A 144,179-nucleotide genomic window follows, 5' to 3' on the forward strand; every position below is an offset into this window, starting at 1 on the left:
GACACATGAGTACATTTTCCCTTGAGAATGGTCCTCCAAAATGTGTTTTGATCATTTCATTTTTTTCGCTGAGCCTATAATCTAGACTCTAATAGAGTTTTGCAAGCGAGAAATCTCAGCGAACGGTAGCGCCAGTGAGATAGCCGCAGCTCCACATTGGCTGTCAGCTGCATCCTTTTCTCTGGGTCGGCTGAGCGTAAGAGAGTGAAGCGATAAAGGCATCTTGTAATGAGCTAGAAAACATCAGAGGTGACTGAGATAGCACTGATCATGCTAGGAGTATAGAATTATTAAAGTTCTGAACTGGGGATGACGTTATTGAAATAGCCGCTCCAGTAGTCATTCGCATAGAGTTTTTGGTTCCGTACAATTATCAGCTGTGTGCAAAAAGGGCCATTGTCAGTTCTATGAATGCCAGCTGCCACATTTATTACCTGGTGCTGATCTTGAAGCACTTGTGGCATGCCTTCTCAAGATTTGATAGATCAGGTTTTGCCATTAATGAGCATGATGGAGTACATAAATTAATCAGCGTGATTTTTCCTACACAAAGTGTAACAAGTTGAGGAATAAGGAAGTCAGTGGCCCTACTCACCTCCAATAACGATGGAAATGGGGAGGGGCACGGGTAAAACGTTCTAATATCAGTTGTTAGCGACATGGCCTTGGCGCGGTTAGCAGTGTTCACACTGCAGTTTACAGTTACAGAGTGAGTTGACCATTTAGGAGTTACATTAGCCACAGCCATGGTGCAAGCTATTTTGTCTGGTGAGGGCATTGCAGAACACAAAGTGTAGCAGATTGACATTGATACAATAGCTAATAGCTATGCTTTGATCTACTCGCTCAAAACGTAGCACTCACAATTCAGAATTTTCACTGACTGGTTTTAAGTACCTTTAGATAGTGTGAGGTGAATAATTATACACCTCGAGCCACAGCCCCTCACTCTCAGCCCCCAGCCCTATCAGCTGTATCAGCACACTTCAAGAAGTGCACTTCCGGGATGCGTGCATGCCGGATACGCATGCAATCTGATTAATAAGGTTTCCGGGTGAGGTAGGAGGGACTTCACAGGGGTCACTATAAAATAGTAAAGTATGTGTTATTGTGTAATTCTTACACTAAGTCCATTCGAAGTCCATATGCAGGTCAATGTGAGTCCATGCAAGCTGCTTCCATGTCAGTGTTCCTAGCGTGTCTCCAGAAAGTTCAACAGCTTAGGAGTCATGGAGCAGTCACGGAGAGCGGAACAACAAACAGCCAAGTCCTTTGTCAGCTGTATCAGCACACTTCAGGAAGTGCACTTCCGGGATGCGCGTGCGTGGGATGCGCATGCAATCTGATTAATAAGGTTTCCGAGTGTGGTACGATGGACTTCACAGGGGTCACGTGTCTCTAGAAAGTTCAACAGCATAGGAGTCACACAGCAGTCACGGAGAGCAGAACAACAAACAGCCAATTCCTGTGTCAGCTGTATCAGCACACTTCAGGAAACGCACTTCTGGGATGCACTTTATGGCTGGCTTATAACTTTGCCCCCCCCCGGACTAATATTCACCCCAAATATTGCAGAAGAAGTATATGACTCCCTCGGAGTGATATTGCAAATTTTGGTGAGGTTTCATCCAGGGAAGGCAAAGTTAAAGCGGGGAGGGGTCCCAAAATGTGATATTTTCCCCATAGGTGCAATGAAAAAAAAAGATTTGCTCATGCCTACACCCCAAACTGCTGGATGGGTTTTCACCAAATTTGGGGCAGGATTGGTGGGTTGGTCCCAAAAGCGTGCTTTTGTAAATTTGGTGTAACTCTGTCTAGTTGTTTTTGAGAAAACATGCAAAAGGGTGGTAAAACAACATTTTTGATATCTGGGTTCCCTGTTTGGTCCGTGGGCAGCCCTGTGATTGGCCCCAGAAGCGACGTGATGTATGAGGACATCGGACAAACCTGCTGTTTGGATGGTGAAAAGCTTGAGGTGCGTAATATTCCCTGAAATGGTCACCATGTTGGATCCACAGATAGCAGCCGCAACCCGCGGACATCACAGTGGGGATAAAGTTTGGGAAACGCATTTGGGGTTATTTGGTGGTCGAAAGAGGGGCTGGGAAGTGTGGGTGTGTGGAAAAAAGTTTATATTGGGCTATTTGTATTAGTGGAAATAATTGTCTACGAACAGTGTGATGTATGGTGGAACAATTGTCTGATTGCAAAAAGTGCAAAATATGCCATGATTTGCATTTTGCAGAAGCAGGTGAAATGGAGTGGATTCTCAATGTGGTATGGATACATACACAAATCATTCATTGGGGATGTTCTCTTGTGAAACATGGTTGCAGAGACTGCATGTATGTTTCCTTGTGTATGAAATCTCGAAGATTTCATGTATAGGTATGTTTTTGGTGTCTAGTACTTGCAGTAAGTACATTAGAAATTCTTGTGACTCTTCTTGTCTGTTTATGCTTAAGTGTACCATTCCTATACAGTAGTCCAATGATTGCTTTATACCTGAGACAATGTAAGTGCTGTCAGGAATATTTATGCCATTTCTATGAAGGACGAGCATTTGTAAACACAACTGGTCTGAGCCGTTTCAGTAAATGTTTTGAAGAATTGGTGACAATTGGAAGAGAAGATTAATTGCTACATTTGCATAGCAATTTACTCCAGTTGTGTTGCTAAATTTAAATGGACCAGATAGTTGTGTCTCTGTGTAATTTGATGGGCCTGCACTTATTTTTTTAGAAGAAATATTTGTTGTTGTGTCTTCTGATTGATGTACACTTATGTTTGTACTAGACAGTTTGTGGATGTATTACCTGATGGGTTAGCAGTTGTTTTTGGTGGTATTGTTGGGAGATCTCTTGTAGGTTATGTTTGTATTTTAAAGGTTTCGCTTTTTGAGGTACACGGTACATATGTAGATGGGGTTGTACAGTGTATGTAGTCTGTTGTATTCTAGGATGCAAGGAATGACAACGTTGCCTTTGTTTGCATCAAAGTTGAGTAGGAATACCTTAGAGTGTACGTAGACGTGAAGGTGTTACTTAACTCATACCTTCTTTAAAGACTGTGCTGCCAATGTCAATCAATGAGTGATCTAGGGTTAGACCTTATGATTTGTGAATAGTGGTGTCCAGACATTTGGTCGACCTAAAACTGGTCGAATGACATTTGGTCGACGCAATTTGGTCGAAAACCAAATGGTCGAATTTTTTTTTTTAATTATATATTTATTTTTCGGGTTTTCGTTTTTTTTACCAAAAAAAAAAAAGGTGAAAATAAAAAAAAAAAAATTTGACCATTTGGTTTTCGACCAAATTGGTTCGACCATTTGTCTGGTCGACCAATTTTTTTCGACCAAATGTCTGGTAACCGTGAATAGTGACAGCATATGCAAGAGACAGAGACAAGTGTTCTCTATATATGTACATGTCTTTGAAAAGAAGGAATCATGCTATTGTGAGTCCTATTTCCTTAACTTCTGCAAGTTTGTCATAGTGGATGTTGACAATCTGAATGTTGTTGTCAGACCAGTTCCAATGCTTTTTAAAATGTCAGCATAGGTGAGGTCTGCAGGCTGATGCATGTTTTGTGGTTGTTCTTTCTACTGAAAATGTTGCCAGAGATTTATATTTCCTATTCTTCGAAGTGTTTTGCGGCATTATTTGTGTCCTAATGTTTTGAAAATAGGTTCACTGCAGGACGTCTACAAAAACAATAATGTATTTTCCTCCAAAGAGTTCTTTGTAGTCTGTTTTTAGGACATCTTGCATTCTGAGGTGAATTAAAGCCAAAATGAGGTTGTAAGTCATGCTTACTTCATCTATTTGGAGCACTTTAATTTGTTCGAGAAGTTTGCATACTTCAGTAGCAGCTTCTGCTGATAATTTGTTGTATTCTAATTTGTTTTGGTGTTCTACTGGAAGGAGCAGTAGTCGGTGTAAAGTTACACCTCCAATGTTGCAGTTTTGAAGACATTTTCTGATTATTTTAAGTAAGAATGTTTTTCCAGTACCAGCTTCACCACTTATATAAACGAGCAGAGGTTTATAGTCCTGCAGATGGACTTAAGCAGTATAGATTTGCCGAGTGCTGTTTTGCAGTACGTAGATGATATCTTAGTTTGCAGCATAACTGAGGAAGAGTGTAGACGAGACTCGATTCAATTGATGATTATACTTGCAAAGAAAGGCTATAAAGTGGATAAAGAGAAATTGCAGTATTGTCAAAAGGAAGTGTTGTATATTAGCCAGTTAATCACGCATGAGGGAAAGAAAGTCACACCGGAAAGGGCTGAGGTGATTTTGAAAACAGCAAAACCACACACGATAAAGCAAATGCAGCAGTTTTTAGGACTGTACAATTATGTTAGAGCTTGGGTATTTGATTACAGTTCATATACAAAGCCGTTGCTGCAAGCCTTGATAAAAGGCAGAACAAAGTTTAAAAAAGTTTGAATGGACTGAGGAAATGGAGGAAAGATTTGATGAGTTAAAAAAAGCAATTTGTATAGCTCTAGTTTTAGGAATTCACAATTATGCAGAGGAATTATTTTTGTTTTTGCACACAAATGGAACAGTTATGACAGCAGTGCTTACGCAGAGAACTACGTTAGGGTACAATCCCCTGGCGTATTATAGTGGGATTCTAGACCCAGTGATGAAGGGTCAATTTCCGTGCAAACAGTCATTGGCAGCCGCTACGTTCGCTATTGAGAAGTGATGGGATGTTCTATGACGTTATTCATTGAGCAAGCTCTGTTTGCTGTTTTAGAGAAACCTTGACGTCCCAAAGAGCTTCTGCTTATGAAGTGGTAATATCAAACCCGACGATGAAATTAGTCAGATACAAAATGGTGAACCCGGCCATGTTTGTCAACGAACCATTGGCAGATGGTGAGCAAGCATGTGATTGCTCGAATTACGAGGAGTTTTATGATGATATCCCAAGGGGGAAAGAAAATGCTCTCACTGCAGGAGAAACTGTTTTTATTGATGGTTCCTCGAGAAACGATCAAACTGATGGTCAGTGATACACAGGTGCTGCTTTAGTAAAGCATAAGGCTAATGTGGAGTTTGAAGTAATGATTAGTGCAAGACTACCGTCTCATTTCTCAGCACAGGCTGCAGAATTGGTGGCGCTTATTGTCGCGCTTGATAAACACGCAGACCAGGAAGTGTCAGTGTATAGTGACTCTGCCTACGTTACATCAATCGTGCACGCAGGATTGGCACGCTGGAAAAGGAGGAGCTAGCCCCGAGTGGACGGCACTCCATTGCAACACGCCACCCTATTGGATAGGCTCATTAAGGCACTACAGCTCCCAGTATGCATTGCAATATTTAAGTGCAAAGCACACACTAAGAGGACAAAAAGGTTTGCATATTTTGTAGATATAATTAGCTTTGATATGCCTGATGTGAAAGAGAAGATTGTGGTGATGATGATTGTGAATGAAAGTTTTAATAATTTGTCAAAGACACAGATTATGGAAATAAAGGGTGGTGTTTCCCAATAGGAAAAAGATTTGTGGATATGGAGGGGGTGTTTGTTATCCCCCACCAAAGCATTATGGCAACAGGACAGCACTGGTAAGACAGTAATGCCTGTAGCCTTACTTCATCGGGTCTGTGGACCCGATGAATTAATTTATTTCTGTAGTGCTGGGTCTGGCCAGCATTGCGGAAATAAATTAATTAATCGGGTCCACGGATCCGACAAACATTGAGCAAATAAATAAATAATCCGGGCCGTGGCAGCACTGTTACTACCTCTGGTGCCCCGTAAGAGGGGGCACCAGAAGCAGTACAGGCCATGACCAGGTTTATTTATTTATTTGCTCAATTTTTGTTGGGTCCGTGGACCTGATTAATTAATTTTTTTATGCAATGCTGGGTCCGACCAGCATTGCGGAAATACATACATTAATTGGGTCCATGGATGCGACAAACATTGAGCAAATAAATAAACCGAGTTGTGGCAGAGCACTGTTAATTTCTCTGGTGCCCCCTCGGAGGGGGGGGGGCACCAGAGGCAGTAAAGGCCATGGCCCGGTTTATTTATTTATTTGCTCGATTTTTGTCGGGTCCATGACCCGATTAATTAATTTATTTCTGCAATGCTGGGCCTGACCAGCATTGCGGAAATAAATAAATGAATCGGGTCCACGGACCCGACAAACATTGAGCAAATAAATAAATAAACCGTGCCGTGGCAGAGCACTGTTACTTCCTACACCATGGGCAGTAACAGGCCATGGCCTGGTTTATTTATTTATTTTTTCAATGTTGTGTCGGGTCTATGGACCCGAATTCTGGCACGTGGCAGAGCACTGTTACTGCATCTGGTGCCCCCTGTAAGGGGGCACCAGAGGTAGCAACAGGCCATGGCCTGGTTTATTTATTTATTTTTTCAATGTTGTCGGGACCGTGGTCCCGAATTCTGGGCCGTGTCGGAGGACTTTTACTGCCTCTGGTGCCCTCGGGGCACCAGAGGCAGTCACAGGCCATGGCCTGGTTTATTTATTAATTTGTATGGGTGTGGATGTCCTGTGAGTGTGCTGCTTTCCCTATGTTGCCAACCTCTGAACCCTGAAAAGTAGATGTATGCATGCTTGACATGCGGCCAACTTTGCACCAGACCTGCAGATAAACTTAACTGGTCTGCTGTTAAATCTCAGTTACCAGTTTAATGGTATCTACTACCGAATAATTGCTCATTTTATTATAGCCAATATGATAGCTCATTGGGTTGAGCGCTCACTCCTGCGATGTGTGTACTTTCAGCTTTCAGCATTACATTTAACTTCTCTATGCTGTGGAATGCTTTGTGCTCCTTAAGGATATTTGGCACACGCTGATGCCTGTTCAGGCATAGTATGTGGAAAGGTGCTTTCTCTGAAATCATCCTGAGATACACAGGGTGGATTGTTCAATAAATGATTCTTTTCAGCCGAAAGATGGATTTTGATTCTCCTCTTCTGACCCTGTTCTGCTATTCCTTCCTCTTCTTGTCGCACATACTACGAGAATAAGTGCCCGCATTCATCTCTTGCTATCTGAATTGGTTCTGTTTGCTTCAAATGTTTTCCATTTATTTAGTTTGGAGTTTGATGGAAAATTGAAATCTTGTATTGCTAGGCACATTTTTCCCATCGCTGCGTCTTTCTACTTAATTTATATGACAGAATCATTGCTAACAAAGTGGCGTGGCGTGTTGTGTAGGGGAGGCATGGTATCACAAGTATAACACATACACAATAGGTACAATATGAAAAACCCTTATTGAAGTTTTCTGGGGTTGGACAAACTCCTACTTTGCCCTATGACTAAAATGGGAGTAGTCTTCAATTGGGTTCACCTTTGGGTGATCAATTTTCCACATTTTATCTTTTGAATGGGATTATGCTTCGTTCATTACCACAGAAGTAATGAATGGCTATTACAAAGATAAGCTGCCATATGTATTGCTAGGCACACTGCACAGGCAGCATCAATCATTAACAAAGAAGTAATGAATGTTTATTACAGAGATAAGTTGGCATATGTATTGGGCACACTGCACATGCCCAGGCAGCATCAATCATGCTTTGTCCAGGACAATGCTGGCCTAAATTGGGAACTACCAGCATAGACATGTTGCTACAGAGGCATATTTTGGGCACAACCAGCATGCCAATGTGTTACATCAGTGACAGTGCTGTCTTACACTGTGGACACATTGATCATTAAAATGTGGTGTGATCTACAATGTTCTTGTGCTCTACAATGTTCTTGTCTGCTGTTGGTGACATGGAATGTACATGTTCCCCTTTAGAACTGATTGTAAACCTATGGCTTTTTGACCACTTTTCCTGCTGTAAAATGCACCATTTCAGCCCTATATTTGAAAAAAAATCCCCAAACCCCCCTAGATCGTTATAGCTCCCTTGCTACGCTCGGTCGCCCCCACTATTTCAGAAAAATATCAACACATACACACTGGAAGAAATCACAAGATACTAACCTTTGATCACTGTCCCTGACGTCAAAAGCTATCTTTGGGATTGCATGGCTATCACTGCCTGTGATGCTATTGTGTTAAAGGTCACACACCATCGATTTTTAATATACTGCTTTTGGTGAGGGCGTTGACTTTTGGCTAGCCGGCCCACCGAGAGACAAAAAGTTAATGCTTTAGCCCCACATTCAAAAAGGTTGGATAGCCTGATCTAGTCGAAGCACATCCCTACTTTGTTTGGTGAAAGGACAACATGTTTGTCTTTAGTAGAAACCTTATTAATCGTCCAGAAATAAGCCAGTTGCTTGTGGAACTTGTGGAAAAGATACAGCAGCTATCAGATTGGTTATGTGGCTATCTGAATAAAGCATTTTTCTTTCCTTAAAGTCAAATACAGGCAAATCATGTGGTCCATAAACCACATATCTATTCCAGAAAGAGAGAGACGATGATGATCAGCATCTTCACGTTGTTGGGGCATCTTTTATTGGTGCATTATTTATGCTTGCTTAATGTTTTTTTCTCATCATTTTAATCCTGTAATACATGCTGCATATGTTATGGATCCGAAAAAAGGGAGAGTTCCTTTGATTCTCCCTACTTCCGAAGGTAAGGTACAAGTCCAAGTTGCAAGAGATCCTAGGCCTTATGTGATTGTTCCTACTCCAGTAGCTTATGTGAATGCACCTAGTTATGTGGCAAATGTCACTAGGCATCCTTATTCAGGAAAGTGCATCTGGGAAATTATTGCTGAGTGACATAGAGATTCTTAGGGAGAGACAAAATACATTTTCTGTGACCACCCCTACACCATTAACACATGTAAAGACACCAGTTTAACTGACTAATGTTCCTATGAGCCCTCCAATAAGAAAAGGCTAAGCTGATATACTGTATGACATAATGATTGAGCCACATGTGGCAAGGAGGAGCCCTCAGCGATATGCACCAGAAGATGATTATGAACTGAATAATTATCTGGACAGTACAGCACACTTAGGACATAATGTTTGGTATCAGCATATGTAAGAGGTGGTCAAGAGAATGCCTAAATAGGACTGCTATGTACGTGCACTCCTGCCTTATAGTATGGGAAAACCTAAGGTCTTCATAGCCATTGAAATAGATGTCCTAACAGCACACTGCTTATCTCACATAGCATTCTTTAGAAGGAATGGCCAGTTTATGGGTCGAACAGCTTACCTAAAATGGGTAACTGAATGGACTGATCCAGATGAAGATGACTATGTGCAAGACACAAAGACACGAGCAAGAACCCACACTAAGAATGATCTGATCAGGTATGAACAACCTCAAGTGAAAGGAGCGGGAATCAGATAGGAAGTAAACAGAAGACTGGAGAGCCCAGAAAAAACTAAAGAGGAGATTTGAAGATGGAAAGAAAGAGGCCACATGCAAATCTGGGGTTCAGTGCTCTCTCCAGATGGTTGGGAAGAAGGTATGGTGATCTGCAGAGATTGGGTAATAGTTGGTTATTACCAACTAACTGTTGAAAATGCAGAAAAACTGTGTAAACCATTATGGTCAAAACTTGATGAACTACTGACATGGGTTGAAGACAAAGCAGGACCTTTGCAGCTAGTGTCTCAGCTAGTGTCTCTGGAAAGTGCAAAGCTGTGTTTCAGAAATAATGGCACAATAAAAATGGGAGAAAATCAAAATTGTGGTCGAATCTTTGATGCACAAGGAATGAGTGTTGGGACAGCAGTAATGATGGATCAATACTAGGCTTGTGGACCCAGAGCTTATATGAAGCTGCCCCAGGATTGGGGAGGACTGTGTTCTATAGTGAATGCCCATGTTCCAACATTGGTGATTCCAAAAAGTGATCTGAATATTGATGAATTCCCAAAAGCAGATGCACATCTAAGGAAGAAGAGGTCTGCAGATCTTTTGAGCCAATTGAAGAGGAGAGCTATTTCTCATCAAAATCAATAGAAGCTTTTGATTCCATTACATATGAACACAGACTGTTCAGTAAGACCTCATCGATATTAACAATAATCTTCATGCCCAGAATCCTGACAGATGCAAATACTAAATGGCTGCAGATAACTAGATGGGAACATCTTCAAACGATTAACACTACGATAAAATGATTTAATGCAATGAAGGAGAAGCTGAGACCCATAAGACTAATGACTCTTCAGAATAGATATGTGTTGGATATGATTAGAGCTATGGATGGAGGTGTTTGTGCCAAAATTGGAGAATCATGTTGCACATGTATACCTTCTCATGACGACGAGAATGGCACATTGACAGGGGCCATATCCATGTTGACAGACCTACACGTTCAGATGATTAATGACGTGGAAGACATTGCTGATGACAATTGGTTTGGAGCAGTTTTCTCAAGGGTTCCACAATGGATTGCAGATATGTTCAAGTTTCTTGGAGCCCTGTTGGTGATGATCATGCTCGGATTTTGTGTGATCAGAATAATAATCTCACAATGCAAGAAGACTGCAAAGAAAGCTGTAGGAAAGAATATCATGATTGATGTTGATTCAGGATGGAAGACTGAGGAATTAACAGATGAAGAAATCAGAGACTATGTGAAAGCCAGCATACATGCACCTGAAGGTACGAAGTTTCTGTATCAAAGACACCGCAAGAAGTAGGTGGGAAGATGGGTCTACTGTAGCCCTACTGGACACTGCTCCCTTATGACCTGGAGCATTGATGAGCATGTAAAATCAGTAGGAGGTCTGAAAGGAGTTGTGAACATTTGGGTCCCAAAGAAACAGTTTTACAGTCTTGATGTAAAGATTGAAGACAAAGTGGTTGATGAATCGCCCAGAGGGGGGAGTGTAGAGGTACAGGCAGACATTCTCACTCCAAGTTGTTCCGACCCATGCTGCCTATATGTTGGCAACCAGAGATGATGACATGTGCAGTCCCAGTCAGTACCAATACCACAGAGAACCTTCGAGAGAAGATATCCTTTGAGGAAACCCTGCCTAATTGCACAGAGACACAGTATTCTTTCAGATGAAGTACCGGAAGAAATGTGCAATTGAACAAAGAAAGAAGCCTGATGACATCATATGAAATAGGAGTTGATGTATCTAGAGGCTGGATGGAGAGAAGGAACGTAACAGTATTCTCTAAGAATTGAAGAATAGATGGTAAAGATGAACAACATTTCGGGCTCGAGATGAAGATGCTCATGCTACAGAAACACTGGAAAATATGTACATCAGTTTACACGTGTACAGTGCTGAAAAGCAAGTAGAGAAAAGTATTAATAAGGCTTGCTACATTGTGAATTAGATTGTGGCGATGTGCCAATGTATATACATAGGAATCTATATAACCTGGATGGTCCACAACACACTTTAGCAGCCCTGAAACCTCCTGAACAAGAAAAAGACTTTCAAATGAGTGGCGCAGTTGAAAATTACTGATGCCACGGCAAGTTTCAGAGAAGATGGGCCTGGCCCAGAACCACAGTGAAACTGATGCCTTTCAAGAAGGCTACAATGAATGTGAGAAAAGAGCACACTTCTGTTTGAAGCAGCATGAAAAAACACTGAAGATTTCTACAGTTCATCATTTAATAGGATTACGTTCTGCAAAGCTTGAAAAGAGTGGTCTTCAAGTCACATGGGTGAAATTGAAATAGCTTGGGTCAGGCTGTATCGAAACTAAAAGACACAGTGAAGCTATACTCCCTTTATTTCCCAGACAAAGTCAACAATTACAAGGCCAAGTTCAAAAGCCTAATTGTCTGACGGGCTGAAGGAGTGCTGATGGATGGTGGGTTAATTGGAGGGGAGGCATGATCACGCCGAGCTTCCATGCACCTGGGATGGTAGTCTGCGTGCTGCTAGCATGTGGAAGATTCTAGAGGGATACAAGAGTGCCAAACCAATCATAGTGGGCCATGTAATGAAGAGCCCTATAATTTGAAGAACCAATTGATTGTCGTGTATTGAGTGACGACAATTATGACCAGTTATTGTGGGTGGGTTTTGATGGCCACTTGATTTAGGTACCCAATCATAATCAGTGGCTATATAGAACGTATACATAGATGTTCACTGAAAGCCAACCAGAGGTACTTATATGTTTTGAAGTTTGCCACGTAGTGTGATGTCAGCAGTGACAAATTTCTGTTATAAAAGAACAGTTTTTTATGAAATGTTTCGAGATCGAGTATTCTGAAGATTCCAGATTCTGCACCAATATTGAATATAGTTTTCATGTACTATACAAATGTGAATTTTCAACCTGATGTTTTGCAGTTTCTGCATGTGAGATGCTGCAACAGGTTAAATAAAAAATTAAATTTTAGAAGGTAAAATTACCAATATCCTTGCAGAAGTAGAGGAACTAACGAATATTGGCATAGAAGACACTCAGAGGTTAGAAGCATAATCAGAAACTTGGGCCCTCTTTAACGTGCACTATGTATGGTTGGGATGATCTTGCAGAGTGGATTCGTGAAAGCAACCCACAGAAAGAAGACATAGTATACAAGACACTGGAAGAATTGCATACCATGGACCCTGCAAGTGTATTGCGATCCTTCTATCACTGATTTTTAGCCATGTTACACTGTATTTTTAATGAAGAAAATGGTCATCTAGGTACTGTGGAAGATTTCTCTTGGAGAAAAGAGCACCAGGCATGTGGGGCACCACATCTACAGATGCTGTTGTGGCTTTAAGATGCTCCTCAATTTGGTAAAGAAAGGGATGGCTGTGTGATGGAGTTTATGCGAAAATTACTTGTTCCATCCCTGCTCAGCATGTTAATGCTGATTTATGGAACAAGTAGGAAAGGTTCCAAAAGCACTCATGTGGGAAGTACTGTCAGAGAAAATATAAAAGGGAAGACATGTGCTACACGCAGTGGAGATGTGTCTTTCCTAGGCCTCTTACACCAGTTCTTCAAGCAAATAGTCTAATGTCATCTGTTCGACACCATGTTACTGGTAAGTCCCCCAGGAATAGGTATCATTTCAAAAGAGAAAAGGAATGCCAATTCATTAATGGTAACAATCCTGTCATTGCTTAGCTTTGGAATGCAAATAGTGAGGTACAGTATTTTGCAGATGATACAACAGCTGTTTTCTCGTTATGTTAGAACATACATGACAAAATCTGAAAAGAGGAATGCAGCTTAAGTATGGGCAGACTTATCAGCCGAAAAATATCTTAGTCAGAAACTTCTAAGCTTTGGTCTGAAAATTCTCTCTCATAGAGAGTGCCGAAGCTACGAAGTTGCTGATTGGCTGACTAATTTGCCTCTGAATTGATGTAGCATTAATGTAGTATGGTTAAGTCTTGGCCCAGCTACTACAAGAAATTGGATACTGAAGCCTTTGAGTGAAATTACGAAGTTATCAGAAAGAGTATCTAATGGTACAGATATCTTGAAAACCAACTTGATTGATACTTATTATAAAAATAGGTAATCAGAGTTGGAAGTTCTTTGTATGAAGTAGCAGAACGCTACTCATATCAACACATTGAAGAAAACAATGACAGAGGAGGGTTTACAGTGGATGGATAGACTGGTTGCCTACTGAGATCTCATCAACCACATAAAACTGTCTTGCCAAACTGCAGAGAAAAAGGAAATCATTAATTTTCTCCTTTTGCATCTGTTTTCAAGGTGGGCAGAGAGTGATTTGCTTGGACGTTTTCAAACTTTTGAACAATCATTTTTTGCAAAAAAAAAGAATTAATGACATATCCAAAGTTCTAACAGTACTTAGACTTACTTGAAAACAGAACTAAATCAAGAAGAACTTTTGGCAGCTGAACTAGAACTAGAGGCTTCTGAGGGCAGCCAAGGTGCTGCAGACGGAAGTAATAATGTCTTAGGCGAGTCAATTATTTAAGCTGATGTCGAGCTCACCATGGAAGAAGTAGAAAGTGCAATGCAACCAACTAAAGTTGCAGCAGCAAATTATGATACATTAGTTAGTAAAATGAATGCAGAGCAGAAGGAAGTGTATTGTAAAATCCGAGATGGGTTTTTCCACAGTTTGCAACGTGACAAGCATGAATGTTCTTGTGTCCAATGCAGACCTCTATTGATGTATGTTAGTGGACAAGCGGGAACAGGAAAATCTTTTTTAATTCATGCATTGAGAGCAATGATCCAATGTGTAACTGATTGCTCTCTGCCATGAATTGTAACTGCCCAAACAGGTTTAGGAGCATTCAACATAGCATTCAACTTTATATTGCATGTTGATGCTACACGTGGAGCATGATAATAAACTTGAGAATCGAAAACTTGTTTCACATGCAGCATAAGAAGTAAGGAAAGTCTTAAGAAAATGAAATACCTAGGTTACAGGTGTAAGCATGGTGTCTAACGTGATTCTAGCTTTCATTAATTTGTGAATGCAAGAGGTGTTGAAGACTGGCTATGATGTTTTGATTGGAGGTAACATGTCTATGTTTTTGGATATTTGTTGCAATTAACTCCTGTGAACGGTCAAGATGATGTAATCGAATGATAGTCAAAAAACTATAGGTAGCATTGGTAATTTCAATCTTTGGACTTGTTTTCAATTCCAGGAACTTACCATTAATATGAGGCAATCTGCAGTCTTAGGGTATGCAGAAATGCTTAATAAGATTTGTATGGGTATCCTTGAGGAGAATATTAAAACAGTCTTAAAAGGGAGGCTGATTTCTAACATGTTTTATGCAGGGTGCACTGCACCTGATGTCATGTTGAATCTTCAAAAATGAACATTTCTTGTGTTGCTTTGATGTGTACACTTGGAGAGTGTGACAAGTTCCACTCTACAATGCTGCTCGTTTAGAAGCAAGACTTTGCAGGGATAAAGTTGTGCAATATTTTAGAAGTCCATCATATGCCATTAGAGTTAGATAAAAGAGCAAATGCATGATTAATTCAATAAGACAATTCAATTTTATTTATTTATTGGACATTTGTAAGGCAACTATACACCACATGGTGTTTAATGGAGCCACAAGACAAAAAGAGGGGGGGACAAGGGAGAAAGATACAATAATGGTCCTACTAGGCCTTGTGACATTCAGATTGTGTAAGTGCAGAAAAAGAAGTGTGAGGGGGAGGTGAGAAGTGCCAGTCTGCACAAAAAGAATTGCTCAGGTGGGATGGGAAAGGGATAAGGGGAGAGATGCAAGTGTTAAGCGGAAACCAGAGGGCAAGTGTCAAGGAATTCAGAGAAGTGCAGGGAAAGGGGGAGTGAACTAGGCGGGCGCTTGGGCCCTGTATTACTCAGAGTGAACCAGGCAGCTCATCACAGAGGCAGAGAGAGGTGTTAGCAGGGGAGGGGGAGGGTGAAGGAGGAGGAGAAAAGGAGGGTCTAGAGTAGTTTCTGGAACTTAAGGAGATCCAGCTGAAGCATGAGTGTGGCAGGGAGGCCATTCCGGAGGAAGGCTCCTGTGGAGGAGAGACATCTATCCCCCATTCTTTGCTTAGAGAAGCATCTGAATCGCAGAGAGTTGGAGTTAACAGTCCAAAGGGCTCTATCAGGGAGGTATTTATGGAGAGGAAGTTGGATGTAGCAGGGTCCCAGGGGCCAGAAACCTTGTGAATGATGCAAAGTGTCTTGAATTTGATCCTAGCAGCAACCAGGAGTCAGTAGAGAGAAATTAGGGCTGGAGAGATGCAGTCCCTGGGCTTGAGGCAAAGAATAAGTCTTACAGTCCTATTCTAAATTAGTTGAAGGAGACAGAGGGAGGATGAAGGTAGGCTGAGGAAGAGGCTGTTACAGTAGTCAAGGCTAGAGAGGACCCATCCTCTGGAGACATTGAGTTGCTGGGGGAAGGTGAGGAAAGGGGGAATACATCTGAGGAGGTGCAGCTGATAGTGGGCCTTATTGGCAAGGTCTGCGATGTGAGGAGAGAAGGAGAGGAATCAAAGATGGCATCAATGTTTTTTGCCTCACAAGAGGGTGAGGGAAGAGGACCCACATAAGCCAGGCAGGGGGAGGGAGCTGGGGTCCTAATGAAAATGATCCAGCATTACTGGCATTAAGGCAGAGATCATTGGGAGCACACCATGACTGAATGGCAGTCGGACAGTCAGGGATGAGAGAGGAGGAAGAGGTGGACGGGGAAGGAATCTTGAAGGAGAGCTGCGTGTTTTCTGCATAACACTGAAAGTGAGTATATAAGGAAGGGATCAAGTGAGACAAGGGGCCAAGTTTGATGTTTCAAAGCTAGGGGGAGATAATAGAGCATTGTGGGATGCTGCGGGTGGAGATTGTGATCAGAGAGAGAAAAGGGCCCAATTGAACCTGGGAGGGCCGGTTGTAGAGGAAGGATGTCAACCTGTCCAATCCCAGGCCCGTGATGCTCAGGGTGTCACAGAACCGATTAATCAGGGTGGCATGATTGACTGTATCGAAGGCGGAGGAAAGATGCAGGAGGATAAGAACAGAAGGGGAGTTAGGGTCAAGATTAGAGAGCAAGTCATCATGGGTGTTCAGTAAAGCCGTTTCTGTGCCTCTGTCAGCTCTGAAGCCAGACTGGGGGTCATGAAGCCAGCAAACAGAAACTGTGTGTTGGTTCATTTGGAAGATAGCACGCTTCTCCAGGAGTTTGCACAGGAAGTGAGAAATGGAGAAAAGGCAATAGTTAGCTGGGCAGACAGGGTCAGAAGAGGGTGTTTTAAGGAGGGGATGAACAAGACAGGGTTTGAGGGGTTGATAGAAGAAGACAGTGGAAAAGGAGTGTTTACAGAAATCAGCCAGGGAAGCGCAAGGGAGGCAATGTTGTCCTTGATAGTTATAGAGGAACAGGGGAGCACCTGTTTGGAGGAGACTTTCTTAGAGAAAACTCATCTAGCGACCTCATTCAATGCTATGGGAGAGAAGGAGGAGAGAAGTAGGGAAGGGGAGTCAAGGGAGGAATGACAGCTGAGGAGGAAGGAGGGAGAGGGTAGAGGAGAGTGAGGACAGAATATCCTGGGTTTTGGATAGAAAGTGGGAGGTGAGAGAGGTACAGAGGGTCAGGGAAGGCAGGATTAGATGTGGAGACTGCAGAAGGATTGGCGAGTTCCTTGCAGATATTAAACAGTTTGCCTGAGTTGTTAGTGGCCCCAGAGATGTGGGCTTGGATGTGAGCCCTCTTCTTCAAGTAAATGGAGAGTCTGTATGGCCTTTGGAGCAGGCGACATGCCAGTTTGTCAAAGGATGCTTCTGAAGCCTGCCTCTTCTGCTCAGCCGCTCTACCCGTGTGTCTCAGAGAGGATAGGTTGGAGTCATACCAGTTGTTGCGCTTGGAGGCAGGCTTCATTTGGATTCTTATGACAGGGGTAATGATATCCAATATGTTGGTGATAGAAAGGTGAATATTTGTAAGGGCAGAGTCAGTATGGGTGTCCAGGAGAGGGATGGGGAATGAAAATGGTAACAAATGCAGCAACTGACACTCACTTTGTCAGTCGAATGATGGAGAAGGAGACAGGCAGAGACTTAGCAGATCCAGATGAGAAAAGGGAGGGAATGATCAGACCAGGACAGAGGTGTAGTGAGAAAGTCAGAGATAGAGATGTCTGAGGAGATGAGAGCATCCACGGTATGTCCGTCAGAGTTTGTCGCTCCAGAAGGATGACTGGTGAGGGAAAGAACATCACAGAGGCTGCAGAAGAGTCCAGTGTCCATGTCAGGAGAGTGAAGGTGAATATTGAAGTCACTGAGGAGAAGAAGTTCAGAGGTAGATCCAAGAAGGGTAGAAGTTAGGTCAGACCACTCAGAGCGAGGAAGATGGCAACCGGGCCAGGGTTCCTGTAGATGGTGGCGAGAGTCCGCGAAAGGGTTGGAGAGACTCAGGGCCTGCAGACGAGGCAGTCAAAGAAGAAGTAGGACTGAGTGGGAATGGTAGTGGCAGGGAACAAGTCAGTGCAGATCAAGGCCACTCCGCAACCAGACCGGTTAGGCTTGGAGAGGATCTTGTATCCCTCAGGCAGGAGTGGGCCATAAGCAGTGAAAGAGCTGGCTGTGAACCACGTCTCAGTGAGGGTGAGAACGTTGAAGTCAAAGTCTTCAAGAAGGAGACAGATATTTGTTTAAGAATTTTTTATTAGGTTTATTACAAACCTTTAAAAAAGAAAGTGTTATGTGCAATACACAATATTAAAAATACATTACAAGTTCACAGGCAATTAATTTTTCCCACTTTGCTAAAGAAACATTTGTTACACTGAACAAATAGACATCCAACGTGTCTAGCAACCCTCAATTACAGAGAATATATAGCTCCACTTAAAAGTCATCATGAATTTTTAAACGTGTGACCATTGCTTCTAAGAAAAAAGTTATTGCTATAGTTAGTTTTCGGTCAGACTCGTCAAACATTATCTGCCACCAATCTTCAGCACATATTGCTGACCTTTCTGTCGTGAATTTTCCAAAATGAAGTTTCCTTTCCTCGCTGAGGGCTGCACAAAATAGAATGAGATTTTTTTATGTTTCTTTCGAGGTGTTACACAGTCTACATTGGTCTGGTGCTGTTTTATCTGCTAGCCACAAGTTTGTTCTCTCTCTCTTGTTTTAAAAATATCTAAATGGAACATCATGTACAGTCGTCTTCTCTGTAAATGTGAAAATAGTTTTCAGGCACTATGGATCTCGTTTAAGCCTCTTTTTTCGCTAGGGATGTTTTCCATAAGAGTGTACATCCTTCTGCGGTCCCTGGTCTCACACCAATCTCTTCTCCATAGTCTTTTTTTTTTAACATAGTCAGGGTTGTTATGCAACATGTTGATGCTAATGTCCAGTTCCGCTAATAAGGTTTTTCATCGCTTTACAATAAGAGTTCTTGTTGTTACATCCCGGATTTTCAAGGATCTTGTACTGTGGCAAGATGACTTCCATAGTCATTTTCCGATAAAGTGCGAGTGTGTTCCAGCACACTCTCGCATTAATGGAGGTTAGACTAAGTTCATAGCGTATGCACACTGATGACATATAAGTCAAGTACCTACATAGATCAGAGGAACAACCTAAGGCACATTCCTCTCCATAGGTTATTGCTGGAATCGCTTTTTGTTTAAAAAAGCTAAAATAGGGAGTAATGAATATTTCCCAAATATTATATTTAGCTCTATAGCTTGAGTGGCTAACTGTCGACATTTTAATTTGATGCCTTCAACTCATTGTGCATCGGGTACCTTGTGTGCATTGTAGAATTTAGTTATGTTTTATGTATATGCCAATGAAACGTCAACCGCTTAGTTCATTTTAGACCTCCAAAGTCCTTGAACACTAGTATTTCAGACTTTGCTGTATTTATGCTCAGATCATTCTCGTTGACATACAATGCAAGAGCATTTCATTTTCTCTGTAGACAAACTGGTGTTAAGTCTAGCAAAATTAAGTCATCAGCATAAAGTAAATGACTTACATGCGAGCCGTTGATTTTGGTTGAGAAGCATACATCGCTGTTGTTTGTTTGGTCAATGTCAGAAAGGAATAGATAGAAGATAATGGCTGCAAGTGGGCAACATTACTAGTCCCCACACTGCGTTTGAATTGGGGCGGAAAGTTTTCTCAATCGATCAAGTCTAATTCTAATTTCTGTCTTAGTATGCAACACTTTGATCGCAGCAAAGAGACTTGGGGGGCACTTCCACTTCATTAATTTAGCCCATAGAAGTTCACGGTCAATGCAATCAAAAGCGTGTGACAAGTCAATTATTGCAAGGTAAGTCTAATTCCCAGTTCTTATTGCTTCCATTTTCAGGATGTTCACGATTAGCAGGTTCAAGCTGCAACTTACTCCCTTGACAAAGCCAGTTTGTCTCTGATCGATGCAATTGTTGTGCACACTCCATGTTGTCAACTTATTTTTCAATAATGTTGCGTAGACCTTACTCAGGACATCGAGCAGCGCAATCGGCCGATAGTCTTTGGGATTTGACCTGTTGCCCTTTTTTTTTAACACCGGGACAATTGTTGCACTTTTCCATGATGCCGGTGTTGCGCATTCAGCTGTAATTTTCCTAAACAAGGCATAGCAAAAATCAGCCCTGATTTGAGGATTTTCTTTGAGTGTGAAGTTTGTGAGCCCGTCCGGCTCAGGGACCTGCAATTTTCTTAAATTGTTAATTATCTCAAGAATGTCTTCTTTTGCAAAAGTCAAGTCCCAGTGGTCCACTGAGGAAATTGGTGGATCTTGTGGTAAGCTTTTTTTTTGTGTGTATAATGACTTATAATGTTTTAACCAGTCATTTTCAGTTACCATATTAGCTTGCAGGGCAGTTTGAGAGCCCGATAAGTTGTTAATGAGGCACCAAAACTCACGAGTATTGTTATTTTTCATTTTTGAAAGCATGACTTCAGCATCCGTCTGTACCATCATGATTTTATGTACTTTAAGCCAGTTTTTGTAAGCTTGTTTTATGGCTTTCATCCTGTTGACATTTTCATTGTTATAGTTTTTACTGCATGCTCTAATGTCACTTCTCATTTTACGCTTTTTTTGGAGGACCTCAAGGTCAAACACGTGAGTATTTTTGAAGCTGTGATTGTTAAGCCCCTGTTTTTTTCCCTTATAGTTTTCCAGGATATCTTGATATTCAAGTTGACAATTTCCATTTTGATAAGCAGAATTGATCATTTTTGTCTCTTCCTCTGTGAGTCTTAGAGATGAACACGGTTTGATTTGACGACTAATTCATGAGTACATTTCTCATTTTCTTTCCAGACCGAGGCAGCAATGGATACTAATACCAGATTATGATCACTTTCAATCATGTGTTTTACTTGTAACTTCTGTACATATGTATGCACCCTTTCAGAAACAAAGAATTGTCTAAAATAGACTCCTGGGTGTCTCCCTTCCATGTGGCTCTTGCCGGTATGTCGCCTATAGGGTTCCCATGCATGTTTCTGAGATTCTAGAACTGCAAGCTCAGGAGATGGCATCATAGAAGCTGTGTTCCTATGCCCTACTTGATATTTGTATACTCCCTTGAAATATGTCACACCTAATTTCAGCGGAGACTTCTCAGCCAGCAAAGCGTCAGAAGGGGGAAGAAGAGGATGTGGAGGCGAGAGATGACAAACTGTTGGACCTTCTTACCAAGGTTACTATGGACATCTCAGAAATAAAAGCTAGCATGATTAAGGCAGAGGAGAGGTTCTCAACACTCACAGTTAAAGTCTCTGGAATTGAAGACCATCTGACAGCTGCAGATGAAAAGACATTACAATTAAATGACAGAATAAATTAATTGGAGGTGCAAAATGCAAAGCTATTGGAGAAACTGTCAGAGCAAGAACATTTCTCAAGGAGAAATAATATTCGGGTGGCTGGATTTCCAGAAGATGTTGAGCGTGGGAATCCTATGCAGTTTCTGGAGAAGGCTTTAACCTCAATACTGAAATTGGACTCATCTGTTTCTTTGGAAATGGAAAGGGTGCACAGGTCCTTGGGCAGGAAGCCAGCAATGGGACAAAAACCAAGGCATTTTGTGGTGAAGTTCCTCAGATACCCCACCAGAGAACTGATTTTGAAAAAGTCACATGAGTTGGGTGACGTAGCTTGGGGGACAATAAGATTATGATATTTAGTGATCTTAGTAAGGACGTGTTGGATAAAAGAAGGCTTTTTAAAGTGGCAAAGAAGAAAGCGAGGAACAGGAAACTGCAATATTATATGGTCTACCCCGCAATTTTAAGGGTGGTAATGGATGGCCAGACTCATTCTTTACAGATCCTATCATTTCTGAAGCTTTTATGACACAGTTGGAGTCTTCCAGTATGGAAATTACTCCATCCAAACCTCAGAAGAGTGCTACGAAGAAGAAAAGGTGATTTGTTTCCACTGTTCTTTACCAACATTTCCATGACTATTGACTTTCATTTTTTGTTGTTTATTTATTTGGTTTATAAAAAATATCTAATGTTATATTCTACCGTTGAATAGATTGGATTTTGAAAATGAACTTGGAATGTACTGCTGGTTCAAATATACACGAATAAGTAATGCGGAGCAGTGCGGTTTGAGTAAAGAACCTGCTTTTCGGATATTCGATCACGTGGCTTACGCACGTAAGGCCTTGTGTCCAGAAAGAGAAATGGCAGTCATTGTACATGAGGCAGTCTAGGTATGTGAAATGCTTGGACGTCATGCAGGGATGTTATGGAAGTGTTTCCTGTTTATGGAGACAATGGTTCGAAAGGAAATCAGATGATAGTGTGGCAAGTAAGTGTACTGCAAGTTGTTTTTTTTTTTTTTGCTCGATCAGCGCTGCGATCTGTTATGTGGATACCTGTCAAGTGTCCCATTACAATGCGTCCATAGGAAAAGATGTTGGCGGTTTATGTGATCTTCGCGCATTTGATTTGGGCGCTCACATATAACCTGCGGAATGCATTCAAGTATTTCCATGTTCCACTGTTGCATCATCAAAGCCGTGGGATGCAGCATGTTAAGCTACTTGTCTGTGTCGTCTTCTTATGGTAATAAGCTTTGGAACACATTAAGTCAAAACTGAATCCACACTTTCCTGCTATTGTCCTTTTTGATTGGAGTTCTCAAGTTAAATGTGAGCTGCAGTTAATCTAGTAGCTGGAATGAAGCAGTTGCAACATGTGGAGACTGGCACATTTCACATTTCACAAGCCGAGACACACAATGCTCATCTCATCTGTTCTCCAATACTATCAATGACATCTGGATGGATGTGAATTGTGTACATATTTTGCTACGTAACAATTTCAAGGGCATTGATTAATGTTCAGGACAGTTGACACCACCGACGGGAGGCTAATGGTTGAAGCCTGTGCAGAGGAGTGCTATGGAACTACCAGTGCCCAATGTGCAGCTTTGAATGTGCAGCTCTGAAGGAATAAAATGATATGACTATCGGTTTTACCGTGGATATTTTGAACCAACCTCGAATTTTAGCAAGAGGGTTTGCAAGAGGCTGTTGGTATGAGTCATTCACAATGTACATTGATGGCTCTTAATAAACCAAAGGCAGGGTTGACTGTTGGCAAGTTTGAAGATTTCTGCTTGCTTGGTGTTAGTGCAACTTTGGGCCATTGCAATTCGGACTCATCAACCATTTGATAGTTGCAGTGTTTCTGGTTGGTGGTAGCCGGGGGATCTGTGTCACACTCATTGCAAATGAACTAGTGTTACCTGGAGCTGTGACATTGGTACAATCCTTTGATTTCCTGGAATGCTGTAATAATCTTGGTATGAGTTATGGTAAATCTATTGTGTCTATAGTGTTACATTCTGCTGATTTGATCAACAATTGGAAGCTTTAGAGGTAGTGTCTATTGTCACTTAGACAAAAAGTTAATAGAATGTTGTGCTCACTTTTTACGTTACATGATGTTATATTGCATGTGAAATGGGGGATTGTTTGAAGTGGCTTGAATCTTGTAGGCCTTTTGTCAGGACTAGTAAATTTGGTTTAATACTATTAAGGAAAGGGAATCTGTTGTGGGTTTTATAGTGCTGACAAGTGGAATATTAAATTGTTTAACTTTCATGAATTTATAGTAAGGGTTGAATGCTTAGTTGTTTTGTTATTAGGTGTAGAATGGAGAAGGTTGGTTATGGAATTGTATTGTTATTTACTTATCGTGCTGGTGTGTTTTGAATTCTGAACAAACTCTATAATTAGTTGCTAAGTGTTCAGATCTATGTTTTAGTGGAGGGGTAAGGAAAAAATAAAACAAATATATTTTTTAAAAAAATGTTTCCAATTGGTTATGTTTGAAGATCACCTAGGTGGGGGTTGTTCATGCTACTTGATTACGGCTGCAAGTGGATATACATATGATTTGGGTCATAGTATTATTAGGAGATTGTTGATGGGATACGTAGTGAGTTCTGTTATCTGTTTTATGGATTGGGTTTTGTTTCTTTTAGCTTCATTGCTGAATTTCTTTCAAAGGGAGAAATGTAATGATTGTATATTAGTTGGGCATAGGTTCTGAGGGTTGGGGTCTAGCGATGTTATTTTTTTGTTTTGTTTTCTTTTGCCTTTGTTAGTCTGTCAGGGATCCAGGCAGTTTCAAGATGACTTGGGTGATGTGTTTTTGTTCTATTTGTGTGTTTGTGTGTCTGTTGGTTGGGGGGCTATTTTGTCTAATCTACACCATTTAACCAGTGGATATGGGAATGACTTTGCTTTGTGTGATTGGACCATTGTATGCTAGCAATTTCTATTTATATGAATCGTTGCATTGCTGATGACTGGGACATTAAGTTTTGTTACATGGAATGTTAAGGGGCTGAACTGTCCTAAGAAGGGGAAAATTATAATGATAAAGTTGAAGAGAGAAAAAGCAGATGTAATCTTTTTGCAGGAAACTCATTTGGCTGAACAAACTGGAAACTTTTATGGGGTTTCAAAGTATATGAAAGTCCTGTTGAACTGTTATTCGAGCAGGTCAAGGGGAGTGGCTTTGTTGGTTCGAAAATCCTTGGGTATGAAAGTTGAGAATGTTCTTATGGATGATGAAGGACGATTTACTTTAGTATATGTTTTATATGAAGGGAAACTTCTGACATTGGGATCAGCCTATTGTACTAATGGTATTCGTTTTTTTAGAACGCTAACGGATTGTTTCAAAACAATGAATGGCGATAAAATTGTTTTGGGTGGTGACTTCAATTGTGTTTTGGATGCTTCTTTGGACAGGTTGACAAAGTGCAGGTTCTCGGGTTCAGTGCTGAATGGTGTTTTTAGTGACTTCCTTGAAACATTTAAAGGGGGTAATTCATAGAATTCAGCGCACAAGTGGCGCACGCGGCTTGGGCACAGTGTGCGCGTGCGGATCCCTGCGCCAGCCGCGTGCGCTGAAATCCATTTCCGCGCACAGCGTATTCATGGATTCCAGCCACCAAAACCAGCCGTGGCGCACAGTGGCGCAGCGACCCTGCAGCAGCGCCAGTTACGCCCCCAAGAACGCCACTCGCGCAGGGAAAAGCCATCAATATACCCAATCCAGCGCAAAGGGCTGTGCTAACCCTGTACCAGCACGGCAAGCGGGCTACGTGTATCACTGGGGTGCGCGGGAAGTACCTCCCGTGATTGGCCCCGTGCGAGCAGGGTACGCGTATTTCAGGGGTGCGCGGGAAGTTCCACATGCGATTTCCGCAGGGTACGCGTATCTCAGGGGTGCGCGGGAAGTGCCACACGCGATTTCAGCAGGGTACGTGTATTTCAGGGGTGCGCGGGAATTTCCACAAGCGATTGGGCCCGTGTGAGCAGGGTACGCGTATTTCAGGGGTGCGCGGGAAGTGCCACACGCGATTTCAGCAGGGTACGTGTATTTCAGGGGTGGACGGGAATTTCCACACACGATTGGGGGTACGCGTAACTCAGGGGTTCGCGGGAAGTGCCACACGCGATTTCAGCAGGGTACGTGTATTTTGGGGTGCGGGGGAAGTTTCACACCCGACATCAGCAGGGCACGTGTATTTCAGGGGTGCGCGGGAAGTTCCACACGCGATCTCATCAGGGTACGTGTATTCCGTGGTGCGGGGGAAGTTTCACGCGGGACATCAGCAGGGTACGTGTATTCCAGGGGTGCGCGGGAAGTTCCACACGCGATTCCATCAGGGTACGTGTATTCCATGGGTGCGCGGGAAGTTCCATACGCGATTGGGCCCGTGCGAGCAGGGTACGCGCATTTCAGGGGTGCGCGGGAAGTTCCACACGGGATTCCATCAGGGTACGTGTATTACAGGGGTGCGCGGGGAGCACCACACGTGAATTGCACGTGTGGCTCCTCCCAGGTGTTCCCTCTACACCCTCCACGGCCCCTGCAGGTGGCTCACACCACAGGAGCCTACCCTGCACATGTCCTGCAGGCACACCATCCACCATGGCCATGACCCCCAGCCAACCCACATGTCAACTTGCACTACTGCCCACCAACGCATGTCCCCCTGCACCCCCAGTCACCAGGGGCACCCTCCACCAGGCCCCCACCCATGTCTCCCGGCACCCCCACCCCCCAGCAGTGCAGGGGCACCCACCACCAGGCCCCCACCCATGTCTCCCAGCACCCCCACCCCCCAGCCACCAGGGGCATCCACCACCAGGCCCCCACCCATGTCTCCCAGCACCCCCACCCCCCAGCCACCAGCTGCATCCACCACCAGGCCCCCACCCATGTCTCCCATCACCCCCACCCCCCAGCAGTGCAGGGGCAGCCTCCACCAGGCCCCCACCCATGTCCAACTCATGTCTCCCACCACCCCCACCCCCCAACACTGTGGGGCACCTGCCAGCAGGCCCCCACCCATGTCCAACTCATGTTCCCCACCACCCCACCCCCCAGCACTGTGGGGCACCTGCCAGCAGGCCCCCACCCATGTCCAACTCATGTTCCCCACCACCCCCACCCCCCAGCACTGTCGGGCACCTGCAAGCAGGCCCCCACCCATGTCTCCCACCCCCCACCCCCCAGCAGTGCAGGGGCAGCCTCTACCAGGCCCCCACCCATGTCTCCCACCACCCCCACCCCCCCCGGCCACCAGGGGCAGCCTCCACCAGGCCCCCACCCATGTCTCCCACCACCCCCACCCCCCAGTCACCAGGGGCAGCCTCCACCAGGCCCCCACCCATGTCTCCCAGCACCCCCACCCCCAGCAGTGCAGGGGCACCCACCACCAGGCCCCCACCCATGTCTCCCAGCACCCCCACCCCCCAGCCACCAGGGGCATCCACCACCAGGCCCCCACCCATGTCTCCCAGCACCCCCACCCCCCAGCCACCAGGGGCATCCACCACCAGGCCCCCACCCATGTCTCCCAGCACCCCCACCCCCCAGCAGTGCAGGGGCAGCCTCCACCAGGCCCCCACCCATGTCCAACTCATGTCTCCCACCACCCCCACCCCCCAACACTGTGGGGCACCTGCCAGCAGGCCCCCACCCATGTCCAACTCATGTTCCCCACCACCCCACCCCCCAGCACTGTGGGGCACCTGCCAGCAGGCCCCCACCCATGTCCAACTCATGTTCCCCACCACCCCCACCCCCCAGCACTGTCGGGCACCTGCAAGCAGGCCCCCACCCATGTCTCCCACCCCCCACCCCCCAGCAGTGCAGGGACAGCCTCTACCAGGCCCCCACCCATGTCTCCCACCACCCCCACCCCCCCCGGCCACCAGGGGCAGCCTCCACCAGGCCCCCACCCATGTCTCCCATCACCCCCACCCCCCAGTCACCAGGGGCAGCCTCCACCAGGCCCCCACCCATGTCTCCCAGCACCCCCACCCCAAAGCCACCAAGGGCAACCTCCACCAGGCCCCCACCCATGTCTCCCACCACCCCCAGCCCCCCAGCACTGTGGGGCACCCGCCACCAGGCCCCCACCCATGTCTCCCAGCACCCCCACCCCCCAGCAGTGCAGGGGCAGCCTCCACCAGGCCCCCACCCATGTCCAACTCATGTCTCCCACCACCCCCACCACCCAGCAGTGCAGGGGCAGCCTCCACCAGGCCCCCACCCATGTCACCCACCACCCTCACGCCCCAGCCACCAGGGGCAGCCTCCACCAGGCCCCCACCCATGTCTCCCACCACCCCCACCTCCCCAGTCACCAGGGGCAGCCTCCACCAAGCCCCCACCCATGTCTCCCACCACCCCCACCCCCCAGCCACCAGGGGCAGCCTCCACCAGGCCCCCACCCATGTCTCCCACCACCCCCACCCCCCAGTCAGCAGGGGCAGCCTCCACCCGGCCCCCACACATGTCTCCCAGCACCCCCACCCCCCAGCAGTGCAGGGGCACCCACCACCAGGCCCCCACCCATGTCTCCCAGCACCCCCACCCCCCAGCCACCAGGGGCATCCACCACCAGGCCCCCACCCATGTCTCCCAGCACCCCCACCCCCCAGCCACCAGGGGCATCCACCACCAGGCCCCCACCCATGTCTCCCAGCACCCCCAGCCCCCAGCAGTGCAGGGGCAGCCTCCACCAGGCCCCCACCCATGTCCAACTCATGTCTCCCACCACCCCCACCCCCCAACACTGTGGGGCACCTGCCAGCAGGCCCCCACCCATGTCCAACTCATGTTCCCCACCACCCCACACCCCAGCACTGTGGGGCACCTGCCAGCAGGCCCCCACCCATGTCCTACTCATGTTCCCCACCACCCCCACCCCCCAGCACTGTCGGGCACCTGCAAGCAGGCCCACACCCATGTCTCCCACCCCCCACCCCCCAGCAGTGCAGGGACAGCCTCTACCAGGCCCCCACCCATGTCTCCCACCACCCCCACTCCCCCCGGCCACCAGGGGCAGCCTCCACCAGGCCCCCACCCATGTCTCCCACCACCCCCACCCCCCAATCACCAGGGCCAGCCTCCACCATGCCCCCACCCATGTCTCCCAGCACCCCCACCCCAAAGCCACCAAGGGCAACCTCCACCAGGCCCCCACCCATGTCTCCCACCACCCCCACCCCCCCAGCACTGTGGGGCACCCGCCACCAGGCCCCCACCCATGTCTCCCAGCACCCCCACCCCCCAGCAGTGCAGGGGCAGCCTCCACCAGGCCCCCACCCATGTCCAACTCATGTCTCCCACCACCCCCACCCCCCAGCAGTGCAGGGGCAGCCTCCACCAGGCCCCCACCCATGTCACCCACCACCCCCACCCCCCAGCCACCAGGGGCAGCCTCCACCATGCCCCCACCCATGTCTCCCACCACCCCCACCTCCCCAGTCACCAGGGGCAGCCTCCACCAAGCCCCCACCCATGTCTCCCACCACCCCCACCCCCCAGCCACCAGGGGCAGCCTCCACCAGGCCCCCACCCATGTCTCCCACCCCCCCCACCCCCCAGTCAGCAGGGGCAGCCTCCACCCGGCCCCCACACATGTCTCCCAGCACCCCCACCACCCAGCCACCAGGGGCAGCCTCCGCCAGGCCCCCACCCATGTCTCCCACCACCCCCACCCCTCCAGTCACCAGGGGCAGCCTCCACCAGGCCCCCACCCTTGTCTCCCAGCACCCCCACCCCCCAGCACTGTGGGGCACCTGCCAGCAGGCCCCCACCCATGTCCAACTCATGTTCCCCACCACCCCCACCGCCCAGCAGTGCAGGGGCACCCACCACCAGGCCCCCACCCATGTCTCCCAGCACCCCCACCCCCAGCCACCAGGGGGCACCCACCACCAGGCCCCCACCCATGTCTCCCACCACCCCCACCCCCCCAGTCACAAGGGGCAGCCTCCACCAGGCCCACACCCATGTCTCCCAGCACCGCCACCCCCCAGCCACCAGGGGCAGCCTCCACCAGGCCCCCACCCATGTCTCCCAGCACCCACACCCCCCAGCCACCAGAGGGAGCCTCCACCAGGCCCCCACCCATGTCTCCCAGCACCCACACCCCCCAGCACTGTGGGGCACCCTCCACCAGGCCCCGACCCATGTCTCCCACCACCCCCACCCCCCAGCAGTGCAGGGGCACCCACCACCAGGCCCCCACCCATGTCTCCCACCACCCCCACCCATGTCTCCCAGCACCCCCACCCCCCAGCACTGTGGGGCACCTGCCAGCAGTGCAGGGGCAGCCTCTACCAGGCCCCCACCCATGTCTCCCACCACCCCCACCCCCCCCGGCCATCAGGGCAGCCTCCACCAGGCCCCCACCCATGTCTCCCACCACCCCCACCCCCCAGTCACCAGGGGCTGCCTCCACCAGGCCCCCACCCATGTCTCCCAGCACCCCCACCCCCCAGCCACCAGGGGCAACCTCCACCAGGCCCCCACCCATGTCTCCCACCACCCCCACCCCCCCAGCACTGTGGGGCACCCACCACCAGGCCCCCACCCATGTCTCCCAGCACCCCCACCCCCCAGCAGTGCAGGGGCAGCCTCCACCAGGCCCCCACCCATGTCCAACTCATGTCTCCCACCACCCCCACCCCCCAGCAGTGCAGGGGCAGCCTCCACCAGGCCCCCACCCATGTCACCCACCACCCCCACCCCCCAGCCACCAGGGGCAGCCTCCACCAGGCCCCCACCCATGTCTACCACCACCCCCACCTCCCCAGTCACCAGGGGCAGCCTCCACCAGGCCCCCACCCATGTCTCCCACCACCCCCAGCCCCCAGCCACCAGGGGCAGCCTCCACCAGGCCCCCACCCATGTCTCCCACCACCCCCACCCCCCAGTCAGCAGGGGCAGCCTCCACCAGGCCCCCACCCATGTCTCCCAGCACCCCCACCACCCAGCCACCAGGGGCAGCCTTCGCCAGGCCCCCACCCATGTCTCCCACCACCCCCACCCCCCCAGTCACCAGGGGCAGCCTCCACCAGGCCCCCACCCATGTCTCCCAGCACCCCCACCCCCAGCACTGTGGGGCACCTGCCAGAAGGCCCCCACCCATGTCCAACTCATGTTCCCCACCACCCCCACCCCCCAGCAGTGCAGGGGCACCCACCACCAGGCCCCCACCCATGTCTCCCAGCACCCCCACCCCCAGCCACCAGGGAGCACCCACCACCAGGCCCCCACCCATGTCTCCCACCACCCCCACCCCCCCAGTCACCAGGGGCAGCCTCCACCAGGCCCCCACCCATGTCTCCGTGCAATGAGGGAAACACCTGCGCGTCACGTCACAGACGCGCTCACGCTCTAAGGGCCTTTGGTCCAATGAAATCGCATATGCGTGCTGCCGTGCATACGCGCTAAGGGCCTTTCCTCGTATTACACGCGGACGTGCAGTTTTCCACGCGAGTTTACGCGCATGGGCCCTTTCCTCGTATTACACGCGGACGTGCAGTTTTCCACGCGCGGTGAAATGCCCATGCACGTCTGTACGCGTCACGTCACAGGGGCGCTTGAGGGGCCTTCTGTCCAATGAAAATGCGTATGCGTGCAGACACGCTTACGCGCTAAGGGCCTTTCCTCGAATTACACGCTGACGTGCAGATTTTTCACGTGCCAAATCTCTCCGTATCAAGCTGGCCACGCGTAAGCACACGGAAGACCACGCTCATGCCCAGAAGGCCGAACTTCTGCCCCCCAGAGCCCCGAGCACGCTCCCACCTGCCATCTGCTGCTGCCTGACTGCCTGCTGCCCACGTGCCCTGCCATTTGCTGCCTGCAAATCAGCCAGGGGTGCTGTTGCTGTGACCACCACTGCTGGAACCAAAGACTCCCGACTGGGATTCCATCGCTCCACAGCCCAGCCCCAGGACCCAGTTGCCCACCCACTCCTGCCTCTGGGGTTGTCATGTCGGGGCAAACACCATCTGAGACCACTGACAACCCCCGGCCAGAGAGGCAGAGGGGCACCAGCTTCCGTGCCACCGAAGTTGGTGTCCTGGTGGAGCAAGTCCTGGGGCAGTATGATGCCCTCTTCGGAAGTTCCCGCGCCGACAAGGAAGGACGGACTCGGATCTGGACTGACATCGTGACTGCCATCAACGCGGAGGGGGTGGCAGTCCGCGACTTACAACATGTCAAGAAGCGCTGGGAGGACTTCAGGTCCAGGACCCTGAACAAGGCCCAGCGCCTCTTGAAGGCAGCGGATGCCAAGGAGCGCCGGGGCCACTTGTCGGAAGAACAGATGAGGGTCCTGGAACGCATATCCCCAGCGCTCCACGTCCAGGTCCTTGAGAGGCAGACCCGTCTGGAGTCGAGCGGTGAGTGTACATGCATCCTGATTGTGAGCAGTGCGTGTGGTGATTATTCAGAGGTGTGCAGGTTGCACATCTGTTTGAATGGGGTCGAGTATGGGTGGGGGTGCACAGGGCCGTGGGGCTGACACATGCGAGGGCTGGAATGTGTGAGACATGGATGGTGCTTGTGTGTGTAGGCTTGCATGCCAAATGCAGTTGTGTGGGCACACATGTTTGGATGAATGTGTATGTAAGTAGACATGTCCGTGATGTCACGCATGTATGTTGTTTTCGGCTGCATGTATCAGCACTGTGTACATGTGCATGTGTGTGTATTTGACAAGGGTGCAACAGTGATGCAACATGGATGCATGTGACAGCGGTATGTGGAAGCCTGATTGGCAGATGTGACATGGATGCCCGTCTGAACACTGCGATACTTGGCAGAGGTGTACACATGCATGCAAGTGTGGTGGTGTGTGTACATGTGTGGTGCACTTCCTGTGTTGCATGTGATGTCTGGCTCACCTTTGGCTGCTCAGGCTGTTGTATGTGTATGGATGGTGGTGGCAGTTGCGATATGGCTGTGGTATGGCTCATGTGTGCGAGTTGTAATGACATGTGTGTTGGGGATTGTGATGACATGTCTGAGGTTTGCCAATGCCACTCATGTACAACTGTCATGTGTGTATGTCTCCATTGTACAGTGCCCTGATGCCTGTGTTTTGTTTCTCCCTGTCTGCAGCGTCAACTGATGAAGAGGGTGGAGAAGGTGCTGTGGAGCACAGCGGCAGGGATCCCACCGCCAGCCGGAGACGCAAGGCCCGGCTCCCCTCCCATGTTGTGATCTCGTCGGGGAGTGAGGAGTACGGTGCCGTGTCCCAGGCCGCAGCTGCCGGGGGGAGGTCCAAGAGGCGGAGGTTGGAGTTGAACTCCTCGGCAGCAGAAGGGGCAGCTGGGACCCCACAGGGCCCAACAGGGGAAGATGGCACGGAGTCATCCAGGTTGGTGGGGGGTTTGGTGGAGGAGGAGGCCGTGCAAGCACCAGAGACGGGGTCTGGAGGTGGGGATCCCACTGGTGCTAGTGGTGCAGTGCAGGACCAGGGACAGGAGGCAGCACAGGCTGCCGCGGAGGTGCCTGTGTGCAATCCTGTCCTTGATCCTTTCCCTGCATCATCTTGCACCAGCAGGGATGCCTACGTCCAGACCCGTTTTCAGGCAGGGGGTGAGCTCACGTCAACTGGCCTTCCTCTGCCTGCGGACGTGGCTATCCAATTCCGGGTTGAGCCTTTCCTGGCTGGTGTGGTGTTGCGTCAACGCGCCATGCAAGGTGACCTGCAGTCTTTTCATGAACAGACTGCACGTCATCTCGAATGGCTCGTTGACCACGTCAGCCTGCTGGGACAGGTCACCCAGGCCGGATTCCTCTGTCTGATGGGGCTTGCTACGACCCCCTCCTCAACTGGACCCCCTACGCGCCAGTCGTCCTCCGTGCCATCTTCCCACCCATCAGTCACCTGGGTGCCCTGTGGAGCTGCCTCTGACGGTGGGGCCAGGCTGGTGGAGGAGGCATCCCTGCCACAGTCGGGAGTCGGATGTCCAGCAGGGGTGGCCACATCTACAACTGCACCCCAGCCGGTGGAGGATGTGCAGGCAGCAGGAGGCAGTGCACGGGCAGAGGCACAGCAGCAGCAGCAACGTGGTGGGAGCCATGAAGGCTCGGGGCCTTCAACATCGGAGGGGCAGGCATCGGCCGGAGGGCAGGAGGACCCAGGACAGAGAGTGTCTTCCGTGTGGCAGCGGTTGGGCCACGCCATAGATGCGGAGCGGCAGCGGGCGGAAGAGGCACGGCTCACAATGGTCAGGGCGGAGAACTCCATGCGGAGGGCCCTGAGGCGGGCCGAGTGCCTCGAGGCAATCCGCAGGGGTTTGGAGGTGGAGACGTCGACGGCCCTGCGGACCCTCGGGGACATGGAGGAGGACCGCCTCCGGGACATTGAGGAGGAGTTTGATGATGCCCTGGCCCAGGACATCCACAAGTGAGCCGTGAAACTAGCCCGCTGCCCTTGTACATAGTTATGTAGGTAGTGTTACGTTTCATTTTTGTTTTGATTTTATTTGGACCTTTCGGACATTGGCCACATTTTTGTATATAGTTTATTTTATTAGTTAGTGTAGTTAGATAGGTTTCCTTTCTTTTATTGGGATAGTGGACCCTGGCTTGTTCCCATGTACATAGTTCACTGTTGGATTGTATTTTTTTTCACTTTTTTACCATGGAGCAATGGCTTTATTTTTTATTTCCCATTGGATTTTGTTTTGTGGACATTGACTTTGGAGAACATTACTTTGGAATTTTATTTTTGGTTTTGCTTTTTTTCACGGACATGCTTCTTTTAATTTTTGTACATTCACATTTCTGTTTATTCATTTTTTATTCTATTTATGTTTCCTTTAATACATATTTTTTTGGTGAACTTCAATGTGTGGTATCTCATTGGTTTCATGCATTTCATGATATGTGTTTTGAGATTCACTGACACCCATTGGGTGTATGTGAGGGAGATGTGTTTGTTTCGGAACTTGCAATTGGTGTTCTGTGATGTAATTGCAAATTATGAGTGGGTGGATGCAATACTCGGGTGGGTGTTTTGCATTTGGAGGCTGACCATAGGGACCAGGGATCTAGATTGTGATGACATGTTGGCTGGGGAAAATGAGTTGCACATGGGTGGGGGCCTGCTGGCAGGTGCCCCACAGTGCTGGGGGGTGGGGGTGGTGGGGAACATGAGTTGGACATGGGTGGGGGCCTGCTGGCAGGTGCCCCACAGTGCTAGGGGATGGGGGTGGTGGTAGACATGGGTAGGGGCCTGGTGGAGGCTGCCCCTGTACTGCTGGGGGGGTGGGGGTGGTGGGAGACATGGGTGGGGGCCTGGTGGAGGCTGTCCCTGGTGGCTGGGGGGTGGGGGTGGTGGGAGACATGGGTGGGGGCCTGTTGGTGGGTGCCCCTGCACTGCTGGGGGGTGGGGGTGGTGGGAGACATGGGTGGGGGCCTGGTGGAGGGTGCCCCACAGTGCTGGGGGGTGGGGGTGCTGGGAGACATGGGTGGGGGCCTGGTGGAGGCTGCCCCTGCACTGCCGGGGGGGTGGGGGTGGTGGGAGACATGGGTGGGGGCCTGGTGGAGGCTGCCCCTGGTGGCTGGGGGGTGGGGGTGGTGGGGAACATGAGTTGGACATGGGACGGGGCCTGCTGGCAGGTGCCCCACAGTGCTGGGGGGTGGGGGTGGTGGGGAACATGAGTTTGACATGGGTGGGGGCCTGCTGGCAGGTGCCCTACAGTGCTGGGGGGTGGGGGTGGTGGTAGACATGGGTGGGGGCCTGGTGGAGGCTGCCCCTGCACTGCTGGGGGGGTGGGGGTGGTGGGAGGCATGGGTGGGGGCCTGGTGGAGGCTGCCCCTGGGGGGTGGGGGGTAGGGTGCTGGGAGACATGGGTGGGGGCCTGGTGGAGGCTGCCCCTGGTGGCTGGGGGGTGGGGGTGCTGGGAGACATGGGTGGGGGCCTGGTGGAGGCTGCCCCTGGTGACTGGGGGGGTGGGGGTGCTGGGAGACATGGGTGGGGGCCTGGTGGTGGGTGCCCCTGCACTGCTGGGGGGTGGGGGTGCTGGGGAACATGAGTTGGACATGGGTGGGGGCCTGCTGGCAGGTGCCCCACAGTGCTGGGGGGTGGGGGTGGTGGGGAACATGAGTTGGACATGGGTGGGGGCCTGCTGGCAGGTGCCCCACAGTGCTGAGGGGTGGGGGTGCTGGGGAACATGAGTTGGACATGGGTGGGGGTCTGCTGGTGGGTGCCCCATAGTGCTGGGGGGTGGGGGTGGTGGAAGACATGGGTGGGGGCCTGGTGGAGGCTGCCCCTGGTGGCTGGGGGCTGGGGGTGGTGGGGAACATGAGTTGGACATGGGTGGGGGCCTGCTGGCAGGTGGCCCACAGTGCTGGGGGGTGGGGGTGGTGGGAGACATGGGTGGGGGCCTGGTGGAGGCTGCCGCTGGTGGCTGGGGGGTGGGGGTGGTGGGGAACATGAGTTGGACATGTGTGGGGGCCTGCTGGCAGGTGCCCCACAGTGCTGGGGGGTGGGGGTGGTGGGAGACATGGGTGGGGGCCTGGTGGAGGGTGCCCCACAGTGCTGGGGGGTGGGGGTGCTGGGAGACATGGGTGGGGCCTGGTGGAGGCTGCCCCTGGTGACTGGGGGGGTGGGGGTGGTGGGAGACATGGGTGGGGGCCTGGTGGTGGGAGCCCCTGCACTGCTGGGGGGTGGGGGTGCTGGGGAACATGAGTTGGACATGGGTGGGGGCCTGCTGACAGGTGCCCCACAGTGCTGGGGGGTGGGGGTGGTGGGGAACATGAGTTGGACATGGGTGGGGGCCTGCTGGCAGGTGCCCCACAGTGCTGGGGGGTGGGGGTGCTGGGGAACATGAGTTGTACATGGGTGGGGGCCTGCTGGCGGGTGCCCCATCAGTGCTGGGGGTGGGGGTGGTGGGAGACATGCGTGGGGGCCTGGTGGAGGCTGCCCCTGGTGGCTGGGGGGCGGGGGTGGTGGGGAACATGAGTTGGACATGGGTGGGGGCCTGCTGGCAGGTGGCCCACAGTGCTGGGGGGTGGGGGTGGTAGGAGACATGGGTGGGGGCCTGGTGGAGGCTGCCCCTGGTGGCTTGGGGGTGGGGGTGGTGGGGAACATGAGTTGGACATGGGTGGGGGCCTGCTGGCAGGTGCCCCACAGTGCTGGGGGTGGGGGTGGTGGGCGACATGGGTGGGGGCCTGGTGGAGGCTGCCCCTGCACTGCTGGGGGGGTGGGGGTGGTGGGAGACATGGGTGGGGGCCTGGTGGAGGCTGCCCCTGGTGACTGGAGAGGTGGGGGTGCTGGGATACATGGGTGGGGGCCTGGTGGTGGGTGCCCCTGGTGGCTGGGGGGTGGGGGTGGTGGGAGACATGGGTGGGGGCCTGGTGGTGGGTGCCCCTGCACTGCCGGGGGGTGAGGGTGCTGGGAAACATGAGTTGGACATGGGTGGGGGCCTGCTGGCAGGTGCCCCACAGTGCTGGGGGGTGGGGGTGGTGGGGAACATGAGTTGGACATGGGTGGGGGCCTGCTGGCAGGTGCACCACAGTGCTGGGGGGTGGGGGTGGTGGGAGACATGGGTGGGGGCCTGGTGGTGGGTGCCCCTGCACTGCTGGGGAGTGGGGTTGCTGGGGAACATGAGTTGGACATGGGTGGGGGCCTGCTGGCAGGTGCCCCACAGTGCTGGGGGGTGGGGGTGGTGGGGAACATGAGTTGGACATGGGTGGGGCCTGCTGGCAGGTGCCCCACATTGCTGGGGGGTGGGGGTGGTGGGAGACATGGGTGGGGGCCTGGTGGTGGGTGCCCCTGCACTGCTGGGGGGTGGGGGTGCTGGGAAACATGAGTTGGACATGGGTGGGGGCCTGCTGGCAGGTGCCCCACAGTGCTGGGGGGTGGGGGTGGTGGGGAACATGAGTTGGACATCGGTGGGGGCCTGCTGACAGGTGCCCCACAGTGCTGGGGGGTGGGGGTGGTGGGAGACATGGGTGGGGGCCTGGTGGTGGGTGCCCCTGCACTGCTGGGGGGTCGGGGTGCTGGGGAACATGAGTTGGACATGGGTGGGGGCCTGCTGGCAGGTGCCCCACAGTGCTGGGGGGTGGGGGTGGTGGGGAACATGAGTTGGACATGGGTGGAGGCCTGCTAGCGGATGCCCCACAGTGCTGGGGGGTGGGGTGGTGGGAGACATGGGTGGGGGCCTGGTGGAGGCTGCCCCTGTACTGCTGGGGGGGTGTTGGTGGTGGGAGACATGGGTGGTGGCCTGGTGGAGGCTGCCCCTGGTGGCTGGGGGGTGGGGGTGCTGGGAGACATGGGTGGGGGCCTGGTGGAGGCTGCCCCTGGTGGCTGGGGGGTGCGGGCGCTGGGAGACATGGGTGAGGGCCTGGTGGAGGCTGCCCCTGCACTGCTGGGGGGTGGGGGTGGTGGGAGACATGGGTGGGGGCCTGGTGGTGGGTGCCCCTGCACTGCTGGGGGGTGGGGGTGGTGGGAGACATGGGTGGGGGCCTGGTGGAGGGTGCCCCACAGTGCTGGGGGGTGGGGGTGGTGGGGCACATGAGTTGGACATGGGTGGGGGCCTGCTGGCGGGTGCCCCACAGTGCTGGGGGGTGGGGGTGGTGGGGAACATGAGTTGGACATGGGTGGGGGCCTGCTGGCGGGTGCCCCACAGTGCTGGTTGGTGGGGGTGCTGGGGAACATGAGTTGGACATGGGTGGGGGCCTGCTGGCGGGTGCCCCACAGTGCTGTGGGGTGGGGGTGGTGGGGACCATGAGTTGGACATGGGTGGGGGCCTGCTGGCAGGTGCCCCACAGTGCTGGGGGGTGGGGGTGGTGGGGAACATGAGTTGGACATGGGTGGGGGCCTGCTGGCAGGTGCCCCACAGTGCTGGGGGGTGGGGGTGGTGGGGAACATGAGTTGGACATGGGTGGGGGCCTGCTGGCAGGTGCCCCCCAGTGCTGGGGGGTGGGGGTGGTGGGGAACATGAGTTGGACATGGGTGGGGGCCTGCTGGCAGGTGCCCCACAGTACTGGTGGGTGGGGGTGCTGGGGAACATGAGTTGTACATGGGTGGGGGCCTGCTGGCGGGTGCCCCACAGTGCTGGGGGTGGGGGTGGTGGGGAACATGAGTTGGACATGGGTGGGGGCCTGCTGGCAGGTGCCCCACAGTGCTGGGGGGTGGGGGTGGTGGGAGACATGGGTGGGGGCCTGGTGGTGGGTGCCCCTGCACTGCTGGGAGGTGGGGGTGGTGGGGAACATGAGTTGGACATGGGTGGGGGCCTGCTGGCAGGTGCCACACAGTGCTGGGGGGTGGGGGTTGTGGGGAACATGAGTTGGACATGGGTGGGGGCCTGCTGGCAGGTGCCCCACAGTGCCGGGGGGTGGGGGTGGTGGGAAACATGGGTCGGGGCCTGGTGGAGGCTGCCCCTGCACTGCTGGGGGGTGGGGTTGGTGGGAGACATGGATGGGGGCCTGGTGGAGGTTGCCCCTGGGGGGTGGGGGGTGGGGTGGTGGGAGACATGGGTGGGGGCCTGGTGGAGGCTGCCCCTGTTGGCTGGGGGGTGGGGGTGCTGGGAGACATGTGTGGGGGCCTGGTGGAGGCTGCCCCTGGTGGCTTGGGGGTGGGGGTGGTGGGAGACATGGGTGGGGGCCTGGTGGAGGCTGCCCCTGGTGGCTGGGGGTACAGGGGGACATGCGTTGGTGGGCAGTAGTGCAAGTTGACATGTGGGTTGGCTGGTGGGCATGGCCATGGTGGATGGAGTGCCAGCAGGACATGTGCTGGGTAGGCCCCTGTGGTATGAGCCACCTGCAGGGGCCGTGGAGGGTGTAGAGGGAACACCTGGGAGGACCCACACGTGCAATTCATGTGTGCTGCTCCCCGCGCACCCCTGTAATACACATACCCTGATGAGATCGCGTGTGGAACTTCCCACGCACCCCTGTAATACACGTACCCTGATGGAATTGCGTGTGGAACTTCCCGCGCACCCCTGGAATACACGTACCCTGCTGATGTTGCGTGGGATACTTCCCCTGCACCCCGAAATACATGTACCCTGATGAGATTGCGTGTGTGACTTCCCGCGCACCCCCAAAATACACGTACCCCGCTCAATCGCGTGTGTAACTTCCCACGCACCCCCGAAATACACGTACCACGCTCAATCGCGTGTGTAACTTCCCGCGCACCCCCGAAATACACGTACCTCACTCAATCGCGTGTGTAAATTCCCGCGCACCCCCGAAATACACGTACCCCGCTCAATCGCGTATTTAACTTCCTGCGCACCCCCGAAATACACGTACCCCGCTCAATCGCGTGTGTAACTTCCCGCGCACCCCCGAAACACACGTACCCCGCTCAAGCGTGTATTTAACTTCCTGCGCACCCCCGAAATACACGTACCCTGCTCAATCGCGTGTGTAACTTCCCGCGCACCCCTGAAATACACGTACCCCACTCAATCGCGTGTGTAACTTCCCGCGCGCCCCCGAAATACACGTACCCCGCTCGATCGCGTGTCTAACTTCCCGCGCACTCCCGCAATACACGTGCCCCGCTCGCACATTCCCAATTGCTGTATGTTGCCACTTTTGTGATGTGCTGGGACTCTACCGCCTGCCTTCGTGTGGCGGACGTGTTTCAGCTTGTGCGTGTCTTTGGCTGTGCGTGGCTTTGCCCTATTCGATTCCATGAATACGTGTGGTTCGAGTGCGTGTGGGCGTTCCGTCTGCTTCCCTGCAGTACATCCCCAGTTACGCCCTTATTTTCGCGCGTTGTTCCCCATTCCGCGCATTACGCCCTGTGTCCCGCCCACTTTCTGGTGTATGCGCCGAGGTTGTGGCTTTCACTGTGCGCGTCGCGCACGCCTTTCGGGATGTTGCAGTGACTTGTGCGCCATGCACGGGTTTGGCGCACATCCCGAGGTGAACACGCGCAGGGACTTCCATGAATCGCACGCGTGCGCGTGCGCCTGTTTTTTTCCGCTTGCGCGAAGATTTTCGGCGCACGTTTGTTCCATGAATCGGCCCCTCAATTTGGTGGACAGCTGGAGGTACTGCATCCTGCAGATACGGAGTTCTCGTTCTATTCTCCAGCTCATGACTCTTACTCAAGATTGGATTATTTGTTGGTGACAGATGTGATGGTTGATTTTATTGTGAGTGTACATATGGGAGAACGGTGTCTATCGGATCACCCATTAGTAAAATTGAGACTTGAATGGAGAATAGATAAGTTGGGTATGGATAAATGGAGATTGAAAACGTTCATTCCAAAGGATGAGAAAGTTTGTGAAGAAATAGGTATTTTTATTGATCATTTCTTTATGGATAACATGGATTCCTCAGATAATCTAGTGTTATGGGATGCTTTCACAGCTACCATTCGGGGAGTGTTGATTAATTGGACATGCAGGAAAAGAAAAGAGGGGGAAAAACAGATAAGTGATCTTGAATTGAAATTGAAGATCATACAACATAAATATGCACTGTCTGGTAAAAATAGGGATAGGTTAAAAATGGATGAGGCTAGGCATGAACTGAAAAAGGCTTTGGGTGAACAAATTAAAAGGCATGTATTGTATGAGGCAGAAGTTTTGGGAGGAAGGGGATAAGAGTGGTTGTTAATTGCTAATAAGCTGAAGAGTTTAACTGAGGGGTTGTTTATTCATAAGATTTTAGATGATGCTGGAAATATAAAGGTTAAGCATAGGGATATTTGTAATTGCTTTCAGGCTTTTTCTGCATCCTTGTATTCAGAGAATTTGCAGTCTGATGAAAAGATGCTGAGTGATTTTTTTGCAAAAATAGAAATGCCTGTTCTATCTGTAGAAGGGAGAGATGCTCTTGATGCTCCAATTAGTGAAAATTAGGTAATTTGGCTATTCGTCAACTTAAAATGGGTAAGCCTCCTGGTCTAGATGGGTTATCGATTGAGTTTTATAAAAACCTTCAGTTCGGCCTTGGTCCCAAGATTGTGTGTACTTTATAATCAATTTCTATCAGAAGGGAAGCTATGTCCTTCTATGCGGGAGGCGGTTATTACGCTAATTCCAAAGGAAGGAAAAGATTCTGCTAAATGCAGTAATTATAGACCTATCTCTCTCTTAAATGTAGATATGAACATTTTTACAAAGATTATGGCTATTAGGCTACAGAGGTATATAGGGGAATTGATAGATTATTCACAGGTCGGTTTTATGGAGTGTAGGTATGGATATGATAATATTAGAACCTTATAGAATATAATTAGCTTATTGAATACATAAGTGGATAAAATTTTGATTGTTTTTTTATGCTGAAAAAGCATTTGATTGTGTCAATTGGTCTTTTTTAAATTACACGTTAATTAGAATGTGGTTTGGCCCACATTTTCTGAACATGATAGGTGCCTTACAATATGATATCTCGGCTAGAATCTGGGTAAACGAGGTAATGTCCAAGTCCTTTAAATTGTTTAGGGGAACTAGACAAGGTTGTCCACTTTCTCCCTTTTGTTTAATTTGGCACTTGAGCCATTGTTGTCATATATTAGGCAAGAGAGGGATATTCGTGGATGGAAATTGAAAGCTGGTGAGATAAAGGTACTAGCGTACGCTGATGATTTAACAGTGGTGTTGTTGAATCCGATTGAAGGTGGGTCACTGCTTCGAAGTATGTTTCAAGAGTTGGGACGGTTGTCAGGTTATAAAGTAAATTGGTGAAAGACAGTCGTCTTTCCGTTGAAGATGGACCCAATTAGTAGAAGATTATTGGATTGGGATTGTCAGTGGGCGGAAGTGTCAGTAAAGTATTTGGGTGTGTATCTGTTTCTGGATATAAGAAGGACAGTGGATTTTAATGTAGACAAATTAAAAGAATCTTTATTGAAAGACATACATAGATGGGATAGATTAACTTTAAGTCTGTGGGCTAAAATAAATGCAGTTAAAATGGTGCTACTTCCTTAAGCGTTGTATAACATACAATCTCGTCCTCTGAAGTTTGCTAACAAGGTGTTGAAACATATTGATAGGATTTTTTATGAGGTGTGGGAAAACAGACAAAGATCCCAAGGTTTATTTTGGTGCGTAGTGTTAGAAATTGAGGTTTTGGTTACCCAATAGTGGAGAATTACTACAAAGGGTTTCTTGTAAAGAAAGCTTCCCATTATTTTAGAGATGATGGGTGTCCTGATCCATTTTGGCTTCAGATGGAAAAAGAGCAGTTGAACCCACTTCCTATAGATTGTTTATATTCGTATGGAAAGCTTTCAAAACCCAGATTGAAAATGGAGGCATTAGAGGCTAGTAAGGCTGCTTTGGTTTCATTGATTCAGGGATGTGGTCAATCATTGTTTTTTTTTTTACAATAATGCTTCCATTTGGTCAAACCCGGGTTTGCAGATTGAGAATAAAATGTTGTACTGGAGGGGATGGGTTAACAAAGGAATCCTAAAAATTGAGGATGTGTGGAGATGTGATCGATGGTGGCATAGTATGCCAATATGGATTGGGTAATAATGAGAGTAATAGGTGTTTGTCCCTAAAGCAATTATTGTCAGAAAGGTATCAAATGCTAGGTGAACCGTTGGGTGATTGTCCACAAGGATGTTTGTTGTACGGTGCTGCTACAAATGTAGTCTCTACGTTTACTAAATTGATGCCTATTAAAGAATGTATGCGGGTCTCTTGGGAGACTTTATGTATGAAATGGGTAACTGAGTTGGGTCAGGATTTGTCAGAAAAGGAATGGGATAGAGCTTGGACGGTAACGGTGAAAGATAAAATGGATTTGAATTTGAGATATACTCATCAAAGAATCTTGGGACATATTTATTGGACACCAGTGAGAATGAAGGAGAGGGGTTTGATGGATTCAGATTTATGTTGGGGATGTACTTGTTCAAGGAGAACTTATTTACATATGTTGTGGGAATGTGAACCAGTGCTTACCTTTTGGAAGGATGTCTTTGATCGGGTAGATTTGGTGTTGGGAAGTGCATTACTTCGAACCTTTCTGTCTGCGGTTTTCCTCTCGAATGGAAGTGGGGGTTTGGAGATTTGTGGTGGTGCTGATTGGGTTAATAGGGGATGATGGCAGTAGAACATATTATGAAAGTATGGAAGTCATGGAAAAAGCCACATGTTGAGGGTTGGTTGGTGGATTTGCGCTTGTTGTCAAGATATGAAAGGTCTCATGCTTATCGGTTACATCGGGAGACTGATTACTGTGAGAGTTGGGATTCTTTTAATAATTTATTTGGGTAAGGCGTAGAGTAATTTAGATTGGAAATTGTAGGGTTGGGGTGGAGGTTGATGTTTTGGTGTTTTTGTTTGTTTGTGGATGTAGTTTGTTGAGTTTAGTATCAAAATTAGGACAGGGGGTGGTTTTCTTTGGAAAAGGTTGATTTCTAGTGGGATTATTGATATTTGTATATTTGAAATTTTGATAACATTTTTCCAACCATTATTTTTATTGTTGTGTTGATTTAAAATTAAATAAAGATGATAAAAAATAAAAATAAAATAAAACAAACATTAGCATGTTTCTGCTCTCCATCTCTATAGACCATTGTTGGGCATCCTTCGAGGGGGCTAAGGTGTTATACTAGTTTTTTGAAGTTACATCAAGGCAGGTTATGTTTGGGTCTCCACTTAACAGAATTTTTGCTGCCTCATTCCTTTCATATATACAGTCTATGATGATTGTTATTTGATCAATGAACACAGGAACACCAGTGGCCTTATGTTGCAAATAGATCTTAATAATATAAAGATGTTCCTTTTTTAGCTTGTTGGTACTTTCAGCCTGCAACAAAGTCGTCTGGATGTAAGACGAAGGATTATAGGGTTCAATGATTTTCGAACCTGAGCTTTTGCGCACTAAGGTCATGAGGCCAGCCATATGTCTACCCTGGCTTTTTTGATGGCAGGGTTGAAAGCAATTTCAAAAGCGTCTATGGTCGGACAAGCCAGGTTTCCTGTGTACACGTAATATCAAGATCTTCTAACCATTTGGATTGTTGCAGGTGAGCATAACCCTGGGTTTTCCAACAGGCGACATTATTGTGATCCTTGGAGTTTGTGTTATGGCATTAGCTTTGGTTTGGATCTGCCAAGGCTTTCGATAGCCAACTCCAGTCCTTGTCGCCCTCACCCAAAGAGCCAGTGCCAACCATTTTGGATTGTTCACAGAGGAGCTGATCTTTTGAGCAAAGGTGATCATCATTGCTTTGTTCTATGCGTTCTAATACTAAACAGTATTTTGAGTATGGTTGTTTGTTACCCACAGCTTTGGGACTGTCAGCTGGTATGCCGCCAGTCCGCCCATCCAGTTTGGTTTTCCTTGCAATACACTCAGAGTTCAGTCTTTGTGGTAGAGAGTTCTTCAATTTCGGAACACTTAAAGAGTTCCATAGATTGTGCTGTAAATATGAAACACTTGCGGTGGTTGGGTCTTCAGCTAACTTTTCACGTTTTGACACATCGTCATAAACAAAGGGCTTCCAGACTTTTCAGAACTGGCTTCAGTAGCAGGAGCTGCCAAAACTAAGGTACACACACCGGAGCACCTAGGAGCACATGGAGACAATGGTAATATCGCTGATAATGACTCTTCAGTTAAGTCAATCAATATGGCTTGAACTGAAGGTATCTCACTTTCCTCATCTTCCTCATAAATTGACAGGTTAATTAAATTTTCAGTGTTAAAAGATGGTAGGGTGCCACATTCTGCTGATTTTGAGGCGACGGCTTCATGTTCCGTTAGGGCTGCGCTCCCATTTTGTCCTCAAGGTGGCTCCACAAATTCCTGTCCTTATGGGGCTAAACTCCTGTTATTATCTCGGGATGACTCATGCATACAGTTTTAATGTTTTAGGAGGAACTTTCTTGAGTTGTTAGTCATTCGCCCTTTTTTTGCTTGAACATTTTTAGATTTCTTTACTTGTGCAATTTTCTCTCCAACCGGCTTTACCCCATATTTAGATTTACAGTTAAATATTGGGAAAGCTACAGTGTTTGAAACATCTATTGCATCAACATCAGAGCACAAGCTCACCATCCCATCCATTGGGCATATATAATTTTCTGAAGAAGTTGGAATTTGCAAATCTACACTATTTCATCTCCACAGTTCAACTGGTTTGACTTTGCACCCAAGACTTTCGCAGCTTCATTCATGAGCATGGTAAGTGTAGGAGTAATCAGCTCTCTTTTGTTCAAATTAATGTCCAACTCATGGACCGACGGCTGTGCTTCATTGGCACTCAAAGTTTTCGATGGATTGTTCACAGGCTTGGGAGATTCAGCATTAATTGCTTGTTGGTTGTGTAGATTTATTATTACAGCCTGTGTTGATGTGCCTTTGCTTACTTTTCTTGCAAGATTGGAACTGTTTGCCTCAGAGTGGCAGACATCCGACACTACATTGCAGTTATGTGATTTTAATAGAGCAAGAGCTTCCTTGGCAACCTCTGCCAATAATTTTTTTATCATCGCCGTTATTCAGTTTTTGGTCTGCTAGAGCAGCAAGAGAAGAGTCAATTTTGTTTGTTGCCTCATAAATCATCTGTTTAAAAAGGTTATTGTCACATTCCAAAGTCACCATCTTTCAGTTCACAAGAGCAACCAAAGTGCTCAGGTCGTTTACGCTATCCTTCATTTGCTCATACATTTTGATAAACGGGCAAATCGTCATAGACATGGACGATATCAGGGTCGGTTGCAAATCCTGGATGATTTTTTATGGTGTCCTCTGAAGAAAGAAGCACCTCGGACCTGCGAGAGTGGGTCTTATATTGTAAATGCCGTATTTTGGGCAAGTCTCTTTCCATAAGCGATTATTCACTGGAAGAGGCACCTGTTGAGGATTCAGCTCTATAGTGCGGCCGCGTGACAGGTTTATGTTCTTTTCCACCACTTTTCACAGCAGACAATGAATTTTGGCTGAGATTCTGCCATTGTGGGCTCTGTCTTTTTGGCATTCTTTGTTTTGAACAGCTGATCCCAGTAGAGTCACTGTTGTCTGGCCACCGGCGTTTAGTGGGGCCAGTATTGCGCTCGTTACACGCTGAGTTTTTATATTTATCTTCAGCACATATTTCACAGCTTGCAATATTTAGGTCTGCAGGTTTTTTTTCCAGTTCTTGATTGGTTTAGTTTTGTTAAGTCTTGTAGTAGTTTATTGACCACTTCAAGCACATTTTTCCTTGTGGTTGTTTTTGAAGAGAGCGAACATTCCTGTTATTCAGCGTCAGTCAGACTGATGTAGCAGGTACAATGATACTCTTATCCTGAGTTTTCACTGCAGAATCACCACAGGAACTTGTACTTGCATAGATGTCTGGTCCACCGTTTTGTGTTTTTCCTGGTAAATGTACTGTACATTCTGGACATTCTGCTGTTCATCCGCACTCATGTCATATGTTATTAAAGTTCTTGGCTCATTTGCAATGAGAGGCGCGTTTGTGTATTCAAACAAGTCATCCAGCCTCATCCCTTGTTGCAAGCACAAGCCCAGAGTGCAGTTTGCTTTCTTTACTGAAAGTTCATTACACAGCTCTAAATGAGCCTCCTCATTTTGTGTTGAGTATGTGAATACGGACATAGCATTGCTCCATTTGTTTTGTATTACATCAAGTTTGTCCCCTGTCTCGCCTGTAGATGTGGGAAGAATCTCCCAGTTAGGCGCAGGGGTTTTCAACAGTGTTTCCGATGCTTAAAAAAACAGTGAGTTTGAAAGTGAAGGATTGTTTGTTTTGCATTCATTGTTCAGCTGAGCAGCGTGTTGCAGTGACCCAAGGGATCACCACACACGCACACGCAGCAAAGGAACCCTCGAATGTTCAAATAAACAGGTGAAATTCCAGCTAACGGCCAGATTCAGGACTGGAGTGTGTCCAGTGAGCAGGGCAGACAATAAGTCCTCAGCTTCCCTCTCATGAGCCTGATCCTGGATCAGAACCCCGGCCTCCGTTAGTATCAGATCAGAACATGTTTTTTTTCTGGTGGAGGTGACCCCCGGATTTTCACCTGTCTTGGCTATGAACGTGCCATTCTGAGTCCATTTTGTGATATTAGCAAGATATGCAGGGCAGTGTTTACCAGTCACAGGCCGGGAAATAGCTTTCTCTTTAATTACATTTAAACCGCTGAGCACACTGTCACATTCAAAATTGGCAGGGCATACACTTACTTGGGATTTTGTGCACTTCTAAGCAGTTCGCCGGCAACGGCAGAGCCCAATGTGCCTCTACGCATTTGTAGCCGTGTTTGGGATTGTTGTAGCAATTTCGTCTTGGAGCATGTAACAGATTGCAAAATAGTTTGATGTTCCATTCTCTTCAGGTCAACTGCTTCCTCCATTCCTCCCAAGACTCCAAGACTCAGCTGACTCTGCGTTCACTCCGTGAGAAGTCAGAGTCTTTGTAGTGTAGCGCGCATTTTGCTTCGCCTCCAGGCAGAAGCAATGGAGCTACAATGTAGAGATGCAGGAAAAAGCTTCCACCAATACAGCACAGCACAGAAGACTCCAAGACTCAGCTGACTCCGCGTTCTCTCTGCGTTCACTCTGCGAGACGTCAGAGTCTTTGTAGTGTAGCTAGCTGGTTCCTCCGCCTCCAGGCAGAAGCAATGGAGCTACAATGGTGAGATGCAGGAAAAGGGTTCCACTAATACAGCACGGCACGAAGACTCCAAGACTCAGCTGACTCCGTGTTCGCTCCACAAGAAGTCAGAGTCTTTGTAGTGTAGCCAGCAGGTTGCTCCGCCTCCAGGCAGAAGCAATGACTCAGCTGACTCTGGCAGACAGATATCAGAAGCGTGTTTGACAGTAGAGCGAGAGTTGAGGGTAGCCAGGTTGACCTGGTTACCACCTTTGAAGTTCTTACGAGGGGTGTACAGGTACGTGGTATGCCCATCAGGGGTGGAGAAGGGGCAGGAGGCAGGAGGTGTGGCTGCCAGAGGAGCAGTGGGTGAAGGGAAGAAGTTGATGAGAGATGGAAGACAGCAGGTCTGGAATTGGTTTTAAAACTGTGCATCATTGCACAAGTAATGTTAAAGAGGAACTCGAATGTAGAAATTGGTCTAGTCATTGGAGCAATGGGAAGAGTGGTTGCATTTCTCACTTTTCCTCACAGTACACATATTGAACATATTCTCAAAGTTTGATTGTGTCACAGAACCTCAACTGATTTCTCTGACCTCTGCAAATGTCATGCTTTTTAAGGATACCTTTGTGAAATATGCAATTACTTTCCATAAATCACAAGGGCTGACTTTAGAAGCAGCACTGAATGATGCTGGCCATACAGTGTTCAAAGAAGGAATGTCATATGTAGCCCTATCACGTGCAAACCATATCAAATGTTTATTTTGAATGAACTTTGTTGAATCAAAAGTAACAGCTGACATTTCATGAATTCAAGAATTGAATAGATTATGTGAACTGCATACTCCACACCTTGCCCATATACTCCTTCCTGGTAAGCTTATAGCAAGAAAAAATAAGCAACCCATGAACCTACATTCAAATAAAGTAGTTCCTCTTAACTCTGCAAAAGAGGAGAATATAGCAGTGTTGGAAAGTCAAACAAATATGACGTAATCACAGTATAAATTTAGTAATCAATTCAGAGTTGAATGCTATTAAAATGCAGCTTTGCGCATCTTGTTTCAAATAACACCACTGATGCAAGAAATTGCTTCAAGAGTAGAGAAACAGCTACTTGTGGAACGTTCAATTCTTAAAGTAGACGAACGAACACACAATATATATTCAGCAATGTCAATCTGAAATGTAGTAGCTCTTGAAGGGGAAGAGAACATTTCTCTCATAATGCACAGGAAGATAGTCAATAATTTGTACTGCCCATTTTTGTGGTCCTAGTGCAGAAAACAGTTAGTGTAGATAGATATGTAGGAATGTCTTATGAGTGGAAGAAAGACTGTTCCCAATTTTTCAAAGAGCAAATTATATGAGCTATTATAGAAAGGGTTTTTTTTTATATATATTTCTGTTCCTGATCAGAAAAGTGTGAATTTTTCTGATCTTATAATAACAGCATTTCATGATATGCAATGCAATGACTGTGGCTGTAATTGACAGTCAGCACTACAAATCTAGTTTTTAATAAGTAACTTTTAATAATGTTTCATAGATATAGTGAAGATGGTAGGGTAATTACCACTTTGGTTATGAATTGTGTAAAAAGTCAGGTTTCTATTTCCAAAAAACATATAAAACATGCACACTAATTTTTCATGAGGAAGCATCCATTCACTGTGGACATTTCACAACATGGGTGCGTACAGAAGTAGATTCTCATGTCTGCAATGACTCTATAGTCACACACCAAAGGGTTTAAAGAATGCTTACTTAATGTTGCTTGAACCGAAGGTTGGAAATATGCTGTATATTCTGCAAAATGAATGTTTAAAAGGGGATAATAGGTAATACGTTTTTTCTGTAAACTAAAGGATATATAATTACTAGATTGCAATATAAAGTCACTACGAAGTTCATTTATTATATTAGATTGTCAAGATTATATAAATTACAAAAAGATAAGCATTCTGCACTCTTCTATTTCTGATGTATTATGTAAAACACTGTATATTTAATGCGTACAAATGTTATATATATATATGTACTGGGTTATATAAATGGTTCTATGCAATTTATTTTGAATGCTAGGGACTGTAGAGAATATTTTTAAAGAAATTAGTTCTGACCACAAACTAGAATTTTTCAGAAAAGATTTAGGTATATTGTCATTTACTTCCTATGTGTGTAGGTGGCCAAATTAAGGACACACAAACTTTAGAAGAAGTATTGTAATGAAAATAAAAAGTATATTTGCCTAGTTTATGTACTAGCTGGTGGATTCCTTGAAACACCTCTACTTAAAGCGAGGTAGTTTCTACAAAGAGTGGGAATGTGTTCTGTGGTTACACTCAGGACTTTAAAAAAAAAGAAAATATGAAAAAAGTTATTTTTGAAGAAATATCAATGAACTTTTGCAGGATACATTAAAGAAAATTGTTATTAACTTCTTATGTGGTTAGGTGGCCCAAAAAGAGATGCACATAGATGTGAAAAGAAGTATTTTAGTGACAATTCGATAGAGATAATTTGAATATTTGAAAGTAAACTTCTATGTAACAGAAAGAAGGGATACCATGTTCCATGTTGCGCCCTGAGTGTTGCAGAAACATATATTTTTATTTTGTTTCTAGGTCTTACTTCAACCTGAACAATCAATCTAAGTGGTAGTTATGATTAAATTATTTTAGATGGCACTTAGACCTACCCCATTTGTGGAACTCTGCGTGGTTTAAACATCATTTTGTGGTGCTTCTGAGGTACTTCAAAATGTACTTTAGCATTTGGTTGACAACTTCATGAGGGTATTCTCCAGTTATATTTAAGCTTCTGTGCAAACAAAAGTATTACATAATAATAAACATTTTTAAAAGAGTTGAAGTGTAAATTATGAAATGTCATTACTAACCTCTTATGTGTGTAGGTGGCCAAAGCAAGGGCACACATAGATTTTACAAGAAGTGTTGAATTGACATTTCAAGATACTTAGTGTAGCTTGTACTAAGTACTCATGCATGTACAGATAGGGAGCTTTATATTGTCTACTTATTATTTCAAATAATTGTACGAGACATTAAAAAGATTTGCATTCCAAATAATTGTACAATGTTGGCATTTTTTGTGTGTAAAACCGATGTCATAGTTAGGTTATATGTCTCGGTTTCCTGGTTAATGTTGAATAGACAACTCTGCACATTTCATATGTTTTAAAATAAAGGAATGTTTGTACAGAAAATGAAACATTGGCTTTTTGTATATTGTTATTTATTTGTATGCTATTCTTCTTGTATATTTTATGTGCAAGTAGAATCTATAATATTACCTTTGTAGGTGAAAAAAAACAATGACATTGCTGCAAATCTACTTTGAATTTGCTAATGCAAAACCATATTCATAGTTACCTGAGTGTTTAGTGTAGCTGCCCTACCCATGCAGAATTATATATTATGTTTTATTGACTCTTGTCCTAAACACAGCCTCTCCACACCCCTCCCCTATCCAAGTGTGATTCTCTTAACCTCCACTATTATTAAATGTAGGGATATTAGTTTCCTTGTTCATTACTTAACAAGGGGAAGTGGAGGCATTATGAAATGCGTGTTTCCATTTCCATATGTCCCTTACTCTTGAAGAGGAGTATTAGCCTTTTTAGATTTTCCTTTAAGATGCTAATATCAATAATTATACATTCTATGTGTTACATTGATACATAAATAGGAAGAACGGAGCTTGGGGTCCTCCCTTTCCTTGGGCTTGTAATTAGTGGTTTATGTTGTTAATATGGCATTAAGCCCCCGTTCCAAGGACTGGAACAGGTGTTAATGGCCGAGCAGCCCAAGTTATTGGCCTGAGCAAAGCGAGGGAAGATAACGATTTCTCTGGGCCATTAACCCCTGGTTCAGCTTTTGGAACGGGGGCTTAAGGCTATTAGCACCCAGGTTGCCAAAGCGGTAAACCAGGGTGCTAAAAAAAAAGATTGTCCTTCATTCAATGGGATGCTGTGCATGTCCCATTGAATAAAGGAAAATCCTTTACATAGATGGATGACATAGTAAAGGGAAGTGGGGCTCCATACAGAGCCCCTCTTCCCTTTCCATGGTGGCCAGCTGGAGCCAGGATGTCGGACCTGAAAATGAATATAAAAGGTAATGTTGATGGGCAGTGACGGAGGCAGGTGACATTGAATCAAGAACCTGAAAGTTGGGCGTAGCGTGCCTCCTCCCTTTCCACCAACATTGGAAAGCATCCCGGGTTCAACTAAACATGAGTTAAAATTATGATTTGGAACTGAGGGCCACAATAGCTTTCTGAACATTAATATGAGAAATTCATTCCTGGTGTTTGATATTGTTCTGATACAGGAAACCTGGTTAAATGTTACTCCAACAATTAAAGGATTCCTTTTGGAAATCGAGTTAGATAGGGTAGTAAAGGGTGTACTTATGGAGGAATTCTAACAGCAGTAAAAAATGGCCAATGGACAGGTATTGAATATATGAAATCGGGATCAGAAGCTGTTGTGGCAACGAGTGTTTGTACACAAAATGGGGAAAGCAATCAAGGATATGCATCATTAATGTTTATTTTAATTCCCTTACTGATGATATAGAGGTTGTTATTAATGAATTGGAAAATATTTTTATGGATTTTACTCTCAATTGCACTGACAGTCCTATATTAATTTAGGGAAAGTTATTATGCATGAACTGGGACAGAAAGGAAGACATATGTCAGACAGAGGCATTTTGGCCTGATTGTTGGCAAGGTGGGAGTTCATTCAATTGAAAAATCTCGGACCTCACTTGGTTTGGTATTGTTTCATCATCATCAATAGATTACATCTTTCTTTCAAATGTTAAAATAACTGATATTGTTTCTTTTGTGATAAGACAACTAAGGTTAGTGACCATGCTTCAACATTGGGTGATTACACTCACAGACTTAACCCTGCATGTACAAATATAACAACAAATTACTCTGGAAATAAGTTAATACAATTTTGAAAGAATGTGTCTAAGGTAAATCGTGATCTAGAAGCATGGTGAAATGTCTTATCTCAGTGTGAGAAACATCACAGTTGTTCCCCCAAAGAGATCTCCATGTGAGGAAAATGGGTGCAGTGCCAGTAAAACAGCAGCTCAGGAGAGCTCAGGAGAGCTATCAGGAAAGGGATCTAGAAATTACATTTCCAATCAGCCTCTTTTCAGTTGGGACAGGTGTTTTTGTATGCAGGCACGGATCAGAGGAGGCAGGCGTTCACGTTCGTATGGAAGACTTTGGAACTTTGGGCCCAGCGGTGACAGCATGTTGCTCTATCCCTTATTAGGGCCGGAGCAGTCATGCTGACGTTGCTGTGGGCTGGGCCGGGCGGTGAAGGATGCTTCCTCTGCACACAGCCTTTCAGAGAACAGAGCCACACGTGGTGGCAAGGCTACCAATGCTGGACATCACATTGCCTGGGGAGGTGCTGGCAAGCCCCCTGAGGCCTCAGTTAAGTGGAAGCCATGTCTATCTGAAGTATTTGGGCATATTCATATTTCGAGTGAGGACGCACCTTTTGCTTCCTCATTTTGCATAAACTGTTTCCATATGGTCCGTAAAGGAGGATACTGCACGGCTACGAAGAGTAGCACGTGCATGTGCAGGTTCTGGGAAATACATACTCTTGTGGGGCAAGTCGCGACTGCAGATTTGTGGGCTCCATCACGGCACATGTTGAATGAACATTAGTCACGAAAAACAGGGGCTTGGTGTGTTGTTCGTGGCTGCTTGTTTTTGTTTGCATTATTTGTTACCAAGTCATTTCTGGGCAAGTTTCAAGCATCCCTCTGCTGGCTGCCACAGCATGCAGGGCTATCCATGTGCCATATGAACTCAGGAGATATGCTGAGACCAAGGCTTATGTTGTATGCACTATATGTTTGTTGCTGCACATTATCCATGGCCATCAATAACGTTCCATGTGCTTATGTTTGTGGCTATGTCAGGGGTATCTAGAAATACAGGAGGCATGTTAAATCCTAATTAAGAAGGATTTAGGTCCAGGTTGTCAGGATATATGTTCATGTATGTCTTTTTCCTTACGTTCCCTTACCCATCCTCATGCAATTTTCCTAAACCTCTATCTGGTGATCCTCACACCACCTACCTGTCCACAACCCCTCCCTAACCCTCTTCCCTCTTCAGCTGCCTCAAGGTACCTGCACATATCATGATCAGGACCCCGTGCCAACCAAGGTGTGAGGGGTCAACTGCATTTGGCTTCCATGGCTAGGAAGGAGTTGTGTGAGACTCCAGGGATTTTGACAATCTAGCACTATGTTCTTCCTCAAAGGGAGGTTAAACTCAGCAAGGAAGTAGAAATAAACAATGTTTGCATAAAATAAGGGGAAGCATTGTAATGTCACCATAAGAATGCATCAGGAAAATGTGAGGAAAAGTATTAAGAAAGTTAAAACATGGTTGAAGAACTATAGAATATTGAATTATATTAAGGAAAAACAGAGTTTCTCAATCAAATAGTTCAAAATGATGAAAGTGCAGTACGGTGGAATTTAAACAATAGAGGAAAAATTGAATCCAAGACTCAATCAATCTGTTTTGCAGAAGTAGATTGGGTTAAGCATTTTTCCATAGTCTATATGAAGAACAGTAGAGATGAAGTACCTGAACATTTTAATACTTTAAGGGGTGATACGTGGAAGTATGAATTTGATGTAGAAGACATACAATTAGTGATAGAAAAAGGTCTAAAAATGTATGCTCCTGTGCCCCTGATGGAACATCTATTAATCTTTTTAAGAATATTTTACATTAATGGCCAGAGATTATTTTTAATTTGCTTAGACAAGTAGCAGAGACCATGGCGATTCCTGAGTTCTGGCATAATGCAACACTAATTCCAATTTTAAAAAAACGGAAGACAGGATTCACCTATGAGTTACCGTCCAATTTCCCTTAAAGATTGTTCTTCAAAGATCCTTGCTTATTTAATCTTGAAGGATCTTAACAAATGGGCTCAGAATGTACAGGCTTACAATCCTTGCTAAATGGGCTACAGGAAAGGAATTGGAACACTGATCTTTAGGATGGTGCTACATTCATGTATGGCTCTGGCAGGTAGAGAGACAGGGATCACACTATATGTGGCAAGCCTGCCACTTTCCTCTGCCTTCTACAATGAGGATAGATCGATTTTTTAGAAGAAGTTGTGGAGGTGGGGGATCGATCCTGGCTTGCTACATATGTTGGAAATACATTATAAAAATTAGGTATGGGCGAAGGCTAAATACAGAACAGGATTTGTCGAGGAGTATAGCAGTCAATAGAGGTGTCCGACACTGTTTAATCTATATATCTCTGATCAATGGGAACATATTCTAAATTAGGCAGCCGATCTGCTTATGGCGATGATCTGCTTCTCCAAAATCTTACAGCAGCTGGCCTGCAACATTTACTGAAAGGGTTTGCAGATTATCTGGGAGAGAACAAATTGATGATAATTCTAGTAAAGTCAGTGGTAATGAGAGTTACCTGTTAAAAGCAGAAAAGACACTTTGTTTGGTGTATTAATGAAAGTCTGCTAAAAGAAGTAGACTTTTTCAGTTATTTGGGTTTTATTTTTACAAATAAAAATATTTTAAACATGCAGAAAGATAAAATGTGATACAAAGCTAGAGCTTGTATATCTGTAATGAAGTATATTACATTACCGCTTTGGGCCTTTTCTCTTAAACTGTCATGATGCCTACCCCCGGTGTCCATCAGCCCCGGGAGCAGGCATCCAGATACTCATTAAAACCCCAACAGCCCCGGCTGGGGGCTGTTTGGATTCAGTCCTGGCGCCTTAGACGCCAGGCTCATCATAGAAATAAGTCCTGGCGCCATAGGCGCCAGGCTCATAGACTTTGCTTAAATGAGTCCAAGCCAACGTGAGGCCTGGATGGGACTATTTTATTACAGGCACTATTTTTCACTCGGGTGTGGTTCTGGGGAACTTCTTACCTGGGACTACTTTGCAGGCTATTTAAACCACACCCGAACAGCAGCCCATGCTTTGCGTTATTCTGCATCCTTCAGCGTGACGCTCACCGTGTCTGCAAGTCAGCATCCAGTCTTCTGCCACGCCCGCCTCGAATCCGGAGCTCCTAGACAAAAGGAAAAGAAAGGAGAAGAGGTTGGATCGCGGACATTATTTGATTCCTTACCTGATTCCGGACCCAGCACATCTCCGAGCCTGGAAAGGACATTATTTCAGCACGCGTCGCTTCGCCAGTAGCTGCGCCGCGTTATACTCACCAGTCCACTGCAACTTTCGACTCGGCGCTGCCTCCATCATTTTCTTCGTCGAAATCCAGCACCTGGGGGGAAAACAAAAGGAATAACAAGGTGAGCCGAGAAAACCGTCAAAGACAATCTCTTTGCCACCATAGGCTTATCTGCTTTACCACCGGAGGTATTATTCTTTCATTCGCCGCAACTTCCTATGCCGCACCTATAAAGGGAGAGGAAACAGCAAGTTAAACTCATGCAACTTTTACCGGACAGTGTTTGGTAATACATACTCTTACCTGAACGCCATCAGCTGCCTCCAGGCAATATTCTTTTGGACCCAGCTGCAACCTAACGAGGGAATGGAACAAGAGTGAACATCGGACATATTGAACTCTTTGAACTTTATAGACACTGGAGTCAATATTCCTCCAGAACTCCTCCAGTACCTTCAACCCAGTGAAGTAACTGGTATCTACGCACCCCTGCATGCCATGCAGGATGGAGAGCTCATCATTTAAAAACATAAGGTGAAGCTACCAAAAGGGGATATCGGAGGTGATTAGTGGGGAGAACGAGAACTGTTAGGGGGGCCATCATCACTAAAGTCTACGGGTGGCTAAATCCCTTTCTCCACTTGCAGGAGAATACTTCTACGAGTCCAGCAGACAAGATTAGGCGGGCCAGTCCAGACTGTCATCTCTTCACTACGCATCACGTTGGTGGAGACCGCAGCTTTCCAGGTCTTATCGACGCCCCTGTGGGAACCAGGTGAGCGTAACATAAACCACTGATAGTCTTTTGCCATTTGAAAGTAACCCCCATGATATACTAGAAGGATATATTTGGCGTATGTACTTAGGGTCCCTCGATCAGTTCCTATATGTTTGATACATTTAGAAATGAATTTACAATCTTGGTGGGCCTCATACTTAAACAAGTGTATCTGTTTGTATAGAAAGATTACTGAAGCAAAGGTGTTTAGCTTGGCATGTATTCTGGGAGAGACTCTAAAGGGAGATTTTAACACATATCTTTTAAATTTCAGAAGAAGATGCCTTGATTCTATACAATTGCTGAGTTTAAAAAATGATGATACAATCAGTGTTACAAAGCAAAAGCTGAACAATTGGGACAGAATAACAGACTCTACAAAAACTAAAATTGTGTAAAGGAAACTCTGTGTGATAAATAACAAAAAATTATCTAAGGCCATACCTACGGAGATTTCCTTCATCTGATTTTTTATTTCTGCACATGAAATTTCACTTTAATTGTCTGCCTATTTTGGAAGTGGACGGACCTAAACAAAAAATTCCCAGGGAATCAAGAACTTCTAGAGTTTGTAAAAGTCTGTATGAAAACTCTTTACCATGTGATAATTGAATGTCCAGCTCTCATATTGCAGAGGATAAAAAATCTTGGTCCATTTGTATCTTCTACCTCAAAAGTACTAACACAGATGTTATAGGAAAAACACATGAATGGTGAACAAGTAGCTTTAATATTAGCATCAATTAGGTTCTCAAAAGACATTTTTAAATTGGTGGATGAAGTTGTTTGTTGGAAGTTTTAGTATTGTGGCAATCAAGGTATTCTTTTTAACTTTTAACATCATGAATATGTGTTTGTGTGTTTTCTTGTCATGATTACGGGGTTGTATGGTCAATTGTTTTGAAGATTATGAAAATGAATTTGATGTTTTTATGATGCATTTTGTATTTGTGAATGGTATGTTTTATACCAAAAACACAATAAATAAAACAAATAAAACAAAATACAAAGGTGTATTTATTGCAATGTTAACATCCTCAGTAAGTCTGCCATATAGAGAGGTTTCTAAACTGAGAAAGAATTACATTTGTGTATACATATTTATTTTAGTAAGGAAACTCATGTATACCAAGTGAATGAATTAGCAACACTTACTGTATATGTATATGTCAGCCATATTTTGCATTTAGCCTTATTGTGTAGGGTTTCTATATTCTCGCATTGAGCCTAATTGTATAAGGTAGCCATACCTTGCTTTGGCCTAATTGTGTTAGTCATCCATGTTTTGCATTTAGCATCATTGTGACAGGTAGCCATATTTTTGCATTTAGACTAATTGTGTAAGGTAGACATATTTTTTCATTCTGCCTGCATGTGTACTGTAGCCATATCTTACATTTCGCCAATCTGCGCTAGTTAGCCATATTTTGTATTTATTTAGCACTTAGATTATCTGTGAAATGCAGCACTGCATTGTGTACATAGATGGAACCCAGGATGTAGACACTGTTGTTTGTCCAGCGAACCCATTGTCTCCCCTCGCTCACCGCACCTTCGTAACTTAGCGGAAGGCATGGGCTCATTCCACACACCTTACACTCACATGCCACACAAACACTACTGCTCAACACCTCTGCCATTAAATGAAGCTACGTTTAATGACAAACATTTGAACTGTAGCTTCTCACATAATTCTCTATCTCCTTAAACACAACCCACCCCTGTTTAGATCATAGTTTACCTCTACTGCACCCAGTCACACGCCATTCAGACATGGGTGACTAGCAGGGTCTTGGCCACCCTCACATAACTTTAATGGCTGAAATGCACACACACACTTTGTGCCCCCTGTTGCACAGCCTATGACCACAATGATGACACCACAGATGACATCCCTGATAACATCACTGACGGCATGACTGGTAACATCATTAATTTCCTCAAGTATGACATCATTGATGACATCACTGTTGAATCACTGATTACATTACACCAATAACTAGTCATGGCCAGTGGCCATGGCCTTTGGCCATGCCCACAGTATATTTGAACACATTGAGGGACCATTTGCCATGGCCGCCGGTGGCCATAGACATTGGCAATGCTGACTGTATATTTTATCACATTAAGGGGCCACTAGCCATGGCCTTCTGCCATAGATGGTGGTCATAGGCCGGGGAGGGCTCACGCATCTCTCCCTCCCAGAAACTATGAAGCAGCCTCCAGATGTAGCCGACACCTGCGTGAACCAAAGCCCCTTCACTTAAACACTATCTTCAGAAGATCAAGTGAGTGATGGCTGAAATGTCCACTGCCTCCTCCTCTAACATACACTGAACCAGAAACAAACTGTGCCCATTTCACTTTACCCTCCTTGACTCACCTATTCTACCTCTTCTGCATTCATTTTGTAACCTTTGTTTGATTTTCGAATGTGTGTGTATGTGTGTCTTAACATGTTGCACCCAACTGCTGCATTGCATTCTGTGCCCCTTGTTTAATTTTCTAATTTTTGTGTGAGTGCTTTTAACATCTTACACCACACTCCTGCATTACCTTCTGGGCCCATTGTTTGATTTTTGAATTTGGGTGTGTGTGTTTTTTAATATCTTGCACCCCACTGCTGCATTGCATTTTGTGTCCCTCATGTAACTACTATGCCAACTGGTAAATTTGGGCTAGGACTGTGCAGTGCAACCACTCCTCTATCCTCTGCCAGCCTGATGGCGCTCATCATCTCTCCTATGTTCTCTAACTGCTACACTATCACCTACCCCTCCTCTGTTACGAAGTCTTGAAGAAAAAAGCACAAAAAAGACATCCTTCTCGCAAACCATGGCCTACACATCGCAGACATATATGTCACTGTAACTTCCATACAAGTCTTCACCAATATCTTCTTCTCTGTACCCTCTCCAGATCTATAAACTCCACATCTCATCTCAACTTTCTCTCCTTTCACATCCTCTCCCATTAATGGTGGCACCAAGTAGGAAGTCCTCTTGGCAGGCTTCTCATCATCACATTGTATCATTAATGTCACTGGCACTATCTTGGTTCAGGATCCTCAACCCAACCTCCTGCTCTTTGACCAGCATTGGACAGCCCTCGTCAACTTCCTTCCCACAATGGCTTCTCCCCTGCCCAATCTCTCTGTCCCTTCCCCTCCGACTGGTGTACCACAGCCCTGTATCCCTTCTCAGAAAACCTTCAAATGTCAGAGACCTCCTTCATCTTGCCACACTTAATGCTTGTTCAGCAAACAAACACTCTGCCAACATCTGCCTTCTTCTTGAAGCGTTGGACCCCGATTTCCCCACTCTTACTGAGATGTGGTTCAATGCCAGCTGAGTCACTGCTTTTGACTCCCTTCTCCCCAATGGTAACAAGATAATTACCAAGCACTGCTCTAACCATGCTGGCAGTGGGGTTGCCTTGATTTTTCCTGAGTGTGGTCCTTCCCACCTCATACTCACCCAGCCTTACTCTTCATTTGATAGCCTGGTCTGCAAGTTGGTCATCTCTCCCTCCTCCTCTCTGATGACCATTGCCACTATCTACAGCCCCCCTGGCTCTAACCCCCTGTTCATCTCTGAATGGGCTGACTTCTGCGCCTCGCTCCTCTCAACCACCTCTAAACTCCTCCTCATGGGTGATTTCAATATCCATCTGGACTCCTCTTTCACGGCATGCACTCTCTTCCATGACCTCTGTACTTCGCAATCCCTCTCCATTCTACCTTCTGGTTCAACCCACTCAGCTGGACAAACTCTGGATAACCTCATCCAATCTGATCTCTCTCTCTCTCTCTCTCCCCACTGGTCACCCCATTCTCCTAGTGGTCAGACCATTCTCTCCACTCCTCTCACATGGGTCCCCTCGGTCCTCTGATCACACATCCTCATGCCCTGTCAACCTCATTCACGAACATCTGTCTGATGAAACGAGTGTCAGCTGCTGCCTTCACATCCACCTTAATCCACCCCTCTCCCACCCAAGACTCTACCACTGACTCTGTTCTCAGCAACCTCCATCTGGACATGACCAACACCCTGGACATTCTTGCCCCAGTCAGGCGAATCCACCTGAAACCTGCCTCCAAGCATAACACCTGGAATGATTCTGAACTAGCAGCCCTGAAACGCAAGTGCACAGCTGTGGAATAGAAGTGACAGACCTCTGGCTCACCCTCTGAAAAACTCGCCTGTCACCTGCTCCAAAAACAATACAGACTTTCCATCTGCAGCAAGAAAAGGGCCCACACCCAGGCACTGGTCTCTAGTGGATCCGGCAACATGGCTGAACTTTTTAAAATCTGCAGGGAACTAGCCAAAACTTTGGCAGTCTTCTCCTCGCCCCTCCTCTCCCGAGCCCTCTGCAATGCAGTGGCCACTCACATTGCTACAAAAATTCAGAACATCTGAGCACGCTTGTTTCCCTCTCCCTGACCCCTATTCCACCCCATTTCCTCCTATGGCTTCTCAACTTCCCGCCTCCTCTCTCAACCTCCTTCTCCCCTGTCACACCTGATGAGGTCACCAGAGTTGTATGCTCCATGAAGGTCTCCTCCAACCAGGTTCCCCCCTGCTCCTCCAGAACCATTAAGGGCAACATTGGTTCTCTTGCCCCTGCATTTGCTGATTTCTGAAACGACTCCCTTGCCACTGGATCTTTCCCCTCCTCCCTCAAAGACTCCCTTATGTGCCCTCTCCAGAAGAAAACTTCAGCAGACCCCACCATACCAGTCAACTACCACCCTTTCTCCATCATCCCCCTCTTGGCAAACTACTGGAGAAACTGGGCTCCCCGCAATTTATTTCTCACGCTGAACTTGTTGGCAGTCTCCACAAGCATTAATCTCAATTCCGAGCATCAGGAGGCACGGCAACTGTGCTTCTGAACACCTGTGAAGAACTTCTTGTATCTCTGGACTCTAACTCTCCAACTGTCCTCATTCTACTTGATCTCTCCTCTGCCTTTGACACGGTCAATCATTCCATCCTCATAAAACGGCTTCACAATCCCCTTGCACCTCAGAGCGTGCACTGGACTAACTGATCTCCTTCCTAAATTACTGTCCATCCCAGGTTATTCTGGGCACCTTCTACTCCCCTACCTCTTTTTCCACCTATGGTGTCACCCTGGGCTCCAACCTTTCCCCGTGGCTTTTTATCACATACCTTGCTCCACTTCCTCACCTAACTTCCAGTGCTATGCAGATGGTACACAACCTTTATTTAAACTCTCCACTAACCCTCTTACTTCTTCCATCATCCCAGACTGCCTATCTGCCATACAGTCCTCGAGCACTTCCAACGATCTCTGAATTAATGCCAGCAAGACTGAGATCCTTACTATTGCAACCCCTACTCCGTCTTTCTTCCCCTCACTCTGACCCTCCTCTATGCCCCCCTTCTCCTTCATCTGAAGCCAGAAACCTTGGAGTTATCTTCGACTCCTCTCTCTCCTTCCTCCCTCACATTCAGGACATTACTAAATGCCCCCACATTCAACTCTTCCTTCTCAAAGGAATTCTACCTTTTCTCCCTTTCCCCCAGAAGTTTAGTGTTACCCGAGCCCTGGTTCTCTCTAGGCTTAACCACTGCAATAGCCTTTTGCTGAATCTACCATCTTCCTCTCTGCGTACCCTCCTGCTAGCATAAGGCAGCAAGACTTATCTTTGGCCTCAAGCCCGGGGACCACATCTCTCCTGCCCAAAAAAACTATTCACTGACTCCTGGTTGCTGCACACATTAAATTCAAATCCCTCTGTATCATCCACAAGGTTGTCTGGGTCCAGCAACCATGCTGTCTGCAACTTGCTCTCACTAAATATTCTCCCTCTAGACTTCTACTTGCCTATGGTAGCAACTCTCTGTGTGTAAAGCATTTCGCTAGACAGAGGGCCGGAGGCCTATCGCTCTTCAGCTGGCACTCTCTTATGGAACAGGCTCCCCTTTCCTCTTAGTCTTGAGCCAGACCTCTTCAAATTCCGTAAACTCCTCAAGACTTTCCTTTTCACATCCTCCTTCCCTTCTTCCCTCTTCTGCTAATCACACAATCTCTGTGATTGGTGCCCTTATGTGTCAGGCCCTGGCCTCCCACACACAATCGCCTCAGCCTCTCCCTACAAACAGCACTTGCCTCAGCACCCACTGGCCTACGGCACTGTAGGCCTGCACTTAACAACGTATTGCAGCCCCACCCTCCCTAGCACTTACTATATTGGGCACTTACATATGCTGCTTCACCCACGAGAACAGACACTCCAGCACTTACCCCCACTCCCTCTTCCCCCTTTCTCTCTCTGCTCTTCACTTGAATATTCTGAATACTCACAAGGTCTGCTAGGTTTTTCTTAATCCTCCATTCTATAAATTGTTTTCAATCCATTGTTCCCTCCCTTTTGCCCTGTAGGTGCTTTGAAACACAATTGCACAATAAATAAAAAGTAAAAATACCTTGTTGGCTGGTGTATGGCACTCACTGTAGGGATAGGATAGGGTGACTGACTCATTTGTATGTCATGTGACCCTATGCACATGTTTGGGCATGTGTTGGCCCATGTGAGGGGGCCTAGTAATAACATTATTCTGGCATATGGAATGACCAGGGCATTCTCTGGGTTGTTAAGCATGGCATTCTGCTTTCGTGATTCTGAAGGTTGCATGATGTGACAAGTCTGTTAATGTCTATAGTGATCACATTTCCTTACATTAATTTCCACATGGTTTGACTTCCAGGTGTACACATAGAGTAGGCTGTCATCTGTATTGCTGTGGAATTGTTGACGGTAAGCCAGAAAGGTACAATTTCATCTAATTGTGCACCTAATAATTGCCGGGACACATGCACTGCCTTCAAATTTCACTGCCCCCATGGAGTACTGTTGTGCTCACCTGGTTTAGCTTCACTTCCTGCTCTCTCCTCTGCTGCTCCACCTGACTCAGTCCCTTTCATGTGCAAGAGGCTTGCCAGTGGCTCTACTGTGCCTCCTCCCATGGCAGATGCCTCGCAGTGGTCAGTTGCGTTGAGACTGTGGACATGCCCCTTTGTAGTCATTCTACATCTTTCTGCAGACTTTAACATCTTGTTGTAAAGTAACACTGTAACTACCTTGTCCCTTCTGTCTGACCATATTATGGTCTTGCAGAAGATGGATGTCTTGCTTTGGTGAGTCCCAAAATGTTCATCAGCACCTGTCAGCATATACCTGCAGTTTAGCCTCACCAAATTTGGGTTAAGGGACCCTCAATTGAGATACAATGGTTATGCCCTTGTCCTGGCATGGTTTCACAAAGTTTGGCCGCTGGATGGCTAAGGGAAGTGGTGGATTAAGAATAGATTGTTTAATTAAATATGGCCACCACTTTCCGTTTGCGACACGATGCTATTTCCACTAAGCGGTAGTTCAGCCATCGGAATTACCACTTAAATAATTCCACCAATATTAATTGAACTGGAAATTGGAAAATGTAATGTTCGGAGTTGCTTTTTTACTGTAATTCCACCCGACAGAATTACCCTTACCACCAATGGTTTGTGCGCGCACTCATCAGCTTGAAATTTGACAGTAATTGCACTGGACACCATGGTGGTAACAGTAGTTCCATCTGGCGGACTTACTACTGAACTTACCAAACAACTTGTGATGAGGGCCTTTGGATCGTAACCCAGCAATTCTCAAGAAATTCAACACATTGCCATGATCACTTGCGTTATCACTCTCTGATTGGGCCTCCATGGAGGTACAACCTAGTGCCTGGCTGATCCATCATGGTTTATTACAATGGAGAACATGATGGGCCAAAAGTATTGTCTGTGATTTTTCCTTGTCCCTGGAAATACTTAATGCTACAGTCACTTTTGAAAGTATTCTGAGATGTGGTTGACATTTTCAACTCCCAGCAGTTTAGAAATCTACTTATCTATCTATCTAATTTTATCTTGTCTAATTGAAGATCATTTTTCAAAGGCAACCAGTTTTACCAAATCCATTGGCCATGTTTCAATATGGGTCTTTTCCTGATTTCAAGAGGCAATATATCACTGCTCAAACAAGTCATTTCACCTTATCATATGTAATGTAGCTATTGTGTGGATCCAAGGATAGCTAGGAGAGAGATAAAAGTTTAATTTTTACCAATTACAAAAGGTTTTAAAATCTTTTTGTGTCTTTTGAAAACGAATGCATTGCATTATCTCAGCATAATATTTTCAGAAACTCTAATGAAAGATATAAGAACTTGTATTTCAAGTTATTTTAACATGGGACTAAAATGGTAATCACCCTGTTTTAGCACCAATTAAAAGGCTAATCTGTTCAGATGTTGTTCCCTACCTTGCACCCCGTTGTCAACCCTGGGTTGCTCTATCCCTCTCCCCCTATTATTTGTTGCCCCTTCTCCAATTCAATGATATTACAAAATTATAATGTAACTTGCTAAATTATTTAACTACAAGCTTTATGCGTTTAACTTCAGAGATGATACGTGTAATGCTTATCGTTTAAATGTGTTATTTATTATTGTTCTTGGTTCACTTAGAACAGTTAACAAATACATTTTCAAATTACATAAATACATATGCATTTCATCAAAATATCAATATCAAAACATTCCATGAACATGAAAAACAAGCATCATACACATTTGGGGATAAAAGTACAATTGACCTTGAAAAAGATAAAAATACCTAATAATCTAAAGGGTTATTTTTCAAATATTATTCAGAGGTTGTTATTCCAAAGAAAGAGAACCCAAGAACCTAACCATGCCACCACATAAGACGTAACCGCACCCCTAAGACATTGTTCCCAAAATCGATGATTCACCATCATTACGAGGTAGGTGGTAACCCGCCGGTGCGACTGGCGGATTGCCGTCAAACTCATAACAACGTTTCCGGCACCTAGCTTTCCAGTGCCACCGTGACATTACAAGTCCCGGCGGCCTGGGAAGTCAGGTGCCGGACTCCATGGGAATGGGTACTCGGAAGCTTCAGCACCATTGCTGATGGTGCCGGTGCTTCCATGGCAACTCTGCCTGCCGGGGTCGAAAATCCTCTCTGAGACGGGGTGCCTTATTTAAAGAAATCTTTCTTTGAAATTCTCTTTTTGTTTACTGAGTTCAGAAAATGCTTTGTGATGTTTCAATTTCTAATTTTGGAATCAGAATGTTTGGAATGCAGTCTATAATGATAGATATTGCCAGAATGCTGAGAATTTGTATTGACTGATGATTAAATATTCAATTCATCATCACCATCAGCTTTATTCGGTATGAACTATAAAAGCAAACAATACAATACACCCAGTTAGACAATAAACCAGTTAATATCATTTTGAAGCAAGGTTACAAATAAACAATTGCAAACTCCACCAATTTACAAAACATGCACAACAATTCATAAAGCACATATCACCAGTACATCACAAATGAAACTTGTTTTGTCGGGTTATCCTAACATCATTTACATTACAGTCGGCGCACAGGTGAAGAATTCATCAGCTGAGATCTCCTAATACAAACACGATATAAATACTTGGCTGTGAAATAGACATTTAGGTCTCTTGTTGTTTTGCAATGGGTCAGTGCTATATCTGTGTCCCTAATACCTGAGATTCTAAATAAAGGCAAGAGATAAGTGCGTCTTAATACTATGTAGCCTTCACAGAACAACATAAGGTGCACAATAGCCTCATCACCCTTGCCACATATCGGGTAATAAGCAGAATTAAAACCTTACCAGTTCCTTGTGAACCTTGTTGCCCACAGTGTATTCATCCTGAATTCAATATAGAGTGTTCTCACATAGGGTGGTGAAGATATATTGAGGTACTCCTCAAACCCCAGCTCTGGCTTAATATGTACGCTTTCGATTCCTGTATTCAGTTGAAGGCAGGCGTTCCCCATGCACATTCTTGATTGGTAAAAGGCTGCTTCCTTCAGTACACCTTTGCTCTTACAATAATCTCTGTCAGGTTGTGCCAGAAATATCCCAGATTCAGAGCATTTAGCTGCCTCTTCACATGCATAAACCATGGTAACGTTTGACCTCCCTCTAATGATGGGATGTGCAATAAAGTTTCTCTATGCTACACAAGCCCTGGTCTACCCCATCGGCTAACCCGCTGTATCGAGGTTTGATCATAACAAGGTCCAGTATTGGCCTCAAGTCACACTCCATATGAATCAGGGAATTGGGGGTACTAACAGGAAGCAGAAGCAATGATTTTAAAAACGTTTTTGCAATGGATAGTGTCATTGTGTTAGCACATCCCCATAGCTCAGTTCCAAAAAGGGACGAAGATGTAGCTTGCAGCGTCTACATTTCTATGACAGGTGTAATGGCACCCTCCATGACAAGCTGCAAACTTCCTTATGCCACCACTAGTTTTGTCTAGCGCAGCACTTGCCTTTAGTACATGAGCAGACCAATGGCCATGCTCCGTACATCTAATACCTTTATAAAGTCCCGTGTTCTAGTATATACTCTTCAACCTCGATGCTCCTATAACAAGGTTTTGAGGCTGTGGGTCTGAGCACCATCATCTTTGTCTTGCCCTTATTCATTCCAAGTCTCAGCTGCTTGCATTTACCAACAACACAATCTAAAGTGCACCTTAACCCCATAGGCGACGCTGCAAGTAAAACAGCATCATCCGCAAAAAAACAAGGCAGCTATTCTATCTCAAACCAGCCTAAGGCGGTGTAACCTCATTAATGTAGATACTGAACAAGAGCATCTCTCTCAATATCTATCAGTCTGGTGGTCTCCCTCAGGCCCCAACACACAACTGCCTTGTTATCCGAATACAGGTTCTGAATACTTGCCAATATATGTTTGGGAATTCACCTTCCATTCAAGACTTGCCACAGGAGCTTCCTTGGCACACCATCATAGTGTTTAAGTCTACAAAAACTGCATAGATCTTACTTTATTTATTATTATTTATTTATTGAGTATTATAATACAATTTGTACTTTTGACACAAACAATCACAACAATTCATCGCATTAAAAAGCATAAACAATTCCCAAGTCAATAAATAAATACATTCATAACTACCTAGGCTAATTTCATAGACTTCAACCTTCAATAAATTAAAAATCCACTGCACATGCCTTTAAAAACGTGAAAACACAATTCATTAGAATTAAAATCCTCCTCCACAGCTCCTGTTCTGTAGACATAAAACTCAAGAATAATGTTTGAGCCCTCAATGTCCACAAACTGGGGCAATACCACAGTCTCTATTTCCTTGTGGCAATGCCGGCACAATCTCTGGTCGCTTGGCACATTCTTTCCCCTACCTAAGACTTCCTGCATTAGCACTAAATTTAATCTGAATTTTAGGATTTGGGACCTGAAGTGCCTCGATGGATGCTTTTTTCAAATAAGGGGAAACAGTATTATAGTTTTTAATTACCCAGACAAAATGATCTCCAGATCATTGGTGTTGCATGAAACTTTCTTTAAGACTGACCCACACATGTCTAGATAGTTTTGTCTTGACCAATTTAGGTGTTGCTCCCAGTTCTTCCAAAGATGCTCCTATTGTTTGAAATGTCTTACTTTTATTGATGGTTAAATATATCTGCAGAATTAGGAGCAGCCAGAAACTTTGATCGATAGTAATTTACGCTTGGCTAATTCAACCCATTTCTGTAGGTGTTTTAGTATAGGTTTAGTGAAAAACCTTCCCTAACGCATCTAATAACGAGATTGGGCGATATTTCCCAGGACTATCCCCCCTTTTTATAATGGGAATTATTTCAGGCCTTCGCCGGGATTTGGGTACCATATTTAGCTTGATGTCCGAATTGAACAAAAGGCACAATAATGGAGCCCAGATCAATGGCTCATCTTTGTAAAGATCGATATGGATTTTGTTAGGGCCGGGGCCTTTTGTCCTCTTAGAGAATCAATTGCTTGCTCACCTCAGCTCTACTTAAGTCGAAATCACTTGCACCCCTGCTCATGGCAACCTTGATTGGTGTACCAGGATCTGGCTACTCGACAACAGGTATCGGTAGATCCCTATACAGCTCTTGAAAGTGATTACACCACATATCAGGTATTATAATTGAAGGCAAGTCCCTGTTATGCTCACACAAGAAAGAATACAACCCTCTAGGGAAAAAAGGCCAAGAGATTGCTTACAGGACTAACCATGTTTAATTGTACAACACGTAAAGGGGTCAGCAGAGGACTCTGCTGCTCAAGAACATTCTGTCTGAATCATCATCATCATCAGTGAGTTATAAGAGTCCACAGCATCACCAAGGACATAATCAATAGTGTCTAAACCCACACAGCTGATTGGTAAGACAGTATACATGGTCGTGCTCCATAGGGGATGGCAGGCTATTATTGGTCCCCGTCTCCGCTGTCTGTCTGATTCCACATGGGTCAGCTGGGCTCATCTCTCCAGGGAGTGAAGGTCAGGTTCTTCACATGTTGCTATTCCAAGGCTACAATTGTAAGCTAGTGCTAGTACTACATCATTATGGCATGCGCCCTTGAGGCTCAGGGATTGGAACCACAATCATGCTCACCCACACATTCTGTGATCTTTGCATATTGCACCCCTTGCATCCAAGGCTTCCACCCTTGGTTTGATCTATAATGTATCTCTCTCTAAACCTCGTACTACAAACACTGTTTTTATGGGAAGAGGTGAAATGGTCATGCATGTTCAGATCTTTTATGACCATTAGTTTTATAGCTGGGGTCACTCACTATTGTGGAATGCAGAGGGTCTTGGACTGGGTCAGTGGTGTGTGCCATTACTCTTGGTGGGCTAGGTAGGGGCTAAAGGCTCGCTGTTGGCATTGCTGTGATGAATGGGCACTGCAAGGAGCTTGGTGTTGTCTCATGGCCTTTCAGGGTGCATTTCTTTCTATGATACTAAATAATTGTACAAACATCCCCTTTCTCCTCAAATTCTAGGTAGGGTGGCATTTATTCAGATTCAGGGCTTTCTGGAAAGTCACAACCTTCTTGGACACAAACAATCTGGCTTCTGAAAATCACATGGCACTGAATCCACTCTCTTGGATCAAAAATCTAATATCCTACAGTCCTTTGAGGAAGGCAGTACAGTTAGGCTCATGTTATTAGATCTATTCTCCGTTTTTGATGTGGTGGACCATGACATACTGATACAGAGACTCTGTGACACCGCGTTTTTCTCCCTCAATGCAGCAAAATGGGTCAAATCCTTCCTCTCTGGCTGGCTGGCTATGGTATTCTGTAATGAGGCCGTGGCAGAGAGTTATCTGGTGACATGCAGGGTACCACAGGGGGCGTGCATCTCCCCCATACTTTAAACATCTTTACTACTCCCCTTTTTAATATGTTGGATAGGGAGGGCACACTGTATGCTAACTAAGCTGATTACACCGAGTGTCTGATCTGCCTGACTAGGGACTACACCAAAGACACAATCTCCACTAACCAGGTGTTTGGTCTCATTGAATCCTGGATGAAGGATAATTGGCTAGTGCTGAACGCCAAGAAGACTGAGTTGATGATTGCAGGGACTGCTGGCCAGACAAAGAATCTGGGGGATGAATAACAAGCTTTTGTCATTGCAGGCTGTGAAATTAAGACAGTCAACAAAGTGAAGACCCTGGGGGTGGTACTGGACCAGGAGCTTGCCATGAAAGGGCACATCAGTGGCCTGGCATCTAGTACAGGATATTACTTGAAGTTGTTGGCCCAAATTAGGCCGTTCTTTAGTAGATCCAACTGTGCAGCAATCGCAAGAGCGATTGTTGGGGCCTGCATTTACTATTGCTCTTGCCTTCTTCAAGGCTTTGGAAAAGGGGAACTTGCAAGACTCCAGGTCATCCAGAATAACGTGGTGAGAGTGGTGGAGGGTCTCAAACGATCAGAACAGGTCTCCACTGCCAGGAACAATCTCCACAGGCTCCCAGTGTAAAAGAGAGTGATCTTTCGGAAAAACTCTGTTTTACACATCAATGTCTCCACAGAAACGTTTCAAATTATCTCACCCAGAAACTTGCCTGATTGCCAAAGAGAGGGTACTGAGATCTAACAACTCCAATCTCCTGCTCATTCCCAAGGCAAGATTGCCCATGGTTGCACAGAACTCCTTTGCCCACACAGCCCCTAGGCTGCATGGGCAAAGGATCTTCTGCCTGACCTGAGGGCTTATAGCAGCTTTCTGAAATTTAAACAGGCACTTAAGAGACTTCTTTTCTGCTAGTTACCTCAGCCCACACTTGCCTCGCCTGCGTGTCCTACTCTGTTTTGTTCCTATGTGTGTCCTTGCGCTCTAATACCTATGGGCCTTGTCAAAGTGCATTATAAATAAAATACATAAATTGCAACAGTAAAGGAACAAGGGGAAGTGACTGTGAGAATTAGCAGTGCTGGCTCATCTTGTCACAGCATTTTGGGCCTGTTCAGGCGTTGTTAGGGAGAATTCTCCAGAGTGGCTAATTTCCCTCACCTACTGAGTCCCTCAGCAGCTTTGCTAGATTTCTAGGATTTATTTTTTTCACTTGGTAAGAGTGTGAGCCTTTTTCCTACTCTTACATGTGTTTTGCTGTGTGCATTTTTACAATTTGTGTGATCTTGGGCTGAGGAGCCTCACCTACTCCTCAGGCATCATCTTTTTACTGTGTGTTATACAGCACCTTCGGTGCAGTAACACAGGGTTGTCTTTTAGACTTCCCACCTCTGGCTCCATTTTCTGGGGCTGACTATGTCCCCCAGAAAAGATAAAGTTGCCATTAACTTTATTTAGTCTCTTTAACCACAGACCCACTACACCCCATCTTACATGGAGTATTGGAAAGGGTTAATATTTATCCCTTTTTGTCTGTTTGTCTTGGAGCATTGTTTCACTTCCTTTTCATCAAGACTTGGCTGTTGGCAGTGGTAACTACCCTAGTTTTCATACCGCAGTTATCTTAAATAACCATGGTATTGGTTTAGGCTATTTTGTTAGCCTCGAACAGAAATCTGGTGACCAAATATATTTTATTTCAGTTCCAGCTGGGTTTATTCACCATTTCTTTTTGAAAATGTCTTTCTCGTGTTTTATTCTGCGCACCAAACCAGGTTTGGTTCCTTTGTTTGCCATCTTTTCGCAGGCTTCTGTACAGAAGCCGTCCTTAAGGCGCCTGAAATTCTGGGCAGGCAGGATGTGAGGGAGAGGTCTTAGGACCCCTGCCATGGAGTCCCTTGGTAACCCAAGTCGCACTCCTGTTTGATTGGCTGGGTGACTGTCCTTGCCAGGACAGCCACCCTGCTATGTGATTGAGAGCCAGGCTGTGTGAATGCAGGAAAACTGCATAAAAAGCAGGTCTCTGGGACTGGAAAGGCAGAGTCGCCACTGGAACGAAAGACCCAATGAGGAGCTGACAGAAGAGGCCCCCTACCACGACTGAACCGCCCGGTGAAGCCCTGCTGCAGGTCCGAATCTTCAGAATCCGATGACAGAGAGGATCCTCCAGGAATCTTTTTCCCTTGAGCTGGTTGGACCAACCAGTTTGCCCAAACTTCAAGCCAGTGCCCCTCCTCTGGTTGAATTTGCTGTACCGAGCTACAGTGGGCCGGATAGCCAGGAAGGTCAGACCCTGCTTGGTTTTTAAGGAGCGCACCTTTTATTTGTTGTTTTGCTCTGCTGCTGGTTTCTTCCCTGGGTAGTACAGGACCCTCTAGTCTTCCTACTTCTTATCAGTCTGACAGTCACTTCAGGAACCGTGAGCCTGCAGGAACTACCAGGAATGTCCACCTCAGCTACAGCTCCCTCTCCGTTTTAAGGTACTGTGCAAATCCGGTTGTTCGTATCGTTCAGCCACGGTGAAAGTGTGTGAAATCTTTCTCCAAACAGAGGGCTTAACCTTCTCTTCTCTTAACACTAACTTTTCTGCCAACCAACTTCGTCTGGAACTCGTGGCACGAACTTTACCGCAAACTACCCTGAACCGTGTGATCTTGAACAAAAGACTTTTGTCCTAGTGACTTTGGCCCTAAGCCTTTGTTACCTGATTCTACCACTGTAGTTGCTCTTGCTCAATTGCCCTGAGTACTTACCTGTTGGCGTGGTTCAATTTCTAGTAACTTTGTCGTTCCCTCCCTTTTACATTGCTAGAGTGCCATTTTGCTCCCACTTCATTTTGTGAGCTTAACTTGTCTGAAACTTATTGGGAGTGGTGTGGTGTATTAAGAGTGTGATTTTTAAACTGCTCTACTTTAGTGAAATGTTATACAACTGATGTGTAAATAAATGTATATTCTTTAACTCAGAAACTTTTGAGTCAGTGTTTGTTTCAAACATAGTAATTGCTGTCCTATGTGTAACTATTTAATACTGCTCACTTAATCTTGAGATAAGTCTGGTTGCTCAGCCATCGCTACCACTTTACTGTGTAGTACAGGCTTGTACCAAATGTGAATTGGTACTGTCACGTGTAGTCTTAATTTTGTCTGGTGTTCCCAAAGGGTACTGCATATAATTCTGCATAACAGGCGTTTCCATCAATCCTACGTTTTACTGCATGGCCATGTAGGGCTGAGAGTGTTCACCATAACTACAAAATGGCGTCTCTTCATGCATAGCCTAAAACTATGCATCTATAGTTCTCGCGATATTGTTTTTGCGCCAGGTTACTTAACACAGTCCTTTCCCCACCTAGCACATTGCATGGCTGCTTATGGGATTTGCCTCACTCTAAAGCTCCAAGGGGGGTTGGATAGACTCAATTCCATCCCAACATACTACTGGGTAGATCTGCATCGCCACGCCACGCAACTTCATACCAGCTCTCTGCTTCCAGAACACTACAGCATCTCCTCTCTTTTTTTACTTTCTTGTTTTCAATTACACACTTATAGGTAGATTTTAAGGTGCACAGTCGAATCTTGTCCACAGGTGGTCTGTCCCCTAGGTATAGCCTAATCTTATTCTTTGCTACCCTGCATTCTTTACCGGACCAGCTGCCTCTCGCCAATTACAGACTTCTATTCTCCATGGAAGGTCTTGCTAGTACTGGGTAAAGGTTTTTGACCAACATGCTAAATTCTGTTACTATCTCATGATCTGTACTTCCCCGGTCACAGATTTCCTTAATATTCGGGTTAATGGATTTGTATATACACTCTGCATGCTATCAGATCCCATAACCATAGCCCACTTAATTGAACAACGGGTGTGTCCACTAGCCTGAGTTTGTGTGGACCTCCCACCTGTGGAGGATCCACAATATTGGCACCGAGATAGGCGAAGGGCACTCAAAATCTGATAATGGTCATTTTAACAGTGGTCCAGGACTGTGGAACTAACAACCAAATCCCAGTCGCCTGCAGAAATTAAAACAAAGTATATCCTGGATGAACTATTGTGGCCTCCAAAAGTATGTTTGGCCGCTGGTCTTGACAAGTACGATCATGGAGGGCCCTTAGATTAAGTCTGCACACGATCCGTGCTGTCTTAAAGGCCAGACTGTGGGTCTTAGTCAGGAGATCAGTCATCAACTGAAGTATATTCCAAGCCTGATCCTGCTCATCCCACAGGTCATTCAGCTCTTTCAATGGTTTGAACTTCAGATTTAAATCACTAACAACCAGGATATGGGTGTCATCAAGGTGTGAGAGTTCCCACCTATGAACCTACCCCTGCATTAAGACCATGGATGCTAGTGGTGAGCTCCTATTGGGGCTATTATAAATATAAAATCAAGTAAATGGCGATTAGCTGAAATGTTCACCACAAGGTGCTGAAGATCGGGGAAACCAGTCTTGCAAGTTTTAATATCCTAGTTCAGACTAGATCTCACCCAGATCAAATACTCTCCACAGGACCTCCCTCTTATGCTCTTTGCAGCTGGTAAATTTTGTGCCGCATAATCCTGGATTTCAATCGCCTCAAGAGCACAGGTTTCCTGTAGGCAAATGAGGTTGAAACCTCTAACAAATTCACACCATTCAGTGACATGAAAGAACTCCCCCTCTACAGCAATGTTCCAAGAAAGCACATTGCAAACAGCATTGTTATTTAAATTGGCTGAGCTGTGCGCTGGGTTGAGTCAATCCACACCTTTCAAGCCCCCATCAAATGGCATTATTTTATAATATATAGTAAAAAATAGTAAAAAATATAAATTGTTTTACTTTTTCACTGTTATCTCCTCATCTTATCTTTATAATCTGTACACACTCAAAAGCGTTCTTAATGGATTTTGGAGGAAAAAAGGTGCATGGCCTTAAAATGTGAGAGGGACCAAATAAAAGAATGGGAAATGTTATGTGTACTGACTCTTACCTAGAGAAATTGGGACTTATTATAACTTTGGCGGTATAGATAACATGTCAGTAAAAGGGAAGTAATTGAATTATGGCCACTTTACCACCTGTGTTCCACAACACCAAATTCAAAGGTGGAATTTGAAGTAGATTATTCACATCCAGCAGTAAGCGTATACTTTGTAGTCATTCACTTGCATGCAACTACTTTGTGACAAAGTAATTTATATGGGTAGGTTTGGGGGCAAGGGGCATTAGAGTTGGGTTGGTGGGTAGAGTGGATATGGGGAGAACTCCCCATTATAAAAAAAGAAAGAAAGTCACAAAGTAATTGCATTGAATTGAATTACCACAAAGTAATTCACTTCAATGTAATAGCGAACAACCTCAGTATGCTGGAGTTAAATCTGCGGGATCAAATGGCGATAACAGTTATTGAGTTTGGCATTAATCCAATCGAATTTCTCCCTACAGTAGAACCACCTCCGGTTCCGGAAGCAACTCAAAACCTTCCTTTTCACTTCCGCTTTCACTCTTCCTCTCCCCTGCTGATACACTTGACTGCTCTGCACACTGGTCACCCTCTGAAATCGGGCCCAGGATGCATGTCCAATGGCCCTCTCACTGCATCCGGGCTCCCCAGCACTTAAGGGTCTGTATCTGCAACACTACCTGTTATGGGCTACATTGACCCACTAAGCAGAATTCCCATCCACAACCGAGCTGCGCTTCTGAAGTCAACAGCAAAATGGCTGTGCTGGCTCCTTGGAGCCCCATTGCATCAAAACTGCACTTTGCAGCAACAAAAGGATGACTGCACGATCTTGCCAAACACCTATTGGGTGAGTTTGAACAGACAGCACACTGAGAAAGGTGCCAGGGTCTGTTCTTGTGTGCACCAAAAGAAGCGAATTGAAACAGTGCTGCTCTGCTGTTTGCAAAAAGTTCCCATTGAAAAGGGAATATTCTACACTAAAACTGATCCTGCCCTGACGCTATTTTCATCTATTCCACATCACATTGCTTTTGTCAATAAGGCCCTGCCATACCCATCCATATTCACATTGTGCTTCAGCAGAAGAGAGCATTATCCCTGAATGACAGGCTATGTCAAGCCAAACCTGGGCTGAAATAAAAGAAACTTCGCTTTCAGCCGTGTGACAAAACACCTAATTTTTGAGTTACAAAATGTCCAAAAATGAAGGCTTTAAAGAAATCCTAGTTCTATGGGCATATGTCAATTTCAGTGAACCTGTGGATTGAACACGCTGCTGGATAAAAGAAACTGAATGGGGCTGCAAACCATATTGGGAAGCCAGGTGGAAGAGAGAAAAAACAAATTTAAAAGAGAAATCCTAGCAGTTTTCACCATGTGGGCTTTTGCAAATGCCTGTTTTAAAAGTATAATGCTGAAAAAAAACGTGTCCGTGCCTAGCAATGTAAAGGGTTTTTTTCTGGGGAACATATTTGGTATGTTTTATTCAACAGGCCTGTTTTTGATTCAGAAAAAAATAAAAGAATATAAAGGAATTAAAATGCATTGGCTGGATTTTGCAAGCTCCAGAACCGGTCTTTCTGCTGGCTAAACTGAGGCCTTCACCCAAAATGAGCCACCATAAATTTCTGGGACACATAAATGATAATTGCGAGCTTGGAAAACTTTGAATAGGACCAGAAGGCCGCATATCACAGGCTCATCATTTTTTTGTCTTGGCAGAGGCCTCTTACAATAGAGATTCTGGGACACCAACCTTTGAAGTGAGGAAGTGGCAATAAACATTCAATCAAACTGGGAAACCCCCATAGCCACCCTGGGCTGAAATGACAGTTGGTGGTAGCTGCGAAAAAAAATGGGCCAAGTGAAGGACAAATGCCAGCCCCATTTGTTTAGAAAGACTATTTTGATTAAGAAACATTTAAGACTTTTATCTTTGCAACAGGACTTCGCAGGAACGTAAAAAGTTAGCAGTGTCAATGTAATTTTGTGTTTTTTAATTTAAGATGTTGTAGCCTTCACTGCCATATTGGGAACAGAAATGGCAGAGAATTGCATATTCTAAGGAAAGTGTACATGATGCCACTTTGAAATCCAATACTGATATGCCTAATAATAATCTAAACACATGTATGAAGTTATAGAATTTTAGGCTGAATAGTTCTTACTGAAAATGATGAAAAATTGTTAAGCAGATGAAACAAAGTCTTACAACCTGTAGAGTTGCACTGGCATTCTCTGCGTAAAATATGGAATCTGCCCATGTGATTTGTTAAAGTACCACGACTGAACAAATGTGTAAATTGTGTCAAGATGGATTTTTGGCAAAAAGGTCTGTGGAAAGGCTTTGTACATCATAAAATCCGACTCCATAAACGGAATCACCTCCTAGAGGAGGCAACCAACATTGGTTGTCCTATCCGGGTCTTGGGGGTAGGCCTAGCTCAGTTCTGCCCACCAATAATTCTATGATGTCACTGTGTCTTATAAGTAAGGATGGCTGACAGAAATCTGGACACTCTCTCCTGAATTTCCAATGCCTGCAATCCTGATATTATACATTCCTCTTTCCAGAATCCAGATTCCACTACATGGCCAAAGCATAGCTAACCCTATCCCAGTGTTAGGGAGAATTCTCTGTTTAGGCTGAATTTCCTAACCTAGTGAGTCCCCCAGCAGCTTTGCTGGATTTCTGGAGTTTGTTTGTTTCCATCCTGCCAAGAGTGAGACTCTTTTTCTCCCACTCTTGGACATGAATATGTGCAATTCCTTTGAATGTCAATGTGTTCTATGGGCTATGGGGTCTTTTACTCCATAGGGTCTCATATGTTTTTCTATGTGTGTTACACCGCACCCTTCATGCCGTAACACTGGGGCGTCCTAGCGGACCTCCATCATAGACTCCATATCCGGGGACTGACTACTGTCTTCCTGGGCATGTAAAGTCACCATTGGCTTTACTAGACCTACATTTACTAACAGAACTAGTACAAACCATCCTATTGTGGACGTACTAGTAGGGGTAATTCGATTACTCCTGGGTCTGTTATTCGAGGGGGCACTGTCCCGTCCCCCCTCGTCGAGTTTTGGCTGGTGGCAGTGGACACTACTTGTTATATTCGACCCCGAATATAACCCTATGGGATTCTTCCCATTGTTGGAGATTGATACTTTTTCTCGTTAATCTCTAACATACCACCGGTTTACTTATCTTAAATAAGTCTATCGGATGGTATTTTCTGCCAGAACTCGGTTTTTAAAATGGCGTCTGTGTTCGTCTCTGTGACTCCTAAACCAAAGGTTGAGCCCTTTGTTCCACTTTTGGCAGGCTTCTGTACAGAGACCCTCCAAAGTGGTGCCATTTTGTATGGGTTACCACAGGGGTGTGGGAGGGGGTTTAGGCACCCTGGACCGAGTTGCCTTGCCAACTCTGGTCGAACTCTGGTGTGATTGGCCCAAGTGGTGAGCCTCCCCGCTCACCACTTAGCGTGTTTTGAGTGACAGCTAGGCTAAATGAATGGGGGTTTTCTGCATAAAAGCAGGGCTTTTGGGACTGGATCTTCAGAAGTCGCCACAGGACCTAAGAATCCGACGAGTGTAAAGCTGAGCCGACCTGCAACGACGACACCTCCGGTGGAGCCCTGCTGAACCGACTCACCACTTCCCGACGACAGAGGAGATCTCCCTGCCGGAGAGTCTCTTCCCCTGACTGGTGGGAACAACCAGTCACCTTTGCTTTTTCTTCGCTCCAGGACGCAGTGGTCGAATTGCCTGTGCAGAGCACCTCGGCAACCAGGTAGCCACTACCCCTGTACCGCGACCAAAAGCCCGCCGGAGCTGTCTCTCCACAAACAAGGTACCGTGTCCGCCTGGCTTCCCTTTCTGCCGGATCGAGTGAGGTGTCTTAATCCTCGCCTTTCCATTGGGTCGCCTCCAAGCTTTCTTTAACGTGATGTTCTGAACTGGTCCAATCTTTCCATAACAATTTTGCGATTAAGACTCGAAGCGCATTTCCACTAAGACACTTTTTGGGACACATCGCCTTGCCTCTCTCCAGTGGGCCTGGCCTCTGAACTTTTTGATCTGCAGTAGACTTTGCCTTACTTGCCTTGCATTTGTCCGAAAAGTATTGGTACCGAGTTGACTTCATAACCTGCCTTATTTTTCTCTCCCGTCCTAACGAATACTAGAATACCATCTAGGTTAAAGCATACACCTCTGTCTGCAAATAAGTGATGTCGGTGAACCTAGACTTGTTAAACTATTGTTAGGGGGATTGATCTTTTTCTTCATGTAGTAATTGTGATTGAAGTTGTTTGCCGTATTAGTGCCAGAGTGTTTTCCATAGATGTGTTGTTATAAATAAATACCTTTATATCTTTACACCGAAGCCTTGTTGCGTGTTTGCTTGTCTTACTGTGTAGAATTGCCCTATGTTGTATACTCCACATACTGCCTAACTCTTCTTGAGGGAAGTCTGACTGCTCAGCCACAGCTACCAAGTGAATCTGTGTGGTACAGACTGCTACCAAGTGGGTTTACTGCCAAACACCTGTAGTCCTAAATCTTTTGCAGTGGTCCCAGAGGGAACTGCACAGGTTTCCGCCTAACACCCAGCAATGCCTTGATCCAGGAAATCCCACTAAACATCCCATTAACCAGGGGAAAAGCTGTAGTACCCTTTTGGGGAGAAGCCTGTGACCAGACCAGCTGTTTGCCCGCTAGCTGCATGCCCGCTGTACCACTGCCATCAGCTGTACTACTATCCAGCAAACAGACAGCCCCAGCTGTTCTTCTGCTAGGAGTGTCCGCTGCTACCTGGTGACCTGAGCTGTGCAGTGTCCAGGACCCGGTTGACTGGCCCAATATCCCAAACTCAAGCGTGGACTGTGAATATTTCCCCCATCCTATAGAAACTCATAGCCTACCCCATCCTGATCCTTGTGTCTTTGTTCCACTCTCTAAGCAACCCTATCCATGCCTTGGTAATTTGTCCTACTGTCTGAATTCTCTGTGCGCCTTGTCCCTGATTCCTAGTGTTAGCACCATTCTTTCATTCACCCCATCTTGTAACTCCTTAGCCATATTTTGATTAAATACATTTTCTCTAAAGAACAGAGGTACACTGTGTGAAGGGTTACAACTGCAGCATAACTTTTGTATTCCCAGGTGGCGTTCCTTTTTACTCAGTCATTAAAACTAGTATAAGCAAAATCTGTTGTTTCCTTTCCATACCAATTTCTCTCTTTAACGGCTTCATTTTGCAAAATCGAACCTCAATTTATCTTGCAAATCTCATTCAGTTCTTCAGCTATAGCCCTCCTTTCACTTCTATATTGTCCCTGTTCTGTGCATCTATGCCCAGCCCAAAAAACGCATTCCGATATTAAGTAGTTCAACCGTTTTTCTTAAAAGCTGCTTGTGACATTTAAAACTGCTTCTGTGTAAAATGCAACTTTCCAACGTGTGATTTCGGCTGCATCGTGTTATTATTTTCAACTTTCTTTTGAATTGTATGCCTTGGGTTGATACCTTTCCTTACGATTGCTAGTGTTTATACATTGCTGCTGTTGCGAGAAATCATATTTGCCTCATAGATTTAACCGCACATGAATTATTTATTTGTCAATTTCTAGTGTCATTTTATGCCATTGCAAAAGGCTTTAAAAGCCTCATATTTTGTGAGGGAAGGTCAGATTTTGATTCTGTTTGCTGCAAAATATTCCTGACTCCCTGCTGCTTGTTTCGGTATATTCCAAATTCGATTTATATGGGTTTGTGAGAGCATTGCAGGGGGAAACCTTAACTCGGGTGCTATCTACCCAAATAGAAAAAGTGCTCCTATTCATTTGTGCTTTGGATATGCTCTTGTAGAAGGTTAACCAAGTGTATTGCTTCAGTTTCCATTGTAATTATCACCCCATTGGTGATTGCTGCCGATATTAAAATTTGTATGATTTCCTTTGAATTTTAAAATAAATAAATATTGCATTTTCACCAACCACCCTGGTTTATGGTCCATTGTGACCTGGGGTATTTGAAAAAGGGTGTGTGAAACGGGTTGTGTACCATCTCAAACTGAATTCGCAGAAAATACAGAGAAAGGCATCTCAATTGAGCGCAACCTCCAAGGCTAGGGGCAAGGGTCCTGGTCCGGTGTGTGTTGCCTGATTGAAATCCTTAACACAATCCCTTCTCTCTGCACTTATGAGCCACCCGCTAGCAGCACTTGTGAGTTAGCTGCATTTCCCCCTTCTCCTGCCCCCTGTTTTGTCCTCCCTTTCTTTGCCCCTCCTTGTCTTGTTGCGCCTAGAATCACTTCTGTACAGGCGCGTTATAAATGCCACAGCATACCATATCCCCCAAACTCGAACCAAGGTCTAAAGTAATGCAATAATGATAATACCACATTTGTACACATCGCCTCTTACCACAATAACACAGCTTCTAAGCACGGCAATTATGGGTCATATTCTTTTCCAATTCAAAAGCACTCAGTTCATTAACTTCAGAAGGATATAGCCTGAGCCTGAGCAGGGATATTATAGTGTCAGAGTTACAAATGTGTCTTTTCACCAGCCAATTTTTATAAGATGTATTTTTTCAAAACACACATGTTCCGCTTTTTGGGAGTTTCCGCATTCCCCTACCCCTACCCAAACTCTCTTCCAAGGGTCCTATCTGAACAAGCACTGGTGGGAAGTTCTGGGAAGCCAACCTAGTGGATCAGCAAGGTTTTTCACACTTGGTCTAACAAAACTCTCACTTGGTAACAATGCAGAACATTACAATTTAGGCTTAGAAGATCAGGGATTAGGCGGCAGGTACAGTTAAGAACTGTAGACCTTGGCAAATATAGAATGTCCTCACAAATGTATATAAAATGTACTCTTTATTAAAAACACAGAGCCATTAAAGTCACAAACACCACAACCTAAGCAAAGCAAAACAGACACATACACCATTACAGTTTGGTAACCCATAATTGATTATACACCACTTAGATTGTACCCAGTTACATGTTTCAGCACACAAAGAGGGGTAAATATTATCTAAATAATTGCAAGCCTTATAACTTCATCAGGTGCCCACAACACTTCCAGAATTACTTAAGAAGTCCAGCCTTATCCTATTCAGTGTTCAGGTCTGTTGCAGTTATCTACCACAGCTATCGATAGGACAGTTCCAACAGACACATATGTCTTGACTGGTTTGAACGTACAATTCAATTTCCTTCAAGGGAATAGAAATGTATGGAAACTAAAAGTCTGCAGTACTGGAGCACAATTAGAATCATTGCTGCAAGTTTTCAAAAGTAAGGTTACCTGTAAAGAAAAGGCCAGACTAGTACCAGTCACTAGTATCTAAGGGGATTCCAGACAGGACTCCTATTGTCAGGCACCACCATCTTATACAAACAATGACAACAGCAGGTAAACTGTGTGTCCTGCATCTTTTCATTGAGGACAGTGGGCCTTAATTTCTGTGGTGGGTGGTGCGTACAATGACTCCTACTGGGAATTCAAGATGAGATATATGCCCCTTTGCAGTCAGGCCAAAACTACCAGTCCCCAAGCAATTACAAGTGCTGGGAATGGGTCACACCACATCTGCCATAAGATTTTTCTCTAAGCCGATGTATTGCCACACAGTTGAGTCAACACTACGATCAAGAAATACAAGATTCACACCCGCATCAATTAAAATCTCACAGAAAAGCGATCGGACAAGCAGAATGTGCATTACAACTTATTTCTATCATGACTTTAATAAGTTCGTACCCATCTTTCAAATCACAGTCCTCCTGAATTGAGAGTGTCCACTCTTGACACAGGCACGTGCTATCACCCAAAAATTAAGAATGAAGGCTTGATTTAATGTGTAAGATTACATTCTTTGTTTAATTGTATATCATATGTTCACTTCCTGTATAAGAAGCAGATTTCTCAGTCTGCAGCATCTAATCCATGCCAATGGAAATCGATGGCAAAGTAAGCGGAAGCAGAGGGGGATTTATCAGTCAGATGATGAACAAAGGGTGAGGGGGCCCTGCAATGTCTTGATCCGTCACATCAGGCATCACACACAAGCCCTCATCCCTCTTTGTGGGCAGTCAGGTACAGTGGAATAACAAAGAGCAGTCTTAGTGCTCGCTCACAAGGCCCGGCTAAAAATTTGTCAGGACTTGTGGGGGTCTATTTTAAAATGATTGGGTGGATCCAGTCTGTGGCACCCTTGGGTTGTTAGAATAAGAATGGATGCAAAGCAGTGTTCTTTAATATCACGCGCAGCCAGAGGGGAACTTAAACACTAAACTGCCACTGAAAAGTTAGTAATTGCTCTGTCAGCAAGGTGCTAATGCAGGTGAAGCCAGAGTAAAAGGCAAAGAGGTGATTACACCGCGGGATACTGGGTGCTGTCAAAGGCAATGCGTAATCTTCTGTAAAGCGCGCATTTAAAGTCTTCCATTAAGATGACAGCAGCCAGCAAAGGGTAGCCTGTAACAGTTTTCCCATGTAAGCCAAGAGAATAATGTGCTGTGCAATATATAAATATTCACTATCATTAATAGGTAATATTTTGGTAAAACATTAGTGTTTTTCTTCATAGGAATAATTACAAACTAAATCACTTCTAGGGACACCTAGTGTCAGCAGATCAGGCACAGTGAGGTTAAATGATTTGCCCAGGGTCACGCGTTTCGTTAAAGTGGTCGAATCAGTATTTGGGCCCAGGCTGTGATTTAAGCGCTTTACTACATATCTTCCCAGTCATAGGTCACGTAAATATTTTTTTAAATGTGGGTTTCCAAAAACGAAATCATTTGTTTTTCTATCACTGCCTTGAAAAGTGCACAATTCATATAAGAAACTAACATGGCATTATATAGATTGTTATAGAAATAGGTCAAGCAAAAAGACATGTATAACTTTATTTTTGCCACAAAGGAATGTGGACCTAAAAAAATATCATCTTTTGGTTTAAAAAAGCTATTCACAGTGAAAGAGAATTCAATATAAGCTAATCTGCTTGAGCCATCATTTTACACAACACGCAGCGCTATACTGTAATCGGTTTATTGAAATGAGATTGACAAAAAACTGAACATGGAGGTGATGGGGGAGCAGTGGGAAAAGCGATGTGCTTCCCTGCATGTTTAATTGTCACATAAAAGTGTCAGCTGGGAAGACTCTGAACAGCTCATTCTGCTTCAGAGGAGAAAAGTCAAGGCGTATTCCTGTGCTGAGCGGGTTGCGTGCGAGATACGCAACACAACCCATGAAATTGGGAGAGTGCTTACAGACACACCCAGCCCTGTTCCCTGTTCCTCAACCTTGGGCTTTATCTGGGCTTCTTTAACTACCAACTTGGTATAAGATAGGCACGGAGAAATCGCACAAAGGGGGTTTTCGTCAAGTATGTGGATCTTTTTGGCCCATTTCAATACAACCGTATCTAAGTGGCTGCATTTTACTGTTCATGTATATATTGCGGCTGTGACTGCATGTAGGTGGCCAGCTAGGGCAAGCACCTGATCACCTCACATCACAAATATGCTCCACTTTTACTCCTTTCCCTCCTGCTTTCTTTTTCTCCCATACAGCATTCTTTCTGCCCCCTCTTCTTTCTTACTAGTCATTTCCTCTCTACTTTCCCACACTTTCTTGCTCTTTGTGGACACTATGTCATCCCCTGTTCCTGACTCATTCCCTTAATCCTCCAGCCCTTTTCTTTCTCCATTTCTGCCCAAGTTCTTTTTGGTATAGCGGTCCTGCTCTCATCCTCATTTTGCTGCAAATCACATACTTACCTGCCTTTCTTCACCCAATTTTTCCCTCCCTCGTTTACCCACATCACACGCCATTTGCCTTTACATTGCTGCCTCTCCACTCCCCATTCCTCACTTGCTTACCTCCCTTTTCTCCTGCCCTCTCTTTTCATTTCTCCCTGACTCTTTAGATCTCTATTAATTCCCATTCTCCTTACACTCTTGAACTAAAATAAACTAAGCCCCTGCTCTCTATTTTTGCTCCCTTTAATCCTCTTTCGCCTGCATGTCACCTCACATTTGTGCCTCATTAACTACTGCCCCATTCTCCTGACCTCATTCATTCTCTGTACCCAATTACCCTCTACCCTCACCTGGCTCCCTTCAATCGCCTTGTCTCTTGCCTTTGCTCACTCCCAATCTCCCCTGCACACTTCTGCTCTCCTTCATTTTGCACTCTCCAGTCCCATCAGTGTTCATGTTACTTGCTCCTTCTCTACTTTTCGCCCGCAATATCCTGCCCGTATTCCCTCTCCATTTCCATTCACTGCACTGTACAAGGGCCCTGTGGAGCTGGAGCAGAAATGGAGGTGGTGGGTTGGAGTTAAGGGGCCTTTCAAGTGCCACAAGCAGCACCCACAAAAAAGGTAACCCCTGCTATGTTTTGAGATTAAAAGGTGAACTCCTTTAAGTCTGTGATGTTCAATGACATTTCAAGTGTGTGGGGGTAAGAGCACAGGGGGACAAGCGCAAAATGGTTCTGCATACTGAAGGCATTATCCCAGGATATCATCTCCTGTAATGTCCCTTCCGATTGCCCATGTTATTGCCCATCGCCTTGAACCCTATCATTTCTAACATGAGCTTCAGGCGTGATCTTTCCATATTACCACCATTGACAGCAAAACCTGGCGAGGAGGCCCAGCTGTCTCTAGCTAGAGTCAGACTCCCAAACACATAAAACTGTAAAAGACACAACTTCAAATTGGTTTAGCATGTGTCCCCCCAAAGTCCATCATTGTGCACCTCCGCCCACTGTAGGCTCTTAATACATGACCTGCCCACATGGGGTCCTCTGTCATTTTTACCCAAGGTGCCCGTTTGAATTCTGTGTGTACCCCCAGAAGCGATGCCGTAAGCCCCCAGCACACACAGACTGACACCAACACGTCTGCACTGCTCGGGCTTCCCGGTCGTACTGTCGCTGCCGGGAACGCCCCCTTTATTTATAATGCACGCGGTCGGCGTGCAAGGTCACGCTGCCGCGTGCGGGTCCCTTAAGGGGGCAGCACCACAGTGCCCTTTGCCTTAGATTCACCAGTAGCCTGCTGTGTGATACCTACCAGTGGACTGACATTTTCGGACCCCACATATAATGCCAACTCTGCCAGCAGAACAGAATCCATGCCGATTCAGAAGCTTTGAGCAGATGATAGTTTTTGTCTCAGGAGCATGAACATTCTGGCCAGTTATGAGGCCAAAACCTTCCATTCCTCACAATTGTCCAGAATGATTATGCACTGCTTAACAAAAATCACAACAAGGCAAACGTTCACTTTGCAATTGACCAAAAACACGTTTTTCCACCAAAGGTGACAAATGCTATAGGTCGTTAATTCTTCTTCCGGACCGCCATGTCTGTAGTGAGAAAATCGGCCATTTCACACACCCCTAGGCAGTCCTGTGACGAAGGAGACTAGGACTTGGAGTTATGATGATTATGGGCAAAGAATTCAAAAGATCGAAAGCATCTGATTGTTAAGTTTTTCAGGGAAGTTTTGATTCATCAGTCCATCATTTTCCGTGTCAGCAACACACCACCTTCTCTTAAGCCTGAAGCCGTTGAACAATCACCTTCCTAATTTCTACCCAGAATTCCCAATGCTGCTATAACATTTTTTTTTCAATGCTATTGCTTATAATCAGTAATTCAGTCCGTTGAATACTGGCTAGGTAATCGCTGCGATAATGTTAGCATCCGCATCCATGTTTTTTTTCGCAGCAGCATTATTTTTTCTATTTTGCATTTGTTTTTTTTAAACTAAATAGTCACACTCTTAAATCTCAGTAGACTTTAGGTATTTACGGAGTAATAAATCCTTAATTAAATGTAGAATGGCAGATGTCTGTTCACTTGTGTCTGAACTGGGACGATTTTCCTAATTGTAATCACTTTGCACTGAAGAATGATTCTTGCACGCTCTCTGCTGGTCATTTGTTTAAATTACGGTGTAATATGTATTCTCCATATCAAATGAGGAGGATGGCGAAAAGATCCCAGTTGCTTCTTAAAGGTGTCTGACTGCCGTCCTATAGTTAAGGTGATAGCCTTCAGTCATAGGAATTTGGATGACATTTTTCAAACATAACATTTTGCCCCCGGGGTCCACAGTTACTGAAGGCCCCAGCGGCATTACCATATACGGTAATGGGCCGCAGTTGAAGGCCATTGGTACCCAGGCCAATTAAACTGGGATACTAATGATGTTTTTTTCCAGCTGCGAGACACAGTGCATTTCGATACCGGAAAAAAAGTACAAACAATGGCCACCGTGAACAGGAAAACAAAGTCTGTTTTTTCTTTCCGTGGTGGCCATAGTTGTAAAGACCTGAGGGGGGGTCTCTACTTCTGCCCTCTATATGGCAGAGGAGAGGCACAGAGGACCCCAGCCAAGATTCTCTATTATTGGTACGTGGTCAAGCAATCAAGGCCTAGCTACTCAGGAGATGATGCAGACTGTTCTTAAGTACAGTGTAGTCTCCAAGCACCCACAAAGGAATGTCCACACACTGTATTAGTTAAAACACAGTCTTTATATAACTAATATTCAAGGTTATGTACAATATCACGATAACCCACTTTGTACTCGGTTACCTACAATGGCAAATATACAGTTCTGCATGGTACCAATATTACTATTAGATCTCATTAAAGAGCATCAACTGTACGGTTAAATGTCACACAAATCAGTTTGTAAAGGAAACCAGCAATAGATATAAGAGGGTATAAGAGGAAAGTAGTAAGAACAATTGGCAGAATACTGGCCCCTACCACTAGACACAGTTCTCCGTGGAGATCCCCCACCTGGGAAACCTGTAGAATGAAGATATAGCATAAGCCCAGTCCATATATTGTTTACAAGAGTCTTTACAATATTTCAACATCCCCAAAGTACCTGGTGCTGTCGAGTTCCTTTAAGTCAAGAGCCAAGGGGCGTCGAACGTCCGGCGATGAACACGGTGAACTACGGTGGTGAAGTGGCACCTTCGTTCCTATCGGTGCTTGTTGATGAGGAAGCGTAAACGTCCTGCAAGGAAGAGGCGTGCGGGGCACCTCGATGTCGATAGTTCTGGACCGCAAAGAGTTTGAAGAACTGTGGCCCAGCAAGGGCATGGAGTCGTCGGCGTCTCTGTGGTCTTTGGGTGGTGGGAAACCCACTGGCAGATGCTCCTCGGCGCTTCGACGGCCTGGCCTTCTCCGGCGGGAAAAGGCGAGCGGTGGTGCAGGCAAGAGTGTCCTTGGATCAAAGGATGTTCTTAGGCAACTGGACCACGGTGGCTCCGGTCGGCGAAGGTGGCTGTCGACGATGGCGGACAACAGTCCGGGCGCTTCTCTTTGTGATTCCGCTGCAGTCCCCATCTCCGGTCGGCAGCCTGTCATAGATCTGTCTACCACGGAGCTTTGGCAAAGATCAGCTGGCGCACGATGGTCCCTCATAGTTCGGGAAGAGGGTGCCTTACCAGGTCCTCTCTGTGTCAGTCCTTGGAGACACCGCAGCTTTCAGATTGATGAAGGAGAGCAACAGCAATTCTTCTCGTCCAGCAGGGCTTCAAGGTCAAGCTTTAGTTTCACTCCAGCTACTCTTCGTAGTTTGGACTTCAGCTTCTGAACACAAATCCTAGCAGTGAAAGGTCCCCAGATATACTAGTTGATCTCCCATTCATTCTGCTGGGTCACACTCAGGCAACCAATCGGTCAGAAGGGCATTCATGCAGGCAGGCAGCCAATCAGGTGCATTTGCATTCAGGCCATTCACTACTCTCCAGTCACTCACAGCAAGTTATGTGTATTGGGACAAGTACCCAGCCATTCAACACTCCACACTGCATTCATACCGGTTTCAGGCAGGGCTGTCTCAGTCATTGTGTCAAACACCAGATACTAGACATCCACAACACAGAATGCATATTCGTCACACACTCCATTCACCCAGTCCCACCCACAGGGTGTACCCACAAAATACAGTCACTGGAAAGGCTCCAGCAAGTCTGGCCTGGACTTCCAACAACACCATATATGGACCTTCCACCCAGCAGCCAGTCAGGTGGAAGGGACAGAGTCAGGGCTTTCCAGGACTTTGGGAAAACAAGGTAACAGGCAATAGAAAGCAAGAGGCCACAGGGGCCATCTTGTTTCCTATCAGGAATCAACTGATTCCAATGGCAGGGCCTGGATATCCCAAAATGGAGGATACTCAGAGCACCTGTCAAATTCAGCATGGAGCTGCCACCAGTCCATACCCTGCTCTGTGGGCCACACTCAGGTGCCCAAAAACATACACTAGCGGCACAGGGTTGTAACCCCACCCATGGGTGCCATAAGGGTATCCCATAGGTCTGCACACCAAACCAAAAGAGAGAGCTGCACCGCCAAGAGTCCTACATGAACTCCTGCATGAAAAACACGACAGAACACACAATCAAAAGCAATAAAGGACAAGGATACGGAGGCCCTGTTCCTCCGATGCATTTCCAGCATCACAATAGTAAACAAAGAAAATGGCGCTGTGGAAGGGGAGAAGGGACTGAACATAGTCCCTTCTCCCTCTCCATGGTGGCCATTGAAGTAAATTGAAAAAAGTAAACAAAACAAATGGCCACCATGGAACAGGGAGAAGGGACTGCATGTAGGCCCTTCTCTTTTTCCATGGTGGCCAGTCACGGGAGGAACTCTGGATGCCGCGCAGAGCTTGGAGCCTTCTAGGGCAGGTAAGGCACAGGCGAGGTGCAATGAGCTTGCGTTTTACAAGCTCATGGACCCTCACCGGGTACTAATGAACACTCTGGAAGTACAGTTGTGCCCTGGTTATGAGTAGGAGATGATCTAAAAGTTAAACAGAACAAATGATTGGAGCGGTTTACAATAATTAACAAAACATTAATATTTACGTTTACTTAATGGAAATACATTAGAAATGCAAATGCTAAGTTGCAATCACTGCATTATTTTTTTCAGATTTCTCTGTACCTAGAAATGTTAGACAGTGTGTATGTGTGTGCACATAAGGGTGTGTGCACGTATGTGCACATCTGTGTGTGTGTGAGAGAGACAGAGAGGGAGAGAGAGAAAGAGAGAAAGGGAGAGTGGGAGAGGGAGAGAGAGTCAGAGAGAGAGAGCAAGAGAAGTGGGAAGCACTGCTTTTATTGTTCAGGTTGAGCGAGTCACGGTTAGGCAGAATCCTGTGCAGTGCCCTTAGGGACCACTACACGCAATTAAGACCACAGGTGGCAATACAAGTTTTACCTTTGGTATAAGCCTGTACCGCTATGTTAGAGTGGTAGCAGTGGCGGAGCAGCCAGGCTTATCTCAAGAGTATACGAGCAGTAGCAGAGGTTACACAAGGGACCATAATAACTGTGACTCAAGCAAACACTGACTCAAGGTTTCATGTAGAAAAATATAAGTACATTTATTTTTAAACCATTCGTTATAAACACAACACTTCTATTAAAAATAAACAAAAACCACATGTCAAATATACTACAACTAACCAATTCACTTTGTACAGTATGTCTCAAGGTAAGTACCCTGTGTTTGAATGAACCAGTGTTACGAACAAAACACGTTACTGCAAATACGATTGCAATCACTTTTTGACAGTTCGGTCTACTAAATAAACGCATATCTGTGACATGAAATGCTACCGGGGCAAAACACACTTAGCACCTGAGATACCCAGAGAGAGTTGGAGGCAAAAATCACAGGTAATATTTTGGTTAGGCAGACAGATTCGAGAAACACTCAGAGACAGGAGCTCAAAAGTCAAAGGGCCGGAGCCAGGGTCAAGTGACACCAGGGGCCTGTTGCCGAAGATCACACAGTCAGATAGTTCACGATTCAACGTAGCCAAGAGTACTTCGATATTGTCAATGCTCGGAAGCAAAAGTTATAAGAAGGAAGGAAGACAAGGGCAAGTCTTGGAGATGAAGGAAAAGGGGTTCACCCAGTTTCCTCAAGCAGAACACAGTACCTTATTCCAATGGTGCAGCTGATGCCCTGGAAGTTGTTCCTGTTGGTTTCCCGCAGACCCACGGTTCCTGGAGCTTCGTTGTGAAGGAGGACGTCTGAAGGGGGTCTGCACCACACAGGAATGAAGCCGGCTGCAGCGACAACGAATAAAAGGTGTGCTCCGTAAAAACAGGAGAGGCTCTTCAAATGGCTATCCGGACCACTACAGCAGTGTGCAGCGATTTCCGACCAAGGAAGAGGATCCTCTGGCTGTGGAAGAGGAGCTGGTTATCCCCACCAGGCTCAAGGGAAGAAGACTCCAGACTGGATCTTCTCTTGGTCGTTGAAGGGCAGATAGCTCAGGACTGCAGCAGGGCTTCAGCGGGACAGGTAGTTGCAGCTGCCGTCGTTCTCTCTGCTTCTCTTCGGTTCCTTGTAGTTCCAGTGGCAACTCTCTGACTTCTAGCCCAAGAGACCTGCCTTTTATGCACAAAACCCCCATTCACACAGCCTGGCTGTCAATCACCCAGCAGGAGGGTTGTCCAGCATGGACAACCACCTCAGCCAATCATGGCAAAGTGTGACTTGGGTTTCCTAGGATACCCTGTGCAGGGGGTGACTACACCCCTCCCTCACATTCAGCCCACCTAGACACCCAGGCGCCTGGTGGAGAGCTTCTGAGCAGAAGCCCGCTAAAAGACGGTGAACAAAGAAAGCGAACCTCGTTTGCCGCACAAAGTAAAACCGAAGAAGGACTTTAACAAAAAGAAACGGCGAATAAACCCAACAGGAGCCAAAAGAAAGACGATTTGGTCAAGCGGGTTTATGTTCGCGGCTAATATAATAGCCAAAAACAATACCACATTTATCTAATATAATCGTGGTAGAAAAGTTAGGGTAGATACCACTGCCACCAGCCAAGTCTAAATGTTAAAAGAGCGAAACAATGCTCTAGGAGGTACAGATAAAAAGGGATACAAATTAACCCTTTCCAGTACTCCATGGAAGATGGGGTGTACTGGATCTGTGGTAGATTGACTAAGTAAAGTTAATGGCAACTTTACCCTTTTCTGGGGGACTGTAGTCTGCCTCAGAAATGGAGTCGGGGGAAGTATCAAGACAACCCTGTGCCACGGCACTGAAGGTTCTGTGTGACATACAAAAAGAGGGGGCTACTGAAGTGTTGTACTTCAGAGTCCACAATCACAAAAACAGATAAATACACATGGCAAAACACAAGTAAGAGTGGGGGAAAAGCTGCTGGGGGACTCACTAGGTGAGGGAAATTAGCCATAAATGAGAATTCTCCCTAACACTCGCCCCCCCCAGACTAAGGGACAGAAGGATGTAATCCACTCCTGGATGGACCTCATATCTCTAGTCAGTTACAAGCATCCTAGAGAGACCATTAGCATTTTGGTGGTGACTTCCTACTATGTTTTCAATGTTACAATCAAAGGTTTTCCTTTGTAAGCTATGTGACCTACACACCCTTTGGGAGACATCTTTCTTTTTGAAGCTATAGGGGATCTGGTTGACCAGTCCCTCAGAAGTTGATACAACTCCTGAACCTGTGATAGGCTTTTTCAAGGGGTCCTTATAAAGGATTCCCTTAGATCTAGAGTGGCCTCCAGGGCACCTCACCACCTCTCTTTTGGGAGCAGGTTGGGTCTCGGGCATCTTGGTTGGAGGGGCTGGGGATAAGTAAGGTACATGCTTCCCATTCCACTTAGATCTAACCTTACCTATTTTAGGAGTTTCTCTCCTAACATTAGGATTTGAGTTGGGGTCTTCTGGAGAAGTTCCAACAGTCTGAAGGTTTTTGGCCTTAGACTTTTCTTTTCTGGTTTTCCACCAGTACTGAGAATTACCAGTTCTCTTAGGCCTAGAGAGGGGTCCAGTTGGTCTATCCACCTCTTCCTCGGAAGCAGGGGAAGTCCGAGACTTTAAAACTGGGGGAACAATGATGGAGCATGGTTTGGGCGCCCATTTCCCTAACATACTTGCCTGAAATTTGCCTGGGTTAGAGGTCAACTTGCTAACACCAGTGCTTGTAGTGGGGTTTTCTGTAGAGGGTCCAACAGTCTGAAGGTTTTTTGCCTTAGACTTTTCTTTTCTGGTGTTCTACCAGTATTGAGAATTACCAGTTCTCTTAGGCCTAGAGAAGGGTCCGGTTGGTCTATCCAGAAGCAGGGGAGTCAAAGACTTTAAAACTGGGGGAACAATAAGGGAACTTGGTTTGGGCTCCCGTTTCCCTGACATACTAGCCTGAAATTTGCCTGGATTGGAGGTCAACTTACTAACACAAGGGCTTGTAGTGGGGTTCTCTGTAGAGGTTCCCACAGGCCCGAGTGGTCCCTTGAGGTGGCCTCTCTAGCCAGTTTGGTTTGGTTCTGCTTCTCCATGCTGGGAGGCCTGGTGGTGTCGGATACTGCTCTTGGAATTTTTAGATCATTCCCCAACAGGACTCTCCCTGGCACCTCACTCTGAATATTGACAAGGATCCTCACTTTCATTTGATTATACTGAATGAGAGCTGGTAGAATAGGAACCATTTGGACAGGGCCTCCAGCACGTTTGGTGCGGCCTGTGGGTGCCTTAGCGACGTCATCAGGCCTGAAAAATCTTTCATCCACAACTCGTCTGCTGGCCCCAGTGTCTCTCATGGCAGGGGTGTTCTGACCATTGATAAGAACACTGTCCACATAATACTCCCTACAGTTTTCAGGAATGGAGTCATACACATCATTATGTGGATCCTTACCCAGACCCTTGGACTTTAAGGATACAGTTGCTTGAAGTGCCAAAGGTTCTTCAGCAAACAGGTGAAAGAGGGCACTAGGAGGTACTGCTGATCCCTGCAGGGTTACCCTTACATCTGGGAGCTCCTCTCATATGGTCAGTTGACCCACAACTAAAGCATTTACCAAATGCCCTCTGGAAGGGGGGTTTGTCATGACCTACCTCTGGTTTGGCACCAGGAGGTATACTAGCCCTATTTGGTTTCACTTGTGGCTTACCCTGGTTATGTTTGTGGACCTCTTCTGGATGGGAGGTATTGGAATTCTCTTGGTTGTCTTTCTTTGACTGCTTTCCCTCTTCCTTTTTCTGAGTGGCCTCAGAATACTTGTGAGTAGCCCTGTTGGCAACCCATAAATCAGCAGCCTTAGCTAGTTTCTTAGGATCTATCTCCTTAGAATCAGCCAAGTGCTGTCTAAGCTCAGGAGAGCAGACATCAAAAATAGACTCCAACATTACAAGATTCCCCAAACCTTCATAAGTGTTCAACTTGTAACCCTTAACCCAACCATCTTAGTTTTTCAAACATTCACGCACCCAGGTAGCCCAGGGGGTACCATCATGCTTTTTGAGGGTTCTAAACCTCTTAAGATACTGGGAAGGGGTCTTCCCAAATCTAGCTATTAATGCCAGTTTCACACACTCATAATCCTCTTAATCCTCCTCCCCAAACTCCATTACAGCATCACTTGCAACAGGGGGGAGCCTAGAGAAAAACCAAGGAATCAACTGATTCCCTGAGATACCTTGAATCCCATGATTGTACTCAAACATTGCTAACCAATCCAAAACATCAAGTTTAGTCTCATACATACCAATCATTTCCTTTGGCATACGGGGTCTCTTAGGGCTGGAAGACCTAGAAGACTCGGGGAGAGAAGCATTTTCTAGAGACAGTTTCTGCATTTCTAGTTCATGATTCAGCTCCATTTCTCTGAGCCTTAACTCTTGATGTTTCATGGCAGTTTGTGCATCAATACGTTTCACTTCCAATTCAAGTCTCATTTTCTCAAGTGCAATAAACTCAGGAGTAAGTGTAGGACCTGTGGGGCTCCCTGTGGACAGGGGTTGGGCATTCTGAGCAGGCAAAGGAGTTGTAGGGTTTCCTAACAAGGACTCATCTACTTCTTCTAAAGTAACACTCTCAGAATCAGAAACATCAAAATCCACATTTTCTGACCCACTCTCCAGACTTTTTCCCATTAACTTTGCAACCAGTTCAGATTTCTTTCCTTTACCAGAGAGATTCTTATCCCTACACATAGTTCTCAGAACCTCAGCAGTATAGAGTAACAGACTCTCTTCAGTGTAGCTTTCCATATTTGACATGATTTCCCAGTTAAATAGAATTAGTGGTGTTAGCCTTGTGGTTAGTTGAACCCAAGCAATAGCATCACTCTAAGTGAAATCACTCTACTTCCAAATCCCAGCGCTGCCACCAGTCTTAGGCAGAATCCTGTGCAGTGCACTTAGGGGCCACTACACACAATTAAGACCACAGGTGGAAATACAAGTTTTACTGAACTGCTATGTTAGAACGGTAGCAGTGGTGGAGGAGCCAAGCTTATCTCAAGAGCATATGAGCAGTAGCAGAGATTACACAAAGGGACCACAATTACTGTGACTGAAGCAAACACTGACTCAAGGTTTCAGGTAGAAAAATATAAGTACATTCATTTTTAAACCATTCGTTATAAACACAACACTTCTATTAAACTTAAACAAAAACCACACATCAAATATAATACAACTAACCAATTCACTTTGTACAGTATGTGCCAAGGTATGTACCCTGTGTTTGAATGAACCGGTGTTACGAACAAAACACGTTACCGTCCATACGAATGCGATCACTTTTTGTCAGTTCGGTCTACCAAATAAACGTATATCCGTGACATGAAATGCTACAGGGGCAAAACACACTTAGCTCTTGAGATATCCAGAGAGAGTTGGAGGCAAAAATCACAGGCAATATTTTGGTTAGGCAGACAGAATCGAGAAACACTGAGAGACAGGAGTTAAAAAGTCAAAGGGCCGGAGCCAGGGTCAAGGGACACCGGGGGCCTGTTGCCGAAGATCACACAGTCAGATAGTTCACGATTCAACGTAGCCAAGAGTATTTCGATATTGTCAATGTTCGGAAGCAAAAGTTATAAGAACGAGGGAAGACAAGGGCAAGCCTTGGAGATGAAGAAAAAGTGGTTCACCCAGTTTCCTCAAGCAGAACACAGTACCTTATTCCAATGGTGCAGCTGGTGCCCTGGCAGTTGTTCCTGTTGGTTTCCCGCAGACCCACGGTTCCTGGAGCTTCGTTGTGAAGGAGGACGTCTGAAGGGGGTCTGCACCACACAGGGATGAAGCCGGCAGCAGCGACAACAAATAAAAGGTGTGCTCCTTAAAAACAGGAGAGGCTCTTCAAATGGCTATCCGGACCACTACAGCAGTGTGCAGCGATTTCGACCAAGGGAGAGGATCCTCTGGCTGTGGAAGATGAGCTGGTTATCCCCACCAGACTCAAGAGAAGAAGAATCCGGACTGGATCTTCTCTTAGTCATTGTAGGGTAGATAGCTCAGGACTGCAGCAGGGCTTCACCGGGATGGGGTAGTTGCAGCAGCCATCGTTCTCTCTGCTTCTCTTCAGTTCCTTGTAGTTCCAGTGGTGACTCTCTGACTTCTAGCCCAAGAGACCTGCCTTTTATGCGCAAAACCCCCATTCACACAGCCTGGCTGTCAATCACCCAGCAGGGGGGTTGTCCAGCCTGGACAACCACCTCAGCCAATCATGGCAAAGTGTGACTTGGGTTTCCTACACCCCTTCCTCACATTCAGCCCACCTAGACACCCAGGCGCCTGATGGAGGGCTTCTGAGCAGAAGCCTGCCAAAAGACGGTGAAAAAAGAAGGTGAACCTAGTTTGCCGTGCAAAGTAAAACACAAGAAGGACTTTAACAGAAAGAAATGGCAAATAAACCCAAACGGAGCCAAAAGAAAGACGATTTGGTCAAGCGGGTTTATGTTCGAGGCTAATATAATAGCCAAGAACAATACCACGTTTATCTAATATAATCGCGGTAGAAAAGTTAGGGTAGATACCACTGCACCAGCCAAGTCGAAATGTTAAAAGAGCAAAACAATGCTCTAGGAGGTACAGATAAAAAGGGATACAAATTAACCTGTCCCAGTTCTCCATGGAAGATGGGGTGTACTGGATCTGTGGTAGATTGACTAAGTAAAGTTAATGAAACTTTACCCTTTTCTGGGGGACTTTACTCAGCCTCAGAAATGGAGTTGGGGGAAGTCTCAAAGACAACCCTGTGCCACGGCACTGAAGGTGCTGTGTGACACACAAAAAGAGGGGGCTACTGAAGTGGTGTACCTCAGAGTCCACAATCACAAAAGCAGATAAATACACATGGCAAAACACAGGTAAGAGTCGGGGAAAAGCTCACAATCTTACCAAGTGGAAAAAAATAAACTCCAGAAGTCCAGCAAAGCTGCTGGGAGACTCGCTAGGTGAGGGAAATTAGCCATAAATGAGAATTCTCCCTAACAGTCACTGTGTCTTGGACAATGTAATCCGCCCTCGAGCCTTAGTCATGTTTTATGAAACCTTGCGCTTGCACAGTGGAGTAGATCTCTTCCGTGCTTGGCAATACAAAGAGAAATGTCTCAGAGCAGGGCAGACAAGGGGGCAGGGGTGTCCAGTTTCTGATTCCTACAGCTTACCTGTTCCTCATGACCCTTAAAAAGAAAGAAAGAAATATCGTAGACCTAATGTGCATGGAGCTGAGGCAAGTCTAAAGCACACAGGGGCAGATCTTCTCCTCCATCCCTTTCCAGCTCATCATTCTCATAATCCTCCTCCTCTTCCCTACTCTCTTTTGGTGAAGGGTCGAAGAAAGAGCCATGATGCACATATTTGAACAAAGAGGCTGTGGGTGTGTTTTGAACCATATCTCTTTTAGGATAGAGTTCTCCAAGGATAAATAGTCAGATTCAAGCACCAGGTCTACTGTCAGGCAGCAGGGTCGGATTGGCCCCTCGGCCTTTTGGCCTGTGGCCGGGCCAAAATCGTCCCTGGGGAGTGGGGGCCGGTTTCTGGCCACGCCTGGGCTGGTTTGTAAAAAGAAAAATTAAAAAAAAGAATGTTTTTCACTTTCATTTTCTCTTCAAAAAGCCTTTCATCCTTCTTAGGTCGATAAATGAGCACCAACACAGGTTGGGTGATATTGTATGCATATTTGTTCTATATTAAAAAAAAGAGCTTAAGTGTAAGTGCTATACAATAACTTATTAACATTTGTCCTTGGACGTCTGCTTGGATTCACAGTAATTTGACAATATGGATCTATACACACAGATATTAATGATACATATGGTGATCCATTCGTGTATGAAATGTATATCACATTAGTGAAATCATAACCATATTTTTCGTAGTGTACTTAAGATCAATGCCATTTGATGCCACTTACTGTTTTGTTACATCACTTCCGGTGATGTCATCAGAGGTCAAGGGTTGTGAGGCAAGGGGTGCGCCACTTTTTTGAGGCAAGGTGTGGGCCACTTTTGTTTTGGGTGACCAGGCCTATTTCTTGTCCCAGTCCGACCCTGTCAGGCAGTCATCAAGAAGGGCCCCTTGATTACACCAGATATTAGAGATAAGATTGTAAAGGAGTGGTGGGAGGCTATTTATATTTCTATGCTATGAATTATGAAAAATCTATACCCTGTAGGGAGGAAGCCATAATCCCTGCCAATGATTCAAGGTGTTAAATCCTCACTGACTAGTTTATTGAGACACGCCTCCATGTCACCTCAGAAGGCAGCTGTCTGTGATCCCATTGATAAGAACGTTACCCGGGCATTGTGAAAGAATTGCACAGAGACCCAACTTTTCCTTTGGGTTTCTTCTTATGCATCTTACAGAGCTCTCAAACTTCTGAATGACTTTCAGGAGTTATATTCCAGTGCAGGTTGTAGAGTACCCCTTAATGCTTGACATAATGCTACACAATGAAGAGTTCCTCTCCGACTTAGCAGGTGACGGAATCCAGGCAGTAGCTCTTACCATGAGGACCTCTGTGGTTGCCAGGAGGCAGCTGCTTTCAGGACTGTAATACGGGCACTTCCCATAATATTATGCCCCTCGCCCCTGATTCCCTTTTTAGGTGTCAGGCTATTTGGTAAGCAACTGAAGGAGAAGGTGAATGGTATCCATAAGGAACAGAACATTCTGGCAACCAGAGGTGTAAGCAAAAATCCCATTCCTACAACACCAATTCCTGCTTGACAGTGATTACCATCTGCCATCTGGCAAGGGTGTAGAAGCCCTGGTTTAATTTAATTAATTAAATAATACTGGTAATTTATCTTATGAAGAGAAATCTGCTAATCGGATGCTAATCGGATTCCTCTTTCATAAGCTCCATGGCAAAAAAATAGTGTACACCTGTGCCTTGCTGCAACATTAGCCTGATCAGCAGTGCCTGCTATCCAGTGGCACAGAGCAGGTTAAGAGGTTGCAGGTAACCATTTGACAGCTGCTGTAAAATCCAAGTCTCTGCAGCACAGGGGCTGTATTTCAGATATGAACCCCTCTTTCCAAAAAACATAGCTTTAAGAACAATATCTTGGAGGCACGTTAAACTTTAAACATAAGCCAAATTTGAGTTTAGGGTATGGTGGCTAGCATCTCTCATAATAATCCATGCCACAGCAATTTTACATCACACGTGTGCCAGCCCTGTGATCCCAGCTCAGCTGTGAAAGGATTATGTGCATTGTGCCCAGCCAGGCTGTGTTTGTTTCTGCCATCAAGGCTGTAACACTGGGGGTTTTCTCATTTAGTTCCTTTGTGAGGACAAGTAACACTCTCCACCAGAGGCAGCCACTCCACATGAAGCTGCCCTAGGAATTGGATTTAAAGGGCACACCCACAATTGTGTTGGTCACCAAATGGCATTTTATTCTATACAAAAGTGAAGGGATTAGGGTTAGTGTAAACAGAGGGAGCTCTTTACAGCTTGAGGATGGTTCCACCATCGTGTTTCTTTACGCCTCTATCATTCCTTCCTGTCCCCTCATTTCCTGTAGCAAAAAGCACTTTAGGTGTGATGTCATAAGGCAAAGCTAACAGAGAGTGATTGAACCCTTAAGGCAGGATTTATTTTGTCCAATCACATGTAGATATTTTTCCTTTAAAAGAAGAGGACCCCCCTTCCATCTTTGATTAACTCTTAGACAAGCACTTAAGGAAGAATTCATTGTACCTCTGATGGGAGTGTTTATCGTTCCAAAGTGCCACACCAGTGAGGAGCTGCAGGGACAAGACCTGCCTCTCTGCCAGTAACAATAGTACCCATATCCTCAATGTGTTGAAGGACACATAACGTTGTGTGCAAGACTCCCCCTCATCTTGGAGCCCGAGAACAAGGACTAATCTACTTCCTGACAGCCTGGATTGAGATTCACAGCAATCTGAGAATCAAGACAACCAGGATCTCTGTGTTTTCACTTTCAAACTAATTCAAACTGATATTAGGGCTTGTTCAACCCAGTCAAACTAATGGGTCCCACTGGTGCTAAAGTTGACACCCGACCAATCTTCAAAATACTCTTCTGCACCTCAAATCAGTTTGCCATTGCACAGTGCCAGCTGAGCGCATTGTTGTCCAGGCAAGAACATGAAGCTCATTGTGGTACACACTGCATTCAAACTGTTCCTTCGAACTGGCAGCAACTTAGTTGCCGATCTTTATTTACAGTAGACCAGACCCTGGGGAATCCTTCGGTCCAAGGCCTTCAAACGCTGCCCTGGAGCAACCCGACCCAAACTGTGCATCCAGTCACCAGCATCTCTACCGTTGAACCGACCTTCGAATCCCCAGCAATTCCCTGCCAACTTTCATGAATAGTCAAACAGAACCTGTTGGTCTCATCAAACCATAACCCTTGACAATGCATCAGGCCACTTGTCTTGATCTACACAACCAGTCACCAGCCTCTTCGCTGCCAAACCATCAGTCAAACTGACCATGGAGGCCCTCATGATCTGCACTTCTTCAAACGACTGGGAACATCAACCCAACCGCAGCTCAACACCTGCTTCCCATCTGAAACAACACAACTGAAACATTTCAGCCTGGTTCAAACCACATGAACAGTATCAAAGAGCTTGGTTCTATGCTGTCAAACTGTCAAGACCCTACAGTAAAGTATTATTGACTGGTAACTGCCTGGTTGGCCCACCTTTGGTCCCTAGAGACTGGTTAGGTCATCTATAATCCCAGTTTGCTCACAAGAAAATATGCTTTAAAATAACATTGTGGTTTTTACTTCCATTGCCACCCCCTTTCATTACTCAGAGTGCTTCATCTTCATATCTTTGCTTAGTCTGTGTTCTTTCTTCAGGAGTGGGTTTAGTGTAGTGTTTTTCTATTTTAGTTATTTTGACAGATGGCATGTTTCATTAAATCTATATAACCTTGATTGGCTATTTTCTTTTTTTTTGGAATGTTGTGCTATTGCTGTTTGGATTGCTACTTGATCACATTCACACCCCTCTTGAGAGTATAACCTTCCCTTGTCCCATGTTACCACAAAAGGTGAAGGAGCTATATCACTTAACTGTGCGGGTTTTACCTTTATGATTGGGATCACTCTTGTTCTGTAGCAGTTTAGCTGAGAAGGCGTTTTAACCACTACTCACCCCTGTACTCCTCGGAAATAATTTTGTCACAATCCTACACTGATGTCACAAGAGCTCAATCAGCAGCAGCTTGTGGCATGACTCAGTTTAGGGGTAGACTCTGCACCAATGCACAAAGAAACAGGAAGACAACTTCTCCCAAGACAGAAAGATCTTGACTGGCCTGATTGGGGTCGGAGGGGGTGGCAGGGGTCTCCTTCAGTTCAAGAATAGCTTTAGCAGCTCCCTCTCCAGTCCGTGGATATTGCACATTGTAAAAGAAGGCTAAACCATTGAATTCAACTTATGCCATTCAGAATTGAGCATGCTGATCACCATCTAAGTATCTGCAGAAGGGTGCTTCTATGCACTGGCAGATTCCAGATCTGCAGCAGGTGATGGTGTTTTATTCTCCATTTCTCCTATATCGAGAAGTCAGGGGTCTTACACTAGAGTGTTTCTTGTTTTCAAGGTCTCAGAAGTTACGAGGTTATTCTTGAACTTCAAGTGGGCACACAAGTTTGTTTCAAACGTGATGTTAAAGATGAAGAACCTTTAGAGAATAATTCCCTTTGTTTCAACTGGAGACTAGCTCAGGTGAATGGATTTCAGGAACATATAGATGCACGCCCCCATAGCAGTATCCAACCCTAGCATCCTGAGATTCTTACGGGGAGCAAAATTACAGGGAATCTAGCACCCTTGGTGTGGTAGTTTCACAAGGAGTGTGTCATCATTTAACCCTGAGAAGATGATCTGCTGGATCTTGGTTCATCTAGGCAAGAGATGGAGAATAAGTGGGTCCGGTCTCCAGCTTCAGTCTTCCCACTGCATTCTTTTTCTTCTTATTATTAAACAGTAATAATAATAATAACAATAATAATAATAATGTTTCATTTACATAGCACTTTAGCCAAATTCCCTCCGGCTTAAGGTGGTCTCAATATTTAATCTTTCTCAGGAGATTGTTGTGACTGCTTTCCTGCTGTATCTTTTGCTGCCGGATAGGCTCCTTTTGTCTTTGCTTGCAAGTCATCCTCTCCTACATGAAGAGGTTGACGGAGTTCCATTCATAAAACATTGGGCCTCATTATGACCCTGGTGGTACGGAGTGAACGGCGCCGTAAAAGGTGCCGGCCCCGTTCACTCCGTACCACCGCATTACGAGTTCCCCTCGCGGGACACGTTAAGCATGCCTGGGAAAACCAGGCGTGCTTACCGGGTCCCGCGAGGGAAGAGGGAGAAAACAACGGGGCATCTCGTAATGGCCCGTTGTTTGCTCCCTCTCCCATTCCCATTCAGCCCTATGGGGGCTGAAATGGGAAAGGACTGTGTCCCGGTCCTCGGACCGAGGAATTACCGGGCCTTCCGAACTCGGAATGGCCCGGTAAGTCCTCATTCCGAGGACCCGGACCCCGACGCGATTTTGGCGGAAGCCCTGCCGCCAATAGCGGCATGGTTACCGCCAAACTCGTAATGAGGGCCATTATCTTTGTGACTTATGAGGGTGTCAACAAATGTTGCAAAACCTTCTCCCTTTTGATTAGTTGCTGGCTTAAGGACACTGTCTCAAGGAGATATTCCCTTTTGGAGAGTTCTCTCCTGGAGAAAGTAGCGGAGTAGCTGATCCGAGGGATAGCCAATTTCTAGGTGAAGGCAAAACACAATTTGCTGATAATTATCTGTAGGGTTGCCACCTCGGCTACACTTAGCATGTTTGTACATATTTGGGTTGTTTTATTGAAGTATGATCAATCGCGGTGGAATTGACTGTAGTTGATTTCGCCGCAATTTGGTTTGTACTTCAGTAAAACCAACCAAATTTGGTCATAGACCAAACCCCCAACGCCCTGCCCCCCACTTACCTTTTCTCTAGCTACTGCTACTTTTCCTATACCCCTGCTGTATCAGTTCCATCCCTCTAACGCAGGTCGGATTGACACCGCAGGGTCCCTTTTTTTCTTCTTTTTTTGGGTCCCTTTTTTAATTCTTTTTTTTGGGTCCCCTGCATCCAATGTCAGGGAGTTTTCGGTGGTCTCAGCTTCAATGTATTTGTAGTGGCTGTATTCAGTCAAATGCTCAATATGAGCATTTTCTTTCGATCAATATGGGTATTTCCTGTTTGTGCATCTGTATGTTCTCTTTCTTTCTGACCATACCGACAATAGTTTTGCCAATGAAGTCATCCAGTCAGCTCATGATGGTGGTAATACAGATGTGCTTGGTTTTGCACTATCTCTGTGTTTTAAGACAATTGTTTGTTTTTTGTGTACTTAATGAGGTAGGACTCTGACGAGGACGCAGAGACTTGGTGGCAATGCCCTGGTTATTTACTGGTCATATTTCTTTCTCCTAATTCTGCTCATGCTAGTCACAGTCCTGATGCCCAGCTCTCCCTCCCTGGACACATGACTTGTTTAGTATGGGAACAGGTAGATTGTGGTTAAGGTGATGCTGACATATCCTTGTTGCAGCATTGTTTTAAAAAAGAATAAATGTAAGAATATTTTGTAGAAGTGTGCCTGGGGGAAGTCAGACTAATTTCTTGAGTCTGTACTTTGATGTATCGAAGGAGGACTTGGTGTAATAAAGATTAACAGTAAGTAATCAGTACATTAAATGCCAGCTGCAGTCATCTGACTGGTCACTTAGCCTGCAAGGACGTCCTTCTTACTGCACTTCTCTGCCACATTATAAACGTCGCTCTTGAATATGGTTCTGTTGATGGTTTCTTTCCTGTAAGCTGAACACACACTTTTTTCCCCATTTTCTCTCACACCCCACCTGTCATCTCTCCTCCCTCCTCTTTTCACACATCCCTCCTCCTTCTCCTTTCCACAACCCACTCCTTCTCCCGCTCCCATCTTCCCCTTTTAAGAAGCTTAACTTCCATCTGCAATTTAAGTTATTTCTTTTTGAAATTCTAATACAAATCATATGTAAAAAAAAAAAAAGAAAATCACCCAAAAACACAACACAAAATGTACCTTGGGTACCTCAGAGATGCAGTTTGTTCCTCACGTTGCAGTGTATACCTTCTGTCCCCACTTCTCTTAACAAGCTGACTCTTCAGATACATCCTTTATAATAATGCCAAAGACAGGCAGCAAACGATCAACCTCAGAAATGTCATGCCATACAATAAACTCCCAGCCTCCTCAGAAGCGATTAGTGCCTAGATGTGTCCATACACCTGAAACTCTAAACCGGAAAGACTGAGGTAATTGCTTACAGCCCCTGTGCAGACCTCAGGCTACAATGGTCGTCCAGACACTCCATTGGTATTTGCCAACCCGCTGCAAGAACTCGGAGTAATCCTTGGTTTTGACCACTTAATGTTCAACGAGATCCCCATCATCACTAAACACTGAAGGAGATCTTAGCCTACCTCTCATTCACTTCCAGGATTATTCTCATTGTAGACTAGGTATCCTCTCAATGATACCTGCCGCATCATTGAGAGGATACCTAGTCTACATACCACAGCAAATCCCAGTGTATATGCTGCAGATCAGCTACTGAAAATAACTCACGGTACGACTGTTCAGTCAGAATGCTTGAAAGATCTGATCACTAAGAGCCTTGCAGTAGATGCCAAAATACAACACATGCAGCACCATTATTACGCCTTGTTGACCAAGATGTTCATCACCAAAGAGTTAACCAATTGCAAGCTTGATGGCAACCTCACCTTCTCTTGTGCAAACCTCCAAATGTTTCCACAGTGTACAATGCCACGCATGGGTAGCCATGCCTGCATGGCCAGAGCTATGCAACTTGAGAACGTGTTGCCAACCACAATATGTGCCATAGAAGCCAATCTGTCCTTCAGGAAGGCAACCAGAACCAGGCTTTTCCCACAATACTTTTCTTTTAAAATATGCTTGTCCCTTCCACGCCGCTATGGGGCCACACACATGGCATACACTACAACTATATATTCTTATAAAATGACATAACATAAAAAACAAATTAATTTAAAAAATGCTAACATATTATTTCAATCGAGAGTCTCATTCCCTCGTTTACATTTTCAGTCCTCTGCACATGGGGTGACCACAATGCTTAGTGACAAAATCCCATCTTCATTTGATGACTACAAAAGGTAATTGAACGACGTCTAACCTTATATGCATCACAGTATCACATTCTTCTCTGTGGAAAGCATCAGCTTCCACCTGGATGTCACATGGCCGTTACTGCTAACAGTAGTAATCATGCGGCTGCAAGAGAAATTCTGCTAACATTAGCCCTATGTCTTTGTGTATTCATGGATTGTCAAGTAAACCATGCTGGAATAAGACCAGTCAAACAATCATGATTTATGTGGTACAAACTGCACCTCTTTAGACAGAGCGAGAACAAACGAAGCACTGCTGTCCGATTGTAGAGGAGGAGCCAAATACCCCTACCAGAAGCTCTGCCCCCATGTTGCCTATATGTTGGGAACCGGAAATTGTGACACGTGCCGTACCAGTAAGGATGCCTATATCGTAAAGCATTCTTGATACAGGGTATCCCTTGAGGAAACCCTATATGCATTCACAAAGAAGTAATGGTCTTCTGGGCAGTGTCCCAGAAGAAATATGAAAATGAATGAAAAAGAGGACTTTTGACTTCATACCAAGTGGGACTGACACACCCAGAAAAGATGCAAAAGACGAAAGAACATAGACATTCTATAAAATCTGAAGAGGAGGCGTCAAAGTTAAGCAACATTTCTGGATCGAAATGAAGATGTTTGTGCGAAGAAACACTGAAGAAAATGCAAAGTAATTTTACAATTGTACAGATGCTGTAACGCAAGTAGACAAAGTGATACTATAGATTGCGCAAATGCGCCAATGTATATACATAGGAATGTATAGAATCTGGATGGTCCACAATGCACTTTAGCAAACTTGAACCCTGTGAATGAAAAGGGTTTGAGTGTGGTGCAATTGGAAAATAACTGATGGTGAAGGAGAATCTAAGAAAGGCTGGCTGGCCCAGCACCAAGAGTTGAGACCACCATGAGACCGGTTATCTGTCAAGAAGCTACATGAGCGTGAGAAAGAAACAAACTTGTGTTTGAGGTGAAAACGAAAAACATTGAAGGTGCCAAGAGTTCATCATGTAATAGTATTTTATGCAACAAAAATCTCAAAAAACGTGGCCTCCAGTCACATGGTCAAATAGAAATAGACTTTGTGTCAAGTAACACGGAAACCAGAAGATAAGACTATGTCACACTCCCTTTAATTGTCAGGCACAGTGAGCTTCTACAAGGCCAAGTTCAAAGACTTCATTGAATGACAGACTGCAGGAGTGATTATAGATGTTGGGCTAATTGGGTGATGAGGTATTACCCGGCCAACCTTCCCAGCACCTGGGGTAACCAGCTTGCGTTCTACTAGCATGTCGACTATTCCAGAAGGGTACAAGCGTGCCAACTAATTGTAGAGGGCCATGTATCAGAGAGCCCTGCAGTTTGTGTAACAAATAAAATGTTGTGTATTTTATGACGATGAAGATGACTTGATGACTTGCACTTAGAGGAGGGCTTAGTTGTCCACCTGATCTTGGAGACCCAATCACAACCCCTGTCAGTATGTAACATATATGTTCCCTGTAAGCCTATCATATCCCCAAATATGTTTTCTTAGTTTGCCACGTAGTGTGACATCAATTATGACAAGTTTTTACCATATCGATGTGTTTTTTCATGTAACACATTGAGATTGCTTGTGCGACGTCGGATGATGTCCGTTGTACTCCCTGTTTTAGATAATTGCAAATAAAACAGTACTAAGTTTTGCCAACTTCCTGAGTCAGTTTGATTATTGATGTAGGAGTATGTTTTGCATCCCCATCTACCTCTAAGTATTGTTACCTTGTCTTAAAGCACCCCAGGTCTCGGGGTTCACAATCAGTGCACAGCCCTGATAGAATGGATTAATAATGGGCAGCATATCTAGGGACATAAACACATCCATGCCACTTGTCTTACCCTCACCATCCAAGGATGCTCAAACACATACCCCATTGAAGAAAGACTGGAAAATCCTTAAAGTATCTAACATTAACCGTGTAAAGGCAAGTAGCCAAGCATGTTCTACAATCACAGAATTACATTATGGTGCTGTACAAGGCTGTATTCTGAGGAAGCATGGATTCCCACACCTTCCCCCTCTCGTACCACCTCCCACTCCTATATTTTCTTAGAATTACACATTCCTCTCATAACTGTTTTAGCCCGGTGTTGACACAGCCTTTCCATTCATGTCACTCATCTCCTTCACCCCCAACTCAGCACAAACATGGAAATCTGGCTCATACTTTCAGCTGCTGGTGTATTGTGATTGGCTGGTCTGCAGGAATGATGATGCATGGAATGCCTGTGAGATTATGTGGATGGGTGAGCATACAATGTGGGTGTAAAATGTTGGTGTCAAGCCGAGTGATCGTTTTGTGTTTGGCAGTTGGCATGAAAACTGGTAAGGTGTAGAAGGTCTGTTGGGTATTCAGCTCATGCCATCTTAATTTTATGTGTAACTGAAACATCTAATCAAAATATGTCTAGAGTAGTATGCAAGGCATATAATGTTCTCCATCCTTCAAGGTCTCCACACACTATTACACATCCTGCATGCACCCACAAGACTATATTGGACAGGCCCACCGCCTTAGGTCACCCTGTAAAGACTGGAAGGGGGTGTCTCTATTTCTGCCCCCTATAGAGTTGGGGTAGAGGCAAATAGCACACCAGCCAAGGCTCCCTATATGGTTATATAGATTAGCAACCAAAGGCTGAGACTCAAGGAGGTGGTGCAGGCTGGTTCTTAGGTACAATGAATCCCCAAGCCCCCACAAAGGAATGTCCACACACTTGGTTATGTGCTACCCTAAATTTTCTATATACATAAGCTTCAAGTAAATATATTCATAAATAAATAACCTACTTTGTACTCAGGCAACACTACCCTAATGATAGTAAATATATGCTCCTCTATGTGGTAACACTATGCATTTTAGATTCAATTTAAAATGCTCCAACTGCTGGCAGTTATTAAAAAGCATAGGAATCATAAACCATTAGATTATGCATATAAATTACTGTAGAAAGGCAGGTCAGATTAAGAACATTGGCAGAATGCTTTCTTTAAAGTAGATGGACAATACTGTGTGGGGATCCCCCCACCTTGGCAACCTGCAAAGGAAAGGTTAAGGTGTACTTCATTGTATATATTACAGCACAGTCCAAATATATTCAATAATGCTCTGCTTCTTTTTCTACAGGACCCACTACCCTGAAGTACCTGGGAAGTCACAGGAGAACAGGATTCAAGACAAATCTGGGACCCCTGGATGAATCCTAAGGTGGAAGATGCTCTTCCTCATCACAGTACCTTCAGTAACTTGGCAGGTGAAGTGGGGACATTTCTTGGCTTTACTCGATGAGACCCTTGAGGATGGACCCTCTTTGGAAGGAGTCACTGGGATGTCGATGTCGAGAAGAAGAAACAAACCAAGCAGTGTCAGCAAGGCAGCAATTTAGGTCTTCATGTGGTCTCTGTTAGTGGGTTGTTAAACTTGCTATGGACCCCTAAATTATGGGAAGGTTAGCTCCGTTGAGCTGTGTGGGGAAAGGGGGGAGAGGTTCTGGGGCCAGGACTCAGTTGGAGGAGTCCCTCAAGGCACGAAAAGCAGTTATATTGTAACACACGATACTCTCCTAAGCAACAGCAGGTCAAGAAGTGCTAAATGGATATACAGACATGGCTAATCCTTCTAGTACGGCAAGAGGGCTTAAACTGAAACTGCTTACTTAGAACGTGCGTGGATTGAACAACCGAGCCAAGCTGAATAAAGTGGGAGCCTATGTCACTCGTCACCATCCTCACATTGTTATGTTACAAGAAACTCATGCGCTCCAGAAGGTTAACGCCGAATTCTTGAAAGGTTGGGGTAAGCATAGATACTGTACAGAATACTCCTCACAGGCACGAGGAGTACTTGTCCTGATTCATCCATCTGTTGGGTTTCGAGAGGGGAGAAGTAAAATAGACCCACTGGGCCGATACGTTATAGTGTGGGGGAGCATTGCAGGGGAAGAACTGATTTTGGTCAACACATATGGGCCAAATGTGGACAATCCTGATTTCTACATAAATGTAATGCAAGAGATTGGTGTATGTGACAATGAGCGAATACTGCGGGGAGGGGACTTCAACACTATATTAGACATTAACCTAGATTGATACACCTCCACACGCAGGAACCCCACAAAAACAACTGACACTGTGAAATAAATCATGTCGCAATTGTCGCTAGTAGATGCCTGGAGAACACTACATCCTCAAAAAAGGCAGTCTTCATTTTACTCCTCGGTGCACGATACCGAGTCCCGCATTGACTACTGGCTGGTGACTGCTTCTCCGATGTGCAATATTGTTGGCAGTGAAATATACCCCCGCACCCTTTCAGATCATTCCCCTATATTGCTAGACATGACACTGGGTGACCTTAGACCCCCAGTCAGGAGATGGAAGATGCCCCCTAACATTCTTGGGGACCCTGCGGTGGCGGAGGAGCTACACACTGAGGTTGAATCTTTCCTTGAAACCAATATGGGCTCGGTTCACCGCTATTCTGTGGGAGACATTTAAGGCATGGGTGAGGGGTATCCTGATCTCTAAATCCACTGGACTGTTGAGGGTGGTCAGGGGGTAACTGATGAAGGTGGAGAAAAGACTGGGAGAATTAGAACGGCAATATACTTCCTTACATGGAGAAAGAACCCTTGCGGACATAAACAGTAACTTGCAGGAATTTGATAAATTGGCAACCAGGGAATTGTTATATATAGCTACCCCGATCAGGGCACGCCAATACGGTGAGGGAAATAAGGCGGGGCGCACCCTAGCTAACCTACTGAAAATAGAAAGATACCACACTCCAATCTCTAGTGTAATAGCGAGAGACGGCACAATAGCAACAAGCGAGGAAGCAATAAATAAAGAATTCTCCCATTTTTATACAGAATTATATGCCAATCATGACCTGAATACTCCAAACGACATTAGGGAATATTTGGACACTATCACGCTCCCGAAAATGTTAGCAAAAAACATACTACTGTTAGACCAGCCCCTCACAATTGTAAAAATAAAGGAAGGAAGACCCCCGGTTCAGATGGGCTGGGGATTGAATTATATAAGGAGCTTAGCGAGGAGCTTGCCCCGATATTGCTGTCCGTGTGGGAGGAGGCCATAGAGGTAGGGACGCTCCCAGCGTCCATGAGAGAGGCCATTATCACAGTACTCCCTAAGCCCAGGCGACCCCGCAATGAGATGTCCTCGTACCGGCCCCTGTCCCTTATAAACTGTGACGCTAAAATATTTGCAAAGATCCTAGCAACTAGACTCCTGCCACACATGCCAGTACTGATGCACCCGGACCAGTGTGGATTTATCCCTACCAGATCGACAGCACTCAATCTGCATAGGTTGTTTGGGATCATGGCCCAGATCAAGCCGGAGGCCCAGGCAGTAGCGGTGTCTCTAGATGCCGAAAAGGCGTTTGACTCTGTGTCATGGATATACCTATTTATGGTACTCGAGAAATTTGGGCGAGGTCCATACTTCCGGAAATGTGTCCAGGTACTATACACCAACCCAGGGGCCAGGGTATTTACCAACCGCACCATGTCAGAATGGTTTGAGCTGGGGAGGGGTGCGAGACAGGGTTGCCCGTTCTCCCCCATACTATTCGCCCTGACAATGGAACCAGCTGTGGCAGCTATTAGAGAACACCAGGGACAGAGGGGTATATGGATGGCGGGCTTGACCCAATCAATATCCCTGTATGCAGATGATGCCCTATTGTACATACACCTGGGCCCAGCGATGGAGGCAATGCATCGCTTAACAGAATATTTGGAACATAAAACCAATCTTTCTAAATCTGAAATGTTTCCCCTTACCCCGGGTACTAGATGCCCAAATAACGCAGTGGTCCGCGGACAAGATAAGATACCTGGGGTAATTGTGTTGGGAGACAAGACATCCCTACTCTTGAATAACCACGAATCTCTATTGAACACGATCGCTGCTAAACTCCGTTTCTGGGCTAAACTTCCCATCTCGCTGATCGGTCGGGTAGCTATACTAAAAATGGTCATTCTCCCTAAACTACGGTATATATCCACTAATATACCGATATGGCCCGGTAGGCGCTTCTTTGACACTCTTAGATCCATGGTGGTGGAGTTTGTCTGGAGCCGGGGGACGGCCAGGATGAAGTGGAAAAAGATGGTGGAACCATATAGCAAGGGTGGAATAGCAGCTCCTGATTTTGAACTGTATTATTTAGTTGCACAGGTGCAGTTCGTTAAGCACTGGTACGATGAGGAAGACACCTCACCCCACATTTGTCTAGAAAAACATGCTGCACGCCCAACTGATGTACGGTCAGTCATCTTTGAAAGAAAACACAGAGATGAGTGCCCATTTGATCCAGTTAGTACAACCGTACAGGCCTGGCACAGACTCTGCCGTAGACTTGGAGTAGAGACACCATACTATGCAGAGGCCCCGTTCTGGAACTTCCCTGATATAGCACCCACATATGATCCAGGTGTACAAAATAAATGGGACCCGGAAGAGGAATTTAAAATCAGAGACATATTCCCCAATGGTAAGTTCATAAAGCTGGAAGAATTTAAAATAGGGATGGGAAGGGACCAATTGATTGCATTACAATATCATAGAATGTGAATGGCTTTTGAGGCAAGATGGCCAATGTTCCCTGATGAACCCCCGCCACACCCGTGTCTGATGGCCCTGACAACCCGATCGGGAACAAGTGTTTCGGGGCTATATGCGACCGTGCAGGCTAACACTCCAACGGTAAGGGCCTCATTACACAGACGGCGGTGGACCAAGGTGCTATTAGCTATTAGCACCTTGGTCCATGCCGGTAAAATACTGGCACCGCCTTGGTGGAAAAGGGAATTACCGCCCTATTCCAAGGTTGGTGGGGCGGTAATTCCCCCTTTCCCCATTGCCCTTCCCCATTCCCATTTTTGCCCCATAGGGAATAATGGGAATGGGGAAGGTGCTAATTACGGCACTGCAAATTGCGGTACCGTAATTAGCTCCCTGGTCCCTTTGCGGGTTGGTTTTTAACACCTGCAAAAAGCAGGCGTTACATTTTCCAACCCGCAAAGGGACCTCGTAGTAAGGCGGTAAGGGTTTACCGTTACTGGTAAAATACCGGTACCAGTAAACCCTTACCGCCTACCGTGTAATGAGGCCCTAAATATGATAAAGGCCTCCTGGGAAGCAGATCTGGGGGAAAGTATAAGTGACAGAACCTGGGTGAGGTATTATGAATTGACTAAGAGAGTGTCCATGAATGCAGGCCTCAGGCTGATCCAATTTAAGATATTGAACAAACTGCACTATACCCCCAAAAAAGTTGCTAAGTTTACAAATAGCAGCCCCGGTACCTGTCAGAAATGTGGAGCTGAACAGGCTGATTCGTTACCCATGTATTGGAGCTGTCCTCAGGTGCACACATTCTGGGGCGAGATAGCAAGCATCTTAGAAGAAGTAACTCAGATACCGGCAGACCTCACACCACAAAAATATCTGTTTGGGGATATTGGAAAGCAGTCAGAGGTGACAAGAAGGCTCTTTAATATTGCATGCGTAGTGGCCAAGAAATGCATTCTGCAGAAATGGAAGAGTGCACAGGCACCACAAGTGAGCCACTTCCTTAAGGAATTGATGTATGTCAATGAGTGTGAAGAACGCTATGTAATATCACTTCCGAGTTCTTGTAAGCCGAAGGACATTTGGGGTCTGTTTAGAATATACTTATGCGAAGCAGACTCAGCCGGTAACAGCCCGCAGGACCCGATGCAGTGTAAAGTACGTAAGACTATGTGTTCTGTTGTAAACCTGAACTGAATGTTGCTGTTTCAGAGATATACTATATGTGATGTTGTTGCAATGTTATGTACCGCGAGCATTAAATAAAGTTTAAAAAAAAAAACTTGCTATGGACCCCAACACGGCCTGGATGAAGAAGATATGACCCTTGGTGGACTTGAATGACTTTTGGTGGTGACAAGTGCAATGGCAGAAGTAAGTGTCAGGTTTTGGGTTTTTCTTGGTTTACCGTCTTTCAGTTGTGTGATGCTGCAGCCGCAGGATGAACCTCAGGATGGCTTCTGGTGGTCTGGACTCAACCACTGGACTGGACTGAGAACTCTCACAAACACTGGACACTCGGGACATCTTCTTTGGATTGTGGTGGCAGGAATCCAACCGACGGACATCCACTGCAGGCAGTGACCCTGGACCTTCTCTGGCTCAGTCAAGTGTGCAGATGTTGTGGCAGGGATGCCCCTTGAAATTCTTGAATGAGTTTTAGCATTTGCAGCTCTGGGTGTCAGGCAGCACTCTGCCAGTGTACTCCCTTTTCTGGGCAATGCTGAGTAACCTGGATTCCAGCGGTCACAAACACTCCTTCAGACCCTGGATTACATAGATGAACTTCTCGGCTTCAATATGTTCAGGCACTCCTCTTATGGATACACAAAGATCCCTTCTCACGACGACAGGCATACAGGACTGGCTTCCCGGACACTTCGGGTGAAGAGCAGCAATTGCACAATGCTCCCTTGTAGTTCATGAAGAGGGCGCCCATCCAGGTCATCTCTGGTTCAGTCCTTGAGACAGCACAGCAGCTTCCAGATTGCTTAACGATTTGCAGCTGTAGACTTCACTGGACTCCAGGATCCAAGCTCAAGATGATGTCAGCTTCAGGTTTCTTGTTAGGGCTTCTGACAAGGAGGTGAGTGTGAGGCCCCCTGTTATACAGACACTCCCAATTCACTCAGTCAGAGCCGGGCTAAGCCAGCAATCGACCACAAGGGCATTCATGCAGGTAGTTCCCAATCAGGCTCGCAGGCATTCAGATTATTCACCAGAAACCAGACACCCACAACAAAGGATGTGGATTGAGGCTACTCCCAGCCTTTCAGTGCACCACACTGCATGCATTCCAGATTAGGTCAGGGCTGACTCAGGCATTGTGTAACACCCCCAAAACCAGACACCCACAACACACAATTAATATTGGCTACTCCCTCCATTCAGGTGGGCTCCACAACAAGCAACCCCTAGGAAGGCTACAGCCAGTTTGGAAGGAGGCAGCCCCAGAGCAATATATGGTCCTTTCAACCAACAACCATTCAGAGAAATGGAACCGAGCCATGGCTTTTTGGGACTTTGAGAAACAAGGGGGTAAGCAAAGGAAAGCAAGCGACCACCAGTGTCCATCTTGACTTTTGAGTAGTAATCAATTGATTCCTATGGCAGGGCCTGGGTGTCCTAAAAATTGAGCATTCCTAGAGCCACTGCCTCCAGTCCATGCCTTGCACTGTAGGCAACACACATGTGCCCAAAAACATACACCAAGGGTATAGGGATGTACCCCTACCCATGGGTGTCCTAAGGCTATCCCATGGGTACTGTTCACCAAGAACAAAATTAAAAGCTACCTTGCCAGGGACCCATACTGGACTCCTGTGCAGAAAATAAGCAGAAACACACAGTTTAAGGAGGTTGAGAACAAGGATATTGAGGCCTGGTTCCTCCATTTCTAGCATCACTGTCGCACCCCAAGACCCCCCCCAAGGTTAGGGTGAACTAAGTTATCACAAGGCTGTCACCCTCATCCAGTCAACATACCTTCCGGAAAGGCTGTCTGAATTTTCATGATTATTCCCTGGTCTCCGCTCAATATTGAAGTCTAGCCCTTGCAGGGTAATGAACGACCTGAGCAGTTTGGGGGTTTCACCCTTTATCTACATGAGCCACTTTAAGGGCTTATGGTCAATCTGGACCCTGAAGGTAGGCGAGAAAGCTAAGGTCCAAAACACTTAAGGCTCCAAACTATACTAAAACATCCCTTTTTAATGGTGGCCCACCTAAATTCTCTCTTTCATTTGCCGACTGATGACGATAATAAGATATTCTCTCCCTTTGTCATCCAACTGGGCCAAGACAGCTAAAATTTCTCTGTCACTGGCATCCATTTGTAAAATAAAGGGTTTGCTGTATTCAGAAACACACAACACATGTGTCCTACACAGATTTTCCTTCATGCCATCAAAGTCCCTCTGACAGTCTTCAGTCCAATGAACCTTATTAGGTTGCCTTAGTGATGTCAGAGCTGTCAGAGCAGCAGCTATGGTGCAGTCGTCTGCTGTGATGTTTCTGTAGTACCCTGTAAGCCCCAGAAAGGTTCTCACCTGGTTTTGAGTAGTGGGAGTCCTCCAGTCCTGTATGTCTTGTACCTTACTAGAGAGAAGTTGGATTTGAACCCCTCCTATGTCATGACCAAGGCAAGTGACCTTACCAAGGGCTTTTTTTGCCCCTGGTGCTCTTGGTAGTGAGGTTGGTCCTTTTCATGGCCTGTCAAATGCTCTTCACAGGTGGAACTGTAGACAGCAATGTTGTCTAGATATGCCACACAGAAGGCCTCTAGTCTATGGAGGGGATTATTGACTAGCCCTTGGAAGGTGGCAGGGGAATTATTCAACCCAAAAGGCATGACTCTAAACTGGTAGAGCCCTTCAGGGGTTGAGAAAGTTGTTTTCCCGTTGGCCTTGTCTGTCAGAGCTATTTGCCAATAGCCTGATATGAGGAGCTCATCAGCCCTGGACAGTGGGTGAGCATCAGTTTTGGTGACTGCATTGACTCTTCTGTAGTCCACACAGAACCTCAAGTCTTTGGTCCTGCCTGGGAACTGCCCTTGCGAACTAGGACCAAAGGGCTGGACCATGGACTGTTTGGGGGTTCAATGACACCCAGATCCAACACCTTGGTGACCTCTGACCTGGATGTAGTTATTTACAGTATATGACATCCTAAAGCATATGTTTTTGACAAGTCAGCTGTCACTAGTGTCGGTTCTGTGCCTGCACCATGGGTTGAGGCCTGGTGTCAGTGAAAACAAAGGTGCATACTGCTGGAGTAAAGCCCGGCAGGCCCTCTGCTGATCTGGTGTCAGATCTGGAGAGAAATTCACTCCCTCCTTTGAACCATCCGGAGGGTTGTTGTGCAGCAAGTCAGGAAGGGGCTCACTCTCATCCTCCTCTTGCCCTAAAGGTAGCAGAAGGCATGGGAATTCCTCTCTTCTATGGTATGTCTTTGGCTTGTTAACATGAAGACCTGAGGGGCTACATCAGGGATACCCATGTCAAGCAGATAGTTGCCTTCACCCATCTTGGAGATTATCCTGAAGGGTCCATTCCACTTATCTGCCAAAGCACAAGGCTTGGTGGGCTCCATCACAAGGATCTCCTGGCTAGGAGTCCAGTCCACCTGTGAGACTTTAAGGTCATAAACTGGTAAATACACTTGCACACCAAGTTAATAACTATTCAAATTGTAAAGTGAGGACTGTTCAAAATAATGATTACAGAGTTCAAGGTGCAGGGGAGAAAATACACAGCCTTGGTATCTAGGCTGGGAACATATGCAAAAAAGAGAGAGCAATCCGATAGGGATAGCCGCGTCCCCTGCACACTGTCTAGCAGGCCGAATGGCCTAATGGAGTTGATAATCCGAAGATGATTTTGAATGTTTATGAATTTCTTTATATTCAAAATACAGAAGATTTAGGAAAAACACATTCAATAGACAATTAGTGATCATCAACAGTAAATTCTGTTATTTATTTGTGTTTTCAAGTGCCCAACGCGTTTCGAGTCGAAAAAACTCTTCATCAGGGGCGACATATTCATCAAACAATTTCTACAAAAGGAAAATTATATACAATATATTAGTGCTTTAGATAGACTTAATAGTGAACAAAATATAACAACAAAATCACATTTGTTATGAAGACAGTAATTAGCTAAACATTTTTGCTGTATTGGTGGGTAACACATTCTATTGAAAAAAAGCCCTACATTACCCCAGTCTTTCCACATTCACCAAGTTAGTGTGATTATGCCACATGTGTGTCTATATAAATTGTGGGTAGCTGACCCTATATTTTGCCCTTGGCGCAGTGAATTTTGGGGGATAATTTATTACTAAGGAGTGCAAATTATTTTGCTCGGTTGATGCAAAATGAGCTCTTACCTTGAGTTATGCTTATAACCAGCAAAGACTCAGAGGGTAGTCGATTGTGTATTGTCCACCAGGCTCACGGAATCTAGTTCTTTCAAGTCTGTTCCCAATGGGGACCGAAGGCAGAAGCGATTCTCTCAAGCCTAGAGAGAAGAAGAGATATTTTATAAAAATGTATGTGAAAAGCTTTCTAAAAGGCAAAAACAGGCTTAGAGCCCAGAATTAAGTGCGTTTGCTAAGTAGTTTTAAAGTCCGGTCTAAATACTCACTTCGATTCACACCAGCAATGTAGGAGGAGTTCAGGAGCCGTGGGAGCCGGCAGTTGAATGAGCCTCTCTCACATTTTACGTGTTTTTATAATGTTAAGTGTTATGACGTCACTCACGCATGCGTTGGCGTCGTCACGCTGACGCATGACGTCACCCGCGCATGCGCGAAGTGATGTAAACAATCCCCCATGTTGTGTATGAGTTAAAATGCAGCATTCTACCATAGGCGATCAATAAAAAGAAGCAATGATATCAATTTTTAATTATATGGCGTCACTTAATAAAAGTGATGGCCGTAAATGTGTATTTCTAATCTAGAATTTGATATAGCGGTAATCCATGGACCTCGATATGGGCAAGAGTAGCTCAAACGGGCTAATGATTAGGCTTTTGTACTAGGGCAACTGAAGAGAGTAGGTTACTCTCTGAATTGTGATGTTATGTAATTATAATTTGTGTATATGTCATCAACAATACTGTCATGGAAACTTTGTTTTAGACATTTAGCATTTTTCAGACCCTTATAAACATTTCTTAGTTAATCAATGGAACATAAGGAAAACACACATTTCATTTATAGAATCCAATCACATTGACATAACAGAATACAAAAAAGGATAAGGTTTTGAATGTAAAGAATTAAACCGAAAATAGCTTCTGAATGACATGTAATTTGTTCAGAAGGTTATATGTAGTGTAAGGTTGACCTATGTGAGTGAGACTAAGATGGCTACCTCCTTGTAGTGGGAGTTCATAGGAATGGCCCTAGAAAATAGTCCTCATTAATTCCCAGGGGTGTCATAGCATCCAATTTGTTAATCCAGAAAAGTTCTCTTTGTGCAAGCTTTTTAGGAAGATTTCCACCTCTACTTGATGGTCGTAGGACCTCCAAAACCACAAATCTCAATTGTGAGATATTGTGTTTTTTCTCTTCAAAATGTCTATAGACTGGGGATTTGCAATTTTTGGTCCTGATGCAGGATTTATGCTCCGTCCATCGGTCTTTAACTTTCCTGTTTGTTCTCCCAACGTAGTATATACCGCATGGGCAACATTGCATTGCAATATGTAATAAAAGGAGACCATATCAGACACCCCTACAACGGCAAGAAAATCTTGCTAAAACAATTTGCAACATGCGATACCAAGAATGTAATTTATGCTATACGTTGCCCATGCGGCATATACTACGTTGGGAGAACAAACAGGAAAGTTAAAGACCGATGGACGGAGCATAAATCCTGCATCAGGACCAAAAATTGCAAATCCCCAGTCTATAGACATTTTGAAGAGAAAAAACACAATATCTCACAATTGAGATTTGTGGTTTTGGAGGTCCTACGACCATCAAGTAGAGGTGGAAATCTTCCTAAAAAGCTTGCACAAAGAGAACTTTTCTGGATTAACAAATTGGATGCTATGACACCCCTGGGAATTAATGAGGACTATTTTCTAGGGCCATTCCTATGAACTCCCACTACAAGGAGGTAGCCATCTTAGTCTCACTCACATAGGTCAACCTTACACTACATATAACCTTCTGAACAAATTACATGTCATTTAGAAGCTATTTTCGGTTTAATTCTTTACATTCAAAACCTTATCCTTTTTTGTATTCTGTTATGTCAATGTGATTGGATTCTATAAATGAAATGTGTGTTTTCCTTATGTTCCATTGATTAACTAAGAAATGTTTATAAGGGTGTGAAAAATGCTAAATGTCTAAAACAAAGTTTCCATGACAGTATTGTTGATGACATATACACAAATTATAATTACATAACATCACAATTCAGAGAGTAACCTACTCTCTTCAGTTGCCCTAGTACAAAAGCCTAATCATTAGCCCGTTTGATCTACTCTTGCCCATATCGAGGTCCATGGATTACCGCTATATCAAATTCTAGATTAGAAATACACATTTACGGCCATCACTTTTATTAAGTGACGCCATATAATTAAAAATTGATATCATTGCTTCTTTTTATTGATCGCCTATGGTAGAATGCTGCATTTTAACTCATACACAACATGGGGGATTGTTTACATCACTTCGCGCATGCGCGGGTGACGTCATGCGTCAGCGTGACGACGCCAACGCATGCGCGAGTGACGTCATAACACTTAACATTATAAAAACACGTAAAATGTGAGAGAGGCTCATTCAACTGCCGGCTCCCACGGCTCCTGAACTCCTCCTACATTGCTGGTGTGAATCGAAGTGAGTATTTAGACCGGACTTTAAAACTACTTAGCAAACGCACTTAATTCTGGGCTCTAAGCCTGTTTTTGCCTTTTGGAAAGCTTTTCACATACATTTTTATAAAATATCTCTTCTTCTCTCTAGGCTTGAGAGAATCGCTTCTGCCTTCGGTCCCCATTGGGAACAGACTTAAAAGAACTAGATTCCGTGAGCCTAGTGGACAATACACAATCGACTACCCTCTGAGTCTTTGCTGGTTATAAGCATAACTCAAGGTAAGAGCTCATTTTGCATCAACCGAGCAAAATAATTTGCACTCCTTAGTAATAAATTATCCCCCAAAATTCACTGCGCCAAGGGCAAAATATAGGGTCAGCTACCCACAATTTATATAGACACACATGTGGCATAATCACACTAACTTGGTGAATGTGGAAAGACTGGGGTAATGTAGGGCTTTTTTTCAATAGAATGTGTTACCCACCAATACAGCAAAAATGTTTAGCTAATTACTGTCTTCATAACAAATGTGATTTTGTTGTTATATTTTGTTCACTATTAAGTCTATCTAAAGCACTAATATATTGTATATAATTTTCCTTTTGTAGAAATTGTTTGATGAATATGTCGCCCCTGATGAAGAGTTTTTTCGACTCGAAACGCGTTGGGCACTTGAAAACACAAATAAATAACAGAATTTACTGTTGATGATCACTAATTGTCTATTGAATGTGTTTTTCCTAAATCTTCTGTATTTTGAATATAAAGAAATTCATAAACATTCAAAATTATCTTCGGATTATCAACTCCATTAGGCCATTCGGCCTGCTAGACAGTGTGCAGGGGACGCGGCTATCCCTATCGGATTGCTCTCTCTTTTTTAGACTTTAAGGTCATGCCAGTACGTGTTCAGTTCTTGGATAGCCTTGAGATTTGCTGATGCCTGCCCATCATCTGTGCAATCCTCCTTCGGTGGCCTAACATATAGTCAACACTTGCCTGGCAGGGCCTGCAGGTGTGGCTTCCAAACCTTCTTCTTCTAAGGCAAGAGGCCCCCAATCTGGATGTCCAAAGAGGAGCTCAAAGGGGCTGAAACCAACACCCTTCTGAGGCAGCGCTCTGTAGGCAAACAACAGTCATGGTAGGATGAGATCCCATTTTCTCCTTACAGGCTCTCCTAAAGCACCCAATATGCCTTTGAGAGGTTGGTTAATCCTCTCAACCAGATCATTGGTCTGGGGGTGGTAGGAAGTAGAGAACATGTAGGTTACACCACACTCCTTCCACATTGCTTGCATGTAAATAGACATGAAGGTGGATTCTCTTGTCAGAGACTACCTCTTTAGGGAAACCCACTCTGGTTAAAATGCCCAGGAGTGCCCTGGCAACTACATTGACAGTTACGGTCCGAAGGGATATTGCCAAATGCAAGCACTTATTCACTTATTTATTTGTTTATTTGCTGTGCGGGTTCCACCAACAGGGAATCGTTCAGCAATAACTAGGGATGTAATATTGTATCCCATTTAATGTGCTCAGCAAATGTAAATCTGATGTAGGTTTTCACCCACATGATGAACACAATCTCTGAAGATGTCTTGGACTAATTTGCTCTCTATATAATCACATAAATAGATAAAACATGTTGGGCCGCATTACACGGTATGCGGTAAGGGTATACTGGTACCGGTAAGGGCACGGTACCGGTAAACCCTTACCGCCTTACTACGAGGTCCCTTTGCCGGACCCGACCTCAACGGCTGGTTTTACCAGCCGTTAAGGAACGGGCCCGCAACGGGACCTTTGGTGCTAATTATGGTACCCCAATTTGCTGTACCGTAATTACCTCCTTCCCCATTCCCATTGAGCCCTATGGGGGCAAAAATGGGAATGGGGAAGTGCCTTGGTGAATGGGGAATTACCGGCCCCACTCACCTTGGAGTAGGCCGGTAATTCCACCATCCACCAAGGCGGACACGGTAAAATACCAGCGGCAACCATGGCACTAATAGCGCCACGGTTACCTCATACCTTGTAATGAAGCCCTTTGACTTGTCAATGAAGGCATGATTACATGTATTGTGCTGCCATCTAGTGGATCTTTTGTAAGCTGTCCAGCAGTATAACCCGTTTCTAGCCCTAGATCAGAATCTCTCTTCTGCTGTACAATCATAAAGTATCGTATACATTGGTATGTCTGTGCACTTGAGAACTATATTTAGCACACATCATTCCATTCCCTAAGACTTAAAGTTCCGGAAAGGGAAATGAACCATTATCACACGAAAGCCCTGCCAATGGAGTGCCTGACGACCATTTCATACAAATGCTGAGGCTATCTGAATCTGGATATATCCTTCAATTTCACAAACAACTTAATGTAAGAATGAGTGTTGTGAATAATTAAATCAGCGCCAAGCTCAATGAGCACTATGTATTTGGAGATTAAAGCATACAACCCTTTTATAACAAATATATTTGTGAAAAAGAAGGCTCTGTCAGGGACGTCATTTAGGGGTCACCAGGGGTCGAAACTGAAACGAATGAGGTCTCCCTTGCTACCCCTAAAAAAATAAAAATTAAAAAAAACATGTTTTTATTTATCTTTTAAACAAGGTCCTGGGCTGTGGCCATTGGCTCTTTGCTTCTGTAGTGGATGGCTTTCTTGTTCAGGCCTCTTAACAAACAAATAAATAAATAAAAAGAACCGGGTTCCACAGGTCTAACACTTTCAGTGGGGACCCTAAATCAGAATGAATAGGAATACCAAACAATGTGCCTATCTGGAATTATATACAATAATTGCTACACTCATTAAAGGTTTATTTCAGACACACTTCAGGGGGTGAGTCACTAATTTAGTCTGCTCTTAAGCACCTCAACTCAGCCTTCCATCCTTCTGATGTCGATAAATGAGTACCAACACAGGGTGGGTGATATTCTATGTTTATTTGTTATATATTAAGCACTTAAGCGTAAGTGCTATATAAAGCACATCATTATCATTTGGCCATGGACGTCTGCATGCATTCACAGTAATTTGGTAACATGGGCCTTTACACACTGATCTTAACGATACATATGGCGATCCATTCTTGAAATGTATATATGTATGTACATAATGTATACACATTATAGTGATATTGTAACCATATTTTTGTAGTGTACTTAGGTACAATGCTATGTGATGCCACGTCCTGTTTAGTCAAGAGGTGAAAGGTTGTTTTCCATTGCTTTGCGTGATATCACTTCTGGGTTTGGTCAAATGACATCACCTCCTGTGAAGTCATCCGAGGTCAAGGGTTGTGTGATGTCACTTCCGCTGGCATTATGGTGAAATGACTTCCCTGAGCTCTGTGTTCATTGTTATGTTCCGAAAAGCAGGCTAGAACCTTCACTGGGGTTAGGTGTCCCTTTAGCATTCCTCCTGGGAGTATTGCAAAACAGTACAATAGTGTCCTCCTGAAATGATAACCTTCTATCCAGTGGCAGCTGGTGAATTATTTTTTATTGAAGGGGCATAAATCTTTCCAATGAAAGTGTGTGATTGACCCAGCATGGTGAGGAAAACCCAACCAAAGAAGAGAATTAGAATTATGCCAGCAATCTTGCCAGTGTCCCTATTTGAAAATATGTCTATGCCGGTTGCACCCCCTATAGGCCAGTACAGAAAGGTAATAACACTTTTATTGTCTTTCCCCATAATGCCAGTAATCTTTGCAAGGCCAGGCCTCATTAAAAAAAAAAAAGAAATCCACGCCCGTGTCTTCAAATTAACCCTCTGACTCACAGCAGTCCCACGCGGGTTCCCCTCTTCACAAAAACCCTACTGTCTCTGTCTTCTCATAACATCACCCAGAAAACTCCCATCAGTGCCAGCATCCTTATGACTGAGCCATTCGTGCTTCTATCAGAAACTAATGCATCTGGTTATTCTGGGCTTTGATAACGTGCTTTGCTCAGTAAAACAACTTTAATGTTCCTATTATGACTGCAATAATTACAGGGATTGATCTTCAGAAATAAGCATTGTAAAAATACATAATTGCCTGTTTTTCTTTTAATTAAATGCTTCTTTTGTAAAACAAAGAAATGCTCACCTGCCACCTGCCACTGTGATTACCACCCCTTCCCCATGACAGCTGTTTTTCCCCCTCTCGTCACGTGGAGACATAGATCAAGAAAAAACAGAGAGCACTGGTTTGGTGTATTGTTCGTTTGGTGTAAAGCCTCGAACTTAAACCCGCTAGACCATATATGTTTTATTTCAGTTCCGGCTGGGTTTATTCAGCATTTCTTGTTGAAAAAGTCTTTCTCGTGTTTTACTCTGCGTGCCCAACCAGGTTTGATTCCTTTGATCACAGTCTTTTTGCAGGCTTCTATGCAGAAGCCCTCCTTAGGCGCCTCTATGTCTGAGGGGGACAGGTTGTGAGGGAGGGGTTTAGGACTCCATGCACATGGTCTCCTTGGAGACCCATGTCACACTCTGAAATGATTGGCTGTGGTGACTGTTCCGGCGGGACAGCCACCCTGCAGTGTGATTGACAGCCAGGCTGTGTGAATGGGGGAAAACTGCATAAAAAGCAGGTCTCTGGGTCTGGAAAGGCAGAGTCACCACTGGAATGAAAGAACCGATGAGGAGCTGACAGAAGAGGACCCATATAATGACTAAAATGCCCGGTGAAGCCCTGCTGCAGGTCCGAATCTTCAAACTCCAATGACAGAGAAGATCCTCCTGGAATCTTCTTCCCCTGAGATGGTGGGACCAGCCAGTTCACCCAAACTGCAAGCCAGGAATCCCTCCTTTGGTCGAATTTGCTGTACAGAGTTACAGTGAACCAGATAGCCAGGAAGGTCGGACCCTGCTTGGGTTTTAAGGAGCGCACCTTTTATTTGTTGCTTTGCTCTGCTGCTGGTTTCTTCCCTGGGCAGTGCAGGACCCTCCAGTCTTCCTACTTCATGTCACTCCGACAGTCAATTCGGGAACTGTGAGCCTGCAGGAACTGCCAGGAATGTCTGCCTCAGCTACAGCTTCTTCTCCGTTTAAAGGTACTGTGCAAATCTGGTTGTTTGTTTCGTTCAGCCGCGGTGAAAGTGTGTGAAATCTTTCCCCAATCCAAGGGCTTGTCCTTCCCTTCTCTTTAAACTAACATTTCTGCTGCCCAACATCGTCCGGAACTCTTGGCAAAGACTTAACCGCGAACTACCCTGAACTCTGTGATCTTGAGCAAAAGACTTTTGTCCTATTGACTTAGGCCCTAAGCCTTTTTGATTTGATTCCATCACTGTAGTTCCTCTTTCTAGATTGCCTTACTTACGTACCTGTTGGTGCTGCTCAATTTCTGCCTAACTTGGTCTTTCCCTCCCTTTTAAATTGCTGGAGTGCCATTTTGCTCCTACTTCATTTCTGAGCTTAACTTGTCTGGAATCTATTGGGTGTGGTGTGGTGTATTAAGAGTGTGATTTTTTAACTGCTTTACTTTTGCGAAATGTTATACAACTGATGTGTAAATAAATGTATATTCTTTTATTCTGAAACCTTGAATCGTGTTTATTTGAATCATAGTAATTGCTGTCCTTTGTGTAACTATTGATACTGCTCACTTGCTCTTGAGATAGGTCTGGCTGCTCAGCCATCGCTACCACTTTTACTGTGTAGTACGGCATTGTACCAAAGGTGAATTTGTACTGTCACTTGTAGTCTCTATTGTGTGTGGTGTTCCCAAAGGGTACTGCAAATAATTCTGCCTAACACTGGTGTACAGTGGTGAGGATCAAGTATAGGAATTACATTTAGAATGCTGCTATTACCTTGGATCAACTAACCACAAGGCTAACATCACTAAATAGCAATATTCATCATGTCTGATATAGAAAGCTACAGTCAGGAAATCTGTGTAGAGAAAGCAATCTCTCTGCCAAAGGCAAAAAATCTGAATTGATTGAAAAGTTGTTAAGGAACCAAAGTCTGGGGAGTGGGTCTGAAATACCTGACTGTCCAGCAAATGTGGAAAATAATGAGGATGATAATGTGTCTATTATTGATGAGTTAGAGGAAGTAAATTGGTCCCCTAATGTAGGCCTCATTGCTCCCTTATCTGATCAGCAACCCCAACCTTTGTCCACTGGAACCGCCTCAGGTCAAACACTCAGTCCTGAATTCATTGCTCTAGAAAAGATGAGGCTTGAATTGGAATTCAAATGTTTAAATGCTTAAACTGAACAAAAGCACCAAGAACTTAACTCAGAGAAATGGAGTTGAATCATGAACTAGAAATGAAAAAGTATCTCTTGAAAATGCTTCGCTCAAAGAGTCTTCTAGGTCTTTCAGTCCTAAGAGACCCCGGGGGTCATTATGAGTTGGGCGGTAAGGGATTACCCCCACCGGTAAGGAGACCGGTGCCGGTAATCCCTTACCCCCCAATTCTGAGGTTCCTTAGCGGGAATTGTAAGGAATGTGTGGTCTGACCACACGTCCCTTACGGGTCCCGCTAAGGGACCAGGGCGCTAATTATGGGCTTGCTAGTCGCGAGCCCGTTATTAGCACCCTCCCTATTCCCATTGAGCCCTATGGGGGCTCAAATGGGAATGGGGAATGGTTTGTTCAATGGGGACTTACCGGTCCCTCCAGGGTCGGAATGCACCGGTAAATCCCCATTGAACAAGACCGGTGCCGGACCCAGTATTGGAGGCAGACATGGTGCAAATAGCGTCATGGCTACCTCCAATCTCGGAATGAGGCCCCCTGTATGCCTAAAGAAATTGCGGGTATGTATGAGGTTAAGCTTGATATTTTGGATTGGTTGGCAATGTTTGAATATAACCATGGGATTTAAGGTCTTACAGGGAATCCGTTGCTTCCCTGGCTCTTCTCTAGGCTACCCACTGTTGCATCTGATGTTGTGATGGAGTTGGGGGAGGTGGATAGGATGGATTATGAGTGTGTGAAGCTAGCTTTAATTGCTAGATTTGGGAAGACCCCTTCCCAGTACCTTAAGAGGTTTAGGACCCTCAAAAAGCATGATGGTACCCCCTGGGCTACATGGGTATGTGAATGTTTGAAAAACGTAGATGATTGCGTTAAGGGTTACGGAGTGAAGTTATGAGAATTCTTGTTATGCTGGAGTCAATTTATGATGCCTGTGCTCCTGAGCTCAGATAGCACTTAGCTGATTCTAAGGAGATATATCCAAATATGCTAGCTAAGGCTGCTGACTTGCAGGTTGCCAAGAGGGCTACTCACAAGGATTTTGGGGCAACTCAGAAGAAGGATGAGGGAAAGCAGCTAAAGAAATATAACAAGGAGAATTCTAATACCTTCAATCCAAAAGAGGGCCACAAACAGCAACATATGGGTAAACCAAAGGGAAAACTGAATCAGGCTAGTGCACCATCTGGACTCAAACCAGATAGAGGTCAGAACAAACCCCCATTCATCAAGACATTTTGGAAATCTTATGTTTGTGGGTCAACTGACCATGTGAAAGGGGATCCCAGATGTAAGGGTAAACCTTCAGGGATCCACACTGTCTCCTTAGCCTTTTCCCCAGAGGAAGAAGTACCTATGGCAAGTGGAAACTTTCACCTACTGTTTTATGATCCCATGAGAGTCTCAGCTAGTGTTTCTTTAGTGCCCCTGGGCTTGTGGGAACAACAGAATTTAGATGTCTCTATTGTGTGTGGTGTTCCCAAAGGGTACTGCAAATAATTCTGCCTAACACTGGTGTACAGTGGTGAGGATCAAGTATAGGAATTACATTTAGAATGCTGCTATTACCTTGGATCAACTAACCACAAGGCTAACATCACTAAAAAGCAATATTCATCATGTCTGATATAGAAAGCTACAGTCAGGAAATCTGTGTAGAGAAAGCAATCTCTCTGCCAAAGGCAAAAAATCTGAATTGCTTGAAAAGTTGTTAAGGAACCAAAGTCTGGGGAGTGGGTCTGAAATACCTGACTGTCCAGCAAATGTGGAAAATAATGAGGATGATAATGTGTCTATTATTGATGAGTTAGAGGAAGTAAATTGGTCCCCTAATGTAGGCCTCATTGCTCCCTTATCTGATCAGCAACCCCAACCTTTGTCCACTGGAACCGCCTCAGGTCAAACACTCAGTCCTGAATTCATTGCTCTAGAAAAGATGAGGCTTGAATTGGAATTCAAATGTTTAAATGCTCAAACTGAACAAAAGCACCAAGAACTTAACTCAGAGAAATGGAGTTGAATCATGAACTAGAAATGAAAAAGTATCTCTTGAAAATGCTTCGCTCAAAGAGTCTTCTAGGTCTTTCAGTCCTAAGAGACCCCGGGGGTCATTATGAGTTGGGCGGTAAGGGATTACCCCCACCGGTAAGGAGACCGGTGCCGGTAATCCCTTACCGCCCAATTCTGAGGTTCCTTAGCGGGAATTGTAAGGAATGTGTGGTCTGACCACACGTCCCTTACGGGTCCCGCTAAGGGACCAGGGCGCTAATTATGGGCTTGCTAGTCGCGAGCCCGTTATTAGCACCCTCCCCATTCCCATTGAGCCCTATGGGGGCTCAAATGGGAATGGGGAATGGTTTGTTAAATGGGGACTTACCGGTCCCTCCAGGGTCGGAATGCACCGGTAAATCCCCATTGAACAAGACCGGTGCCGGACCCAGTATTGGAGGCAGACATGGTGCAAATAGCGTCATAGCTACCTCCAATCTCGGAATGAGGCCCCCTGTATGCCTAAAGAAATTGCGGGTATGTATGAGGTTAAGCTTGATATTTTGGATTGGTTGGCAATGTTTGAATATAACCATCGGATTTAAGGTCTTACAGGGAATCCGTTGCTTCCCTGGCTCTTCTCTAGGCTACCCACTGTTGCATCTGATGTTGTGATGGAGTTGGGGGAGGTGGATAGGATGGATTATGAGTGTGTGAAGCTAGCTTTAATTGCTAGATTTGGGAAGACCCCTTCCCAGTACCTTAAGAGGTTTAGGACCCTCAAAAAGCATGATGGTACCCCCTGGGCTACATGGGTATGTGAATGTTTGAAAAACGTAGATGATTGCGTTAAGGGTTACGGAGTGAAGTTATGAGAATTCTTGTTATGCTGGAGTCAATTTATGATGCCTGTGCTCCTGAGCTCAGATAGCACTTAGCTGATTCTAAGGAGATATATCCAAATATGCTAGCTAAGGCTGCTGACTTGCAGGTTGACAAGAGGGCTACTCACAAGGATTTTGGGGCAAATCAGAAGAAGGATGAGGGAAAGCAGTTAAAGAAATATAACAAGGAGAATTCTAATACCTTCAATCCAAAAGAGGGCCACAAACAGCAACATATGGGTAAACCAAAGGGAAAACTGAATCAGGCTAGTGCACCATCTGGACTCAAACCAGATAGAGGTCAGAACAAACCCCCATTCATCAAGACATTTGGGAAATCTTATGTTTGTGGGTCAACTGACCATGTGAAAGGGGATCCCAGATGTAAGGGTAAACCTTCAGGGATCCACACTGTCTCCTTAGCCTTTTCCCCAGAGGAAGAAGTACCTATGGCAAGTGGAAACTTTCACCTACTGTTTTATGATCCCATGAGAGTCTCAGCTAGTGTTTCTTTAGTGCCCCTGGGCTTGTGGGAACAACAGAATTTAGATGTCTATGGGCCTCATTACACGGTAGGCGGTGAACCATGGCGCTATTAGCGCCATGGTTCATGCCGGTAAAATACTGGCACCGCCTTGGTGGAAAGACGAATTACCACCCCATTCCAAGGTTGGCGGGGTGGTAATTCCCCCTTCTACCATTGCCCTTCCCCATTCCCATTTTTGCCCCATAGGGCTCTATGGGAATGGGGAAGGCGCTAATTACGGTACCGCAAATTGTGGTACCCTAATTAGCTCCACTGGTCCCTTTGCGGGTTGGTTTTTAACGCCTGCAAAAAGCAGGCGTGAAATTCCCCAAGCCGCAAAGGGACCTCATAGTTAGGCGGTAAGGATTTACGGGTACCGGTAAAATACTGGTACCGGTAAACCCTTACCGCCTACCGTGTAATGAGGCCCTATAATTCCATCCCAGATAATACTAAAGAGTATTATAAAGATAGTGTTCTTGTGAATGGCCAGGAGACTCATGCCATCAGAGACACTGGAGCCAGCATAACTGTGGTGGATGAATCCTTTTTCAATGTGGAGAATGCTGCTAAGGCACCCAAACGCCTCACCAAGTTAACTGGAGGCCCTGTGCAAATACTTCCCCAGTTAGCAGCTCTCATCCAGTGTAATGATATGACTGTCAAAATACCTGTTAGTGTGCAGAGTGAAGTGCCTGGGAGAGTTATGTTGGGTAATGACCTAAAAACTCTTGGAGTTGTGTCAAGTACCCCCAGGCCTCCCAGTAAAAGGAGACAGGAGCTCACTAGGCCAGTAAGGGCGAGGACATTAAGAGGCTCTCCAGAGGAGTTGATAGAGGAAACTATCACTCCCACTCCCCAGGAGTTGCTCACTGATATTTCTAGGAAGAATGAGGCAAAGGGGAAACCCAAGACCTCAAGGAAAAAGTCAGACAGCACCCCTGTGCTACCAACAAGGACATCCCCAAGATTGTCCAACGTCACACCTGTGATTTCTCCAACTGCTGGGGCAGAGTGTGAGGTGCAACCTTGTGTGGTTGAGCCAGTTTCTGAAGAATCAGATCTGGAAGATGACACTGTTTTAGTTGGAGATCATGACCCTGCTGACCATCCTGAGCTGCAGTCTTTACTGGCAGAAGGTTGGCCCAAAAAGGCAGACTTCAACAGAGGACAAATAGAGTGTCCTACTCTCGTGGGTCTTCAACAACAGGCTGCTAACCAACTTGATGGGCACGTTGTTGGAAAGCATAGGTTAATCTGGGAAGATGGCCTTTTCTACAGTGAACCAACTGAGTCTATCCCTGGGGACTGCAAAATAATTGTAGTGCCCCTTGCCAACAGGCTTCTGTTCCTACAGTTGGCCCATGAGATACCTTTGGCTGGTCATTTGAGTTTCAAAAAGACCAAGGAAATGCTCACCTTTTACTTCTACTGGCCTAAGATGGGTTCAGAAGTTGACAGGTTCTGTAGGAGCTGTCACACTTGTCATTGTTGGTCCCCTTGACCCTCCCACATCTTCAGGGAACAGGTTTATCCTTGTTGTAGTAGACCATGTTACAAGATACCCAGAAGCCATACCTATGAGAACTTGTACAGCTCAGGCTGTGGCTAAGGCTCTACTTGGTATTTTTACCAGAGTAGGGTTTCCTAAGGAAGTGATATCCGACAGGGGATCCAATTGTATGTCCCACTACATGCAAGCCATGTGGAAAAACTGTCACTTACAAGTTCTCTACAGCCTATCATCCACAGACAAATGGACTGGTAGAGAGGTTTAATTGTACTATGAAGAGCATGATAGGTCCTTTAGAGGAACCCCTTAAAAGAAAGTGGGACCTTCTACTGCCATGCCTTCTCTTTGCTTATAGAGAAGTCCCTCATGAGCGAGTTGGATAAAGTCCCTTTGAATTCTCTATGTCCATCCAGTCAGAGGCCCATTGGTCCTGATTAAGGAGGGGTTGGGGAGTGCTCCTTCCCCCAAGCCAGTCAGAGTGACTGACTATGTGATAGGTCTCCGGAGGAGAATGTCACACATGATGGCAAAAGCTAGTGATAACTTAAAAGCAGGTCAGGCTCTGGTCAAACATTGGCATGACCAGAAGGCCAGCATGCTTGAGTTTACTCAAGACAAGCTTGTTTTAGTTATGGTGCCAATAAGGCAGAGGGCCTTGCAGGACAAATGGATAGGACCCTTCAAGATTGTGGGCAAACTTGGAGAGGCGAACTATTTGGCGGATTTAGGCAGACCTAAGGAGGCTCCCAGAGTCTTTCACACCAACCGTCTGAAGGCATATGTCTTGAGACCAGAAGTGGGAGCTTTGCTTCTAGCTTCAGCTCAAGAGGAAGAGGAGAGTGAACCTCTACCTGACCTCCTCAGAGGCCAACCTTTGGATGAGAAAAAAGAAGGAGTCAATCTCTCTTCTCAGCTGACATCTGAACAACAAGAGGAGTGCAACATTCTGTAAAATCAGTTTGCCTCCCTGTTTTCACTTTCACCAGGCTTGATCCTTTGGGGCCAGCAAGATATTTTCACTGGTGACTGTCTACCTGTAAAAATCAGAGGTTACAGAATGTCAGAATATGTGAGATCTCGGCGTTAGCCCTCTACAAGTCCATGGTCTAGTACAGTTGTTCTAGTACCAAAGACAGGATCCAAGGAGTTGAGATTCTGTGTGGACTATAGCGCTCTAAATGCAGTCACTAAGACTGATGCCCATCCTTTGCCAAGGACATATAAACTGGTGGATAGACTTGGTTTAGCCTCAGCTACAGCTTCTTCTCCATTTAAAGGTACTGTGCAAATCTGGTTGTTCGTTTCATTCAGCCGCGGTGAAAGTGTGTGAAATCTTTCTCCAATCCGAGGGCCTGTCGTTCTCTACTCTTTAAATTAACTTTTCTGCCAACCAACTTCGTCCGGAACTCTTGGCAAAGACTTAACCGCAAACTACCCTGACATGTGTGATCTTGAGCAACAGGCTTTCGTCCTATTGACTTTGTCCCTAAGCCTTTTTGATTTGATTTCATCACTGTAGTTCCTCTTTCTAGATTGCCCTGCTTACTTACCTGTTGGTGCTGCTCAATTTCTGCCTAACTTTGTCTTTCCCTCCTTTTTAAATTGCTGGAGTGCCATTTGCTTCTACTTCATTTGTGAGCTTAACTTGTCTGGAATCTATTGGGAGTGGTGTGGTGCATTAAGAGTGTGATTTATTTTTAACTGCTTTACTTTAGTGAAATGTTATACAACTGATGTGTAAGTAAATGTATATTCTTTTACTCAGAAACCTTGAGTCAGTGTTTGTTTGAATCATAGTAATTGCTGTCCTTTGTGTAACTGTTGACACTGCTCACTTGCTCTTGAGATAAGTCTGGCTGCTCAGCCATTGCTACCACTTTTACTGTGTAGTGCGGGCTTGCACCAAAGGTGAATGTGTACTGTCACTTGTAGTCTATATTGTGTGAGGTGTTCCTAAAGGGTACTACACATAATTCTGCCTAACATTCACTGCTTAATGCTAGCCCTTTATAATCACGGTTTAGTTACCTAGTCAGTGTGAATCACTCTAAACCGGGTTTTGGAGAAACTCCATCATAGCCAAAACTTTAAATAACTTGTTTATGTATATTTGTTTCAAACAAGCAATACATTGGGGCCGACTCAAAGTTGTCATCCAATGTAGGAGCCTTCATAGGCGCTCCATTGACCAGGGGCTGGATAAAAATTCTGCTCCAGGGTCACGCTAGGTAGCTCATACTTCCGTTATGTCCGTCTACGTGATTTAAGATTTTTAAACACCTTGGACCAAATCTAATTGTTTGGACACAAATGTATGGGTACAAATTAAGTTTGCAGATGTAGGGGATGTGGTTTTGATAATGGGCACGAGAAATTAGCAACACGATATTCAGCGGTAATTAAGTGCGTGATGGATCACTTAAAACAATTGACACATGACCCTAATTTGAAGATTAAAGATGGAATAAAGATAATTTGGTTCCATGAGATAATGTCACCTGGAAAAAGGTTTAATGTCATTTTTCCGCTTTTTGAAGGCCGCACATCAAAAAGACCGATTTATTTCAGTCGATTTTGTACAGCCCTCAAAAAGCCAAAAAGAGCATGTGACATGGCTGAGGTTTTTTTAATTCGTGTGGTTTCACACCCTCCAACCCCCACTTCCTCCTTGCTACCCTGCTCCCCCACTCGCCACCACATACACAAACAAACGCACAACCAGTTTCATTTCCCCCCTGCCCACACACACACACACAGACACTCACCTCATCCTCCTGCAACTCCTCCTTCAAGTCTCGCCCGGCCTGTCAGCACCTGCGCGCACTCGTGTGCCTCAGAGGGGCTGACAGTTTGATTTAGAAAGACCGCTGTGTGCAGTCACAGAAAGTCGCCAGGTGGCTATCTTTATTTCCTGACTCTAAAATACTTTCCCCAAATTTTAGAAGAGTGGTATAATTGTATATCATAAATTCCTGTCCTAGAATATTTGGGAAAAGTGTTTGATTACATTGAGGGTGCATTTTGGGGAAATATTGCACCCCTGTGGCCATTTCCCAGGTGACTTCATAATTGGACAGAGATAATTCAACAGATTACCTCATAAAATTAATGTTATGCTGAAAATTGTAAGAAGTGTTAGCACCGCGCTCCGAGAGCAGCCAGTCAGGTTCATGCTGATCGGAAAAGGGGCAGAATGCTACAGTAAGTGCTTTCAATCCAAACAAGCTGTTAGATGCTCTGTCCCTTTTTTTACATTTTCCTCTCCCTCCCTGCATTGTTAGATTGGCACCACCACCCTGCACCTGCTTGACAGCAAATGTAAACATGAAATTTGACCTACCCGCAACTGCCTTCTTCATGCCCCGAAATCCAAATCACTGCTGACTATTATAGAAGTCAAAATGGTGCTTTTCTGAGAGTATCCTTTCCTTTTTCCGTGGAGGCCATCTTGGCTTTAATTTCTTTTAATGGTGGAAACATCTTGCGCTCCCCTTAGGCACATTTGTCCCCCCTCTCTAATTCCCGCGGGCCATGTCTAAGCGCACTACAAATAAAATAAATAAATAAACGTAATGTATTGTCCTAGGCTAGCAGGGCATGCTTGTGTCATTACCATTACATTGCTATTACTGAAGGCTACCTAGCTTTTAGGAAATAATGTAAAACCTTCTTGTTTCCACCTAGTGTCTAGTTATCTGGGTGCCTTTTTTTCTTTCACTCAATTATTCAATTCTTTCCATTGCTGTCTTTCTTGGTTGCCTTACACCAGGATACCCTTTGGGTCAAAGTTGTGCTTTATAAGTTCTCATACCATACCTTTTTTTAAAAGAATAACGACTATTGAATGTGTAGCTTATATGTAAAGACAGGTCAAATGCATGCCAGAAAGCACAAATATGAGGACAATAAAATGAGATGTGGGCTATCAAACCACTTTGCGGTTTGCAGGGCCACCAGCTGTCTGAATCCCGTGAATCTGCTCTGCAGGGCTTCTGTGAAATGCATAAGGCATCCTGAGGGCATACAAATCCATCCTGAAGCATAGGCTAAGACACCAAAGCTGTTCTGGAAGATGTCAAACAAGTTTTGCACAGCCAGAGCCATGTTTCAAAAGGCTGGGGGGAGTCTGCAGACCCTAATGGTCGGGTAATAGTTTTCAGAGTGACATCCAATTTCAGTCAAGCGGTTATTTGCAACATCTGTGGCCGATCTTGCATTAAATGTGATTCATACAACAACTTGCCCACCAAACCTCAAGCTGAGTAATTGGAGAATCAACCTTAGAATAGTCAAAGAGTGTGGGATGTAGGAGCAAGTTAAACTTTTATACCATAGTGCCTACTGTACTTTCAGTTCAGAGTTTGATTTTCCCCATTCATCTGTTGATTAGTGCCTTTCAAATAATAATTGTAATAATAACATTATTGCCACCAAAAGGCAGTCCAGCTTATAGCTAATACATTCAGAAATGACTAAAGAGGGGATCAGGAGGAATGTGTGCCGTGTGCACCTGCTATTAGTTGGAGCACACACTCAGCAGTTGCGGCTCCTTAAAGCTGTAAGGTGCAATTCTGCAAAGGCTGTGTGATGTGCACAGTTCAGTCTCCATGCTGAGGCCGATACAAATCCCATAGTTGGGAGAAAGGGAATTATGCACTTAGAGTATAATAGTAACACTGGTGAGTAACTTAACCCTTTTTCTCTGGGATGTCTTGTTTTTTTAATGTGCTTCTGGGGCTGAATTATCATTTCTGAACTGTGCTTGCTTTCCGAATGTATTAGCTGTAATTTATTAGCTGTAAGCTTGGCTGCCCCTTTGGCATTATTTTTATTATTACCATTACAATCGGAAGGAATTAATAAACAGTTTAATAGGGGGATATAAGACTATGGACTAGGAGTCATTATCTGGCATTGTCTTTTTTCAATGGGTTACTCACCTTTGTGCATGCCCTAATGTTTGAGATGTTCTTTTCAGCGTTATACTACTACACCTGCGCACACATTCACTGAGGGGATCAAGCAAAATGTGGTGTCCCCAACTAAAAAATGTACACTTTTGTTTGGCCTCTAAATCAAGGTACTACCTCCCTCACACCAGAACCGGCCTTTCAGCAGATCAACAGGAGTCCACAGCAAAGCACTGAAGGTCCACAATGTGGAGTTCTTCTTCCTCAGAAGTCGATCGCCTCATTACAGTCATCAATGTATGAGTGGACAGAGAAAGCAGAGGCTCTTCACTGCTGTCAGAAATGATTGTCTCCCTGAAGCCAACACTGTGATGATGGACACGACTATGCAGTAGAAACTGCCGAGCCACTGCAGTATGTGGGCCCGTTGACCACCACGACCTTGCCACAGTGGAGCTTCATGCAGACCATGCATGATAATGCAGAGAGAATAATCACTAATGAAAAAGGAGGAAATACTGTGGTTTGTGTGTACAGTGTATGCCTCAGGAGAATTATGTGCGCATTACAAAGTGTACACCCATACTTAAGACAAACTGAATTCGATAATACTCCATCGAAGCAAAGATGTGCACAACTACATCTTGAATGCAGTGTGGGAACAATCATGTGGCAACCGGTTGCTGCAGTGTTCTTTCTCACTTTCTGGGGTTCTTAGGTTCTTCCTATGTGATTTCTTAGACTTCATCTTCGGATTTATATGGTGGGCCTGAAGAGAGCATTAGATTCATCACATCTCAAATATCGAGAAGCTTGCCACCATGTGAACAGAGCATTAGTGACAGAAAGTCTACTAGCAGATAGAGCTCTGTTTTTTTTTCCTCTTAGGAATTTCATTGGGCAACTCCAGATACTCAATGCTTTGCCACAAATCCAGGTTCATACAAACAGTTGTCTCTGTTAATGATAATCGCACGAGGTCCCAATGTTGCCCAATATAGCTGTGCCTCTTTGCTCCAACCATTGAGCCCTGGTAATGGTGATGTGTAGATTGTATATAGCTCACAGTATTTATAGATCTTGTATTCAATATAAAGTCTTGATGTATGCAGACAAAGTACTTATTTTTTTTCAGGGAAAATAAAAGATGGCTTTTCTTAGTTGACTGATGTTATTTCTCAGTTTGGCTCAGTGCCTGGTTTCCAAATGAACTTCTCAAAATCCGAGGTTTTAACACTTACATATGAACGAAAAAATCCAGAAGACGACTGCCTCAGAGCATATAGAGATAGAACTTTAATAAGAACTGTGGCAAGCCAGAAGAAGAGCACATACCAGAGGATATGTTTTCCAAGTAACTTTATTTAACTTAAAAGAAAATGCCTTACTAACCCATCTGCTATAGGGGAATTCCAATCCCATCAAAACAAAACTAAGGTGCTCGTCAATAATACATAGAAAAATAGCCCTTGGTCTGAATCTGTCTCCTAAACTGGCCCTACCACTTTGAGAAAAAATGTAAAAGAAAATTAGATGGAGTAATTTACACTCAGGCTTGTTCACCACAATCTCTCTGAGTGTGCCAGGAGTTCATCCTGGGTCTGGATCCGCTGGCCATCCTTAATTAACAGTTCTCCTTATTTAACAGTTCTTGGCAGTTTATCAAAGTTCCTCAAGTTCAACAATAAAATGTCTTCAGTTCCTGCAAAAACAGACTGTCAAAATGTCTGGAGGTGGAGGGATATTTCCCTGTTCTCCACCTCTTTCCCTTCACAAATGCCGGGTGCCACAGGTTCTCCTTTGGGCTGCTCTCCACTTGGCTTATGGGCCCTTATGATTCCATTAGGTTTCTCTGCCCCAAATGTCTCCCATGTTAGCTCTCTTGTGTAGGGGTGACCCCTCTTTCCATTTGGTTCTTTTAGCTCTCTGGGCCCCCTTTGACTCTTCTTGAGCTTTATACTGTTCCGATTTCTTAGGTCTCCACAACCCTCTTCCTTGTCTTGTGTTCCCTTTCTTGTCAGACTCTTGTGGAGTGTTAGCAAAGTATTTTCTTCTCCCCCGTTGTTCTTTCACTTATCGCTTTGGGGTACTTGTCACCCTCTTTTCTATTTGTTTCTTTCAAATCTTGGTTCAGATGTTGAGAGTCTCCATGCTCCCCTCGTACCTGTGCTTTGCTTTGCTTATTGGGCACCTCTTGCTCTTTTGCGTTGTTCTGTCCCAATGTGCCACTTATCTCTTGGGATTTGGGGAACCCCAATTTTCTTGTGGCTTTTTTTTTATCTCTTATCAGTGCTTTTGACTGGAGGTTGAAAGTACTTGGGTTTCCTGGGCTCTCATAACCCTTGTCCTTCTTTCTTTCTTTCTCTCTCTCCAGGCCTCTGTGAACCTGGTATGGATTTAGGGCAATCATTCCTTCTTCCCCCACTTGCTCTTTCTTCTCTCCACCTTCCTCTGACCTAGGCAACCCACGTACCTTCAGTGTTGCAGGGTGTGCTCAAGGGAGGATGCGTCTCTTTGAAAGATGTGGCGTTCTTCCCAGCTTGCTGCTCCTTCGGGTCAGATACAAGGGGTTCTCAGTTCTGCTTGTCTCAGCATTCCCCCACTCATTTCTCTTGTATTGAGAGCAGATAATTCACTCCTTCCTCGGTTCCTGGTTTCTGCATCAGTTTGCGGGCACTGGGCCCAGCATGTCCCAGGCGTGGTCGCGCTTCCATGTAAGCTATGTTTTGTTCAGCTTTTCCTTCTCAGTCCACGCATGTCCCTGTGTCAATACAGCAGTGTCTCTCTTCGGTGTCTGCTTAGCTTAGCTCTGTGCCAAAGCCTGCTCTGATGTTCAGTGCGGCTCTGCCCCTCGCTGACGTCACCACTTCAGAGGCTTACCTCTGCCTATGGTTTTTCTTTCTCCATTCAAGTATTTTTGGCCCTTTATTATCGCTCCTTGAGTTCAAATGGGCGTATTCTTCACTGTCGGTTGTGAAGCCTATAGAGAGTTCAGCATTCCTTTAGCCAAACACATAGAGGTAATATCAGGGTTATTTTGAGTCCAAAATAAGGATGTACTATCAGTCTCTCTTATTCCTGTGTAGGCAGATCATTTCTTTGGTGTAGGGAGATCCCTGTGGGAATGGGAGGACTTATTCCCTGAAGGGAAGTCACTCCCACTAAGATCCCCCTTTCCCAAACCCCAAGTGAGTGGTTTGCTTAGTGGGCTCACCTCCCTCACCTCAAAGGGGTTGCCCCCCCCCTATGGAAGAAGGGATGAACTCTCCATATTAATCGCATCCCCCTATGTTTAAAGAGGAGTTCACCTCTTCTGAGGCTGTGGTGCCTTTGATGTTATCATTTTCCCAGACCCATACAGTTGGGTCCTCCTTTTCTGAAAAGGTTTTCCAGGATGATAAGGGAGAGTGTACTTCTTTGAAGGATCTCCCAAAGAAGGATGGCATAACAGATTCTAAAAGGTGGGAAAGTCTGTACATGTGATGACTTCCTCCGCTAGGCCTGATACCACTGCGGCTCTTATGATGGTGGGACAACCTCTAACTTCTAGGGTGGGGGAGTTTGGGGATATGTGTCTACATTTCCGTGCATGCAGGTGATCTTTATGGCTGCTTCCCTTTTCAACTCCTTTGGGTAAATACAGTCTGATCATATGGTGTTTTTATTTTGTTGCTCCCCAACTCAATCAGAGCTCTGGCCCAGATGACATTCACTCGAACAGCTTCTTGAGTATCGAAGGCCTGAGGGGTGCAGTAGCACAATTCTTCCTCTTCTGGATCTTCATCCCTTCCTCTCCTTCTCATGTCCATTCTTTGGTTCATACCCAACCTATCTCCAGGGTTTCTCAAGGAGGTTTTAGGACAGGTTTGGGTGAAATGGCCCTTTTCTCTGCAGAAGAAACAGGTGGGTATACTGGGGAAAAGCAGTTTCCCTCTTCCACTTCCTTCTCCTAAGGTTCCCTTTTGTTTTACAACTGGGAGAGACCATGGTCTGCGCATAATCTCTTCCTTCTGGTTTTTGATGGGTAATGGTTTTTCAGGCCTTCTATAGGCTTCCCCAGAAGAGATTGGTAGGGTGGTTTAATTTCTCTTCTTGGTTACACCTCAGATTGGCCTGGTCTATCTGAACATCCGTGCCTAGGGTTGGTTAGGCTTGATGGAGTACAACTCTCTTCAGAGATGGACGCAGATTGTTAATAAATTGCTCCAGTGCCATGGCCTTTAATATCTCCAGTAGATTCTTCTTCCCCAAACCTTGGCTAAGAGTATTTTTATGTATTTGAAAATGATTGGGTACTCAGGAATTTCAGTCGGAGGAAGGTTTTGGTCTGCCCCACTATTTCTAACAGGGCATGTTTTATCTCTTAAAAGGAGGTAGTTCACTGGGGATTGGTGTTTTGGTGCAGAGTTGTAATTCACTCCTCAGTAGAGGGCCCACATAGCAAACTTTAAGGGTCTCAACCCATTGAAATTGGGTGCCTAGTCTTTGAAAATTGGTTAAGAAAGAGCTTAGGTCGTCTCTCTCATAGTATGGTTATAAGACGCTGTGGGGGAGGACCCAATGATTTTGGCCCACCCCTAGTTGGTCAATGCTCTTTAGGGGACATTGGTCGAACCAGGCTTTATTTTCAATAATCCTCTCCAGGAGAATATCAAGCAATGCCATTTTAGCTTTATTTATTGGGTCTGGGATTTCTATATCAGAGCTTTTTTTCAGAGGGATGAGACTCACTCTCTTCTTCATCCTCCCTCTGACTTAAGGTAAGTTTGGCAGAGAGAGGTGTCATCCACTGTTTCTCTAATGTTGAGTGTTTAAGGGCCATCCCCAAAGATTGTTTCATACCCAGGAGTCCTGTAGGTGAAAGAAGGTCCATGGTTTTGGCATTATAATTTAGGACGAGTGTCTGATTTTGTGTGGGGTTACTCGCATCCTTCTTTTGACACCATATATGGCAAGCCAGAAGGAGGACTTGGACCAGAGCAAATAGTTCCCAAGTAACTTTATTTAACTTAAAAGAAAATGCCTCACTAAGCCTACTGTTGTAGGGGAATTAACTTCCTATCAAAACTAAACTAAGGTGCTCATCAATAGTCAACAGAAAAATAGTCCTTGGTCCAAACCTATGCACTAAACTGGCCCTATCACTTAGAGAATAAATGTTTTTAAAAAATTAACAAGTATCTTCTACACTCAGTTCTTCCTGGCTATGGATCCACAGGTTATCCGTAATTAACAGTCTCCCTCATTCAGTTCCTGGCAGTCTATCAAAGTTCTTCAAGTTTCCCAAGTGCAACAATAAAAAATCTTATGTTCCTGCAAAAACAAACTGTCAAAATCTTTGTAGGTAGAGGGATATTTCACTGATACCTCACCATCTCTTTCCTATTATAAATGTTGGGTATCAAGGGTTCTCCATAGGTCTGCTCTCCAAACTGCTTATGGGCCTTGGTTGTTTCATTGGATTTCTTCGATCCGAAAGTCAACCATCATATCTTTGTGGTATAGTATAGGGGTGACCCCTCTTTCCAGCTGGTTCTTTTAGTTCTCAGGCCCCCTTCAGTCTTCTTCAGCTTCATATTGTTTGGGGGTTCTCAGATCTCCAAAACCCTTTCAGTTGTCTCATGTTCTCTAACTTGTCAGATGCCCTGCGACTCTTGTGGTGTGTTAGGGAAGTCCATTCTTATCCCCCTCTTGTTCTTTCACTTATCCCTCTCGGGTATTGGTGACCCCCTTTTTTATTTGTTTCTTTCAACTCTTGGTTCAGATGTTGAGCGCCTCCATTCTCCCCTTGTATCTCTTCTTTGTTTTGCTTATTGGGCCCTTTTGGCTCCCTTGGGTTATTCTGTCCCAATGTTCCATTTATCTCTCAGTGATATAGGTAACCCCTCTATCCCTATTGCTCACTTTGATCTTGTTAGTTCCTGTGACCCTTCTGAATGTTGAAACTATTCGAGTTTTTGGGCTCCGGTAACCCTTCTCCTTCTCTCATCTTTTCTCTCTCCCCAGGGTTCTGTGAACCTGGTATGGGATAAGGGCAATCCTTCCTGCTTCCCCAGTTGCTCTTTCCTAATCTCTGCCTCCCTCTGACCTGGGCAACCAGCATGCCTTCAGTGTTGCAGGGTTTGCTCCAGAGAGGATGTTTCTCTTCAGCAGCAGTGGCATTCTCGACGGCTTGCCACTCCTTCAGATTGGATCTGAGCGTTCTTGGTTCCGCTTGTCTCAGCATTCTCTTGCTCTTTTGCTCTTGCTCGGTTGCTGGTTTCGGCATCAGTTTGCAAGCACCGGGCCCACCATGTCCTTGGCTTGATCACACCTGCAGGTAAGCTTTGTTTTGTGCAGCCTTTGCTTCTCACGGCCTGCACATCTGTGTCAGGCTGGCAGCATCTCCCTTCAACATCTGCATCACACCACAGCTGGCTCCACTGTAATTTGCAAATCTGCCCCTAACCCACACCCTTCTCTTTCAGATTCAGCATCGGAAGCTCGGAAGCTCACCTCTGTGTATGGTTTCTTTCTCTCCACTCAAGAATTATTGTCCCTTTATTCTCACTCCGCAACTTCAAAGGGGTGTATTGTTCACTGTCAACGATCAAGTTCAGCATTACCTTGAGCAAACCACATAGAGTTAATGTTAGGGTTGTTTTGTGTCAAACATTTTGAGTCCAGCATATACATGTGCTATCAGTCTCTCCTATTACCATGTAGGCAGATCATTTCTTTGCTATAGGTAGTTACCCGTGGGAAGGGAAGGACTTGTTCCCTGAAGGGGAGTCCCTCCCTTTGAGGTTCCACTTTTGCAAAGCCCCAGGGAGTGTTTTGCTTAGCGGGTTCACCTCTCTAGCCTCAAAGAGTGTGGCTTCCGCTGGGAAGAAGGGACAAAGTCTCCAGATTAATCAAAGAACATAATTAATTATTTCTAGCTAATTACAGATCATTTCTCAATCACATTTTTGGTCATGCCTTCAGTTCACATTTACAGCAAGAACATATGTTATTAAATTAATATTGTTCTGAAATGGCTTGTATTTTTACAAGTATTTTGTTTACAATTCCATTATCCTGTTTTCCATTAATGAATCCGTTTTTTAAAAAAGTTAATACTCGTGTGTTAATCTTTCCAACATAAAATCATTTTTCCTAGAATTCCTTAGACAACGTAGCGCTCACTGGCATGAGTTATTAGTAAAACAATTATTAGAGAAATATGATATTGCATCCATCCTCTTCCTATTTCCCTTTTACGTATGGTGTAATTGCATTCATAAATTGTTGAATAAATACATAATTGAACAACAAGTCACCGTTTCCCTTCAAGCAATACATTTAAATGCAATTGATCAGGTTAACATATCTTGGATAATGACACACTGTATTACGTTTTGTGATATAAAGAAAGTATAATTTAGTTAAATTATTAAGAATCATTTCCCAATACAAATGTTCTTCACTTTTTCACCAAGTAAGGAAAAAAGAAAATCACTTTTATAGAATACATCTTTTCTTTATAATCTCCATAAATCTCCATAAATCAGCTGGACAAAATATTATGTAGCTAAAACAATTGTTGGGTTCTGATAAAAGGAGTTCTTAGTCGATCACCACTGAGAAAGATGTCCGTTTTGAAGTATTCTGTGTAAGCCCATTGGATCCCATCCATTGGATCCCATCCGGGCGGTCATAGTTTGAAGACATGAGATGGGTTGCTGTGTGTGGGCCCATATTTTGTAGTCAGGAAATAGTTCGGAGAAGAAAGAGGAGACCATGGCCTTTTGGATTTGCCTTTGAGCAAAGAGAGGAGCCAAAACAGGGCTCATTGCCATATCCCACCTATAGTTATGGGTCGGTCTAAGAGCAGCTGGTGTTTAACAGTGACAACGGAAACTGATTTATTCAGGAGAATCAAGCCATTGACACATTGAAGACTTACTGCCACCTGAAAGCTTTCTAAATTGAACCA

This window comes from Ambystoma mexicanum, chromosome 10 (genome assembly GCF_040938575.1).
Source record: "Ambystoma mexicanum isolate Mex_15411 chromosome 10, UKY_AmexF1_1, whole genome shotgun sequence".
Classification (NCBI taxonomy): Eukaryota; Metazoa; Chordata; class Amphibia; order Caudata; family Ambystomatidae; genus Ambystoma; species Ambystoma mexicanum.